The sequence below is a fragment of the Pituophis catenifer genome, unplaced genomic scaffold (genome assembly GCF_029215685.1).
Source record: "Pituophis catenifer annectens isolate HBS135680 unplaced genomic scaffold, rPitCat1.0.hap2 SCAF_2, whole genome shotgun sequence".
Classification (NCBI taxonomy): Eukaryota; Metazoa; Chordata; class Lepidosauria; order Squamata; family Colubridae; genus Pituophis; species Pituophis catenifer.
In genome coordinates this window covers 66761344-66905522 of record NW_027256882.1, presented here as the reverse complement: position 1 = coordinate 66905522, position 144179 = coordinate 66761344, and the positions used below count along the sequence as shown (strand labels likewise).

The 144179-nt window shown below is 38.7% G+C and overlaps 2 protein-coding genes across 2 annotated transcripts; both read left to right on the top strand.

Moving 5' to 3' along the window:
- The first annotated feature begins 51106 nt into the window (after window positions 1–51106).
- On the top strand, window positions 51107–64697 carry CCDC174 (coiled-coil domain containing 174). The gene is made up of 11 exons (XM_070933601.1): window positions 51107–51250; window positions 51681–51785; window positions 52461–52561; window positions 53523–53581; window positions 55151–55331; window positions 55591–55686; window positions 58351–58487; window positions 60789–60883; window positions 62222–62345; window positions 63075–63227; window positions 64233–64697. The coding sequence occupies exons 1-11, from the start codon at window positions 51209–51211 to the stop codon at window positions 64556–64558; spliced, it is 1419 nt and encodes a 472-aa protein (XP_070789702.1). The 5' UTR covers window positions 51107–51208; the 3' UTR covers window positions 64559–64697.
- A 6148-nt stretch (window positions 64698–70845) lies between these two features.
- CUNH3orf20 (chromosome unknown C3orf20 homolog) lies at window positions 70846–136339 on the top strand. The gene is made up of 14 exons (XM_070934359.1): window positions 70846–71452; window positions 74866–74973; window positions 78405–78536; window positions 79700–79820; window positions 82830–83021; window positions 85382–85531; window positions 87097–87217; window positions 88667–88798; window positions 95177–95297; window positions 97493–97697; window positions 102293–102605; window positions 104247–104354; window positions 114613–114755; window positions 136222–136339. Exons 1-14 carry the CDS (start codon window positions 70846–70848, stop codon window positions 136337–136339), a joined length of 2571 nt encoding a protein of 856 aa, XP_070790460.1.
- Window positions 136340–144179: the final 7840 nt, after the last annotated feature.

Genomic DNA, 144179 nt, shown 5'->3' with positions numbered 1-144179 from the left:
AGATGGCCTTCATTTTTTTTTAATGTCCTCAGAAATCTACAAGCTAAAAAGAGTCCTTATAAACAGGATCAGAAGCTGCCAATTTTTCCTCCCCATCACCTGCATGTAGGAGTCCACACTGCAGTGAGTCCAATTGACTTTGTCTATAAAGAATGATGAAAATTACTCACAGCAAGCCTCAATTTTTTTACTTCCCTTCTTCCAATACCTTGATTAAATGATACACAAGGAGAAAAATATTGCCAGCTTCTTTCATGCAGATGTAAAGAGAGTGAAGAAATAAGCATTCTCTTCTGTGCCCAAATTAGACAAGAAGATTTCAAATGGCCTTTAAAATGCACTGCATTCCATGTAACATAGAAATATGATGGCAGAAAAAAACTGATGGCAGTAGTCCATCCCATCTGCCCTTTGAATTTTTTCTGTGTTTCTTGTTGTTGTTTTTCCAATTCATTCATTTATTATTTTTAATTTTTATTATTATTTCTTTTATTTTGTTTACTTAATTTTTAAAATTAATATCCTATCTAATCCAGTCCAACAGTTGTCCCAGTTACGCTCCAGTCCTCTGCTTCATTTCTCTAGGGTCTCTGATAAACCAAGTCACCAATTTTACTTTTACCCAGGAAAAGGCCAGATCTAGAAATCTGGCCTTTTTCCTAAGTAATCAGGGTAACCTTCCCTGATACCTGGGTAATCTGGGTAACCTGGGTAATCAGCCCTTACCTGATACAACTATTTATAAACTATAAACCAATTTTGCTACCATTTATATATATGCTGAAAGCACATAACGTGTTTCCCTGAAAATAAAACCTGGTCTTATTTTTTTTTCCTCCAAAAGATGCATTAGGGCTTATTTTCAGAGAAACACGGTATTAGGGTGACCAGCTCAGCTGGGTGCCCCACCTCCCTGCTGCACACACGCATAAGAGGTGGCAAGTGCGTGGGGGCCAATGATGTCTGGCAGCAGCTGCAGCTCGTCATCCCCTTGGTCAGGTCACTCTAGGGCTGCGTAGCCCATGCAGCGCAGGTGAGTTGATTACCTGTCCAAGCAGCAGACAGAGGCGAACCATCCCACCATCTCTCAGCTTGCCCGCGGCCTCCACAGCACATCGGGATTGCCTGCCTTTTCCCCCGCACCTCTGCCTCCATCTGCTGCCAGTGCCACCATGCGAAAAAGTGCCTCCCACAGTTGCACGCCTGCTCCAGCCCACCAACTCTCAGCTTTCCCGCAGCACGTCTGGATCGCATGCCTCCCTCCCACGCCTCTGCCTCTGCCTGCTGCTTGGGCAGGTAATCAACTCACCTATGCTGCACGGACTGTGGCTACTGCCAGACACTGTCAGCCCCTGTGCCCTCACTGCCTCCAGTGCTGGCCATGCCATCACACACAGACATACAGACACACACACACACACACACACACACACACACACACACACAGCTGATGACAACCTTATCTGGGGCTTATTATTGGGGTAGGGCTTATATTAGGAGCATGCTAAAAATCAGGCTAGGTCTTATTTTTGGGTTGGGTCTTATTTTCGGGGAAATACGGTATGTTTAATCATCTCATCATCTGATAGCTATTATGGTGAAGAAGGGTTAAAATTATAATTTGTAATTAGGTTTTATAAACTATTCCCATATTTTATTATATTTTAAATATTTTAGGTTATACGATGCAGGAGAGACATGTGTATATCTTCATGGACATTTTCATCCATTCTCCTGTTGCTCTTCTGTTAAATGGTGCTTCCTCAGTCACAGTACATTGCAGCTGCAGTACAATATAACTGGAGGATACCAGATTGGGGAAGATCCTGCTAGAGAGGGAGTCATTTGCTGCTCCAGCAAAAATTAACTTGCTATTACTCCAGATTCTGAAATGACATGTGCTTCAGAATGGATAAACCAATGAGCCTTGAGAAATAATTTTCAGGGAAGCCTGTCCAAACAGTGAAAGGGGGTGGGGGAAGGAGACCAGCTTTATATTTTCTTTTATGGATCTTTTAAAAAGCAACATTATGTGTAACAATTAAATCAACTTTAATACAATTAACATTTATCACCTGGGGGGATGCAAGATCATACAGATTAGTTCACAGCAGAAACATAATTTTCCAGAAATTGTTTACAACTGGTTTACATGCTTGATGATAACATTCCTCCAGAAAAGGAAAAAAAAAAGATTGGGCAATTGATGGATACTTTCCATAAAAATTTCCATAAGATAACATTGGAAACCAGCTTTCCAAAAGTAGATTATTTGTTATTTCTCTCACAAATGGACTGAGATATATTCATTCATCTGGCACCAGCTGTTTTCTATATCCTGAAAGACATGCTATGTTTCATGCACCTGCTCCTATTTTCCACTTTTGTTTCCTGTAATCCAGCTATGGCAGTCAAGAATTGGACAAGCTCTTCAAAATAAATTTTACTTTTCATGATCTGCAAACACACACATTTGTTCCATTTCATGTTTCCATTATTATATTGGGCCTTGAGGGCATTCAAACCAAGCCAGCTGACCCTTGATTTGATTATATGTAGCCTATTGCCCCATAGACTGTCTCCATAAATACTAGAGCCTTTTAATATGAGGATTTAATGCCTCTGAGTCACAACATGACAGCATGACGGGTATTCAACTTCATTTTTGGTAGGCTTTAGGGCTCCATCAGAGTCAGGCTAAGATTCCAAGTTTCCTAATCGTGTACCCACACGATTTCAAGCGTTCAATGTAAAACCTTGAACACTTGAAAGACATTGTACAATCGAGTGAGAAGAGTCCTTGCAATGTGTGAAATAACCTACTTCTAGTGGCACGGGAAAGATATGGCTCACCGATGGAAGTGTTAAACCTTAAAAAGGGTTGGGCCTCCTGAGCATAGAAGAGCTAAGGATGGCAACTCTGGAGCAAAGCTTCAGTTGACCTGATGTCTCAGGTCAGCTCTGAGATGATACCAGTTTACCGAGAGGCAAGGGGGAAAGAGCATTTTTAGAGCTTCATCTGGAACACTGGACTGTTAAGGGCAGCCTCTGCTGAAGACGACCATTCTTCAGCCTATTCTCCTGCTGTGTGCCTCTGGCTGTCTGCATCTGCTCTTGGCAATGGTGCTGGCACAGCGAGCATCTGAGGTGGCAAATGGAGTAGCAGAAACAGCAGCAAAGGGAAGCAGAGCAGCTCCCCCCCCCACTCCCAGCTTCCTTCTCTGTTCAAAGCTAGATTTTACCCAGGCCTTAATTATTTAAAAGCCATTATAATACTGCTGTTTGTGGGTGTTTTATCAATGTCTGCGTTGCAAACCATACTGCACGACATGGTTCCTAGTAAATGCCAAAAAAAAAAAAAAAAGGCTGTGTGAAAAACAGCTGGGGCTGCAGCCAACAAGGAATAGAATAGAATAGAATAGAATAGAATAGAATAGAATAGAATAGAATAGAATAGAATAGAATAGAACAGAACAGAACAGAACAGAACAGAACAGAACAGAACAGAACAGAACAGAACAGAATAGAATAGAAGGCCAAGTGTGATTGGACACACAAGGAATTTGTCTTGGTGCATACACTCTCAGTGTACATAAAAAGAAAAGATACATTCATCAAGAGTCATAAGGTACAACACTTAATAATAGTCATAGGGAACAAATAAGCAATCAAATCATATTAGGAAACAGTCTATATAAATCTTAAGGATACCAGCAACAAGGTTACAGTCATACAGTCATAAGTGGGAGGAGATGGGTGATAGGAACGATGAGAAGATTAATAGTAGTGTAGACTTAGTAAATAGTTTGACAGTGTTGAGGGAATTATTTGTTTAGCAGAGTGATGGCGTTCGGGGAAAAACCGTTCTTGTGTCTAGTTGTTCTGGTGTGCAGTGCTCTATAGCGTCGTTTTGAGGGTAGGAGTTGAAATTGTCCAGGATGCAAGGGAAGGGAATGAAGGTGCAAAGCTGACCAGAGAATGGCCATTTGTTTGCTGTCAAGGGCTCCAGTATGTTGGGGATGGAAGAGATTGCAAGGAAATGAGTCTCGGAATGACCCTCCGTGGCAACAGCTTGATTTCTACCCTGCAAATTGGTGGCATTCCCACCAATTGGAGAAGGCTAAGAAATGGCATTTCACATAATCCTGGCAAAAAAAATACTTGTTTAGTGACTGCCTCATTTAGTGATCACTCAATTAGGATGGTGATGAAAAAGTAGCTTTGCAACCAATCCTCACTTTTACAACTTTTGCAGCTCTGTAAAGCAAAGGACAACTGAAGTAAGATCCTAAAATCTTGGTGCTTCACTTAGCAACTGCTTCGCTTAATGATTGAGTTGCCAAGTCCTGTTTGTGGCCTCTAAATGAGGATTACTTATAACTGGAAAAAATATAAACGAAATTGTTTTTCATAGACTATCATTCTAAATATGAATTCTTGCTAAAGGTAAAGAGAGGGAAGAGAATGAAAGGAATTAGAAGCATTGTTGTAATGTCTCTTTTTCTATGGAAATAAAATTGCCTTCTCTGTGAGTTATATGAATATGAACTGTGCATCCTGAAAAGGGCTTCTGGATAAAAGAGATATTTTACTATCTTCAAAAAGCATGCCACCCACCATAACCCATCAAACATTTGTCTAGGTCCTGGTATTTTTAACGTGTACACAGGGGTGAAATGCTCCCGATTCGGACCAGATCATCTGATCCAGTAGCGATGGCGGGTGGTGGTTCGGAGAACCAGTAGCAAAAATCCCTGCCACCCCCCCCCCCCATGCCCAGCTGAGCCGTGCGATCATCAGAGGCTTTTTTTAATTATTTTTAAAAGCATTTTTTCTACAACCTCTATGGCCAAAAAAATGCTTTTAAAAGTAAAAAAAAGCCTCTGATGATCGCGCGGCTCAGCTGGGATCGTCAGACGGTTTTAAAAGCATTTTTTCTACAATCTCTTCGGCTGAAGAAGTTGTAGAAAAAATGCTTTTAAAAGCCTCTGACGATCCTAGCTGAGTTGCCTGATCATCAGAGGCTTTTAAAAGCATTTTTTTTACAACTTCTTCAGCTGAAGAGGTTGTAGAAAAAATGTTTTCAAAAGAAAAAAAGCCTCTGATGATCAGCCAACTCAGCTGGGATCGTCAGAGGCTTTTAAAAGAAAAAAAAGCTCTGACGATCAGGCAAATCAGCTGGGATCATCGGCCGAAGAGGTTATAGAAAAAATGGTTTTAAAAGTAAAAAAAAAAAAAGTTGATCACGCCCACCCAGTCAGATTACCCCCCACACCAAGCCACACCCACAGAACCGGTAATAACAAATTTTACATTTCTGTACAGCATGAGTGTCAAACTCAATTTCACTGAAGGCCGCATCAGGGTTGTGTTTGACCTGGGGGGGGCGTGTGTGGCCAGGGGCATGGCCACGATGGGCATGGCAAGCTTGACATCACTCATCAAGGCTCCATTTTTGGGTGCGATGGCCTCCTGCAGCCCTCTGCCAGTGAAAATGGAGCTCAGGGAGGCCGTGTGTGCCCCACTGGCAAAGGTTTGCAGAAGGCTGTTGTGGCTGAAAACAGAGCCCGGACGGATCGCACGTGGCGTCCCCAAGCTCCATTTTCATTGGCAGAATACTGCAGGAGGCCGTCGCAGCTGAAAACGGAGCCCGGATGGTCCATGCATGGCCCTCCTGAGCTTCGTTTTTGCTGGCTGGCAGAGGCACTGCGGGCTGGTCCTTCACTGTTTCCAGGGTGGGCCTGTGGGCCAGATCTAAGCACCTCGTGGGCCGCATCTGGCCCCTGGGCCTTGAGTTTGACACCCCTGGTGTATAGTATTACACATTAAATGAATACAAATTATGGTAAAGTCCCATTTTGGCATATAAAATAAAAACTTTAAGTGACAATGATAATATATTGTGTCAGTGAAGTTACTTGCAATTTTAATTGTAAGTGGCTTTCCCCCCAGGTGGTAGTAAGTCAGCATGAATTGAAAAAGGCTTGCCTAAGCTAGATTGATTGCTCTCCCCTCATGAGGCCCTGTTGCCCATCACTTCACAGAAGGAGGTTGCAGCATTCAGAAGACCTTCCCACAGCAGTACCTGGGCTAATTCTTAAACCCCCTCTCAAGGAAGATGAAGCTGGTTCCCTCAGTGGTCAGTAAATGCTCTTTTACTTCATCGGACTTTCCTCGGGCATGGTTAGATCATTTTTGTCATTTGTAGCTCTCAGATTTGATTTTATTATGCCCACACTGCTGTATTTATTTTAATGGATGTTTTTCTTTAATGTGTGCTAGGATGTCTGCCAAGCGGAAGGTGAGATTCCTAGACTTATGAAATAAAATAAATATCTGGCTTCGGTGCTTTCCTAGATGTGAGGCATCATAAAATGTTTTGCTTTCTAGTAACTTTTCCTCTTCTTATGGGCAGAAAAAGAAGAGCAGCCTGCTTAGAATGAGAATTCAACTACAGGAAGCAAAGGAAGTAAAAGAAGAGCCTTTTCCAGCATTATTTCACATGATCCTGGCAAGAAAGTTTAATAGTGCATCTGGCCCAGTATTACCTATCCTAAAAGTACCTGGCCAAATCCCTAAAGTTAATGCAAAGCTTTTAGATGAAAACCTCATATCCTTAAATCCAAATTTAAGGATACCCAGGCTTCATTAAGCTATTTTGGGATTCTACCACCTTTCCCCTGTCAAAGCATTTTCCCTAAAAGTTTTTCATTTTTCTACAAAGCTTTAGATTCTCCCAAGACTGGGATTACAATATTGCCTTCCATGAAGGGATGGTACTGATTTGTCTTCATAAGGATCCATACTCTGGGAATCATATTTTCTATTTATCTTTAGAATGTAGTATTATCTGGCCATTGGAATCTCAGCAACCCATAATTCTAAACCTCTAAACCTCCAAAACAATGTGCTGCTTCAGCACTGTAATTAAATTTGATATATTCACACACACACACACACACACACACACACACACACACACACACAACTTCAGCCTCAGGCTCTGAAACATTAGTATTTGAAAGAGCATGATTTTGCTTGTGTATATATGTGTGCATACACACAGAGAGAAAGCACATAGGTATATTCCAATACAGTTTTCTTTTATCATCATTCGCCTTCCATCAACTGCTACTGATACTGCATTACTGGTTGTAAAAGCCACTGTCTTTCATCCTTTTTCAGTGGGAAGATTTTTAGATTTTTCATTCTTTTTGATGAAGCAAATACAAGCTGTAAGTCTAAGTTACGTATGAAAGCTAATATACGTGTCCCAGGATAATGTTGCAGGATCCAATCTGGGTCGGTCACTGGGAACAGAAGTTTTGCTTTCCGAGATTTTGGATTCATTCTGGAGGCCATCTTCAAGGAACTTCTCTCTGGCTAGAGAGAAGTTCCTTGAAGATGGGCTCCAGCACGAGTCCAAAAGCTCAGAAGACTAAACCTCTGGTCCCGGTGACCAATCCAAATTGGATCCTTTAAGTTATAGAGGATAGATGCTTTCATATACACTATTTGAAATTAAACTTTCAACTGACCTTATGAGGCATATATCTCCCCAGAGACCTTATTGTTACATATTAAACTCAACTTTCTTTGACTTTTCCAGAGGGATTTATATTACAAATTCGACATCCAGGCACATATTTTTTGACTTACCAAAACATGTGTTAATGCAACTTTAAATATCACTGAAATACATGTGTTTAGATTCCAAAACTTTATTGAATTTTGTATAAAATACAAAAAAACTGAAGGGAAAAAAAATTAAAATAAAGAGGCAAGAGGATAAGAAAAATAATTAGGAAACAAAAAGGGAAAAAAGTTACAGAAAAAATAATGTCCAACTTTTTTCACTACAGATAAAAAGCTACAAACCAATAACCCTTTGAACTGGAATAAATCATAACTAATAGTACTTCTATCATTACAAACAATATCTAACCATCAAAACCCAATGTTATAATTTCATTTCTTTCAGTTTTAATAAAAAAAATCCAATAGTAGCTTCCAAATCAAAATGAAGCTAGACAAAGTCTTTTCTTTAATCAAAACAGTCAATTTCACCATCTCTGCCAACTCCATTAAGTTCACCATCCATTCTTCCATTGTGGGTATATGTGAGTCCTTCCATCTCAGCAAATAGAGAAGTCTTGTGTTTGTTGTTATATTAAAGGACAAAGTTCCACGGATCTGTTTTCAAATCTGTTTTTCCATCAAACCTAAAAGAAAAGCCTCTGGCTTCAGCTGTATACTCAGTTTAAGAATTCTCTGAGTTAAAATACACATTGTGATTCCAGTAAATCTCAGCTTTCTGACATTTCTACCAGAGGTGATATAAAGTGCTTTCAGATTGTTTACATTAATATGTTAATGAAATGGTTCCCTAAAAGTTTCTGGCACTTTTAGAAGATAAGTCAGCAGAATATGTTTTTTTTTAATGTTTCATTCTTGTGAACTTTCAATAAGTTATATGCATTAAGGAAAGCAATTCAGAAGGTTCTTAATGTATTGAAATTTGGTTAACTGTAAGTGGTTCTGTTGCAGGAAAAATTCCACAGCTGACAAACTCTTAAGTAAACTCTAAACATAATAGACTCCCCAGAACTAATCAATTCTTCTGGGCCCATCCTGGATCCACCTGGAAACTCAAGTGTGTTATCCTTCTTAAAGGAAGATCAATGAACTTTAGTACTCTATGGGAAAATACCACTTTCTTAACTGCTTTTAATGAATAATAATTTGACCTGGATTTTATTTTTCTTCTGAAGAAGGGCAGATATTTAAGTGAAATGATTATAGGGAGATGAAGGGCCCTCATTGTTGTGGCCCGCAGGCAGCCAGTGGAGCTGGCAGCAGAGTCAGACAGTGAGAGATTGGGGAGGAACATGGGCCAGTCCTGGGGGCTGGGGAAAGTTCAGATGAGAGCTCTGCATCAGAGGCTGAGAGGGAGATAGACAGCAGTGAGGCAGAGGAATAGCTGGAGCCTATTCTCAGTGTGCGCATCTGCAGAGCTGCCAGAAGACAAGAACAACTCAGAAAGCAGGGTTGACTTGGGAGTAAAGCCACACCTTGGAGATGATTGGCCCCTCCCATAGGAAACAAAAGAGGAGAGAATGGGGAGGGGGCTTTTGCAGGAAACAATTCGTTCGTTCATTAGTTTCAAGAGTGGAAAGTTCTGTTCATGACTCTAAGAGACTCTGTGCCAAGTTTTGCCTTACTCTGTGTTTGGAAATAAGGTACGTGGCAGCTTGCCAAATGAGATAAGGTGTGTTGATAAATATTCCTTTGAAAAACTGTTTGGACAAACCTTGCTGACTGTGAATGAAAGTAATTCACAGTCGTGTAAATAAAAGAGGTTTTGCCATGGCCAATTCCTGCTTCCTGCTTTTTAAGATAGCCTAGGTCAGAACACTGATCTCTAGATGTCTGCAGTCCCACTGGTTCCCATTTCCCTTAGTTCCCAAGGAAGTCCCAAGGAGACTTTCTTTCTGATTGGGAAGTAGATGCTGCCCAGAAAACTTCAGGGTGACTGAGACAGGCTCTGAAGAAAAAAAGCCAATAGAAACAGAACCCATAAGCCACTTCACCATAATAAAGATTTTTTAAAAAGTAATTTAAAGGCAGTTGCTGGCATAATTTGATCTGAAATATTTCCAAAATGAATTTTAAAAGAACCGTTCAAAATCAAGTCCTCTTTTGATTGAGTTTGAATTCTGGAGATTTCACGGAAATATCCATAGGATACTCTTCATATCTTTTTTTTAATCCCATTTTATCCCTGATATTTCCTGGTGGTCTCCCATCTAAGTCTTAACCGCCTTCCTTAGTTTTTCAAGACCAACTAATATTGGCTAAGCACTTTGCCTAATTAATATTCATTCTTTGGTTGATGTGGAAATTGTCTGATATCACCTGAATTTTTCTTCTATTGGTAAGATGAACTGGGGAAAAAAACCATTCTCATAATTAAAACATTTAATTAGTACCTACCACCATTGTCCAAAGGACAGTATCCATAAGCCAAATAAACATAAGAATTTCCAGTGTCTTCAGTCAAAAGTATATCAAGGTTTGTACAAGTTTCAAACTGAAATAAAAAACCTCAAATACTTTGAAGCCCTGCACAAAATGTATATTATTAAAGGACAATTTCTGCCAATATGAGACAATTTCCTGTAGCTTTTAAGGGGCAGTTAATTTCTTCACCATAACATTGTTTTTTCTTGCCAGCTGCAAGAAAGCTACTGAGTTGTCAGAGATCTCTAATAGTTTCTCATTATTATATGAATATAATCATATTCTGATTCATAAAAAGTATTTGAACTTCAGACATTGTTTCTGGTGTCTATCAGCTTGCCTAGTGAAGAGAGAATGCACAATACCTGGAATGAACTGCATCAAGGAGCTGAAAGAATTCCTGAAGAAAGGCTGCAATTTAAGCCCTGTCATTGGAATTATTGATATTTGCTGAAATCAAACACAGTTCTGGCTATTGATCCAAATTTGATAATTGCAGGCTGCCCAAAACTTATAATGTTAATAAAGGAAAAATAATGGGTGAAATGGGAATCTGTATAAAACCTACAATTTGAAGATGTCTATCCATCCATCCATCCATCTATCCAGGAAATGAAACAAGTTTAATTCTTTTGCAAGCACAAAAATATCATTTTTCTTGAATTATGGAAGTTTTATTCCCTTCCAAAAAATTCCAATTACAGGGCTTTTTCCTTCAATCTTAGGCTCAGTCTAGGGCTTTATGTGGCCCCCAGACCTCCTCTAAAATACATCACTAAATCTTGAACCTTAACTTAATAAAAGATAAAGTTTATTAAACACATGGAAAATAACCTTATTCACACAATTTAATTAACATAAATTAAAAGTGGTCAGAAATGCTCTTCCACTTTTGTTTACACAGTTTGCAACAACTATAGCAAGATCAGGCTTCTTCCTGGAGTAAATATGGAAAGAAGCAATGTTGCAGAATCACATGGACATTTTCCAAAGCACCAGGGAAGAAGCCTCTTGGCAACAAACATGATGTTACTATAATAAATATAAAGTAACATTTATTTATTTAGGAAATTTAAACAGCCACTCAAATCACTCACTGTAATTCCGGGTGACTTACAAAAATAAAAACCCAATATAAAGCTCAATAACCCCCTCCCTACCCCCTACAACAAGGTAGGTAGGTAGGTAGGTAGGTAGGTAGGTAGGTAGGTAGGTAGGTGGGTGGGTGGGTGGGTGGGTGGATGGATAGACAGACAGGCAGACAGGCAGGCAGGCAGACAGATATAGATACAGACAGACAGACAGACAGACAGACAGAGTACGTCTGTGTGTGTGAAGTCCTGACTACCAAGAGATCAGAGATCCAATTAGCCCCACAGTTCCACTTGCACCCCGTTTTCTCTATATTTTAATGAAATGTAGGGAAAACCCTTCAGAATCTGATTTGTTTTTGCTGTCCTATCATTTTAATGAATGAACATTCCAGCTTTGACTTTTAAGCCATTGTTATTCTACACCACAAAGTGAATATGTAACTGAAGGTCAGATTCTCCATTTTAACACTTTGTTCAAACAGCAGTGGCCTGTATAATTAGAATTGACAACGAACAGTAGCCTGAACATTCTTAACCGTTCTGTGAATGATTCTTTCTCAGCCAAACCAATACTGAAATGAGGGACTGGAATTTTAAAAAATCCCTACTCAAGGCTTCAGTCTGAACATGTAAGGGCTCAAAAATGGTATAGCAGGCCTAAGGCATCTGGTGTTCCCCTACATGTAAACTGCACCCCTTCCATACCTGATTCGCTCATGCTTTATTTATGAGTTTTGTATTAAGGTCTACTTTTTAAAAAAATCAGGCCCCACATAAACTTCCTCCAGGGAAAAGGAATTGTCAACCATATTTGCCCTGCCCATCCTATACTCAACATATGTACCCAAACCCATTAGGGAATCACTGATTTCCAAAGTAATTGGGATACAGTTCCATGGGCAAATATATTGGAACTGCATCTTATTACTATGTATGAGCCAATTCTATCCAACATCTTTTGGCTTCTCCTCATCCACAAATTGCATTCAGTAAGCATAAACACAAAAGAGCCCCCAAGATTGGAGAGATCCTGTTATTCAATCAAAAGAAACTTGTCTTTATAAATGTTCTCCATATAACCCTTGTGTTGAGATATGGTACAATTTATTTGATTCAGTTAATTAATGGATTGGCTGGTTAAAAGCAAGCCAGCTAATTATTGGCTGGCATGCTAATAGTAATGTGCTACTTTATAACACCCAGGTGAGCCTTCAGGGTAAGCGATAAAAAGAAGTCATTAAAGTCCCTGAATGAACAAGCAGCTGATCAACCAAACCAGTTAAACCCAAATACTAGAATTTAAATTGTATACAGAATTTAAGATGTATACAGATGTATTTATTACAACTACAATTTTCATGTAATATCTACATAAACAGGGTAGAAACTACCTGTGTCATAAATACGTAAATAATATAGAACTTGCCCTGAATTTGGCAGAATCCTAAATCTAGGCCTTATTCTGACAAATTCTGAAGACAGAAGAAATGAATCAGAATTGTAGAAAACCTGAAGAAGGACTAAAGGGTATTTACTCTTTTACAGTTCGAAAGACACAATGACTCACAGTACCTACAAAATTTGATACATTTGTGCCCAGGACTTCTGCAGAAAGAAAACTCCAGAAAGGGACATGGAGGGAGAAAAGAGGATCAGTACTGTGATTGACTACACTAATTTTTAATTGCATAATTTAATTATTGAATTATTTTATTCAATATTTTGGCAGGATGTGTAAAATTGCAAAACTGTTCCAAAGTTCAGTATGTATATGTATGTATGTGTATATGTGTATGTATGTGTATGTGCATGTGTGTGTGTGTATGGAGAGAAATAGAAATAGAGAGATGCAAGTGCCTCCTCTTCACTGGAATACTGGATTTTATATGGTTTTCCCAAACAATTATATAAATACATTATGTATTTATTTATGTTACTCATTTATATACTTCACATAAAGCCAGCCCTTAGTAACTATTTCAATAAATAACAATCAGAACTCTGAAGAGAAACTCTGAGACAAAAAAGAACAGCATCATAAAACAAGACAAAATCATAAAATATACAATATCACAGCATCAAACAATAAGTAATCAAAGAACCACCCAGAACACATGGCATCAACACTAGAAATCTGGCAGCAGATTAAATCATTGCTTCTATGTTAAAAAGCTATGAAACAAAATGGATTTTTGGACTCTTCTTAAAACACACAATGAAAAAAGGAACTGAACTGTTTCAAGGAGGGAAAAGGCATTAGTAATACAGTAGCTGTTTCCAGGCAAGTTTCCTTCCTGGTACACAAAATTGCTTCCTTCCTTCCCTCGTCCCTCCCTCCATTTGTATGACTGTCCATCTCAATAAGTGACTCTGACCAGTGAATAAAATTAAAATAAATTCTGTAATTCAACTATATAGACAGATGTGGCTTGGGAGTCAGCAGTCAATTCTAGTCAGCCCACAAGGCATTATCCAAAGGTTCAGTGCACCATCAAACAGATTTTGGAATTCTACCAGATTCAGATGATGTAGGAATAGGCCTTCAAAACTGGCCACTGCCACTGTAAGGAAGGGATGAAACCAAACACTGCAAAGGCCAGATGGTGAGATATCCATGACAAAGGAATCACTTCTGTCTCCCCACAACCAAAGATCATCATTATCATTGCCAAAGACCTGGTCTACAGGATAGCCCACTGGATAAGTGAGGGTAAATGTCTGAGACAGGTCCAAGGTGTTGTAGTTGTCATGCATTCCTGACCAGTTCTGAAAGATTGTATTGTCTTTCAGATCAGATCAGGAACTAAGACTGCATGAATAAAATAGATTGTAAACTAAAACTTTCAAGACTCACAATACAACCTCCAATATCATTCCAGACAGAGAAACTGTTTGGTAGTCGCTCATGGTACACCAGCTCACAGAACACCAGCAGAATTCCCAGTTTATCTTGCTTTCTCAGCTCTAGTCAAGCACACACTAAACTCTTGGCCTTTCACATTTTGGACCAGGAAATCACCCATATTTCAGATCTCTATCACCCATATTTCAGATCTCTATTACACAAACCACTCTACCTTACTGCTTGGAATCAAATCACCCAGAAGATGGTTCTTAGTAATTACCCAGAATTCAACAGGAGAAAAGAGAACGCAAGAGTATTTCCATTAAGTTGGAAACAAAGCACCATAGAGGGATAGGCAAACTCTCTGACCCTTAATTTCGGATACTGTTGCCTTTCCCATATAAAGCAGACAGGAAACAGGACTAGATGATCTAATTCTACTTTATTGCAAGGCTACATTAATAGAATCTTGCCAAACCGGAAGTACAAACTTCCTGCCCACCAATTTTAACTTCCTGGTCCATTAAGGGCAGGTCTTTTATCAGTTTCTTTCTGTGACTATTAAGTGATTGCAGAATCCTGTCTCTCTTATCTTATTATTTCCTAGGCAGCATCTTGCCTTCTCTTTCCTCAAGATCATTAATATATTCCATTACATATACTTGTCCCATTATGATACGCCCTCCCTAGCTCAGTACTTCCTAATAGCCTATCCCTCCTTCAGAATGTACCTTCCATGCAATCAAAGAAACTATTGCCCTGAATATACTACCCTCTTTCACCTAGAGCAGGGGTGTCAAACTCGTGGCATCATGTTGATGTCACGTGAAGTATTGCGACTTCCCCCCCCCTTCATTAAACCAAGGGTGGGCATGGCCAGCACATGACGCATCCAGCGAGTTTGACACCCTTGACCTATAGCCTTCATAGCCAGCAGAGCAAATCCCAACAATGTCACATTCTAATTAGTATGTTAAATGCCTCCCAAAATTACAGTGAATAATAATTCCTCTAACATTATTTCATCAAGCTCTTTCCTCTTCTTTTTTTTTTTTCCTTCCTCACTTACTCCTCCATGTCCATCTGGCCACCAACTTCAGGTTTTCTAGGAAAATTTCAAAAAGATATTATGATTCATTACAGCATAGCCTGGCTAAGGCTCCTGGCAAAATCCTAAGCAGTGCTGTCACTCAGATGCCATTTTTATTGTTTTTATTATTTTACTGTTTTTATTTTTTAAAGAAACGTTAAATATTTATAATCTACCCAAAAACTTCGCTTAATGATCAGATTGGATTTATCATAACCATAATCTAATAAAGCTTTCAGTTTACCCTATAATGATTATGTGGCTAGACATTATCCTTGACTACAAGGCAACATAGTATATGATATTCTTTATTTATAAGGCTTTGTCCAAACATTGCATTTATTACTCATATAATTCCTTGGTGTAGACATGATAAAGTGAGAAATGCTTTTCATACTCTGTAGTAAAAATGGTATAGTATGATATTTTAGGAGCTCTGTGTATGTGGACACATGCATGTGCTTGTGTACACACACCTTCAAATCAGGTTGTCCTTGCCTCCTTCCTAGGGCTGAGAGAGAGTAACTGGCCCAAGGCTGCCCAACTGACTTCATGTCTAAGGCAGGATTACAACTCACAATCTCTAACCACTACTTCAAACTGGCACTCAGCCATGGAAACATAGTGTGACAATGGGTCAATTACACTCTTAGACCAACCTACATCACAGAGTTGTCGCTGCTAGTGTAAAGTAAAGGATGATTCCTATTGTCTTGAGCTCTTGGAGATATCTAACACAAAATAAATAGAACCTGTAGCCAGTCAATGAAGCTGAATGTGGAGAATTCATGAAAAACCAAAGGAATTACTCCTTCATGTAGTAGAACTATATATAGGAATAACACTACTGACACTCCAAGATATATTGACGGTTACTACCTTAGATATTTTTTGAATGAGATTGATTCCAGTAGTCAAATGTCTGAGGACACTGCTCTTCTCTTTCATAACCTTCTTGTGAACTTCCCAAGAGGCATTTGTTGCCCACTGAGGAAAAGTGAGGCTGAATTAAAAAAAACTTTGCTTTGATTCAGCATGGCTCTACTTATGTTAACTAACATGGTTACGATCCCTACAAAATGTTAACAAGACTGAATCTTCCTTCAACCCAAGTTTTCTAGTAAATCTGCAGTACTATTTTAATTTGCAGCAACTGCTCACATGTAAAATTCCTTTTACATAAAATTCCTGTTACATAAAAATAAATAAACATAAGATGTAAATAAAGAAATGTATAAATAACAGGAGCGGGCATTGGGAATAACTGGGATCCAATTCATAGAGTATTCTTTAATACTAGAATTAGTTTTTTTTTAAAAAAAACTTTAACTGATAAGCAATTTTCTGTCAGAACCAAGCATGAAACCTGCTTTATAAGCACTTAATTCATCTGAAATTCTCTCATTATAATCTGACCTCTTAATGTATGACATGGTTTGTACTTTTAAAAAAATCAAGTAGGTTCTGCACCTTATTAAAGATTGAGTAGCACTGTTTCGTCTTACAACTCAAAACAATCTCAAGGCTTCACTGGCTCAGACTTCCAATTCGGCCCACAAATCTCACAGTCAGTCTAATGATGCAGCCAATGAAATTCCACTGTATACTCCTACATCTGTTTCCTAGGTAACCATCACAGAGCAATATAAACTGGAGAAGCACAGCAGAAGGAAAGGCACAATGCAGCACCAATCCTAGCCTGTGCCATCTCTACCTTTGAGCACTCTGGCACACTTCTTTTCCAGCTGATTCATGCAGAGAAAGTTATTCACAAACTTAAGAAATTTCTCTCCTCTTTTTTTCCCTCTTTTAAAGGGAGGAATATATACATATATGTATATACATATATATACAAAATATACATTTCCTTTCTTTCTTTTTCTGAAGTGAAATAATCGCAGGGATGTCCTAAATGTTTGGTTGGAAAAGGATGGATAGGCACATTGTTCAATACTCATAAAAATAAGAACGATGTGCATAAGCATGAAAGCATGTGGGTCTGGTGCCCTGCTACTAACCTGCTCAGCAGAAACTGGGGTCAGTTGTCACAAAACGTCTTGCGCTGACCAACCAAAGCCTGAATGTTTTCCTGAATGAAAAACTGCATCTGCATATTTCATGCATGCAACCTCCTGAGAACTATTGTAGCTGAGTAGCTACAAGGCTGAACAATAATCTAAATCTTTCCTCTGCCTTAAACCGGTTCTTAAACCTCAACTTTATGACTGTAACAACGGAGGCAGGATGAGGGTGTTAACAAAATTGACTTGCCTTACAGGACATTTTTAAGGCAGTGACTAAGACACTCCTGATCTATGGAACGTTTTTGCCCTGGATGCGGTGGTCTCTTATGGAATCAGACAGTTCTGATTGCTCCCTTCCTAGCAATGACGACCACTCAAGATCCTTCTTGTTCCTACCCACATATTTACTGGAATGTATTCCCCACGTATTTGCTATTAGATGGAATTTATTTCCTATATTTACTATTGGGGAATAATTATCTATATTATATTTAATCAATTTAACATAATGCTAGTAAGGCTTATGTCTCCAAATCCTAGTTCATTAAACTGGAAAGGCCATGTTTTCTGAATTATACTAAGAGAATAGGCACAGGCAAAAATATACACACATATATGAATTGGGAAGAACTATAACAAGTACAGTTTCTCTCTTAATATTAGAGTTTACAATACTATTGTAAAGTTTTCTTGGAGTCCAGATGCAGTGTGATATTTGATGAGCTGCCTCTTGTTTTCCCAGTGGAAAAACACTGTCATGGTCTGTTGTACAGGAATATTATTGCTTAGTGTTTTTGTTCTTTGTGAAAAAAGAGAGGGAAAATAGCAGTTTAGAAGGTGAGAAGGGAAATCCCTTTTGTAGTTACTATGCCAGAGTGTATATCTGATGTTCCAAATTCATTTTGATTGATTCAGACTAATTTGTTTTCCATGCCTGTGCATAATCCAATCAGTCTGAATCTAATTGGACTCAGAATTAGATCAATATTCCCAATTGATCTGAATGTTCAAATTGAATTGGGTCCAATTCAACACACCACTACAAGATATTCAGCACATCAGTATATCACCTAAATACTGACCAGATTGCTTTTTAATTCTCAGGGAATCTTAATGAGCCTCTAAACTCAGGAACTTATTGTGCATGAAATGTCTCATTGGTTTCATACGGTTATATATTAGAAATGATAAGAAATTTGGTTAAATGCTAACATGTTCTTTTATCAGGTCAATGTTCTCAAGTGAAACAGAGATAATCATGTAGAAATTGCCATGTTTTATCAGCTCTGTGATTTCTTTAACCCAGGTTTTATTTAGTCTCTCTGACAGTAGCCAGTATAGAGCCACATCATCAAAGTTTCAGTAAAAACAAAAAAACAGCCAGGCGATAGTTCTAAAGCGTTTAGCAGTGCAATGTTTCTATCATATTCTCTACCTATCTATCATATCTACAATATCACAATATGATGTTTCTTCATATTCTCAGAGGCTGGGAATAAAAATAAGCAATATCTGCTGTTCTTCTAGTTCTTCAATTCAATATTTCTAACAATTAGAGAAGAGTTCTATAGTGCATCTTCAGTCCAACACAAATGAGTTCTTGTCTGTTTTCCTATCAAGCCCCATCTTGTATAAATTTGGGTGCATATATGCAACATGTATAAACCTCCCCAAAGGGAAAAAAATCTATAAAGTAATAGAAAAAAGTTCAACAAAGAAGAAGGGAGTGAAGGAATGTAACAAATTGAGTTCAGTCAATGGTTCAGAATTACTAATGTGTATCTCTTGCAATGTGCCATCAGAGATGGTAGGTTTTGCTGTAATATGACCCTGGAAACAATGTACAATAATTTTAAAACCAGTAAGCAAAGGGATCATTTTTGAACAACATTAACAATCCCACTCCATAAAATATCTGAATTGCAAGTTGAAAACACAATGATCAAACGATGCTAAAAAAAACCCAAGCCATTTATTAACAAAAGGACGGTGGCAGAAACCTAAATACTTAAAATCATTTATTTACAGATATGATATCTATCTCATAGAATATAGAAAGTTGAAAACACAATCTGGAATTTGTGACTAGCCAGAGCAAGAGCAATTTATTTGCTTAATATAGTTCTGTAGCTTCATTGACATTTTAGAACACTGTTGGTGGCAAGAATAAGATGCATTAGCAAAAGGATCTTCAGACACACCAAGGCAAAAGAATAACACACTTTGCCCACAGGTATAAAAACACAGAGATCAACATTGGAGGCATTGTCAATTAATCCCCAAAGCCAAGTACATTCCTGACTCCAGTCTACCTTCATATCACTCTTAAACACAGGGAGAAAAATCAACTCCGGTGGAAGGTTTTCAATCTCCTTCACGTTCTGCCACCTGGTGGGACATTTCCTCAAACTTTTATGAGCCGCTGGTGCAGCGTTAATTTGACATCCCTCTCTGCAGATCACACCAACCCTGTCTCTCTCTCTCTCTCCCCTAACTCCAAGAACTATTCATCAGCAAGTAGGAAATCTTATAAGGACCATTACAGTGACATTTCACAAGAAATTTAAGCCACTGCAGAAACCCATCCCTGGCAACCCAGCCTGGCCAGACTGACAAAAAAAAAAACCAAAAAAAACAAAAACAAAAAACCAACGCTTTGAGCTTTTCTCTTTCATTTGTCCCCAATTCACTTGCCAAATCGGAACAGTTCCATTCCCATTCTCTTGACAAGAGGGCAAACCTCTGTTAAATCCCAAAGGGCCCCTCCGTTCACTCAAAGAACCAAAGGAAGGCACATTTCGGTAGTCCTTGTTGTTGTGTTTTGTTTTTTTGTTTTTTTTTTTTAAGGTGACTTCTCTTGCTCACTTAACCTCAAGCCCTGCTGTCTTACGTCCCCTGGAAATAAATCCATCAATATCCAGCAACCTCAACACCAGCCTCCAAAGGCTGCCTGCATTTAAAAAAAAAAAAAAAAAGCGTGCCCCAGGCCCAAGCCCAACAGACCAATGCAGGCGTCCTCTTTCCTCCCACCCACTCGCCGCCCTTCTTCTCGGCATCCTCACCCCCCCCCCCCACCTTCCAAACACACACATACACACCTCCCCGCCCCGCTCAGCTTCAAAGCACTTTCACGCATGCCCTCCAGCGATAGGATTTGCCCCGGAGGGGCTTCGCCGAGCCCCCCCCCTTACCTTCTTCCTGCATCCTCTGCAGACACAGGGTTAGATTCTTCCTCCAGCCCGGCATCCCGGCAGAGGGTCAAACCCGCCAAACGGCGTGGAGAAGGGTCGGAGGGCTCTTCCTCCCGGGGAAAAGGCTTGAGCACCACCACCCCTCCCTCCCCGTTCCCCCCACCCTCCCCCTCGCCAGGCCAGAAGTGCAGGGGGCAGACGGAGCAGCTAAGGAAGCGAGGGGTCTCCGGAGCGAGTCGGCTTAAGCATTGGCGGCCGCCGCGTGCTCCATCTGTGTTTTGGACCGGTAGGAAAGCCAGGAGTGGAGGTGCGGGGGGGGGAGGAGGAGGGCAAGCGGAGGGGGCTGGCCGAGGTGGCGAGGAGGAAGGCGCGAAGCCGGCAGACCGAGCTCGCTGCCGCGCCAGACGGCAGGATCTCCCCGGTTTTGTTGCGCGAAGTCTCTCTTTCGCCTGCCCTGGAGGGGCAGGGAGGATAGGCTAGAATAGATAAGACGGCCACGGGAGCTGCGGTTGGCCGCGGGGCGGGATCGTACTAAGTAGCCGCAGGAGCCAGGGGAGCTGCGAGAGGGGACGGGGAGCCTTGGCTTGGTTCTCCTTCCAAAGACCAGCCTTCCTCCAACTGAGTGGGCTTCCGACGCGCGGCCAACCCGGGTTGGGGGTGAGTGGCGGGAGGCTCTCGGAGCTCGGTCCCGCGCCCACATTGGCATTCCACGCTTTGCGTGAACCGCGCGAGGTAACACAATCCTACAATCTCGGACCGGGTAGTAACATAGCAGCCCCGGTCGTCTGAATGAGTTGTGGAGGGGTGGGGGGAAGGGTAATTTGAGTTGCGAACTCCACACGTGCGAGGCTCTTTTGCCTGGGGTGGGGAGCAAGTAGGAGTGCGCTTGCCCTCCCCCCCCCGTCTTTCTCTCTCTCTCTCTCCTGTAAAAAGGCGGGTAATCTTCAACTTATCCCAATTCGTTTAGTGACTGTTCAAAGTTACAATGACACCACAAAAAAGTGACTTGTGACCATTTTTCACACTTAACGACCGATGCAGCATTCCTGTGGTCACGTGATGAAAATTCAGATGCTTGGCAACTGGCATGCTTGGTATTACGGTGGTCCCAGGATCACCTTTTGCAACCTTCTGACAAGCAAAGTCAACGGGGAAGCCAGATTCACTAAACAATTTCATTACTACGTAATAACTGTGGCAAGAAAGGTCGTAAAATGAGGCAAAACTCACCAAATGTCTCACCTAACAACAGAAATTTTGGCCTCCATTGTGGTCGTGAGTCGAGGACTACCTGTAATGTTTAAAAGCTGCTGCCTGGCCAGCTGCCACTGAAGCTGAAATCCTGGTCCTTTGGGTTCCTCTGTAAAGAAACTGAAGTGTAGTTGTGGCCTTCGCTTCGCAAGGCTAAGAAAAATCCCAGGTTGTTCCCCCGCGATGGCTCCCCTCACCTTCTCCCCTCCCATTATTCCCAGCCGATAGGGATGATGGTTTGAGGATTAGCACTTCACTCCATCAGCTGGGAGAAGTCATTAGGGCATGCTTCTGCATTGGCGTGAGGTTGATGGTAAAAGGGAGCAGCATGTGCAACTCCTTGTTTAGGAGAGTTTTAAAAAATGACACAGCCCACACAGTCTAACAGCAAAATTCTTGATGCCTCTGACACAGGGAGAGATAATCTCTGTCTCGATCCACATTGCTGGTGAAGTTTTTTTTTTTTTTTCCTCAGCCAAATCAAGGGAACACCATTAATCAGTCTTCCCCATCTGGTGTCCTGTAGAGGTGTTGAAGGCTCCCCTCTCTCCCCCATCCAGCATAGAAGGAAACAAAGAAACCGAAATAGTAATCATATATTCTTGGTGCGTGTGAAGGTTCTGTTCAGCACAGGAACTAAACAGTAATTGTGGAGTTTCAAGTTAAACTATTGCAAGTGCTGAAAGGTGTTTGATCTAATCTGGAAGCAGGCAAAACCTCTAAAGCAACCAGCAACATCTGACTAGTTTGCACCATCCAGATTTAAAGAGGACATGCCCTGCAGAAATGACCCCGTGTTGTTTAGCTAATTTATCTGTTGATTTCTATAGCATCCTCCATCAGGAACGATTTCACAAAAATTCAATATTATAACAACCCAGCAGAATACGAACATGAAAACTGATATTTTTGTAAAAACAAACAAAGATTCTAAGTTGATGTTTCTTTGCTAAGATAGAACTGTCACAATATCATCTTATTTAAAGGATGTGCAAGCTGTTTTCAGCTGAAGGATATACCTGGGGATGGACTCCAGAAGGTAGATAGAAAAAGCAAGCAAGGGCAGAAGAGGAAAGAAATGTGATTCAGTTCAATTGAAAATGAAATAAATGAGATGCAGTTCATATGGTTCTGGTATAATTTGATGCAGAGACTTAGAAAAGTAAATCGGAGATTTTGGAGAGCTGGCTCAAGAGTTTCTCCTCATTATAACTATTGTCCATAGAACCTCATGAAACTACTTTATAGAGACTGAGACTAATAGTTAATCCAGCTCTTTATTGCTGGCATTGATTAGTAGCTACTCTTTAAAGTTTTATATCATCTTAGCAATAGTAATAGCACTTAGACTTATATACCGCTTCATAGTGCTTTACAGCCCTCTCTAAGCGGTTTACAGAGTCAGCATATTGCCCCCAACAATTTGGGTCCTCATTTTACCCACCTCGGAAGAATGGTAGACTGAGTCAACCTTGAGCCTGGTGAGATTCAATCTGCCAAAAACGGCTAGCAGCTGGTGATTAGCAGAAGTAGCCTGCAGTACTGCACTCTAACCACTGCGCCACCACGGCTCAAGTAAATCTTTCCAAGTTTTACCAGGGACTGATCCTGGAATCTTCTGTATGCATTTCATGCCCTGTCTTTGAACTGTAACACTTTTTCAGAGTTTTTTATGGCTTCCAAGGGACAGACAAATTTGACTTGTGTATGTATTCTTAGTAAAATGCTGTAATTGTTTTGCTTTTAAGGGAGATTTTGAGAATGCCTTTCCAACAGTAAAAAAAAATTAATATGAGCTGTCAGAGTATTAATTGTCCAAATTTCAGCTGTCCCAGGTTTTTAAAAATATAATTTTGCAACAGGAAAATGGTTGCTTTCTTGTCTCTAGTGCATATCCTGATTCAATACATCACATGAACACTAAGCATCATAAAAATGCAGAACCTGCCCTTTCACAGAAGGCTTTTAATCATATTGCTGCTGCTGAATATCCACAATCTGAATCTATACAAAATATTGTATACATAAATACACAACTGTACCGGAAGATGAACGATACCCATACTTCCAAATGTTTACCTCCATTATTGTACTATCCAATCTGGATGTTTCTCCATGTTTTTTTTTTTAATTTAATGTCATCTATTTTAACATTACTATAACTTTAAATATGCTTAAGTTAACTTACTTTGTCAACCCATTACAATTAAATGGCAGTCTGTTTCTTACTTTTGATGCCCTTTGCCTTTTTCGCATGCAATCTTATATTTATTGCTAAGAATATATATTGAGTAAGGATTTCATCCCAACTGGGATTGCATTTTTGAATATTACCCAACAGTCGTTTTTACAATACATTGAGTAATATAAAACCTATTATATCTTGCTCATTTTTCATCTAGTAAGCTTTAATATTTGAACATCTCTTTTCCTTTTGTACCTTTCCATTATTATTCTTGCCTAATGCCAACTATACTTTTAAAACTGTCCAAGAAGTAAACCATCATCAAGCCACATGGATTCCCAAATGAACGTATCCAAATATTGAGAACAACTCTGAATTTTCATCCTCCTTTGTCAGAGATGCTATGATTAGCAAGCAAGGAAAAAGCCTTCCTAGCACTTGTTTGGGATATTTGTCCTTAATAGTAAATCTTATGTATAATATTTTATGACTTTCTTACATCAGTTCTTTCCATTGGTTTAAGCTTTGGGCACAGCAATCTATCTTTTTGGACAGCTCCGTTGTTAGATCCTTCATCATGACAACAGGGCAGAAATCAGGGAAAAGTAAAATTCTCACTCCCCTTTGCAAATGTACAAAATCTCCCACCATACTACGTTCATGTCTGAGATTAGAAAAATATTGAATCTTGAAGGCTGATCCACTCAGCCCAGACCTCCAATCTAATTGTTCTCCTGAGTTCCCAACTCTGGGGTGGTGGTTGTAGTAAATAATGCAGAACTTCCTGCTGGACACAGGAGGAGAATTTGAAGTTAGATCTTCTACAAGAAGACTGCCTGCTGCTGCCTCATTCTTTTTCTCTCAATTCACTTTCAGAATGAATTGTTCTCCTATATTCTGCGCCTTTAGGGTGTCTCTCAAGGGCCACAGGAATACAATTACGTAGATTCCCTGAAAGCTCTTACTGTTTTAGGGTTCTGTTGATTTAATATTGGTCTTGTCAACTTTCCATTGCTTCGATTACAAACTATATGTTTTGGAGATTTGGATACCAAAGGATAGAATGGGGTACATTTTAAATGAACAAATGGGGTATATTTTAAATGAGCAAACAAGCAATCACTTTGTTTGTAGATCAGGTAACCAAAAGCAGATTAATAAGGTTGCTTTGAGACAGGTGATTCCTAAAGCTAATAAATTGTTTAATAAGCTACTGTATTTGCAGAATTGCAATTAATTTTCATACCACTGAAAACAATATTTCCTTCTCTCTCTATCAGGCTATAACTCCCACATGTCTGTCAACAACACTGTTAAAGGGAATGTGGAGGGCATCAGCTTGGCAAAAACTGGGTAACCTGTGAGAGAAATTCTGAAGAATAAAAGTTCCTCAGCTCATGAGTTCAGGCTCATCTTGATCACATGGACAAAGACAGCTAAAGCAGGCATGCCCAAAAATATAACAATAAAAACGCTACTGTTTCCTCACATACCCTTTTATCATTGAAATCTGTGCAATTTTAAGATTAAGATATCCCCTATAAGACTCTGGACTGTCGTTTGGTTCAAATGGTTGATTAAGCAGATGAACATCATTCATCCTAACTGGGAGCCTGAAGTAAATAGTCTTGTTTATATACAGAAGTAAAACATGCATCATTTGTTTTCAAGATCCAAGCTGCAAAGAAAAAAGCATGCAGTAAACAAAAAGATCACAGATCCTGTCACTAAATGTATTAAGGAATGAGAGTCTTCTAGCACAGGGATCCCCAACTCCTGGTCCGTAGACTGGCACTGGGCCACAGCATGCCAGTAACCGGGGCCATGCAAACAAGCGAAGCTTCATCCACAGGATGAAGGCACAGGATTCATCCACAGGATGCATGGACCACACCCCTCCAGTCCATGGAAAAACCTCCTCCATGGAACTGGTCCTAGTGCCCAAAAGGTTGGGGGCCACTGTTCTAGCAGATTGCCCTAAACTGACACTTTTCAAAATTCCCATCTAGCATAGCTGAGGATAGCAGACTGTAGAAGGTTATGATCAAATAAGTCTCACAGACTTCGATGAGACCTTCCTCGAGGGTATATTAGTGTAGGTCTGTGACTAAACTAGCCTTCACACCTTCATTTTGTATTCTTCATTCCAATTAAACACAAATATACTCCTAGAGAAAGTTATGGAAATAAGTTTGCAAAATAGGACTTTACTGTTTTCATTGTCTGGAAACTTATTACAAAGTTTTAAGAATAAAAAATTACTGAATAATTTCATATTATTCTATCACAGCCTTAATACTGTAATAACAACAACAAAGGTATTTGCAATGAATGCCACACAATGTTTAATTTCCTGAGGAGAAAATTTCTCAGCAGCAGGGGGGAAGCTATTTCTGTGCTTTCCTAGAGCCTTTATTAGTAGACTGCTGTATCTCAATACATTTGTATTATAGCAGTGATGTTATATTTGTGACAGATAATTTTGCACAATTATGGTCAAACGCTCAGTGAAACACACTACACAGATATGCCAAGTTTCATTACAACTATTCCTCTCTGCCCTTAGACAATATGAACTCAAACTTGATTTGAGTTCAGAAAATATGCAGGGTTGAACCCTTAGTACTAGAATGGTACATCATCATGAAATCTCAGAATTCTGGATATATCTGCAAGAAAATAGAAGTATAATCTATTGCCAATAAAATGACATGTAGTCTCTGGTAGCCACCAGGATCAAGTTTGACTTGACTTTTAATATTTTTCCATTCTTGGTTTTCACTGCTGCGATTATGCAGACATTATTAATGAAGGCATCGCTCATCTAAATCAGAGAACCTGTGGTAGATCTCATCTTTCCCTTTTGTCTCTGAGTTAGCAACTAGGGGGAGTAAGTTATCTTCTCTCATGAGTACACTTCTAATTTAAATCCTGTTCTAAACTTACAACAATGATGTCTCTTCATCTGACTAGGATTATAGATGATTGCCAGAGACAGATTGCTTAACGAGAGAGAGAAAACTTGTGAGTTAGGTATGATCCTCTTCTACCCTGCATTCAAATTCTTGGACAAATTGTTCATTGGTCAACTTTTCTGTGCAAATGTATCCTGTGTCTTGCTTTATCTATTATACCAGCTACATTGTCAATAAGCCTCCATTCAGTTTCCTTCTTGTCATTAATGACAAACATTGTGGTAATATATAAATGTTAAATAATACTAAATGATAAAGTGAAGACTTTATAACATTTAATATACTACTGTTTTGTGGATTTGTGTGGTGCATTTGCATGGGTATGCAGTGTTTTGTCCAAAATTCTTCATGCATTTATAGCTGAAATGAATAATTAATAATTCTTACTTTATGTGTTCAATTTCCCATTTCTCTTTATATTAAAACAACAAGGCTAATAAAGCAAGAGAATTCTTAAGCTAAAACCAAGAGAAAGAATAAAAACAAGTAGCAAAGAAAATATGCTCTCCCATTAAAAATAGCAAGCAGGAAAAAGATAACCTGAATGATTTGACAAGCATTGAAATGTACTAATTGATCAAGTCAAATGTACTTCAAGACAAAGGGCCTGACTCTTGTAACTGCTGAAAAACAAATATAGTGAATATGTGGTGGAAGACATACACCAAATCATAGGTGTTTGCTTGTTTGTTTGTTTGTTTGTTTTTATGCTACCCATTTCCCTTGTGAGATGACTCTGGGCAGCTTATAAGTTATAAAACAAATAGAAAAATAATTAAAATATTAAAACTATACAGATTAAGATTTTAAAAACTATACTGAAACCAGAACTAAGAAATGGGGGGAGGGGATGAGGAAGAGGTGTTCTTTCAGTGGTGAGTGTCCCCCTCAGGGTCCCAGGCAAAGCCAAGCTTTAATACTTTTCTGAAGGCCAAAAGAGTGGGAGCACTTCCAATGGTAGTGTTCCACAGGGATGGCCACAGCAGAAAAGGCTCTTCTCCTGGAATCTACCTGCTGAAATTACTTAGCAGGCCTATTTTGCTGGTGTGAGCTGGGTGGGCTAGTCCCACTGAAGAGAGATGGCTCCTCAAATAGCCTGGATCCAGACCATGTAGGGATTTAAAGGTAACAACCAACACCTTGAATTGGATCCGGAAACAAACTGGTAACCAAGGCAGCTTGCACAGTAACAGTGATATATGTGCAGCCTTGGGGGCTCCCAGGACTGTGTACCCCACTGCATTATGCACCAGCTATGGCTTCCAAATATCATTCAAGGGTTAGCCTCATGTAGAGAGCATTGCAATAATTCAGCCGAAAGATTACTGAAATGTTGAATGTTAAGATGTTGAAGAAAACATAATATGGCAGGCAGGGTATGATACAGATATATGGGAAAGGTCTTTAGTGCACCAATCCTGGTTTCAAAGTAATAGGCAACTTTAACTGATGCCAGAAACAAAATTAAAAACTGGTGCAGATTGAACCACCCTAGCATCTCATAGTTCTGACTGGCCTATCTCAGATACCAGCATTTTTCACCAGTTAACTTTTTCTGATGTTTCTTAAGGGCAGACAGTTATATTGTACATTAGAAATGAGAAGGATGGAGCTACTCAAGCGCAAGTCACTAAAATGACCTGGCTTGCATTTCCTTGGGAAAGGTGCTACCCTGTTTCTCCGAAAATAAGACCTTGTCTTCTATTTTTTTGAACCCTGAAATAAGTGCTTGGCCTTATTGCCATGCGCTCAAAAGCCCAATTGGGCTTATTATCAGGGGATATCTTATTTTGGGAGAAACAGGGTAATAACCTGTTTCTTCAACAAACCAAGAATTTAGTAAAGTTAATTGCTGAGACCTTGCCTTACCACTCTAAAATACCATTGATTCTAGAGATAAACTAGATTTCCATCTTCCTAAACAGTGAAGTTTCATCAAAAGTAAGTTATACATTGAACAATGCATGAACAGATCTTCCAGGGAATAAGATTTTCATTTTACCTACACAAAGTTCCAGTTGTTCCATGTAATCATTTACCATGATCAGCTACTAATCCAGATTTTCAATGCTTTCTTAAAATCTCATAAAAATGAATAATCTGTTGGGCATCATCAATGAACTAACAGCCTTTCTTGATTTTCAAATATATGCTACAAACAAGGGAGAAAATGTAACTGTAGCATTCCATAAACAAGCAACTATTGAAGAAGAAAAGTAATCCATCAGAATCGGTTTTGATCTCCATTGCCTTCAAAACAATCAAAAGTACACTCCTCAAATATTGAGTGTGTTATCTACTTTTGGGATTCCCATTTGCATCTGTTTGAAGATATAAAAACTGATAGGAGGACTCCACTGACTTTAGGTCACATCTAGCAGAGATCTTATATTCTTTATAAATTGTGACACAGTCCAAGATACCAAATTCAATACCCAAAATAATACTGACCTGCAAAGAAAACAAAGGGATAAAGCATTTTGTGCACCTATTACTTCTTAGGCAGAGAATGGAAACAATTTCACTCTCTAAACTGAGCAGAAGCTAGAAACAACAGTTGCTTTTTGCACTTCTCCCTCCTTCTTGACATTTTTGAACAAACCGAACATGCCCTAAAATGGCATATAGCAAACCAAAACAGGAAAGATATTCATTTCATCTTGCTTCTACTTTTCCTAAGCATTCTAGCATTTCTAACGAGTGTTTTCAACTTTCATTGTAACTGATACAAACCTCTTTCTGACTAACACTTGGGTTCATAGTTAAATCTATTGACACATAATGATAGTGCCAAAGTATCATCCTGTAAGATCCCTGTTCCAAGCCATCAGCAAAGAAATCAGCACTCAAGGGGTTTAAACAAATGCTTCATGCTATTAACGTTCATTCTGTTGTCACTGTATAACATAGGAGATAACAGCTGTTCTTCTATTCATTTTGATTGGATCAGATCTTAGCTGTTGGCATTTCAATCATGGAATGCCACCATAATATTTTCCATAAGTAATTTAGCTCAGATGTATTGAACCATATACAGTAAATTCCATTATAAAAGCACAGCAAAATTTTACTGCCTTTGGGACCGTTTGAGATAGGTTATGTTAAATGTGTAAATCTGCAATTCTGTGATTTTTTTCTTAATCCATTGAAAATTGATCCTAGTGGGGAAATCTTTTGAGAGCTAAAGAAAATCTGACCAAGTTGTTTATCTGCTCCCAACAGCTTCAGCCTATCCAATAGGATAGAGAAAGTGATCGTTTTGCAACGTCTGAAGGGAGATAGATTTCCCTGCTATAATGCATCTCTGTTTCTGTAAAAGTATAGATATTTTTAGTGCTTCGTCAAATCACACTGACATATTTTTTTCGTAGTGATATTTGAGAATGATCGGCATCCTCAGTATGGAAAAGCATGTGTGAAGAATGGGATGAGCAACTCCTTCCATATCTAACAAAGTAGTTACTGAATGGAAAGCAATTGTATTCTGTGATTATTCTTAGTTTGTGCTTATAACACATGCTTCCTAATGGCAAAACTAGTATTGTTAATCAAATATCTGCTTTTTTCCAAAAATGCAAGATTCACCTTTTTTTTTTTTTTAATCAACTGAGTACAACTATTGGTTGCAACAGGAATTGACCAACCAGCTTCTCGCCCGAGCCTGATGTTATGGGCTGACATTGACTGGCTCAAATCGCTCTCCACGAATTTAGGACTTTTCCTTTCTGTTGGTATTTATAATCCATTGGTATGTTTTGGAAAGACTTTGGGAACAACAGTCCAAGGTTGGTGTGGACTTGGAGGAGCTATAAATTGTGCACCCTAGTTGGATTGAGATCATTTTTCCCCTAGTGTCTTCTGGAGTTATCCAACCATTGTAACACCAAAGTAATGTTTTATCTTAATTCAGTGATGGCTGGGTGACAGTATAAAAATGCTATAAGTGAGCATTTATTTATTTATTTATTTATTTATTTATTTATTTATTTATCTTGTATGCTGCCTTTCTCCAAAGACTCAAGGTGGCTTACAATGAATTTGAAAAATGCTCTTACTCTTTCATGAAGGAAGAGTATTAACAATGTGATTGTTGTCCCTGCAGACAGTTTCATGGCATCATCATTCTCCACCTCAACTTCCTGCACATGTAGGATCTTTATGAAGCAGTTTGTTAAGATGAATGGTGACTGTCTGAACACCCTGCTCAGGCCACAATCTATCCACTATCCTACTTAAAACTGTAGGTTTCTTTTCCACAGGCTTAACTATTCAAATGTGAGTCTGTCGCAGTGAGTCAAAAGTGGGAAAATTCTATGCCAATGTGACTATACCATTAATTAGCATAAATCAATCCTTTCCTTTGTTTTCCATGGACTTTTATTTAATTGATTTTTCTAAACTACTCTTTCGTTGTTCAGATTACATCTCAACACAGCCCAAGTGTACTTCTTTCTTACCCTGGGAAATATAACAATATTTATACTGGATTACTCAGTATAGTCATCTAATTACACTAAGTCATCCTTCCTTAAAATGATGCATTTCTCCATGAATCTTGGATTGTTCCACATTTCCAGACATCAGTCCAGGAAGGGTTGCTCATGAAAGTTTTCCTAAATAGAGAGTTGGTGGCTCTATAGAGGTTAGAATGCAGTATTGCAGGTTAACTCTGCCCACAATTTGGAGTTCAATACTGACATGCTCAAGGTTGACTCAACCTTCCATCCTTCCGAGGTCAATAAAATGAGGATCCAGATTGTTGGGGACAATATGCTGACTCTGTAAACTGCTTAGAGAGGGTTGTAAAGGACTATGGAATAGTATATAAGTCTAAGTGTTATTGCTATTGCTAATTGTTCTCATTTCTATTCCAAGTAACTGAGTCATTAGTCATACATATTCATAAAGGAAGAAAGTTGGTTTCTAGTTGGTAAAGGTGATATGACCTATTGACTATCCCTTGAAGATAATGTCTATTTACTAAAAATGCTAAAAGTTATGTGATTATAAATGATTTTATGCTTACAAAAGTGAGTAGAAATAATTTTTGAAGTGTACCATGAAAAGACATGCATCATATAGTTGCACAGAGTCAATGTTGATTATGTCACTCTGTTGAACATATAATCTCTCTGCAAAATGTGTAAACTATCCTGAGTTAATCTTTTTGTATTTTTATTTCCTGGCACGTGTTGGTACTGACAAATGAATAATGCCTGATGCTCACTTCATTCATTCATTCATTCATTCTCATTCTTTCATTCATTCATTTTATAGGTTGCCCATCTTACTATGGAAATGGTACTTACCTATTTAAAGATCATAGGAGCCCTTTCTCCTATGAAGAAACCTGGAATAGCTGAATCAGTCAAAGGATACCAAAAGTAAGCAATGGCTGAAGAGCATAAGAATATTACCATCAGTGTCTTTTTGAAATTTGTTCCTATGGATGAAAAAAGAATCTTAGGGTTTTTTATACAAATAGTCCTCAATTTATAATCATAGTTGAGCCTGGCAATTACAATCGTACGTTGTGACAATTGTAAAGCAAATCACCATGTGACAGGATGTGACACCATGTGTTCATTAAGCGAACACCATGCTAATTAAGCAACTACTGTGGTCCTTAAGCAAACCTATTGTTCACTATGGACATTTTTGCTGGAAAGCGGAAGTATGTAGAGAAACACATCCATCCATGTTTATTGCAGAAGGATAAAACTTGATTTGCTACTTCCTCCTTGCAAGATGTATTTCAACTTCCCAAATGTAACGTAAAGACCGGAGATTTTCTGATAAATCATCTAGCCTAACCAGGCCTGCCCTTCATAGCTTTTGAGCCAAAGTCAACCAGGTGCCACCATCTGTGTGAGTCTCACTGCTAAGAAAGGTACTAGCTTGTACATAATTTGTTGTCTTTTCATGACATTCAAACTATTCACTTGAGGCTAATAATGCACCCCCCCCCCCCACATTACATTTACATTTGCTACATACTCGGTAGCAAATACAAACAAGTTGAATACAAATGCAATACATAATGAATACAAATTCAATTCCTATGAAGTAGCCATTCTTGATCCTCAGCTGTTTGGTTCCTTTCACTTTGCAGAGGGTGCAATCTTATAATATAGAGTTAAATCATGCTTGCAGCACACTGGAAAGACAATGGCAAAATCAATTTATTTCTCACAATACAGTGTAGCTATTTGAGAGAGGAGATTGGCTAGAGGAATGAGAGATGTTCTTGTTAATAAGCCGAATGTTCTAAATTATCACTATCCTGCTGAGCTGTGAGTCATGATGCCTAACAATAATCTTTTACTGCCACCTATTGAGAGGAATGTAATTCTAAATACGTTATTACAGCGATAGAAACATACATGCAAACCAAGATGCCAATCATCTCATTATTTTGGGGACAAACAGAAAAGAAATAAAAAAAGTAACTGAAAAATTAGTGGAATGAAATAAGAAAAAGAAAGGGAAATATTAAACAACGTAGCTCATACAAACACCACTTGCTTTACTTCTCTTTATCTCACAAACCATCCTCGCATCATATCCATCAACTGCTTCATATGTTGCCTTTTTTCTTCTTTAAACTTTTCACCAGCTCCATCAACTGTATTCAATCAAACGTTCTTTTTCCTCTTCAGCCATTCACACTTCCTTCAGGAATTGGTTTTGCAATTCATTTGTCATTTATTGTCTCTATATGGCCAAACTTCATTTTTGCATTCAGTCTGCATTGATTATGGACTAAATCTCTTCGAATTTTATAATGAACTCTTAATTATGCCAATCCTACAGCACTCCATTTTTATGTTTCTCCACATACCCACTTCTCATTTCCATATCGAATGGGACAGAAGGGTGGTTTTACATACACTGTAATTTTCATGTCCTCCAAAAAAGTTCATTTTATTGATTAAATGATTAAAATGCTGGCTTAGAAACCAGGGAACTGTGAGTTCCCTAGACCTCCCCTAGGCATGAAAGCCATCTGGCTGGATCTGATCCAGATACATTCCCTCAGCGCAATCTACCTCACCAGGTTGATGTTGTGGGGAAAATAGGCAGGAGTGTTAGGTATGCTCACTGCCTTGCATTGACCAAATATAGAGGGATAAAAAAAAAAAACAAATCTAACAATATAAATAACTTCAACCAAAGCCTAGTTTCGCCCCAAGCAAACTCTCTTAAATTCATGACTGAAGTTCTAATATAGCAGCTATTTTGCAAGCGAAAATGTATCTGCTTTAGGACTGATACGCAGTGCATCATACACTATTAGAATACCTAAAAAGAAACTGAAAAAATAAATTGCTACATCTCTTTATTTGATTCTTCTTCCTGTATTCTAAACCTACTGGGTATCTCAGCCCTTATAAAATGAGACCAGTTAGTATGCAAGGCATTGACCCTAGAAAAACTAGTTTGTGGATCAAAAACTATTATTGCACAGAAATTGTATTAATTATAGAATCCATAATCCTAGAATGTAATCCATGCAATTTTTAAAATGTGACTTAAGAAAGAGTGAACGTGATCGTTGAATATTGGGGAGAGGGAACTAACCTTTGACTCTTTCGTTTCTAATTTTTAAAATCATCTCAGAACGTACAGAACAGTTTCTATCAATTCATAGAGAAATACAGATACTGTACATATCTGTTAATCTCTAAGATAATTCTTACTTTGGAAAGTATTCAGCTGGAGCTGCCAGGCTTTTTAATAGCTCTGTTTTTACTTATGCCAGCATAATATTTCCTGCCCCTACTATCCATCTTTATCCAGTCTCCATGTCTATCCAGTTTGAATGAAGGCGATTTCCCTCTTTGCAGCATATGAAAAGTAAAGTTGATTGCTTTGGCTTTTTATTCTTCCTTTCTTGCATGTCACCAACTAATGGGGAGAAAAACATCCACCAATCAAGATCCTGGAACAAGAATAAGGCTGGAACTGCCTGTAGGACTCATCATCTTTAGCTCCTTTCTGTGTTCCTCCTAATCCCAGTATGTTATATTCCAAGTTGAATAAATCTTGGGATTCTTTTGTTTTTAAAAGATTTGAAGTCACAGAGAGAGAGTCCAAATTTCACTTTATTTTCCATTTGTGTCTCATTCTTCTCTTTTATTATATAAGAAAAAAATGGATACTTTCAGATCCAATTGTTGGAAGAAATCTCCATCTGGATTCAGTTCCAAGTGGGGAGAAAGACACTGGAAATATGGAGACTGCTTGGAAGGATGGTTTAATGGTGAAGTAGAACCACCAAGCACGTGTGATTCTGGGTAGCTGACCATATGCAGTGGAGAGAGAGAGATATTTATACTCTCTCTTGGACCCTGCCCTAGAGCTTCTTGTTCCTGTGCAAGAGAAAGTATCCCATTGGTTGCTGTAGGGGTCATGTGCAAATCCTAGGAGTTTGTCTGAGATAAGTCTGGTTGAACTGTGGACTGATATAATGTCCCCAGGTGATTTCGCAATGAAGTGAGCCCTGCTGTTCGATGGGTAGAGGGCTAATCCTATCATGTCCTGAGGGCCATGTCTTAATCCCATCACCTGGAACTGAAGGGAGGGGTAGGGAGCTGCTTTGTCTTTAAAAACATGTTTCTCCTTTTCTCATCCAGGGAAATATAATATTCTGCCTTTTTAATATTTCCTAAAATATTTCATTCTTCTAGGACGGGGGTGGGTGCTAACTTTCTTCACTTTCATGCTGTATTTGAAAGGTTATGTTGTTTTGACATCATTTCAGTGTTGCAGTGTTAATCTGTTGTACCACTTCAGTATTCTTCATTGTTGCACCATTTGAAACATTTACAAATAATTTTCTTTTTGTTTCCCTACTTAATATGTTCATCCCTTTATAGAGGCCACAGAATGGTAGTAAATGAAGTTGAATATAGACCAGAAGACAGAAGACATTCTGCACAGTCTGAAACAGCTAATAAACGTCTCTCTGAGCCCACCCACCCACCTGCTAGTAGTAATCTAAAGATTCTATTTCTAAAGCTTTACAGTAAAAGTAGTACTGGCCTACATGGCATTGCTTGCCTTATTTGGTATAGCTTGAATGGCTGACATCAATCAAATACACTTCTCTCCTCCCTTCCCTTTATCTTTGTGTGAACTAAAGAGTGGCTTATCTGAGCATTTACTCAAATTACATCTTTTATCTGACTGTTGCCTTGGTAGCAGTTCTTCCTCCTGTTCTTCAAGGTCATTCCCTCTACCCTCCACAAAAACCTATAGCAATATTATATTGATCCATTTCCTTAAATTTGATATTTCCAATACCACAATACTGTATGTTTATATGAATAGTTCTTTCATAAAGTCACTTCCATTTTTCAACATTTCTGTTTTAACGTGTCAGTAAATTTCCACCTTTAAGACAGCAGAATACTAGTCAAATATTTCTGCCATTTTGAAAGGCTGCTTAGAGTTTCTAGGCTAGGTTCCATCATCTTGAACATTTAAAAATAATTCAGCTGAAACACAGAGGAATATAAACAGTATAATTTTGCAAACAGTGTCTGAGACATGTACAGTTCTGTGACATCAAATTGACACTGCAGGAATTTGAAGGTTTGAGCTGAAATGTTTTGAGACAAGAAAATAATCCCTCTGCCAAAATCAAAATTAAAGCTTTTAAGTACTACTTTAGAGAAATGTCAATTGAGCTGAGAGTTAAAAAAAAAAGTGAAATATGAGGCATTTAAAATCTGAATAAACAGAGATTTCATTTATAAGTGTTTAGGGTATTCTACTTATATTTTAAATTTATTTATTTAATCATTGTATAATTGTAATTAACCCCAGATTGGTTCCTAATTATACGACAAGGTGCTGGAGTGAGATACCACAGCACATTTTCATCACGCGTATGGGATATCTGAACTTATACACCCAAGAACTCACTTAGCTTGTGATCTTTTCCAGATATGTAGCTCATGTAGAGATTTCTACATTTCTCTTCAACCAGGGGAAAAAGATATTCCTCTAGCAAATGTTCCCGTCCCCCAAAAGATATTATAAACAAACATATAAATTCAGATATTATGATGAAGAGGAGGAAGTGTGACTATGCTATTCACTTCTTGGTATGTGAGCTGCTGTGTTATTCCAAACAGCCTTTACATATGGAAAGACAAATACAGAGACTAGGGAAGTTATCCATCTGAATCTGTTCTGTGCTTCTCCTTGTTTCCTAATTCAGCATTTTTTAATCTTCTGCTCCATATCATTTATACCTGTATCCTTCTTGATAATATTCAGTTTTGTTTTTCTCCATCTTATTATCTCCACTAACACTCCTCTATTATTTACACCTTGCAGACCCCAAGCAAAGATTATGTTAATATCAACAGACTTAATGCAGGATAGTAAACAAAATGCACCTGTAATTTATTTGGGGAAAAAAAGGGTCTAGATTCTCTGCATCACCATTAGCAATTAGTGTAAAACAGAGGTGGGTTTCAGCAGGTTCTGACCAGTTCTGGAGAACCGGTAGTAAAAATTCTGACTGGCCCCACCCCCATCTATTCTCTGCCTCCCAAGTCCCAACTGACCTGGAGGAAATGGGGATTTTGCAGTAACCTTCCCCTGGAGTGGGGAGGGAATAGAGATTTTACAGTATCCTTCCCCTGCCACACCCACCAAGCCACGCCCATGGAACCAGTAGTAAAAAATTTTGAAACCCACCACTGGTGTAAAACTAAAATTATTAAAAAATGGAAATAAGGGGTTCCCAGGTTATGCCACAGATAGAATTAAGTTTGAGGCTCCAAGGAGTACTTTAATAGAAGAAAAAAGCTCATTTTGGGGCAAATAAGGCAAACATATTTTTGACAACAGAGATAGTTATTTCAAGGAAAGAGAACTATGATTGGGATATGTGAATTCTAGAGCCAGAGTAAGTTGGAAATAATGCTAAGAAAGGAAATGAAAAACCTTCAGGGAGCCCAGATGAATACCAGATTGATGTTAGGATCAAGCTAAAACTTTCTCTTAGAAACACACAGCAGCAGGAAAAGAATAAGGCAGATATTGATTTCATATAACAATGCGAACATAAACTAGGCAGGGTTTTTAAAAGTGGAGAAATGAATTCTCAATTTTCTGTTGGATAACCTTTATTTTTTTTAATAAAATCTACTCAAAACAATTATTGTTTTGTGCTGTGAAATAGCTTTATTTTGTAACAAAGCTCACTTATTTATTTAGCGTATGTTACACTAGCCAGGAGACTACAATGCTAATGCAGAGTGGTAATTAGGCTGCCTCTTTTGCTAGCCCTGTTTGGTTTACACCTGCATGCTTCCCAAGTTGTGCCACAGTAGCGCAAGTTAGCGCTGTACCAAAAGAAAAAATACAAGAGGTTTTCCGGCCACGTCATCCAGGGCCCTCTCCCTCCACTGAGGCCATGTCACAAATGACATCACAACTGAGAAATTTCAGCATTGGCTGGGTTCTGGCCATCTCATGAAGCGCTGGCTCATCTCTCCACCAAATGATACCTATTTATCTACTTGCACAGAACATGCTTTTTAACTGCTAGGTGGTCAGAAGCTGATGCAGGTGACAGGAACTCACCCTGCCACACAGTGCTAGTATTCAAACCGGGGAAGCAAAAACCATCTCCAGTGTCATTAAGCCACTGAGCCATCACCCTTCCACAAAGTTCAATAAATGACAGCTTGATGAGCCACAGTGGTGCAGTGCTTAGAGTGCAGTACTGCAGACTACTTCTGCTAACTGCCTGCAAATTGGCTGTTCAAATCTCACCAGGCTCAAGATTGATTCAGCCTTCCATCCTTCCGAGGTGGGTAAAATGAGGACCCAGATTGTTGGGGGCAATATGCTGACTCTGTAAACTGCTGCTTAGAGAGGGCTGTAAAGCACTGTAAAGCGGTATATAAGTCTAAGTGGTATTGCTATTGGTATTCGTAGCACACACAACATATACATGGTTTGCAAACTACTCCAAATGCTCCCAAATGAAATTCTGGGGAACTTCACTAGGGAATGAAAAATACAGTGTTTATATTTTCACAATGTCTCATGATACTTGTTTTAAGTAAGTACACTATACTGTTCTACAAAATTGGTACTCTCTATAGAATGAAATCACTGGGGTTTAAATAATTCTATCTTTGATTCTGCATTACATGGTAGCAAAAAGTGATTTTTGCTTTTACATTAAAGGTCAGGTACAAGAAGTCTACAAAAAAGAATGCAAGACTTCAATGCTACTAATTCAGACAAAGTTGGTCAGCAATGTCTGTTGTGGAGATGATGATATTGAAAAAAGGTGATTTAGGAAAATGGTGCTAAGACAAATTGTCTTCTCTCTCCAAAAGGTATGGTTGCCAGAAGGCTCTTTCTTTTCAATCTTCCTTTATTTTAGGTGGGGGAAGTGAGGGAATGTAGGAGCAGGAGAAAGAAGGGATGTTGGGTCTCGAGAAAATGAGATTTGTCTCAATTACTTCCCCAACCCAAGATTAAAGAATGAGTAACCCTCACTCATGTGCAATTTACCAAAAAAAAAAGGGGGGGGTGGCTTTCTTCCCAGAATCAGAGAGTAAATGGACAGTAAAACTTGAAACCTTCTTTTCTCCTCATTCATGTACTTTTTTTTAAAAAAAATTTGATTTATATGCCGCCCTTCTCCGGAGACTCAGGGCGGCTTACAATGTGCTCAGCAATAGCCTTCATCCTTTTGTATATTTATACAAAGTCAGCTTATTGCCCCCACAACTGGGTCCTCAATTTACCTACCTTAGAAAGGATGGAAGGCTGAGTCAACCTTGAGCCTTGGCGAGATTCGAACCTGCAGTAATTGCAGGCAGCTGGTCTTAATAACCAGCTTAATAACAGGGTGCCTTAGACCACTGTACTACCAAGGCTCTTTGTACTTGATGGCTTTGTTAAGCTAGGATTTCTTTATCCCTTCCTTGCATCCTGCCCCTTCCCTCCAGCGGACACCAATAATCTTATTTGTTACGAAGTAAGTCAACCATTTATTCATCTATAAGCTTCATCTGAAAGAGAATATTTTATGATTTAGTCAAAATGGGGTTTTGCCAAACTCTCCTCATCAAGCTAAATGGAAAGTAATAAATTTGGCTTCTCTATAATCAAGGAAAGATAATAAAAAATATATTTATGGGCCATCAACTGTATAAACTGCTTACTAATTCAATTTTTCTTTCTCGCTGTTTTTTTTCCCCTTTGTACTACTTTATAATTGCATCTTCATGACACGAACGAAATGTTTCTTGATTGTAACAGAAGTGCTGGTTTTGGTTTTTAAAGCCCAAAACGTGGGTTTCTACTAATGTTCACAGGCATCTATATGCCAAGATGACTTTCCCCTGTGGTCTACAAAATTCTATGCTATCCAGATGTTTAATTTAGTGGGAGAGAGGGATCTTTTAATTAAAAGTATTAAAAAGCAAAGTTCCAGCCTCTGGGATAATTTTTTTTCTCTACCAAAACACCTCTGAAATTCATATGGATCCTAAAATGAAACCAAATGATTGCAGGAAACCCTGAAAGGCTTAGCTTCACACCAAAACTATAAAACAGGGGAAGGATGTTCAAAACTCCAAATGAGGTTCTTCATCCAAAAAGCATGACCACTCCAGAGTCACATCCCCTTATGGGAAACTAATCAAGGTCTACAATTGTTTTTGGAGATTCTGTTCACAATCTAGCCAGAGGTTATAATTGGCAGAGAAATAAGACAGGCCATTTTTTTTCCATGATAGCTTTTTATTTATGGTGCACCTTCTCTATTTTATCAGTTTATTTCTTGTTTTCAGAATAGAGATTGGATGTAATCTACTATGTAGTTTGAAATGAATTTTGGACATGAAGAATAGCATGTACAGATATTTAAAATAAAATAATAACATAATATAAAATAAGTATCAAATGTAAAGTACAATGCAGTAAAATATATCTTTGTTTTTCCTTTGCAGTATTATAAAACAATATCTAACTAACTATACTTGTCTTTAACACATTCATTTTCGAAACTATTGCTCTCTACATTATAGTATACAAACTCTCTAAATTTGTTGCAACCAACCATTAACTTTGTATTCATGCAAAACACTTCAAAATTCAAGCCTATTCACTTTATTATATGTTTCTCTAAATCAATACATTTTCTTTTGGTCAATAACATTAAATCAACTATCTTACATTTGCACATTTCTCGGGGATTTGTTGAAGGGCAAAAACCTGGTCTGTTTAAGCCCTGCCTGGCATTTGGGAACCTGTACGTCACCCATTTTGCTCACTGTCACGTTTCATAGCCATTTTATCAGAGGTCTGCCAACAAAAAACACTAATCTGTAGTTTTTGATGAGCCTTCTCTCCACATAGAATATTGTAACATCATTCTTCAAAAGGCCAGATAAAGTCTTCACACTTTAAACAAATCACATAGTCAGCCTCTAAACCAGGGGTGTCAAACTCGATTTCATTGAGGGCCACATCAGGGTTGTTTGATCTCGGGGGGCTGTGGGGGGGGCTAGCCAGGGGGGGCATGACCAGCACAATGTCACTCATCGGGGCTCTGTTTTTGGCCACAACGGCCTCCTGAAGCCCTCTGCCAGTAAAAAGGGAGCTCGGGAAGGCCGCATGTGGCCTCCCCAAGCTCTGTTTTCACTTGCAGAGTGTTGCAGGAGGCTGTTGTGACCCAAAACGGAGCCCAGAAGGGCTGCACTTGGCCCTCCCAAACTCCCTTTTCTCTGGCAGAAGCACCTTCGCTGTTTCCAGGGCAGCCCCACAGGCCAGATCTAAGCACCCCACAGGCTGGATCTGGCCGCTGGGCCTTGAGTTTGACACCCCTGGTCTAAACAAATCTAAACAAGTTTAACACTTCTCCAGTTGCACCAGCTACATTCGCAGCATTGCCATTTTTTCTATTTTCTCACTGCATTTATGAATTCATTTTCATTAATGTTTTCTTGGACACCAACACTTATAGCACCCATTGCAACTGCACTTTTCAATACATCACTAAAATATTCATTGCAGCATAACCTAAATCATCATTTTAATTTGTTTTTAATTTGTTCACTCTGTATGGGGCTCTTGTTTGGCCCTCTTCAATTCCTTCCAAAATTGTTGTAATGTCCATCAAAATCATTCCGCAAATGAGCAAAATGGCTTTTTGAAACAAATAAGGCCTGGAGGAAAAAGAGATATTCAGGAAAATAAAAATCCCATTTTTAAAAATCTACCAGATGTTGAACTGGCAACCTTTTCTATGCTATGCAAAGATCATAGTAACAACTGTGCTTCTTTCAGCTCTGCTGAGAAAATTGGAGGTATAAACCTTAGAACGGAACAGGGTGGACAAAGAGAATTTTTCCTTTGAAGTATGTGTTGTATATACATATATGTGAACCAGGGGTGGGTTCTACTTACCTTTACTACTGGTTCGCAACGGGATCACACGCATGTGCAGATCGCCGATGACAACATCCGGGGCAGTGGGTAGGGACTCCCGCCGGTTTTATTACCGATTCTTGCGAACTGGTCTGAACCGGGGGCAACCCACCACTGATGTGAACTGTATATATTTAACTTTGAATATATGAGTACACATGTACATATATATGTGCATATGTTAAGGAAAGAAAGAGATTAGAAATTGCTTTTCCAGAAGCAAAACGCAGTTCACACTGGCAGGGGATTACTTAATGGGAAAATATAGAATCTGCAGTTCAGTGTTTGCCGAAGTGTCTCATCTGGACTAGATTTGTTTCAGCTACTTTAGAATCAAGGTTGGCCCAATATAATTGGCAGAAGGAATAACCTCAAGGAAGAATGACAATGGTCAGATAAAAGAAATCCAGGAGAGAAAAGAAATTTGAAAATGTGAGTTCTCACAAAGATAAAGGAAGGGAGAGGGGAAGCGCATTCCAGCTTGTACATTTCTGTTATTATGATTATTATTTGAATAATGATTATTATTTATAATAAAAGTATTAGATTGTGTTTCTTTGGTTTCAAAATGTGGAGGGCTGACACCCAAGCCCAGGGCAAGAGCCATTTAATTAATAAGATAAATGTAATAAATGTTTTTGTGAAGCATACCCCCTTCCTGAGGTACTTGTTGACTGGATTATTCATTAGGTTTAAATATTTACATACATAAACATTTATTCTGTTTGGACTTTAGAGATGGCCTATTTTTAGGATTTTTTTCTCTCTTAGACATGTTGTGACATATATTGTTCTCAGAATAGTAGGCATTTGTTCCAGTAAATTATAGTTTGCTAAAAATATTTCTTTAAATTGCTTGTTCTAAATTAGTGATGCTTTCGTCATCACCAAGAAGCAGAAAGGAAAATTAATTTCTTGAGAAATTAAGATACCAATTTATTTGTCACATTCCAGATCCAAATGACTCTGATATTTCAAACCCCTACTGACAAATCTTTTATAATCCCAGAAAACAGTAAACAACTTTCAATTTGCTCTTAAATAGAACTGCCATATAGGGGTATGAATGCATTTTGGTGTTTTTTCACTAACAACAAAAATGGCACATTAAAACATTAAATTGAAAATATTACATTCAGGTAGGCAGCTACTTTATTTTGAAAAATTGCTAACATCACCATTTTTTTTACTTGTTTATAAGATCAATATTTTATTAGTGTATATGAGGTGTCCAGGGAGGGATAGGACTTCTGGTGGAGGGACTTGCCATGTTCTTTTTAGTGATGTTTTTTCACTTTTGGTCCATACCTTGTGTTCAGTTCTCGGCTATAGCTCTAAGTCAGAGGTGTCAAACTCAAGGCCCGGGGGCTGGATCTGGCCCACAGGGTGCTTAGATCTGACCCACAGGGCCACCCTGAAAACAGCGAAGGACTGGCCTGCGGAGATACGCTTTTGCTGGCGGAGGATTGCAGGAGGCTGTCGCAGCCAAAAACGGAGCTCACGAGGGCCGTGTGTGGCACTCACAAGCTCTGTTTTCTCTGGCAGAAGATTGCAGGAGGCTGTCACAGCTGAAAACGGAGCTCAGGAGCCCATTTTCACTGGCAGAGGATTGCAGGAGGCTGTCGCAGTCAAAAATGGAGCTTGTGAGGGCTGCATGCAGCTCTCCCGAGGCTCCATTTTCGCTGCCAGAGGGTTGCAGGAGGCCATCACAGCCAAAAACAGAGCTCAAGAGCCTGTTTTCGCTGGCAGAGTGCTCAGGCCACGACAGGCGCGCCCGACACATGATGTTGAACTGGCCACGCCCACCCTGGCCATGCCCATCCCAGCCCCCCAAGGTCAAACAAAACCGTGATGCAACCCTCAATGAAATCCAGTTTGACACCCCTACTCTAAATAGCTATGCCACGTGCAGCGACCATACCTTGCTAAACCATCCTGGCATTCAAACCAAGTCAGGTGAGGTAGCTGACAGGTCTTCAACCCTCTGTGAAGTAGGGGAAGCGTCTATTCCAGCATGTGAAGTCTGGCCCTGGCAGATTGAATGAAGACTGATCAATGGTCCAACAGTCAAGAAGGCAGGGCCAGCAGTTACTGTGAAACAGCATAAACAGCATAAGCACAAGATACTAAGACATCCTGATCATCTACTGTAGCAGGTGAGATCTCTAGCCTTAGCAATTATCCATGCCAGTGGATTTAGGTCCCTTCTACTAAGCAAGCAGGATTGCCCCTGTGCAGTAGCTGTTTTACTCCAAATTCCAACACTGTTGGGACGATTCATCTCAGCCCAAATTTAATTCATCAAATCCTCTGGTAATAGAAATGAAGCAACTGATGAAACAGACCTGAGGCACCTGGGTTTTCAGTTCAAGTAAAGTTGTTGCAGTCTGCATGATAACTTCTTTAAACTCCTTTTTCAGAACAGGTTCCCACAAGCAGTATATTGATGGAGAATTTTTCATTCATCTTGAAAACACTGGACTTGACCTAGATTTTGCAGTCTGCCAATGCTGAACGACATTCTGACAGTCCTTGTTGCTCATAATATAAAGGAGCTACTGGCAGTTGCAGTCACAAATCTACACACATGTGGCCTTTGGCTTGGTGGTTGTTTGTATTGGTAGGTCTCTGGGCTAGCAGAGATATCCAGAACCATCCAGGGTGACAGGGCAGCTTTTTTTTAAGGGTAGTATTCCCCCCTCTCAGATGAGGGAGGGGATTAGAAAATATTGCCTGTCCCAAAGCATCTAGTTAGCTAGCCATGATTGGTGGATCATCTCCTTAGCAGTCAACATGTATCAGGAAAAACAAATCAAAGAAAACTCATCTTCAGAGCCTGGAATGTCATCATCTTTCTGGATAGAGACAAGGTGTCAAGGACCGAATTCATAGCAGCACTCGTAACAGCCAGACTTCACCATTATCACATCGTCATCACTTCATTTAGTGAGACCAGGCTTGCCGGTGAGGTTTCATTACAGGAAGCAGTGAGTGGATATAGGTTCTTGTGGGAAAAGAAACCAGAGATTGATAACAGAATTCACAGAGTAAGTTTTGCAATCAAAACTGCTCCGCTGAATAACATCTCTACACACTAGAATAAATGAATGTATTATTAAGTTTCACTTTCCTCTCACCAAATACAGGTATATCACTATTGTCAGCGTCTATGCACTAAATCTTGTAAGTCCAGATGGAAACAAGGAAAGTTTCTATTTCTGCAAGGATCTGGGGCAGACAATTTGGACGATCTCTGCCAGCAACCAACTTGTCCTTTTGGAAGAATTCAGTGCTAGGATGGGAAGAGACAGAAATATCCTGCAATGGAGTCCTTGGGAGACACGGAGTAGGAAAACTAAACAGTAAAGACCTGCTGCTTCTGAGCAAGTATGCCAAGCACAACCTGTGCATCACTAACACAACGCTCAGATTTGCAAACAAGTATAAAAGAAACAATGGACTTCCAGCACCCTCATTGTGCTGGACTCTGCTCTTCCAATCTTTGCTGATGACTATGGGCTCCTGTCGCACAACGAAAGTGATCTACAATTGATGCTGAACAAATTCTCAGATGCTGCCAAGGTGTATCCTTGGCCTCATTATAAGCCTCTGTAGGAATGAAGTACTTTACTATCTGTGCCAAATACAGACCCCATAGAACCAAAAATCACTGTTGACCATACTCAGCTGACAAATATAAACAGCTTCAAATACTTCGGAAGCATCATCTCAAGAGATGGATCTTTGGACAAAGAAATTGACTCCCAAGATCTGAAAAGCCAGCCAGGCTCTGGGTAGCTGCATGCTAGAGCACTTAGTCAACATGTTTTTATCTCCACCGAGCTGTGGTTAACCTTTCCTCCTATGTGGATGTGAGCTAGATTCAAATGTAAAAAAATAATAATAATAAGCCTGGGAGATGTTATTTTATTTATTTATTTATTTATTTATTTATTTATTTATTTATTTATTTATTTATTTTGTTTTGTTTTGTTTTGTTTTGTTTTGTCGAGTACATATTAGATAATATATATAAGTATAAGCATGAATTGAATACATAAAATGAATACAATTAAAGGGAACATTAGGACAGGGACGGTAGGCACACTGGTGCTCTTATGCACGCCTCCTACAGACCTCTTAGGAATGGGGTGAGGTCAACAGTAATGTTTTGTTCCCTACTCCTGCTAAACTTCATGCAGGGATGTCAGACTGGTGGCCTGCAGGACAGATGCATCGCGCACAGGCCATGCCCACCCCAGCTCCACGAAGAAAAACATTGTGAAACGTTGTGATGGCAACATGACACGGCGAGTTTGACACCCGTGTCCTAAAGAAACTGCATGGAGATGTCCATGAAATCATCAGGATTTTTCTTTGTCATCGGAAGTGACTTCCTTGTGGGTTTTTGAAGGGTATATCTGATTGGTTGCTGCTGTGTTTCTGCAAACCTTTCAAGTGACCCAGCATTTCAATCTTATATTATTACTAAGAAGGACGTCAGATTATCCTGAAACATCTGAAAATTGTCTACCAGAGGGTTGTTTTTTTTAATCCAGGCTAGTCTTCTGAAGCCTTTTTCAAAGCCTAAGTGCTATGAAGCTCTGCTGCAGGAAAACACCAGCATTGCAGTGCTTTTGAGAGCTACTCCTTAAGGATTCAGGCTGCATCTCAACACAGCCATTAAGGATACAGTGAACTTTTAATTACAATCCAGTGTGAGTTATCAGCTAGTACAGCAGTTCACAGAATCAATCTGAAAAAATAAAATTGAACCTTCTCTTTGTAGCAGAACTGAAAAAGAGGAAATATAAAAGAGTATCCTGAAGGGATCCTATGTGAATGAGTACAATATTCCCTGTTTATATTATGCTTGCTATTTATTCTTAATCCCTATAATACAGTGCCAAAAGGATGACATGATGTTTAAGTGATATAGCTTTCTGAAAGGTGAACAGAATCCTGTGATAAGACTCTCTACATCCCCATACGATTTGATGAAATACATTCATCAAATTTACAGTAGGCTTCCAATGCGGCACACTTTTGTTCTGTTGGATTACACATTACATATTTTCCAGGGCTGGGAATTATTTTTTTTAAAAAATTTTGATTTATATGCCACCCTTCTCCGGAGACTCAGGGCGGCTTACAATGCGTTAAGCAATAGCCTTCATACTTTTGTATATTTTATACAAAGTCAGCTTATTGCCCACACAAACCGGGTCCTCATTTTACCTACCTTAGAAAAGATGGAAGGCTGAGTCAACCTTGAGCCTGGTGAGAATTGAACTTGCAGTAATTGCAGGCAGCTGGAAGCTAAATACTACCTTTAACAGTAGCATTAGTCTGCTGCGCCACTCAGGCTCCCTGGGATATGGTATGGTATAGTACACCAGAAAATCTTAAAAAATATTAAAAGATGGAGATCACTACAACTGTATATATTAATCAAAAAGGAGTTTGTTAAGCATCAAGCCATATATAGGCAAAATAAAGCCACAATGAGTCAAGAAGAATAAAGTCACGATGAGTGGGAAGTTTTTAAAAAATATCCCCAAAATAAAAAAAAAAGAAAAACAGCTTGCTTAGTAGCCACTCACTAGGCTCTTCCACATAGCACCACAAGGTGTTGCCATCCAGTGCCACAGCTGGCCGAATATTATGCTGACCACACATCTAACACATTCTGATTTGATAAGGAAGCAGAAGAGAGATCTCCTCCATACAGAAGTGGAGGGAGGGCAGAGGTGGTGAAATGGGTAGAATCTGTGACAGTGGCAGTTTCTGGCAGTTGGGGACCCACAGACAACATATCTGTAGGATTGGAGAACTGGCAGCCAAGGAGCCATTCCTCCCTCTTCCTCCAACTTCTCTCCCTCATATTTTGCCACCCATGGATGGCAGAAGGGTGTGGGGTGCAGAAGCAGGAGAGAATGATTCTTTTGGAGCCAGTTCTGCCCTGCACATTTAGAAGGCACCAGGTTTGGAAAAAGTCTGAATGGGATTTATACGTTGATCTTTATTGAGCATACTGTTTCTGAGCCACAAAATTCAGGGGGATTACAAGAAGGCAAGAGAAATACAGATCTATTTCTGTAACTCAAATATATAGTAGCCCTAGCTAGCCCAATCTTTTTTTGGATCATTATACACAGGACAAAGTTTATAGAACTCAGCAGTAAACAAAAAAACAACAAAATGTTTCAGGCATAAAGACAACAATTCTGAGCTTGTTATAGCAGGGCCATTGATTTCAATGGGAATTATTTCCAAGAGGAAATATTGTCAGCAGTGGACCATAATTAACAGCCTTGGCTCATATTGAAAAAAAAACCTAAGCAGCTGAAAGTACCTGGATGGGAGACCACCAAGTAATCGCAGAGCTAGGGGATATGCTAGAAAATCAGAAAACATCCTGGATCAAAGCAGTGGCAAAATACTTTCCAATTACAGCAAAAAAAAAAAATGATGAATGTTTCCATAAAATCATCAAGGATTAATCTCAACCTGATGCAAACTATTATTTTTCTAAATAATTTTTGAATGAACAATAGCTATGTGCGACTGGAAGATTTTTTTTTTTTAAATCCCCCTAGAGCTGACATGATAGCAATATTCCAGTATTTGAGGGGCTGCCAGAAAGAAGAGGGGGGCAACTTATTCTCTAAAGCACCAGAAGCCAAGACAAGAAATTTCCTAACAGTGATGACAATTCATCAGTGGAACAGCTTGCCTTCAGAAGTTGTGGGTGCTTCATCACTGAAGGCTTTTAAGAAAGGACCGGACACCTGTCTGAAATGGTATAGGGTCTCCAGCTTGAGCACGGGGTTTGACTAGTTGATCTCCAAGGTCCCTTCCAGCTCTATTGCATTCTGTCCTATTTTCCTCACAACAACAATTCTGTGAGGTGAGTTGGGCTGAGTGAGTGTCTGGCCCAAAATCACCAGCTGGCTTTCATGCCTAAAACAGGACTAGAACTCACCAGTTTCCCGATTTCCGGCTTGGTGCCCTCTACTACACTAAACTGACTCTTCTGATTGATACATTAATAATACATTGGTATTATTTCACATGTTCATATCCATCGTTTAGTTGTTTCATTGAGAAGCATAACCGCCTCAAACCTGCCCCACCGTTTAGAAAACAACCATTCAATGTTTCATTTGGACAATTCACCAGGGGAACAGCTTGACATGAGAAGTTGTAGGTGCTTCATCACTGGAGGTTTTTAAGAAAAGACTGGACAGTCACCTGTAGGGTCTCCTGCCTGAGCAGGAGTTGGAATAGAATAGAATAGAAAATAGAATAGAAAATTAAAATAGAATAGAATATGATTAGAAATAATGGATAGGGATAGAATAGAATTAGAAATAATGAATAGGGATAGGAATGGGATGGGGTGGAGTAGAATAGAATAGAGTAGAGTAGTAGAGTAGAGTAGAGTAGAGTAGAGTAGAATATAGAATAGAATAGAATAGAATAGAATAGAATAGAATAGAATAGAACAGAACAGAACAGAACAGAACAGAACAGAACAGAACAGAACAGAACAGAACAGAACAGAACTAGAAATAATGAATGGGGATGGGGATGGGGATGGGGTAGAATAGAATAGAATAGAATAGAATAGAATAGAATAGAATAGAATAGAATAGAATAGAATAGAATAGAATAGAATTAGAAATAATGGGGATGAGTAGAGTAGAGTAGAGTAGAGTAGAGTAGAATAGAAATAGAAATAGAAATAATGAATGGGGATGGGGCAGAGTAGAGTAGAGTAGAATAAGAATAGAATAGAATAGAATAGAATAGAATAGAATAGAATAGAATAGAATAGAATAATAGAATAGAATAGAATAGAATAGAATAGAATAGAATAGAATAGAATAGAATAGAATTAGAAATAATGAATAGGGATGGGGATAGGGATGGGGTACAATACAGTAGAGTAGAATACAGTAAAAGAAGAATAGAATAGAATAGAATAGAATAGAATAGAATAGAATAGAATAGAATAGAATAGAATAGAATAGAATAGAACAGAACTGAATTGAATTGAATTAGAAATAATGAATGGGGATGGGGATGAGTAGAGTAGAGTAGAGTAGAGTAGAGTAGAGTAGAGTACAGTAGAATAGAATAGAATAAGAATAGAATAGAATAGAATAGAATAGAATAGAATAGAATAGAATAGAATAGAATAGAATAGAATAGAATAGAATAGAATAGAATAGAATAGAATAGAATAGAATAGAATAGAATAGAATAGAATAGAATAGAAATAGAAATAGAAATAGAAATAGAAATAATGAATAGGGATGGGGATAGAGATGGGGTAGAGTACAGTAGAGTAGAATACAGTAAAAGAATAGGATAGGATAGGATAGGATAGGATAGGATAGGATAGGATAGGATAGAATAGAATAGAATAGAATAGAATAAAATGGGATCTTGGAGATCTTCTAGTCCAGCACCCTGCTCAAGCAAGATAACCTATACTATTTCAGATAACTATTTCAGACTCTTCTTAAAAACCTCCAGTGATAGAGCCCCCACGATTTCTGAAAGCAAAGCTGTTCCACTGGTTAATGGTCCTCACTGTTAGGAAGTTTCTCCTTAATTCCAGGTTGCTTCTCTCTTTCATTGGTTTCCAACCATTGTTTCTTGTCCTGCCCTCCGGTGCTTTGGAGAATAATTTGTGGCAGCCCCTCAAATACTGGAATACTGCTATCATGTCACCCCTAGTTGACCTCCAAGGTCCCTTCCAGCTCTATCCTGATTGATGATGGGATTTCCCGCTAAAGAATTCACGGGAAAAGCAGAGGGGAGGGGGGGCGATGTCAATCCCAGGCCGTAATACGGCTCCTCCTGTCTTTACAAGCCAGGAATTGTCGTGATATGCAGTAACGTCACCGGAGGTTGAGAGCTTAGTTTTGCTTTACGTCTTAAAGCCGGAAGAGTCTTGTTTTTCGAGCGATCGGAATCTTTGTTTGGCTGTGACTCTTCCGGCTTTGCGGTGGGGCTGCTGGCGAGCGGCTCCCCTCGTTCGGAGAATTATGGACCGGAAAAAAAAGCCTCTGGATATAACAGTCGGTTCGGTGAGCAGCAATGGGGGAACTGGCGGGATTTCAGAGCGATTGTCGTTTTAAGGGCAGAGGTGGGGAACGATGGCTCCCTTTATGACTTGTGGACTTCAACTCCCAGAATTCCTGAGCCAGCATGGCTGGCTCAGGAATTCTGGGAGTTGAAGTCCACAAGTCATAAAGGGGGCCATCGTTCCCCATCCCTGTTAGGTAATAGTTTTTCTCGCGTCTTTGAAGGTCTTTTCCCCCCCTCCAAAGTGAAAAGGGAACTACGTAGTGTAATAAAGCGCTCACTGTTTGTAATCTTGTCCACACCGCAAATCTTGCATTAATTAAATCTTGGATTTTCTACCCTCCTTCCTCACCTCGTCTCTTCTTAAAAATGTCAGACTCTGTTGTCTAAAGGTTGGGTTTGTTTTTTCTCCTTTCGTTATTCCTATTCTAGTTGGTAGATTTGAAAGCTGAACTGTTCCGAAAACAGGAAGAATTCAAGAAAGAGAAACTTCTGAAAGATGCCGGAGTTCATGTTAAGCCCAAAACAGTAAATAAGGTAGGCTTTGTTTGCAGAGTGTAGGTTATTAATCTCTCTTTAAGGATTCAAGCATAATATTCTTAGTCTTCCCGTTCTTCTAAATGCATTCACTCCTCCTTCATATGTTTGCTTTATCATTTGAGCTTCAGTCATTCGTTCTACATGATGAAACCACTTCAATATATTTTTCATGCTGGTTTTGTATCAGTGGTGAATTTTTTTTACTACTGGTTCTGTGGGCATGGCTTGGTGGGCGTGGTGTGGCTTGGTGGGCGTAGCTTGGTGGGCGTGACGGGAAGGATACTGCAAAATCCCCATTCTCTCCCCACTCCTGGGGGAAGGATATTGCAAAATCTCCATTCCCACCCCACTCTGGGGCCAGCCAGAGGTAGTATTTGCCAGTTCTCAGAACTGCTCAAAATTTCCGCTACCGGTTCATCAGTACCTGCTGGATTTCACCCCTGTTTTGTATTCTATCCACATTCATTACCTATTTATTCTTGGCCCTGTCTTTTGTTTTATTGCACGTCTACCGTAAATAATATATTCAGCTTTGTTTTTTGCACTAACATACAGCATTTATTTCAATTCTATTTTTTGACGTATTGATGCAAATTGTAAAAGCTCTGTAGGTCATCTGTGCGTTAGTGTCAAAAACAGCCAAATAACTTGTTTGAAAATTTATAATTACAGAAGCCAACCATTTGGACTAAGCCGAACAAAGGGGTTTCAGATCGAGCTGAAAAAGATGTCGAGCAGAAGATAGAGGAGCAGCAAACTCTAGATAAATCAAGGTGTTTCATTTCTAAGAAACGCAGACTTTACTAAATATTGTAAATAAGATTATAAAGAAAATAGGGTGTAGTTTATCTATAAATCCCATATGATGTAGGATTGTGCTACATTATGAACCTATCCAGAATGGTCTGTCTTCCTGATAAGAGCATCAAAGTAGACTCTGTCTCCTCCCAAAAGGAGAAAGAAATGGGACCCAAAGGCCGTCTTTGACATTCTGGACTACACCCCAGAAATCAAAATGCCCCTTTTCCTCTTAGCATTTGGAAAACCTTGAAGACTTTCTTTTTAAACCAGATATTAGATAAGACTTCAGAATGACTAGATAGCTATGCTATTATGAGGACATTGAGCTGTAATTTATGGACTGTTTTCATTAAAACAATTTTGTTACAAGTCATGGTATCATAGAGAGAAAGGACAAGATAGTGGCTGTGACCAAATGAAAATACATATGTAGGGGAGAGGCCAGTCCCCCCCCACCCCCCATCATTGAATATGGTTTTAAACAATGTCAGCAATGCTGCTTTTCATAGTGGATTTTGGTAAATTGTAGAACCTTTCAGGAAACATTCATTGCTGGATTTATTTTCAAAATTACTTCCAGACAATCATTCTGAACCATTCTCAAAGGGGTACATCGCCACATGCTCTCTTTTGAGCATGTGGAGGATGTACAGGCACACATAATGCTTCAGTCACATTCCCAAGAATGAAAACATGGCTCTGAATTGGTAGAAAAGCACTTACAGGTTGTCTCTGTGTGGTTGCAGGCATGTTAACCATTGATAGCATTTCAAAACTACTTTGAGAGAAGGCAATCTTGACAGCATATAGTGGTCTCAAGTTATATTGTCTCATGTTCTGTATGGCAAAAAGACTCACTGCTATGAAATAATGAAGAGGGAGATGGGCAGTTAAGAAATTTAATTAATAAAAATGGTGTGTTACTGTTTTTAGGCAAAAACTGGAAGAGAAAGCACGTCTGTATGAAAAAATGACCAAGGGAGATTTTCCAGGTGAATACCTTTAGTTTTCCTAGGATTTTATGTGAAACATTTTTTGATAAAGACTTAACTGTAAAATGCTGTTATTAGTAATAAGCACTCAGTCATTCTTAGTTCAAAATAGGCATGTCTAAGGAGGCAGTAAAAGTGTATGATCTGTTTGCAGCTATCATAACCTTTCTTATGAAAAGAATAGGCCTTTCTCATTGAAATAACTGATTTTGTCTTTGATAACGCTATAGAGCAATGGAAAACTTGTTCTAAGTTACTTTGACATTAAGTTCTGGAAAACTTCAGTGCCTAAAGAGAAAGCTTATACTTCTTCTTCTGAAGACCAGTGCCTAGGGAATTCTGGGAACTGAAGCTGCTGAGGTTGAAAAGTACTGCTGTAGACAATGCCATTTGTCAAGGTAGATGCTTTTGTCCTCTTCCTGCAAAGAGCTTGGCCAGCACTGGTGGCTTTTTCTTTGTGGGGGTTCCATTCCAGCCAAGCAACTATGGATAATAGTATAACAGATGATAACTTTGGGAGAAAAGCATTTTTCCATAAGCATCATATATACTCACTTTTCTCAACAGTCCAGGCTCAATATAGTCAATGTTCTTGATAGTTTGAAATATTCCATTTTCCTCTACTTCATTTAATTGTGCAGAAGTGCCAATTCAATTGCACTTAGCAAAGTGGGGTCGTCCCCCCCCCGTATATCCTCCATGTTGTCATGGAATACAATATGTTTCTGTTTCAGCATTACTTGAATGTCTCTTAGGTCCAGAACAAGTTTGACGTTCTTTTCCATTTGCTGAGGGCACTCTATAAACTTGCCAAATTTTTACTGAACAGTTCATTTTAAAACAAGGAGGACAAGGAGGTTGGGGATTACCTTGTTTTAGCCCATATGCCCCCTTTGATCTACATTTAGAAGTCCTATCAGGAAATAGTGCAAATCAACATCAACATAATTTTTTTTTCCATTCCCACTAGCAAAAGTTGAAGAAGCTAGCATCTTTCTGTCCTGATAGGGATATGCATGGCTTTAATGTGTGTTTATAGTTGTTGTAATCTCAAAATGTGCTCCAGAAGATTGGAAGGGGCCTCAGAAAAAAAAAAAAGGATTAGGAGAAGGAATAAATCTGTGAAAAATCTTTTTGTGCAGCATTGGATTTCTCACAAGAATTCAAGTTGTATTGCCTTCCTGTAAAGCAACAGCAACAACTGGAAAAGGATAATTTAGAAACTACTTTTTATTCAGTGTTAAATCTTGACATTGCTGTATCTAAAATAAAAACATTTCATGAATCAGGTACTTGTATGCTTGACTAGATATGTCCCATTAATGACACTTGTTACATAAGTAAAAGGTCTATGTAACCTTTAACTGGACAAAATAGTGCATCCATCATAGGGCAACAATTTTTTAATCAAGGTAGATCAAATCAGCTAACTTACAGAATGTGTCCAAAATCCAAGATCCATGATTCTCTTTGGATTCTCAATGGACAAGTTTGTAGTTGCTTCATTGCTGCTGTGCCATTACCTGGAGGTTCAGTAGACTGTCATTAAAATTGGTTTTTCTGTCATAGATGAAGAAACTGAAGAGTTATATCTTGTGGATTTCACTCAGAAGATAATTGACAAACAGAGAGAAGTACGAGAAATGTGTACCAGTGAAACTGCCAGGAAAGCAATGGAAGACAAAAATGGGGAAGAAGAGAGATTCTCTGAAGCAGAGGTCCCACCTACACAGAACCCAGATGAAGAATGGTTGGTCATTGTATCATAATAGCACTATTGTGTATTTCATAGCTTCACTGAAATCAAATGAAATACTGCTAATCTGACTTTAGTTTATATTGTAGCGTTATAATATATTTGCACTGCTAAACCCTGGAAGTTAATGTATCAAGCTTAACTAGACTGCTTGTTATTCTTTTTTGACGGTCATAATCATGCTAAATTGTTCTACATTTCAAAGATTTGAAAGTAACCTACTCATCAAAGTTAATTTTGTGTTTCATTTCAGGGTTGAATATGTGGATTATTTAGGCCGTTCAAGAGGATGTAGGAAGAAAGATTTGCCCCATCTGCTAGAAATGGATAAACTGAACCAGGATGAGAGGTAAACTTTATTGTAGAAAAACACATTTAAAAAACCCCCACCCAATTTTATAGGGATAAAAGACAAGAATGGATGCTGAAATGACATGGTTTTCTTCTCGTGCCAGAGGTAATACTTTTATAGTCTTTGTAGTAGCTCCTCAAACTAGTCTAGATCTGAAATCCTATGTGTTAACTTACAAATGACAAAACAAGTTTGTAGGAACTACAAAAATAATGTGGAAAGCCATGGAAAATGGTTATCTATGTTGTGACTGAAAATTGCCAACATTTCTTGAAACACGCTGCTAAAAGTTCTAAAAAATAGAAAACGTTAAACATAGCACTATTGTACTATATTATTTGCAGACATAATTTAGCAGTAGTGTTGTCCTTCAGTATTTAGTGATTACACAGGCCGCAAGCAATTGCAGGGACTGAGTGGGTTCCTGTCTTTATAAGCTATAAAGGCCTTGCCTCTGAAGATGCCAGCAGCAGTTGCTGTTGAAATGTCAGGAAGTCTGTTGCCTAGACCATGGTCATTAACCGTTCAAGCCCAATACCACCCAAGAGATACTGGCTGTGAAAGCCAAACCAGTATATAATTTAGCAATACCTTAATAGTATTTAAGCAGTGGGATTTTTCCAGTAGAACTGAATTTTAATCCATTCTGATGGAACCTATTGTCAAGCATTTTTATTCTTAGTTAAAAGAATTGCAAATGTATAAACTCAGGCATGTAAAGTTACATGAAAGAGTACTTACCTTGGTTATTTAACAAGTGTCTCTTCATATCTTGGTCAAACTGAACATTTTAGAAAAGAAATACTCTAGTTAATACTGTAGTGTTGAAAAAATGCTCATGTTCAAATATCTTTATAGTTAAATAGCAGTAATAAAAGATTCTGAAACAGGACTACATATTGACCATGCTTTGCTTATGAATGCACCTTCCATGCAATCTTCCTTTCAAGACACTGTCTTCTTAGAGAAGTGTAGATTTGGAAGAAAATATATTTCCCATGTTTTAATTTGAATAAGCTTCATATGAACTTAGAATCATTTTTGAATCATTTCAAAATAGAGTATGAAGGCACTATTTAGCTATGATATCCTCAGGGTAAGTTCTAGCAATTCATAATAACTGTTTAAGATAAACAGTATCTAGTATTGAGGAAGGCAATGGCAAACCACTCGAATCTTGAAAACAGCAAGGACTCAGACAGCCACAAGGAGTCAAGACTGACTCAAAGGCAGGAACCAAAACCTTCACTATTAAGTAATTGTTTATAATGTTGAATAAAAGCTAAAGGCAAAGGACTCCCTCTGGATTTTACTCTCCTAGTCATCGATGACTATAGGGAGGCGGTGTTCATTTCCATTTCAAGGCCATTGGGCCAGCACCGTCCGAAGATATTTCTGTGGTTATGTGTCCAGTATGATATCACGGAGCTCTGTTACCTGCCCATCAAAGTTATACCTATTTATCTACTCACATTAGCATGCTTTCAAACTGCTAGGTTGGCAGAAGCTGGGGCAAGGACTGGAGCTCACTCTGTTGCGTGGCGCTCGGGTCTCGAACCTGGGCTAATCATTTATAATGTTGAATATATAAATTAAATACAAATTCAGTCTGCAGACAACTAATTCTTTTTGCTGAGTGAGAAATTTTTGGAAGGATTTGCTGGCTACAAAATGAACCACCATCTCATGAATAAGTATATTTTTGGTACTATATCATTTGTGACTTTGCAATGTTGACTTAAATGAGGGGACTTGGCTAAATACAAAAGTAAGTCTCTCTTTTGACCGTAATCACATGTTTTTGTTTTTGTTTTTTTTAATTTGATTTATATGCCGCCCTTCTCCGGAGACTCAGGGCGGCTTACAATGCGTTAAGCAATAGCCTTCATACTTTTGTATATTTATACAAAGTCAGCTTATTGCCCCCACAAACTGGGTCCTCATTTAACCTACCTTAGAAAGGATGGAAGGCTAAGTCAACCTTGAGCCTGGTAAGATTCGAACCTGCAGAAATTGCAGGCAGCTGTGTTAATAACAGGGTGCATTAAACCACTGTACTACCAAGGCTCTTGGTACTTCTGTTAACTTCTGATCACACACTGACAGACATGTAAATCTCTGGAAATACACTTGAGGTGGGATTTCACTTCGTTCCTCCTCCTGTAGTCATCTGTATATCCCAAAAACTTGCTTAAGCAACTTCTAATCCTCCAAAACAGATTTTTTGAGTATATGTAAATATGGACAGTAGTAAGGCAGAATATAGTCCGCTGATGTTATTCTATCAACAGATGATTATTTACTGAATGTTATCCAAAGTCATGTAAATTCTAATAAAATTGTAATACTGTAAACACATTAAAGAATACAGTTTTACAAGCCTATGCTTGTTGAGGACTGGAAAGAACAGATCTCCATAGTTTCATATTTTCAGTAATGGCACTTTTATTTCTAAAACTTATTTTGCCTAAGTAAGATTAGTTGAATGTCCTTTTAATTGTTTCACACCTACGCAGTATTATACAAACCAACACCATTGGAATCTATTATGTTCTGTAAGATTGAATATTGGGGTGTTGTTGGAATAGCTACAGAGTTTGGGATGTTCTCTCATATACCGCTTTCCAATTCTTAATGATTTTTTTTTAATTATTCATGTAGGCCAGAGAATGAAAAAAAGACTCTACTGTCAGAAGACATGAGAAGGGAGCTTCAGCGACAGGAATGGGAAAGAGAGGAAGAAGAAGCACTGAAGAAACCCATGGGGCCAATTCATTATGAAGACATTCGAGAAAATGGTATGCTGACATTCTGTGATTCTAATCTGGTTTGAAAATATCACACAGTTTTAACATCAAGCTAAATTCTCTTCTCCTTGATTAAAATATATATATATATATATATATATATATATATATATTTAGAATGATAGTTCCGATGCAGACTTGTTGGGCTGTTATATTAATCACTCTTTGTAATTAGGGTTTTATATACAAAACTACCCCATTCCACTCTTTAGTGGAAAAATGAAAATTAGTTTGGTGTCATGGTTTGAAGGCACTGGGCAAGAAACTGGGAGATTTGTGAGTTCTAGTCCCATCTTATGCACAAAGCCAGCTGGGTGATTTGGAGCCAGCCGCTCTTTCTCGGTTCTTGGAAGAAGGCCATAGCAACCATTTCTGAAAATTTTGCCCCCCAGAACTGCAGGGACTGTAAATAACAAAAATACATGTAGTCCTCAAGTTAAAGACCATTTGTTCAATGACTGAAGTTATGACAGCACTGAATAAAGGGACTTGTGACCGGTTCTCGAAGTTCCCATCTTGCAGTATCCCCACAGTCACATGAACAAAATTCAGGCACTTGGCAACCAGTTCATACTTACATTGCAGCATCCCACAATCACGCAGTCGCCATTTGTGACCTTTCCCACAAGCAAAGCCAATAGGGAAGCTGGCAGGGGAGATCACAGGTCACTTGGATAAGTCCTCCCTGGCCTATCTTTGCTCTCACTCACCAGCATCCTCCTCCTCTGTCCTATGCCTTCACACAGGCCCTGCGCCCTCCTTCCTTAGCTTTCCTGAGCTTGTGCTTCAATCCAGCACCCTCTCTTGCAACTCACGCATGGCCTGCACAAGGCCACCCCCACCCACTCCTGCACTTTTCATCTGGGTCTCCCTTTTCTTCCCACTTAACAACCCACATCTTTTAAGTTATGGTGACAACTGGGATTTCCTGGATTGTCACTACTAAGCATTGTGGTCTCGTGATATCATGCTTTATCACCACAGCACTTAGCAACGGCAATTCCAGACCCAGTGGCAGTTGTAACTCAAGGATTACTTGAGTTACAACTGCCACTGGGTCTGGAATTGCCGTTGCTAAGTGCTGTGGTGATAAAGCATGATATCATGCTTTAGGGGAAGCATGCCTAGGAAGATTAGGGGGCTACTCAAATTTGTATTATCGATAACTATATTGCCCTCTACTCTGTGCTTAATCAAAGAGTAGAAGTCCTAAGTCTCACTCTAAGCAGCAACTAAAAAGAGAAGATACAAATACAAAAATAAAAGGTTAAAGTTTCAGTGTTGTAAATTACTGTGATTGTTTGTTTATAATTTTTACAAAGTGGCGAACATACCCAGGATACCCTCATCCTCCCATTTTTCTCACAACAACCACTCTCTGAGCTGTGTTGGACTGAGAGAGAGTGGCTGGCCCAAATTCTCTGAGCTGGCTTTCATAGTTATAGCAGGATTTGAGGAATGATAAATGTGGACCAATACAAGTCTGTCTAAAATGTAAAGGTTCCCTATTCAGTCATGTCTGACTCTAGGGTGCGGTGCTTATCTAGGTCAAGGGAACCAGTGTTGTCTGAAGACATTTTCCGTGATCATGTGGCCAGCATGGCTATATGCCAAAGGCGCACAGAAAACTGTTACCTTCCCACTGAAGTGGTACCTATTAGTCTACTCGCATTTGCATGCTTTCGAACTTCTAGGTGGGCAGGAGCTGGGGCAGAAATGGGAGCTCACCCATTGCACGGTGCTCAAGTCTCCAACTATCTAAGCATTTGAGGAGGAAATCGCTAGTAATAGTACTAGTATTAGTACTAGTATTAGTATAAGTATTAGACTTGTATACTGCATTCTCTGGGTGATTTACAATGTCAACATATTGCCCCCAACAATGTGGGTTCTCATTTTATCGATCTTGGAAGGATGGAAGGCTAAGTCAGTCTTGAGCCCTGTCAGGATCGAACTCCAGGCCGTGGGCATAGTTTGCCTGCAATACCACTACTCCACAATGTCAAGGTATATAATTCAACAGATTTGGACAGCATATGATTGGCGAAGGCTATTGTAATATAAAATATATTCAGAAATGTCTATCTTTGCACTGATATAATTTTGGAGAAAAATTATAGGTCCATATTAGAATCCACGTTGACTTTCGAGAGTACCCCAAAATGCTAGTTTCTGGCATATTCTGGTGTTATTGGACGAATTCTGGCAGGAAACCCTTTATTATGCCATCACTTATAGTAAAGGAAATTCAGGAATTACAATGAACTCTAATGTGGTACAAATTTCTTTCAGAGGCCCGACAGCTTGGTGTTGGTTACTTTGCCTTTGCCCGTGATCAGACTTTGAGAAAAAAACAAATGGACACTTTAGAAATGCTAAGAGAACAGGTACGATGTTTTAACAGTCTACCAAGTATGGGAAATTTCCTGATGTTCTGAAATGTGCATCCCAGCATCCCTTGGCATTGGCCATGTTGACTGGGCTGTTGATAATTGTAATTCAACATCATTTGTAGAGCGATAAGTTCTCCATCCCTGAACTTACACTGTGAAATATCTGGGCTTTTCTCAGATGCTTGTCTCCTCTATTCTTGGTGAACTGGGTCTGGTGAAGTGGTGTTTTTTTCCCCCCAATCCAAGAGCCACATTTGGTAGCTGATGGACCAGGGAAGGCACTTATAGACTTGCACTCTGAACTGCAGAAGGGAGGTACTATGATTCTCCCGCTTTTAAAATGGCTGTTCAATAAAATGGGTGGAATAGAAGGGACCCAAATAGGATTGTTTGGAAGGAAATGTAAGTTTCCCTCACTCCAGTTTTTCATGCTTCTATTCCCTCCATTGCTGGAAAATCATCTGGGTTATTGAGAAAAAAAGAAAAAAAAATTTCTCAAATGTTTCAACCTAATTACAGGTAGTCCTCAATTTATGACCACAATTGAGCCCAACATTTTTGCTAAGCGAAACGTTTGTTAAGTGAGTTTTGCCCCATTTTATGACTTTTCTTGCCACAATTGTTAAGTCACTGCAAGTTAGTAAGTTAGTAACACGGTTGTTAAGTGAATCTGATTTCCCCATTGACTTTTCTTGTCAGAAAGTCTCGAAAGGTTATCACATGACCCCGGGACACTGGAACCGCTGTAAATATGAGTCACTTGCCAAGCATCTGAATTTTGATCACTTGACTATGGAGACGCTGCAGTGGTTGTGTGAAAAAAGCTCGTAAGTCACTTTTCAGTGACATTGTAACTTTGAACGGTCACTGTTGTAAGTCAAGGACTACCTGTAAACAGAAGTAGTTGTTGTGGTTGAATCAACTAGTAGCACGACAGACTTCACCTTAACTCACATAGAACATGTATAGTACATCTAATACACATAATAAGTTCAGTACTAAAGAATTCAGTTTAAAAAGTGTAAATTGGATAACAGTCAGATGCTTAAACCTAAGTCTGGGAATAAATTATAGTATTAGAATATCACAGTTTTGTTACTGAAATACTATATTAATTTCTTTTTTAAGAAATGCTTATCAGTTATGTTGATGCAGTGAAAAATGCATCCAATACAATTGTTTTGTTTACCTAAGAAATGCAGTTTAGTTACATCATAGTAATGGTAAAATTAAAGCTTGACTCTCAAAAGTATGGCAGGAAATGGATAAAAGAAATAATATCTGTGAACATCTGAAGAGAAAATGAATTACTATTGTATTGCATTTCTCCAGACTATCGGTCAGAGAGCAAAGCGGGAACATTTAAAGGAAAAACGTAAAGCTATTTTGGAATCCAGGTTGTCTAAAATTCGAGCGAAAAAGCGCTTAAAAGATGGCGATACGAAAGAAAATGGAGGTAATTTTGAATTATTTTCTTTAAATTTAAAAGTAGTTTTGGAAGATTTACGTATTTGATTAGATGACAATGTTTCTCTTATTCACCAACAACCATAAATTTGACTACACTGTATTGCAGTTTATTCCGAATCAATCAGAAAAAAGTTGCAGTTTTAGAGAAAGACGTATTGTGATAACTTGTGCACGTGCATTGAAGAAGCAGGATGGTGGATTAGGACCAGACTTGATTTTTCTAGTTCAGGCATAGCAATAATCCACAGCGGCCTCTGTTCATAAACTCCAAACTAATTTTTCAGACATTCAGAAAATGATGCTTTAATTACATCAATTTGGACGCTCTCTGTTGCCCGCTAATATTTTTTATTGCTGATAAACTTTTGAAAAGATGGTGAAATTGATGAAAGCAGCACTATGAAATATATTCCTTATTGCTGGTTTCTTCAACTGTATTACAATATAGGCCTTCTAGGGTATGTTGCCAAGTCATGATTTTTGTTCTGCTTTCTGCTATCCAGAGGGATTTGTATTTTTTTTTTTTTTACTGCTTGCAGCTTACTTTATAACTTCCTTTCGAGGAGACAACGGGTAATAGCTCAGTGACATGTTTACTGTGTGAGGAAATCATTTCATAAATACACGTACTGTACAACATCATACAGTACTGCACTATCATCTATCCGTTTATTGTATGTGTTGCCTAAAATCTATATGTTGTTCTTCATAACAGAGGAGGAAGCGCCAGAGCCAGTCCTACCTTCAAGCAAGCCCGCTGAACTGCCCAGAGTTTCTACAGAAACTAGAAAAGTAGAAGTTATCATTCAGGAGAGGAGAGATACAAAGCCGGGTGTGCCCTATGTTCGTGAATGGGATAAAGGCAAAGGTAGGAAGCTGGAGTGTATACACAATGTTTTGGACTGTCAGCGTGTCAAGAATCCTTTGGTTTAAGTCATGAATCCCCAGCGCTACCTTTTAAATGCCCCCAAAACCCTTATAGTACTTCGTCAATCTCCGACAGCAAACTTAATGATTTTAGCAATGTCTTTTTTTCCTTGACTTTGAGAGGAAGTGATGGTGGTGTTGAGACAGTTTTAAGTTTTAAATTTTGCCAAGGAAGGATTTTCTGTAATCCATTAACAAGAGGGAAGTTCTGTAATCCTCTTAACATGTTACAGCCCATGACTAAGCAACTTAAACTCTGGTTGGGTCACAAGCATTTCAGGTGAGAGACTCCTGCATCCCAACATAATACATAAAAACAAGTCTGTTCATCCAGACATAATGGAAAGGTTATAAGATGCATGTAAACTGCTTCTCTTTCACAGCTTTCCCCAGATTACTAAATGATACATTCGAAGTTACAGCGGCACTGAAAAATATGACAGGACCATTTTTCACAGGTACAACCATTGCAGCATCCCTATAGTCACATGATTTACATTTGGATGCTGGACAATTGGTTCACGGTTGTGTGTCCCAGGGGCTTGTGACCATCTTTTGTGACCTGACGAGCAAAGTCAATGGGGAAGCCAGATTCATTCAACAGCTGTGTCAAGAAAGATCATAAAATGGGGGCAAAAACCACTTAACACATTTCTCACTTAGCAACATACATTTTGGGCCCAATTGTGATTGCAAGTCGAGGACCACCTGTATTGTAGATGGCACCCAATGTGAATAACTTGGGTGACTTCAGTCTTTTTTTTTTTTTTTTGATTCCATTAAGGTAAGCAAAATGGGATTTCTTAAACAAAAGTAAAACAGATTATTGTTGTAAGGTTTTTTTTAAGAAGTAATCCTTACTTTTATAAAGCCTGATAAAGCTTGAGTGCAATTAAATATGAAAAAGCAAGCTAAACTTGATATTTCTTCCTCTTCCCACTAATAGAATTCACTTTTGGACTTTGGTCAAAGAAGCAGGATGAACTCAGGAATGAAAGAGAGCCAGAGTTTGCACCGCCTTCTGCTTACTTTACCAATCAAAAGAAATTTTACGATTTGAATAATCAAAATTGGAACAAATCTGAATCCTCCTATGTAAGTACGGAAGACAGCCTTACGGGCAACTTGCCATCTACATCAGCTGAGAGTCATAATAACTCATGGAACAATGACTTCATACCCACTCAGGCACCTGAGATGAGGACGTCAAACCAAGAACCAGTTTACCAAAGTTTGGATGATATGCTCTCCTACTACAAGCAAGTCACATGAATGTCAGATGCCGTTAGGAAAACAATTTGTTCCTCGATTATTAAAACAAATTAAGGGTAGTTTCTGTGAGCAGGTGAACTTTCCTACAGTTCCCTTCTCCCCTAACACTTCTAATATTAAAGAATTCACTTCAAAGATACTGTCTTTGTCTGGAATTTCATTTCTTTAGGCACACAAAAGCTTGGATATGATCAGGTTTTATATTTATTTATAATAACAAATATATAATACACGGCACTAGGGATTCGAACTGCTGAACTGCCAATCTTTCTATTGACAAGCTCAGCGTCTTAGCCGCTGAGCCACTGCGTCCCTTATTATTTATAATTATTATAAATTATTATTATAATAATAGTCCTTATTTAATTAATGAAAAAGGCTATGCTAGAGCAAGAGTTACTCAAGAAGATTTACGCTACACATCCTTCACCATTTGCCCAATTATTTGGAGTCAAGCAGAGGTGAGCAACTTTTGCAATTTTTTTTTAACCCTTAAAGCTCACAGAAGGAACACTGGAAGGTACTGAGTTGAAAAGTATCATCATTTTGAAAGAGGTTTATTAATGTATTTAATTTGCTAAATTCATATTCTGGATTCAAGATGGTAAAGCTAACATTCTATCCTTCAGTTTTTCCCAATGACATCTTTGTCAGATAGATTGGGCTGAGAGTGACTGGTAAGCTCTTGATACTAAGAGTGAACATGATTCTCCCCAGTCTTGATCTAGCAACATACCATGACACTCCATGGGCTCCCATACCACCATCAGTCTCTTCGTTTAACCTGTCAGTGCTAAAAAACTGCAGGAGCTGCAAAATTTCAGATGGAAGCCATTTCTGATATGGATTATCTTTCCTCAGATTTCCTCTTTAAGAAAGTAAATTTAGATCCTACTACATGTGATTATAATATTTTTGTTACAGGCATTCCTTATGTGTACATTCTTTATAATCAAACATTCACATATGACAGAATAATATGTGATAATAATATAATATATAATAATAATAATATATTAATAATAATATAATAATAATATGACACATAAACAGAATTCCTTTAAGTGGCAATTTTTTATTTCTCTTTATTTTCCATCAGTCTTCTGAAATTCTTCCAGTGTTAAGCAAGCTTAATGTTCACAGATTAGTATTGTTGACCTTCCAGATTATTATTACAGAACAGCCCATTAGTCTAAACTAATTTTGTGTTACTTAAGTGCCTATTTAAATGTCCTTTGGATTGGTGATGTGTAGCTGCAAAATAAAACTATATTTTCCAGCTTTGAAGGTTCCATTTTTCCTACAAAACGTAAAAGTTGTATTATTTAATGAGATGCCTTGAAATAATGAAGTAAAATGCAAGTTCTTCAGTAATGTGCTCCTTAGAAAAATATATATGAGTTCATAAACTTGTACTGGCTTTAACAAATAGACTATCAACAGAGCTAATGCCTTGCCTGATTTTTTATTTACAACAGTTACTGTAATTAAACATGTCTGTCTTCAAAAGTGAGAGTAAACTACATTGTTATAGTCAAGTATAGAATGCAAGATTTTAATGGGAAACGTGTCTCACATTTTTCTTCAGGAACAAAGCCAGTTAAAAGTACAATTCCCCTTCTCATCCCTTAAACCTGAAATTCTTCAAACTTGTCCAGTAGATGGCACAAGCTGCTTATAAAAATAGTCACTGAGTATCCACAAAGTAGATATTTTTTTTTAAAAAAATCATCTTATGTGGAATTTTAATAATTTAGAGTAGCTATTGTCCATGGGGGTGGGGAAATTATTTTTAAGAACAGTAAAATAAAAGATTAAAAGTGGGGAAACCTGCATTCTATTTCTACCTGGAAGGCAGACAGTTGATTTTGAGCTATTCATTCTTTCTCTACCCTAGGAAAGAGGCAAGAGAAAAACCACTCCTGAAAAATGGTGTAAAGAAAATTGCAGGCTCTTGTTTGTGTAGTTGCCAGGAACCAAGACTGACTTGAAAGGCACATACTTATTACTTATTTCTGCTGAGGAACGTGTTTCCTGTGAGTTTTCCAGGAGAGGTTTCTTTCTTTGACCTTCTATCTCTCCCTTTTGCTCAATGTACTTTCCAAAGAAAGGACACTTCTTGACAGAGGTCTGAATTATTTGCAGAGAGATCTGGTAGGCGAAATTAATTAACAGAACTTCTTTGCAGTCTTAACCTAGAAATGTTTTAGATGGTCAGCATGCAACATGAACACTTCTGTCTCTTTACAGCCTTTTCCCAAACTATTTTGATACAGATGGAACTATCCTATACTGTGCTGGGCCATCAGTCTTAACCTGAAATGTATCTAACCTGACTGCTGCTAGCTTTCCAAGATTTCATGAGTCTTGGTGGCCCAGTGGTTAGAATGCAGTATTGCAGGCAAACTCTGCCCACAGCCAGGAGCTCAATCCTGACGAGCTAAAGGTTGACGCGGCCTTCCATCTTTCCAAGGTCGATAAAATGAGGACCCAGATTGTTGGGGGCAATATGCTGACTTTGTAAACCACTCAGAGTGTGCTGTAAAGCACCATGGAGCGGTATATAAGTCTAAATGCTACTATTGCTATTTTAAGCAATCGTTTTATTACCTGCCTTATCACCCAAAGATACTGGTAAACAGTCTGGAAAGTTATCATTCAAAGTACGTGTCTACTGGGCACAAATGGTCCCTGGAAATTCTCCACCAAATTTATGAGGAACAATAACTTTCAAGAATTCCTCAAGGACATAATTCCTCTTTAGCAGTAACAGCAGGGCTGCTGCCAAAAATTAATAAAAAAAAAAAACCCACCTCAACGGGAGGACACTTTACATGATATCTTCCATTAGGATTACATTAGAGCATGGGAAGCCAAAAAGGTCGGCTGCTTCAGAGGGGATTGTAGAATGAAAAGAAAGCTATTTGCACATTCACTGTGCCCTCTTCACTAAAGTACAGGATCAACAAATGCTACCTCTGGAATTTTTTTTTTCCAGATGGTTGGTTGAGTAGTCACTCCATTAGGTGGAAAGAGTTTGCAAATACATTCACATTAATGAAAGCCTTATGGCTATCCGAATTGCATATACCCAGCCATAATGATGCTGCACGCCCTTTGCATTTCTCTCTGTTTTTAATTTGAAGCAGCAGGGAGACTGCCCCATGTGTTAGAAATGGCTGATAGAAGTTCCAAAACCAGTTCTTCATTTTCACCATAAAAACATATGGACCCTAACTAGCCTTTAGGTGACGAGAACTCTGTACCAAAAACAACAACAACAACAACAACAACAACAACAACAACAACAACAACAACAACAACAACAACAACAACCGTAGAATGATAAGGTTCTCTGCTACTATGACATAAGAATGAATACTGGCATATGGAATGCAGGATGCTGCCATATCACCCACCTAATGCTGTGACTATTAGGACATCATTTTCATAACAGGTAATAAATTCAAAGTCTCCTTCACTGAAATTTCAGATTTAATGTGAAATCCTGGAGATTTTCCTTAGGTTTGTTTTTATTGACTATTCCTTTCCAACTTGTGACCCCTATGTGTGTGAATGCCCTCCTCTTGCTTAATCTTCTAAAACCATACAGCTGAAAATGCAACTCTCCCTGGTCTTGTTATAGAAGCTGGAAAGAAACAGATGATCCCAAGGGATTCATTGTGTCTGCTGGTTATTCTGTTATGTTCCTTATTGGTATCAGTTCTGTGATTAATTATTTAGTGTATGGCAATGTTACAATTAGCCAGAAGACTACAGTGTTAATACAAAGTACCGTAGTTATTTGGCTGCCGAAGAGTCCTCGTCTGTTTAGTTTGCGCTTGCACGCTATCCCAGAGTGCACCACAGGGGGCAAACTAGTTCCGCACCAGAAAGACAAGCAGTATCCTGAGGCATCATCTGGGGCCTTCTCCCACCACCAATGTCGCCTCGCACTGGGGCATCGTATCTGGGCAGGTCCAGCACCAGTAGAGTCCCACCGTCCGCATAAAACACCACCGCATTTCCACTGAAGTGGTATCTATTTATCTACTTGCATGTATGATGCTTTCGAACTGCTAGGTGGGCAGAAACTGAGGCAAGTGATGGGAACTCACTCCGCCACTCAAACTGCTAGAGCAAAAGCCATCTCCGACATCTTTAAGTTACTGAGTCACTGTGATTCTTAGTTCTATGTTAGTGCATACTGATGACTGAAACATTTAAAGTTCCCTCACCGTGGCCTTTTCAGCAGATTTGATCTTAAAACAAATTCATCTAAAGTTTCTTTCTAGCATTGTTTATCCTCTCCACAGCATTGTAAAGGGATATCCAAGCAACTGCTTTTGGAATGTGATGCAAGACATTTAAAGTGAGTTGTGCTCAGTTTATAGATAGTTATCCTAAAGTGTCTTTGGGCACCATGAATGATCTGTTTCTACTTCTATTTCCTGCACATGCACACGCTTGCCACTATTTGCTGTATGAGTTTGGTCCAGTGAGCTGCGCATACAGATGATCATATACTCTCTTTATTTTCACATCAAGTCAGTGAAAATGTTTCCTCCAGGAGAATTAAAAGAAAAAGAAAAGCATTCAAATAGGGAAAAAGTCCCATGACATGGGAAAAAAATGATTGGCCTAGGTTCTCAGAGCTTAGGTCTTCTAGTGCAGCAGTGCCCAACCTTTTGGGCACCAGGGACCAGTTCTGTAAGGGAGAGGTTTTTCCACAGTCTGGAAGGGGAATGATTTTGTGTGCTGCCTGTATCCTGCAGATGGGGCTTCGCTTGTTTGTGGAGTCGATTGCTGGCATGCTGTGGACTGGTGCCAATCCATGGACCAGAGATTGGGGACCCCTGGTTTATAGAGAACATATGGTCACATGTGGGTTCTTTACAAATGCTAGACAAAATGAGCAGAAATTTCTGGGTGGGGGACTGGATTTATTTAGCATTTCACTCCTGAGGTGATCAACTCTAGTCTGCCGTAGAAACCCAACTGACATAAAGCTTAGACTGACAGGTTATTAGTTCCAGTTGAAAATATACTTTCTAATTAAGAAAATTATTTTTAGTTTCTATTTTTTAATTAAATCAATGGTAATTTATCTGTCATACTTAAACGTGGACTTTCTTGGTACTTCTTACTGATGAGCACAAAGGCAATTAAAAGAAAAAGGTCTGCTTTTGGTAAGCAGAGTTAAGGCCTTTCTAATGCCACATTTTATTTATTGGAGATACTTCCTTTTTTAACCATTGCATATCTTTTTCTTCAAGCTCCTTGCTCAAGCATCAGACTCCAAGCTTTACCACAATCAATTTTGTCTAAGATGTTTCTACAAGCCTGGGTAATGCCCATTAGATCAGAGGTCTTCAAACTTGGCAGCTTTAAGACTGGCTGGAGAATTCTGGGAGTTGAAGTCCACAAGTCTTAAAGCTGCCAAGTTTGAAGACCTCTGCATTAGATAGTAGCAAAGACATGCTGAACAATCGTAACTCTCTGCTGCCACCTCATGGTCACTTGGATTTTTGCCATCCAGATCTGGTAACCAAGAGTGCAAGAGTGTAAAAGTCAGCACTTGTTAGAAAACAAACAGCATTGCTGATTGTTTTGAATGAATTAACATTATTATATTGTGCTGGGGACAGAACAACGAACTGTATATGAAAAGGCCTTGGCTTTACTCTATACGATAAATTACAATAAATCTTGGTCTGAACTTTATGTTAGTTTAGATGAAGTATGGATGCTTTTGCCTAAGCTGTGAGATCTTTGCATCTGTCCAGAACACATACCCTTCAGTTATGGCATTATTCTTTTCCTAAGTCCTTCTTATACTCAATTTTTAGTAAATCTTTACTGACTCACTCCTTCTTTCTACCACTTAAAAAATATTTTCTACTCTGTTTTTTTATCTTTTTAAAAACCTCATTATTGTAGTTTGGCTAATGCTAAGTCTCTGAACAGGAGCTGAATTCCATGCAGCTCCCAAAATGGTATGTTTTGAAGACATAGGATGGAGCAATCTGGTTGATGCAAAGTAATCTGGACATGCCCAGTATGGAAGGAAGACCATTTGGGAAATTTTCTTTATGCTCTGTTGAATTCTTTATATTGAAGATAGGATATTAAAGAGTGAATACATTTTGAAAGAGACAGATTAGCACATCATTCACTTATCAAATGATATGTTAGTCCTAAAGGTAACAGCACAGAAATATTTCTTATATATTGTTCTCCTTATTTAGATGTTGTTACATCAATGATGACATGAATGAACTGGTGACATGAACGACCAAAAGTCTGACACAAAAAGTAGCCCCAAAATTGATCAAAAGGATGAACATAAATCTGACCATAAGAATGATCTTAAGAGTGAACCGAAATCTGAACCAAAAACTGAACCAAAAACTGAACCGAAGGCTGAACAGAAAGGTGAACAGAAAGCTGAACAAAAAGATGAGCCAAAAGATGAGCAAAAGACAGAGGAACATAAAAATCTTGATTTCGAGCAAATGAAAGCCAAGGCCCCAAAGCTTTTGGCTGATATGGTACACATGCTTATCGCATGGCAGAAAATGGGCTTCCATGTGCCACGAGGTGTCAGGAACATATTTGAGTTTACCTGGGATGAGCTCATAGAGATAGCACCAAGAAAATCTTTTACTGGTTTATATTGTCCAGTTGTCAAATTCCTCCCCTATGACGAGGCTGAGCTGGCCTCAACTATATCAAGAATTCAAAAGGTGGGTGCTACACCCTCAGCGAGAAGAGCTAATTATGTGGTTTCACTTGAAAGCCAGCCGATGCTCATGAAATTCCAAAAGCGGTCCATACATCTCCTGACAGAACTTCTGAAGTTAAAGATGAAGATAATGATTGATGCCGTTGCTGGTGAGACCCCTTAGTTAAGAGTTTGTTTGTCTGCCATAACCTATGGAATTCTATCTGGAGGACTTGAACCTATTCAGCCAAAAGGCTTTGGTATATGTGGGAAGACTAAATGCAATGCATCAAGTGTGTTTAGTTCCATGCAGTTAGAAGGGAAATAAGAGCTGTTAATGACAAGGAATTCTGCTAAAACACCCCAAAACATGAATTATACATATATATTTGGCTGCTTGTGATATGTTCATTGCATATAGGGAGGAGGAAACTCCCAATAGGATTCATGTTGAAGGAGCTAGTTCAGATCAGTGGTGAAATCCTGCCGGTTTTGTCTGGCTCGCGCTGGCGGTATGTGGTTTGGTGAACTGGTAGCGGCAGAAGCCCAGACGTTGTTACTTCCTGGTTTTAACCCTCTGCACATGTGCAAAGCCTTCTGCACATGTGCAGAGGATCAAAAATAGGATGTGACAATGGTGTGCGCACTTCCGAACTGGTAGGGAAGGTAAGTAGATTTCACCCCTGGTTCAGATCATACTGGAATGTGGACTGGAAATATTTTTCTGGAGCCCTGTGCAACATTTTGGGATTAGGATAAAAAATAATTCTAGGAGTGGAGAGATGAGTTAATAACGACAACAGCATAGCAAATATGTAGTGACAACACTGTTTCATGAAGGTAAATGCAAGGTTAATTTGACAGCTATGTCTTTTACTCTGGCACCAACTCAGAGTGATGAAAGAAACATTGGCTTCACTCTGAATAAGTTTTGCAAGTTCAGTAATCTTATTTTGAAATCAAATCTGATTATATCATATCTTGTAATTATCATGTCCACTATGGGATTCCTTGCAAAAATTGATAGTTTCATCAGAATGACAAAATAAGTCTCACAATGGAAGCTCTACCCCTTGCCTGTTGTGCAGGTGATACCACAGGATGGATGGATGGATGGATGGATGGATGGATGGATGGACGGACACACACACACACACACACACACACACACACACACACCAGGGTAAAAACTTAATGAAAACAAGAGCTGGTTTCAGAATAATTTTTGGTTGCCTCAGGAAAGATCCTCTGTAGCATATTCACCAGTAGTCCTCAATAATGAGGGTTAGGAACTTGGTTTATTAAGGAAAGTAAAAGCAACAATATTTGTTATTAAAGCAAGACATTATATTGTGATACATATACATATGCATGTACACACAATATATACACGTGTGTGTGTGTGTGTGTGTGTGTGTGTATTTCTCTTTAGCCAGGTCCTTCCTACGTAAACCAAGATTTTTATGCAGCCCTAGTTCAGTGAAATCCCAATCCACTAGTTTCTAGGGTAGCAGGGAGCTTGCTGGCTGCTGGAAAAAAAGCCTAGAAACTAGTGGATTGGGATTTCACTGAACTAGGGCTGCATAAAAATCTTGGTTTACGTAGGAAGAACCTGGCTAAAGAAAAATACACATAAAGGCCTACGAAAAGAAAAGAAAACATATATGTATGTATGTATGTATGTATGTATGTATGTATGTATGTATGTGTATATATCGTGTTTCCCCGAAAATAAGACAGGGTGTTATTTTCTTTTGACCCCCCCCCCAATAAGGGCTTGGCCTTATTATCGGGGTGGGGAGTCTTATTATTTTGGGGGTGCAGGAGGCAGTAAGCGTGGGACTGGATGTCCCATTGCTGCCATTGCCTCCCCTCCCCATTCTTCACGTTGGCCGCTGCCCTGATGTCTCCTGCCGCCACTGCTTCCTCGTGGAGCAGGACTCTGCAAGGCTTGTGCCGTTGGATGCATGAACTGCAGCACCGCCATGAGCTTCATCATAATGGCACAGCTGGCATCCTGCCGTTTGTGGCTGTGCCAGTATGTCGAACCTCGCGGCTGTGCTGCAGTTCCTGCATGCAACGGCACAAGCCTTGCAGAGTCCTGCTCTACAAGGTGGTGGCAGCGGCGCAACAAGTTTCACAAAGACTCATTTCTGGCAGGTGGGGCGGGGGAGAAGTGAGATGCGTGGAGCGAGACGTAGCTCCCCTTGCTGTTTCTTGCCCCCCCCACCGTCGGGCATGACAGGGCTCCTGCCCCTCACTTAGCCACCCACCCCCACCCACCCCCTTTAGGGTGCAATTTGGGGGTAGCAGGTGGGGCGGGCGAGAAGCCACCTGCCACCCCTCTCAATAAAGAAATGGTGGGGAAAGGAAGCAGCCAGGCTGCTATTGCCATTGGGGTGGGACATGTTGGGCCCTGAGACATGTGTCTTACCTTTCCAGCACCATCAAGTTCCTCGCCTTTCTGTCCAGGGAGACACATTGTAGAAAAACCTTTCTCGCAAGTTCAGCCAAACTCCTTAATCTTTCCCCTGGCTCAAGCTGATGAAGGGAGGAGAACTTGTGGTTCAGGAGGTTAATTCAACTGCCTAACATGCAGGAAGCCCAAGTTCAAATCCGAGTAAGGGTATGGCTAGCTGATGAAAGCTAAAAAGCTTGAAATAGATCTATACTAGTCTCCCTTTATTTCTTTATCTGCAAAATATAAATTTGGTATAAAATGGTTTGTCATGAATGTGACTGCTTGAGGGCTCTTGGATTGGAGCTGAAAGGCGAAAGGGAACAGAATACCCCCTCCCACATGTTGGGGTAGACCAGGTGTCTCGATAGAAAAACACTTATATATATATATATACTGAGGTTTTTGCTGGTGTTTGTATGTAGGTCTTTGGTTATTCGGGTTTTCTCCTGCGTAAAATTGGAGGTGTCTTGGCAACGTTTCAACGAAGTCTCATTCATCATCTTCAGGATGGCTTTGTGCTTCTAGGAGCAATTGCTCCTAGAAGCACGAAGCCGAAAACACCAGCCTGAAGATGACGAATGAGACTTCGTTGAAACGTTGCCAAGACACCTCCAATTTTACGTGGGAGAAAACCCAAATAACCAAAGACCTACACACACACACACACACACACACACACACACACACACACACACACACATATATATATATATATATATATATATATATATATATATATATATATAGGTCTTTGGTCACTTCCAATTTTACGTGGGAGAAGACCCGAATAACCAAAGACCTACATACAAACACCCGCGAAAACCTGAGAAAACATATATATATATATATATACACACACACACACACACACACACACACACACACACACACACACATACCACCCCAGGAAAATTGTCATTTTGGGCTGAGAGAGAATGACTGCCCCAAAGTCAGTCAGCCAGCTTTCATGCTTAAGGGAGGCCTAGAATTCAGTCAGCTCCTGGTTTTTTGGCCAGCACCAAACCAAACTAGCTTTCATTATGCTGATTATGCTTTTCTGTGTAAGTTCTGTTTGTAGATCTGAATTATCACTGGAATATATGGTCATTGTTTCATTCTTAGGTCCCAACGCTGATGAGATTGCAAAACGATTCCTGGAAAGTGGTCAACAACTAAGTCCCAAATCCCGGGAGGAAGCAGTGGAGCTTATGAAAGAACCCAGAAGGAAAGGTCAGAGAAGAAATGGACTCACCATGCATTTGGATCCCTGGAAATTATCATCTGCTATTCCTGTTGTAGTTTGTGTACTTTCCTTTCTAGAAACTTGAGACGTGGGTCAAGTTGGAAATGAATAGTACAAATGGTACCAAGATATCTCTCAAAATTTCCAGAAGACTTCTGATTCTTTAACTGAGTAGAAGGTGCAGTTAGCTTGTTATTGTCATCATGTTTAAAACTTCTTGCCCTCCCAGCTTTGCTATGCTCTTCCGAACGCTAAACTCTAGTGATGCAGGAACCCAGATTGATAATAAAGACTCACAATGATGCACATTGTGCAAAATGAGGTTACAAAATACTCCACAGAGGAAATGGGCTATATTGTCTCACTGCTGAGGAGGGGTGACATTTTAATGATCCTTCACATAAACACTAGTAATGTGTAATGGATTTGCCAGGGCCTAGATAATGAGAAAAGACAAGATAATTTGGAGCATTTCCTTGGAGCGCTTTCAAATGCAGTAAATGCAGTTCGGAATGCTCTGGAAGGGGAAGGTTAATCCTCACCTCCCTCGGTGTCACTACAGTTCTAAGCAGAATAATTCTTTTCCCACTTTTAAAATAAATTCAGAGACAGGCAATTCACTTTGGCTGCCCTGTAGCAGATAGCTTTAAAGAGGTAGTTAAAGGCAAGCCACGGAGGACTGGTTTATGTGTGACTATCAGACAGTCATAATACCTAAAAAAGGAAGACACTTGGAGGATTAACATGAGGGAATTATGTGTGGATTCCCCCCCCTCCCGCCACCACAGGCCCCTGCTCTCCCCATCCTTCATGCATGCTCTCTGGTTCAACTATTTTTGTTAGGTATGTCATATAAGGCTAAATCTCTTCATGTCTAATGGATTTATCCAATTGTAGCCTGAATTATTTATTTATTTATTTATTTATTTATTTATTTATTTATTTATTTATTTATTTGTTCGATTTATATGCCGCCCTTCTCTGGAGACTCACGGCGGCTTACAATGAGTTAAGCAATAGCCTTCATACTTTTGTATATACCTGCTTAGTAGGGCTTTCGGTCCCCCCTAAGTGGTGTTCTTTTTTATACAAAGTCAGTTTATTGACCCCACAATCCGGGTCCTCGTTTTACCTACCTCGGAAGGATGGAAGGCTGAGTCAACCTTCAGCCTGGTGAGATTTGAACTTGCAATAATTGCAGGCAGCTGGCAGCTAAGTGCTACTTAGTCTGCTGCGCCACCAAGGCTCTTTTATCATGCACGAACACACATGGACCCACATACAGCACAACAATACACATTTATTCAAGTCCATCCGTAGCTTCAGTCTCTTCTCCTTACGTTTTCGTTCTTCTGCCTTGTCATTAAAACTGGAGCTTATCATGAATGCCAAAGATGCAATGAGGTGAAAAATTATTCATAAATGGAACAATTACATAAAATTAAAAATAAGCCATGTCACAGGCTGATTTTGCAGGATTGCCCTGGTAATGTGGTGTGCCACGTTACTCTGACCATTTGAAAAAGTTACTCTGTTTTAAATTCCATACCTAATGAGTGTATGTCTACCTAACTTCTTCTTATCACTTACTCCCATATGTTTTCTTTCCCCTACTGTATTTTCCTTACATTGGTTCTGTTTCTCATTCTGCTAACCTTGGATCTGGATTTTTGCTCTAGAATAATAGTATCACTTTTCAGTGGAATACCTTCAAGCAGAAGTTAGGAAGCTTTCTCCTTAAATACTAAAGATTTCAGTTCTTTTACACCAAATATGAGTTGGGCAAGATGGTATCCAACTCCCCTCTAATTTAGTTGAAAATTCAGATTTCAGTTCAAAGATTATTTCTACACCAGAGTCAAATAGCTCATAGAGCATCGAACACCGAAAGCATACTTCTCAGGTTCTGAAAATACCCATGATTCTTTTGTATGAGAGAGGATAATTTTGAAAATATATGAACTAAACTTTCACATACAAAAATGTGCTATCCTGAAGGGCAGTCCCGTGGCTGTATATTCAGAAAAATCACTGCAATGTCAGTGGCACACTTCCATTTAATTATGCCTAGAATTGTAACCTGACTAGGCCACTCTATATGTATCTACTGAGAAATAAATCTCATTGAATTCAGTGGAAAATACACCCAAGTGTGGGACTGTAAGTATAACCTTAAGATTGCAAGCTTTCTTTTATTCCCTTACTTAAAGGTAAGCTCCAATGGGAGCTATTTCGGAGTAAATATTGTACCAAAAGTCATTTTGCTATTATAGCAAAGTTAGCACCACAGTAATGCCTAAAATCTTAAAAGACTGTTAAGGGAACTCATACATTATCTGGCTCTGGGGAATAGAATCCATTAGCAGATTTTTAGGAGGAACACATTTAATTATGGCAACACATATAATTTGGCTTTTGAAAAGGCTGTTCTGTTTTGTTTTGTTTTTTCTATTCAAGGGTGTCCAATTCTCAGAGACGGTCTGGACAAGTCCCTGCAGTTTTCTTAGCAAGGTTTTGCAGAAGTGATTTACCATTGCCTTTTTCCTAGAGCTGAGAGGAACTGACTGGCCCAAGGCCACCTAGCTGGCTTCATGCCTAAAATAAGACTAGAGCAGGACTAGAACACATAATCTCCCAATTTTTAGCCTGCTTCCTTAACCAAACTAGCTCTCATAGAGTAGAATAGAATAGAATAGAATAGAATAGAATAGAATAGAATAGAATAGAATAGAATAGAATAGAATTCTTTATTGGCCAAGTGTGATTGGACACACAAGGAATTTGTTTTGGTGCATACACTCTCAGTGTGCATAAAAGAAAAGATACATTCATCTAGAATCATAAGGTACAACACTTAATGATAGTCATACGGTACAAATAAGCAATCAAATCATATTAGGAAGCAGTCAATATTCTGTATTGCGGGCCCAATTGGCAGAAGAAAGCTTGGGACTATATGGGTTGGAAACATTTGGAAGAGGCCTTCATCCTGCAGGGCATAGATAATGGCTAAAATGATGGTGATGATGAAATTATTTAGGGAGCTGAAAGGTATATGTGTAATTAATTCTAAAATTACACGTAAACACAGAACTTTGGCTTTTGACATTAATTCCTGCACTGAATTATCTCATAATCTTTGTTTAATATAAAGAAATGTTTGATGGCATACCCCCAGAAAATAAATAACCAGGATTAATGCCATTCTGACTAATCTGGTTTCCTACTTTAACCACATATCTACATAAAATTTAGATTTCTTGAAGTGTTCCTATGAATTTAGGAATCAAACACTTCGTTTTCCGGATTTTCTTTCTTTTTTCATTAATAGCAATGGTACCAGAGCACACTTTTTATTTCAAAAACAATGTATTTTGCAATAATGACATGAACTCCACAGTATCTTTTCTGCCTACAGGAGGGCGAGGTGCAGCCCCAATGGGGCCAGCAATTCCTATAACTTCCACTACCCAGCTCATACAACAAATGTCATTATCCTGCCTTTGCTTTTCATTGTCATTCAAAGAGGTCAAACCACAGAAGAGCTCAGGTAAGGACCATTGCAAAGAGTGCTGAATGGAAATACAGCATGGTATTCCAATGGGAAGAGGCAAAATAAGAGAGATGCAGGAGAGATATCCAAATGCCATTTTTATATGTATTCAAGATCAATGGGCAGAGAGAAAGCATTTGACTGCTGTTGTGATGGAACGTGGTCTGGATTCCCAGGAGGGAGGAGCAAGAGAGAGTGAAATTTAGATAGTTTGGTTGGGAGGAAGAAGATCAAGATAGTTCCTCCCCAGATGTTTTCAGAGTATATTTTTAATGTTGAAAGTAGTTTGCTTTAATTTGACAAGATTTCTGTCTGTAGGTGAAGAACAATAAAGGAAACTGCTTAGAAGAAACTCAGCATGTCTGTCTTGGTTTTTTTGGAGCCTGGCAGCTATCATGTCGTCATTAATACCAGCTATTCTTTGAAACAGCATACTTAGTGAGTTTGTACCAGCAGGGTTGTAAATAGAATAGGGCCCCAAAAAGGGAAGTATTAACATTATCCAGAAAGTTAGAAAAGCACAAATAATTTTTAGGGTCAAAGGCTTTGGGGAAGACTTCACCAGTTCCCAAATAACACTGCTAAGGACAAAGTACTCAGTGGGATCCATTAGGAAAGGGGTCAACAGCACCAAACTAGCAGGCGCAAGTAACAAGCATTGCAAGAACATTAAAAAGAGTGCATTGATTGCCTGAAGTTACCTGACACGTTGATATTGCTGAATCCTCTGCATATGGCCTCATGAACATCTTCAGCAGACACAGGTTAACCTGAAAAATTACTAAATATTATTTTTACAGATGGATTAAAATCTTAATAAACTATATAGAATAATAAACAATGAGCACAACAAACCCTGTTAATTCTGTTATCTGTTCCCCCCCCAACTCTTTTTAGAATATGTTTAGTTACTAAATTAAATCTGATAAAGGTTTGAAAGAAAAAAATATTTGGTCACAATATATTTTTATGATATGTTTAAAGCAACATTTCTCAGCTTTGGTAACTATAGGACCAGTGGACTTCAGTTCCCAGATTTCCCCAACCATCAAGAAATCCACACTTCTTAAAGTTGCCAAGGTTGGGAAAACTTAGTTTAGAGAATAACTTTGAGGAGGGTTTAAAAAAAAAATACTGTATTTCTCAATATGTTTTTATAGGTCTGCTTAAAATCAAAGGGGGTGGCAGCACCACTGGTCAAGACAAGGACTCCATTTTATCTGACAGATTTGATCCATGTCCTGAAGCAAGGGAGAAGCTCCGTGAACTATGCCGTCAAATGTGAGCTTTTTCAAACAATCAGGGAAGAAAATGCATTATTTCTACAACAAATAAGCACCAGCAGCTTTCACATATTGCAGTCTTGTAGAAATGCTTCAGTTCTATAATAATTTGGTATCTAAACTGACACAGTATGCTCTGTCCATAAGCAATATGGAAATGCCAATTGGGATACGTAACATATCTGAAGGCAAAGAGATGCTTAGAGGGAAACAGTGAAAGAACATGTGGGCAAATCACATAGCCCATCAACAGGTTGCAGCATTTGTATCTTATATATTATATGATAAAGCAATGTATTCCATGGAGCATGAGTGGCCTGGAGCAGAGAGGATCCCTATTAGTATGAGACAAAGAAACAAGTAAGGCTGCTTTCTTGCAGATATGCTTACAAATATTTGTGCATTTATATTGACTTGTTCAATCTGCAGCAAACCAAATGTTTGAAGTTTCAGTAAGATGGTTTCTTCCCACTTCCTTAGAAATGACATTCTAATGAGAATGTTGTGATGGCGCAATGGTTAGAATGCAGTACTGCAGGCTTCTTCTGCTATCTGCAATTTGGCAGTTCGAATTTCACGAGGCTCAAGGTTGGCTCAGCTTTCCATCCTTCCAAAATTGGTAAAATGAGGACTAAGATTGTTGGGGGAAATATACTGACTCTGTAAACCACTTAGAAAGGGCTGGAAAGCACTGTGAAGTTGTATGTAAGTCTAAATTTTATTGCTAATCATTTGCCCCTGATTCTTAATTTTAACTACTTCAGGTAAAATTCAATGTACGAATGCACTTTTTCCACATAAAAAAGTTGTACTTACATTTATTTAAATTACACAGTGGACCACAAAAGTAAATGGTGCATGATGTTTATTATATTATATCCCCTTTATCTATCATTGTTGTTAAGATGTAGGTCAAATATCTATGTGTTGAAATATGTTTTTAAAAGTCAAAAACATCAATAAGTACTGACATTTTCAAATATATGTAGGTGATAGTGATTTCGTTTCTCATTCTTTTAGGTACAGGGGTAATGAGGATTATTACTGACACTGTACTGTATCCGGAAAAATGTCTACATCTTGTTTGATAGTTCTTTTTCTGCAAGATTAGGGCTTAGAACAGGACTGAGGCATCTGTGACCTGCATGCATTCTCCCAGCCCTGAAAAATGGGCAATTAATTTGGTCAACATAAGAGATAAATTCCAAAATGAGGGTGGGATGGGAGCAGGTGGCTATCTCTAAAGAACATTTTTTTTAAAAAAATCCTTTTTCATCTTAACTTTGGCTGTTGTTTTGACATTTTGCAGAAATGATTGATGTGTGAACAGAGTGCAAAGCCTCTGAGAGGTGAACTGTCAAATTCTCATACTTATCTCCCCTAAACACAGAAGAAAATATACTTGATTGTAGTAGTAAATGCATACCTGCAATCCCAAATCAATCTAAAATGGAACTTTGGGGCCTTTTTGGGCAGATGAAAAGTTTTAGGGGGAGAAGCGGGAGCAATTTTTCTCTCAGAAATACCTCATACCTTATTCCAACTGTTAAAACATCTTGAAGTTCTATATAAGGGCCTGCAAAAAAATGGGAGTTCGAGTCGTTTAAAAACTTCCAGTTGTTCAAAGAACGCATTAGTTTGCCCCTCAGAGGCTTCTTGCTATCATTTCTACCCTGAACCTGTCGCAATAATTACTATGAAATTTCCAAGGGCCTCTGCAATCTGCTGAGTTGTGGTCCCAATCCCTCAAATATTGATCTAGAGCACAGGTGAAATGTTACTGGTTCTCTCTGGTTCGGGCAAACTGGTAGTAATAAAAACTAGTGGTTCGGGCGAACCGGTAGTAAAAGTTCAAGTTCTACCAACTCAAGATTCCTTTTGGCACACTGTGTGCATGCGCGGCCAGCAAACTGGTAGTAAACCGGTTCAGATTTCAACCACTGATCTAGAGTGATTTCTCCCTTTCTAACCATCACCTACCATGCAACCATTAGGAAAAGATACTAAGAAAAGCATTGGGTTGCAACATTGACAGCATGCTATTCTGTTATTGTCCCAGTTTACAGGGGCTTTTAAATACAAATAATAAGGAATTACAAGTCATAGTAGGGGGGTAGTATCGATTGGCTCACCTTTCAATTTTGAGATGTGCAGAAATGAATTGATCCCAGATGCTTCTGACTTGTTTCCAAAGGATTGGGGAATAGAAATGATGCGATATGGAAATGCCTTCTATCTCTTTCCAATTACTATCACAATTTGCTAATTACAGTTTATTGCTCTGGGAACTGTGTGTGTGTTGGGAGAGAATTTCTACTTAATCTCCATTTTCTATGACTGTCAAAATAAAAAAGTAATAATATTGGAGTTATTATTTTATATTTTCAGTTTCTGATCAAGTAACAAATACTCTTTCTTTTCCTTGCCTTTTTGTACTGACACATAGCGTCAGTTTAACTTACGTATGTAATTTTGCAAGCAGCTTTCATATCTGTCTTTAAAGTCTATTAATTGTCATAGGATTATAGCTTGGGCCTTAGACATGTAAATAATAGCATTGTGTAGTGATCCAAATTGAAAGGGCAAAAGAAGATTTGGATCATGTGGAGCGTGCATACAGCATCCTTCAGGAACACCTTAAACCAATCCATCTTTCCCCAAAATTGTGCATCAGCTATAAAGTACAGTGATGCAAATGGAGAAAAATGCACTGCTGTTTTAAAGTGTTTCCAAGAGATACTACATGCATGTCCCTGTATCACAATTTGTCTTTTGCATCTGGCTCTGTGCACAGGAAGGTATATGATTTAATTTCCTAAAAAGCTCGGATTCTAGCTCTCTGCCAGAGCTAATCTCTAGAGTCGGAGTGCTTTTGTGATTGTTGTTGTTAAACAAAATACCCTCAAAACTCTTAGCTTGCTCAGTATGGTGTTACTTGAAGTTCTGATTCTTACTCCTCCGTACTATATCTAACATGAAGTGGTGCCATTGTTTCTTTTCCTTTTAGAGAACATGAGAAGTCTGTAGCCATAGCAAAGTGCCATGTGAGACCCCTAATACTGAAGAATTATCCAACTGTGCACAAGTCACCATCTCAGGCCTTGAGAAGAGCTTCCCTATCTCAATTAACCTCTGAGATCAGACGTTCAAAACTGAAAAAGTTATTCTTTTCCATTCCTGATGGAACATCTCTGATTTAGTATCCTTATTTTGCCAGGGAGCAAATTGGTGGGTTATTGTTACACTTACTAAAACCTGTTAGAAGTATGTAGTATTGAGGGCATGTGAACAGCTGCTCACTCATCCATTTGTTCTCTTGGTCCAGCTGCCACCTTTATGTGACTTCCAGGCATTTGAGTGCTGCTATTTCAAAGCCTTCATTAAATAAGAACTTCTCACCTTGTTCTGAGGTTGTGGCCTAGTCATAACTGCTCTACTACAATGAGATGCTTCAAATATCTATCATTGAAAAGTACATGACATTGGAGCAATCCTAAATCAGTTTCATTTGACTCTCACTCCTCATATATGGGTTAGCCATGACCAAACTTTCTTGAAAGATATTGGTATGCATCTTATCTAAATTGTACCAGATCACCTGGATTTATTTCTCCAATAGAATTAGTACACTTAGAACTGTTCTCTTTTTCAAAACTTTAATACTCCTGAAAGAGCATCAAAGCCAAACATCTGCCCAGAGGTGTGCATGCTATGCAATTAAGAGGATTCTTACTCTTAATTACACTCTAATAGTCCCTGTCTGCCTCTTCCTCAGGTATTGGTTGAAGGAACTGATTGAATGATTCAACCCCCTGAGGTCAGAGACCTCCTGATGAAAAAGTTGGCTCCACACTTCTTTTATGAATATGTTATTAAATCAGTGGTGAAATTCAATTTTTTTTACTACCAGTTCTGTGGGTGTGGCTTGGTGGGCATGGCTTGGTGGGCGTGGCTTGGTGAAGGATACTGCAAAATCTCCATTCCCACCCCACTCCAGGAGAAGGATACTGCAAAATCCCCATTCCCTCCCCACTCCTGGGGGAAGGATATTGCAAAATCTCCATTTCCACCCCATTCTGGGGCCAGCCAGAGGTAGTATTTCCGGTTCTCCGAACTACTCAAAATTTCTGCTACCGGTTCTCCAGAACCTGTCAGAACCTGCTGAATTTCACCCCTGTACCAAATGTGGTGAAGCAATGGAAGAAGTGAGGAGAGACAGCTGCTCAGTTCAGAGTAAAGTCAAAATCAAAAGGACCCAATTTTCCTGCTGCAAAAGCAGAATGGACCTGGAAGATAGTGTCCCACGACCGGAGGGGAAGAGTTGGTGGTCATCTCAACTTTTACCATCCAAATCTAGTAACCCAATCTTACTACCACCCTTGTAACTACTTGGAATTTAATTTTCCAAACTCAAGAAAGTGATAGTTATTAGTGCCACTAAAGCCATGTGTAGTTCAATCTTAAAGGGGATGTTGGAACAAGCTGTGAGTCTGTGCTGGCACTCCTATGACTAAATATTATCCATTCCATTTCACACAACATGAGTCTAGAATTAAATTCTACAAATCTTTTGCCTTCTCTCTCTCCCTCCTTCCCCCTTTTTAATTTCCTTGACATCCACTTGGCTATGGCTTATTTGGAACTATTTCACAGAAGAATATGCTGCATTTGATCTTGCCACTAAACTAGGAATTTTTAAAGGCAGCACATTATTTTTCATATCACTATGATGGCTCAAATGATTCTTTCTCTTTTAACAATGTGATTTAAACAAAGGCCTTGATGGAAAGCCTTTATAACCCCTTTGTTAACAGTTCATTATTTTAGCTAATAGATTCATTTGCTGTGATGGCATGGTTATGAAAATGTGAGAGGGAAATAGTCTCTCAGGCAGGCTGTAGGACAGGATAAGCCGTTCAGAGCTCCATTAGAAAGTATTATGCTGTAAACTGGAAAAGATTTCACTACTTGTAGGTTGACCAAGTTCAGCATGTAGGTAGGTACAATAGTCTTAGGGCATGGGGTGATAACTGGAAGTTACCCGCGAACATGATTGCATCAGGGTTGCATGAAAAGGTTTTTGCTGATGCAGAGAAGTTCCCAATTCTTAACTTTCTCCTTGCAAACTAAGTCTCTTCCGTGCTTCCTTCAGATGATTTCTGAGCACCATAAACACAGGGGCAACTGCAGGAAAAGTTCAATATATGGGTCTCTCCTCCAAGCATTATGAAATAATTCCAAGCTATGAAGGAACTGTGTCACCACATTTGATCTGAAATATTAAGGGGTGTCAGTTACATTCATTGTCCCCTGTGACTGAGCATGCCCAATGTGGGAAGTTCAGCAGGATGTCATCCAAGGTTTGCCCTTGAGGAAGATCTATAGCACAGTGTTATTTAAACTTTTTTTTTTTAATCCTCTCACATTAGTTTATTAGACTCATACTGAGGATAGTATCACCTTGCAACTTCAAAGGGCCCAAGAATTTTCCATACTCTCTGAATGAATAGCTAAGTAAACATCATTTTCATGTGTCCTATTACTTGACCTAATTCAAAGTTATCCATCCGGAAATATTGCAGTTTTCCAGTTTCCCATATGCTGCATAGGAAAGGCAATCACCTTTCTGTTTCAGGATGTTCCAACTCAAGGATTTTTAGGCATGTTTTCCCCAGGCCACTCATGTCTATCTTATTCCTTTAAATCAAGGTGAGTGTCATTAATTGATCCTAATTGTTTGAAGTGGGTAGAAATGCAACAGGGAAAGCATCCATTAATTGATAGGTGATCATTGAATTATTAAATCAAAAGAAATATTAGTGTATTACTAGATCAATTCCATCAAACCAATGGTTGAAACAAATATTTTCATATTTACATTCAAATTATGTTAGTTCTCTTGAGACTAGCCAAATTTCCTGTAAGAGAAGTGTATGGTCATTCAGAACATCATAATTCTATGTGATTTCTTCACAGGATCTTTTTTCTGTTTAGTACATTCAACACCGTGGCTGCAAAATTTCATTTTGTAATAGTAACCACAAAAAACATAAAGTTATTAATGAATTCCCGTAGAAATGCATTCATTAGTGGAAAATTATCATGTAAAAGGGAAATTATTTCAGTTGTACAGATGAATAATCAGAAAAGAGACTAGTACAAGGTGACATAACTAATCAGTGTTATGGGACTTTTAAAATCAGGTCAACTAGATTGATTTAATCTGGCTATTTTATTGTTATGATTCCCATCCATCACTCTTTTTCTAAGTGAAGTAATTAGATATCCTGAATCTCTGGCTTTAAGGAGCATGTGATATGGCAAGCTATTAATGGCCTATGTTAAAAGCTTAACCCACCGGGTGTAATTAATGATGATGCCACATGGTGTAACTAGGAGAGAAAAAGGTCAACAAAGTGATGAGCAATTGGAATACATTTCAGAAGTGGTATGCGTGAGACTAACATAAAATTTGGCCTGAAATGATGGCATGAGACATTTCCTGAGAAATAAAGAGCACTGAGTACACAACAATTGAGGGAATTTGGGAAACCCCACAGAGAAGAAGTGGGAGCTAGGTAGTATAAGTGGAAATCCTGCTTCTTCAAGGAGATATAACATTAGGTGGGTTAGATAAGTTAAAAGTCTGAGGAACTCAATTTTGAGTTTAGCATATATATTCATGACACTTGTTCTTCGAACAGATAGAAATGGGGCTTTGAAACATCTATTAAGACCTCATTTCAGATAGAAATGTGTTATTTTAACTGCAATTTTATCTAACAACAACATTCACTATTGTGCAATGATATTAAAATATGTGTACTGCGTAGTCTTCATATTTGCAAGAACTCAGCTACCATGGTATAATTCTATCACGACCATACTGTAGATAGGAGAGCAATATACATCATGATGCAAATTACATCCTGTATGAACTTGTGTGTAATCACATCACAAATACAAAAGGGCAGAGCCTGTGTCATGATATCACCTCTTTTGTTTTGCCATTTTGGCATCACCATGTATAGGAGCCAACACCCTTGATCATAGCTATGTTGTATTGTAAGGACACTAAATGGATAAAAAATACAGTATAATAGAGCAATCCACTGAGGCAGAAATCTGGGCTTAGGACCACTGAATTCCTCAATATTTATTATGCTTATAATATTTTTGCAATGAGAAAAGCCAAAAATATTACTGGTTAACATCTTCAGCAGCAACTTTATAGTATTATTTGCTGTGACTTGACTGTTTTTCCCCTTATTTAGCTTTTCTGTGGCGTTACTGATGAATCAGTCAGGTGGGATAGTTAGAGACAAATATGGCAATTTAACCCATCGCTGGAACTGGTATTCCAGAAAAGAAGTTCTACAGTCATTAGATTTTCAGGTATGAATTTGGACTCTTGCTAATGAGATACCCCCATTGCTTTGGCACTTTTAAACAATTACTGTACAGTTTTTAGGTCAGTCATGACTTCAATTGAGTTCAGATTCTACAAATACCAGAGAGCATGTATTCCAGGGGCGTCAAACACACATCGTCACAGCAGTGTCATGTGATGTATTGCAACTTTTTCCCCCTTTGCTAAACCGGGCCTGGGCATGGCCAGTGCGTGACACATCTGGCCCACGGGCCATGAGTTTGACATCCCTGATGTATTCGGATTGATTCTTTGTAGTTACTACTTCCACATTTTAGACCCTTGTGCATTGCCACCAGCAGTGGTGGGATTCAGTCAGTTCACACCACTTCAGGAGAACCGGTTGTTAACTTTCTGAGCAGTTTGGCAAACTGGTTGTTGGAAGAAATCATTAGGGCAGAGAACCGGTTGTTAAATTACTGGAATCCCACTACTGGCCACTAGACACTGAAACATGTTTTTAAAATATGTGTCCTTACTACCATATGGTAATACTTGTTCTCAAGAATTGGACCCTTACAAAAAAAAATGCATTGACAAAACAGAATTTGAGGCAGGCAGGCAGGCAGGCAGACAGACAGACAGACAGTAGATTACAGTGAAATAAAATGGTTTTCCCAGGTGGCCACAGTTACAGAGCCTTCTCACTTTTGCTGCTAATTAGTTCTCATTTGGATTTTTGCAGGTCTTTTTGCATGGGAGCTTGAGATTTATTCTTCCTTTCCCAATGCTACCCATGGTACAAGAAGTGATTAAAAAAGCAAAGTGTTCCATAGGGTTATGTGATGTTTATTTTTGCTTCCTGACATTTCTAATATGAATATGAAATCTGGGGGCTTCATGACCTTTAGAGCAAAATGATTGTTTTTATTTCAAAGCCTCTATTGACACCAATGAGAGCGTTTTGTACATTGTGAAGAATGTCTTCACAGACGTTGTCACTCATTAATTAAAAAGTTTAAGATTTTCTCAAGCCAAGGTCAATTCCTGGTTAACCACGTGAACACAGCAGTGCAATTTCTTGACAGAAGTTTAGAAGGAGTTTGCCACTTTTTCCTTTCCAGGATGTAGATCATCATCACCAACAACATCATCTCAGTCTAAAATATATTTCCTAGATTTTCCACACTGAAATACTAACCAGGTACGGTGGTGCTTAGGTTTCCAGTCTAGACAAAGTTGGCCAGGTAATACCACCATCAGTATAATTAATGTAATATCTAGTGTAGACTTGAAGTTTCCATTTGTCTCAGATTGTGTTTGCTTGGATGTAAATGCATGTGTCAGTTTCAGCCTATGTGCATCTTTGCTAGTCCAGTTAAGAAAACTGTCAGACATGAAATCAGTGGGAAAGTATCAGTTCTGTATGAATCTGCCCCATGACTTTGATTTATGTTTTGTTTTGTATTTCTTAGATAAATGAACAGTTAAAATTAAAGGTTCTTAGCCAAAGTTCCATGACCATTACTTTTGCTGCCTTGAATGAAACCATCACCTTATCTTTGATAAGACCTGGATGTCTGCATGGATGCAAAGCTGATAAGCAGGTACCAATCACCTAATGAAAGCACCCCCAGTGTTTATTGTTGTTTTTTAAACAGAAGGCTGATTTCCAATAAAGAGCTGGCACAATAACAAGATCTCTCTGCATTCTGTAACCTTAATAAAATGTCAGGAGAATTTCTGCTTGCCCATTTTGTGTCTCCAATGACCTACTAGGAGAGACCCAGTCGAGAAAGCATTGAAGTAGCATTGGAAAGATCCTGTTGTGGCCTGTTAGCTGCCAGCAGAGCTAGCTGCAGAATCAGACAAGGAGGAAGTGGTGGGGGAGCCTGGGCCAGCTTCGGAGGTTTGGGAAGGCTCTGATAAGGAAACAGAGACAGAGGCACAGCTGGGGCCTTCTGTCCTCCCCCAGGTGGAGAGGCAGCTGTCCTTGGGGCCTGAGCTGAATGAGGGGGAAAACCAGATGGGGCACATCCCAGATGCACATATGCGCAGAGAGGAAAGGAGAGCAAAGGAAAGCAATAAGCTGGCTCTCAGGGAAAAGCAGATGTGGACGCTAGCCAGCCCTTCCCTGGCTGGGAAATAAATAGTAGGGCTTTGGGAGTGGCTGGTTGTCACAGACAACCGTTCATTTTCTCGTATACAGCAAGCAATTCGCATTCCTTGGCCAGAACCAGGTTTGCTGGGACTAATTATGTTTGTTTTTGTTTATCCACGTGAATAAAAGACTGTTCCTACCCTGTTTGAAAAGGAGTTTGTTTTTACTCATGAGTAAGTGGCTTATCATTACCGTATTTTCCGGAGTATAAGATGTACTTTTTTCCCTCCTAAAAGAGGCTGAAAATTTGGGTGTGTCTTATACTCCAAATGTGAACCCGCCCACCCGCCGGCCCCCACCCTTCGGCCTCCATGTGTCCTCTTCCTGGCTGCAGAGATTGCCACCGACAATGGCTTGTGTTTTTGGGCTCTGTGTATCGCATTTTCAGTCTCCAAACACTCCATTTGAGAGCCCTTCAAGGCTGCGGGGATCGCCAAAGCACGTTGCCGCCAATCACCTTCTGAAATTGTGACGCATTTGGAGGCTGAAAATGCGACGGGTGATGCCCAAAATGGCTATCCAGAACAGCTGCTGCCTTCTTTTATCTCTTCCGCGCTTTGCCCACTTTAGTCACTGGAGCTCCCTCCGATGATCAGCTGTGCTTTTGAAGCTGTTTTTTAGCCCCAACAAGCTCCAGCCTCAAAACCAGCGAGCAAACTAATGTGCTGAAGCTGACCAGACTAAGGACTAGCCAGATGAATACCTGGTAGGCAGAATTCCCTCCCCCTATTTTCCTCCCCAAAAACTAAGGTGCATCTTATACTCCGGTGCACCTTATACTCCGAAGAATACGGTACTTGCTAAGGCTGGGTCAGAACAGATTCTAGTTCAAATTTACTGTCAGTTATGAATGGTCCCTGGGTGACTTTAGGCCAGGTAGTATTTCTCAGCCAGCCTATCTCACAGGATGGATTTGTAGGGAAAGTGGGAGAAGGAAGAGTGCAGGCAGTCCTCGACTTACAATAATTCACTTAGTGACTGTTACAATGGCACTGAAAAAAGTGAGTTATGACCATTTTTCACACTTATGACTATTGCAACAGTCCCATTGTCATGTGATCAAAATTCATACGGTTGGCAACTGACTCATATTTATAACCGTCCTGGGATCATGTGATCACCTTTTGCGACCTTCTGAAAAGGAAAGTCAATGGGGAAGCCAGATTCACTTAACAACCGTGTTACTAATTTAAGAACGGCAGTGATTCCCTTAACAACTGTGTCAAGAAAGATCATAAAATGGGGAAAAATTCACTTAACAAATGTCTCACTTAGCAACATAAATTTTGGGCTCAATTATGATCATAAGTCAAGGACTGCCTGTACTGCCTGTACCATATTAAGTTGAAACAAAGAAGGCACCAACACTAATAGATAACAGAAAGCATGATTGAGTATCATGCTAAGGCAAGTGTCTGCAACCTGCGGCTCCAAAGCCGCATGCGACTCTTTTGTCCTCCTGCTGTGGCTGAGACAGAGAGCGAGAGAGAGAGAGAGAGCGAGAGAGAGAGAGAGAGCGAGAGCGAGAGAGAGAGAGAGAGAGAGAGAGAGAGAGAGAGAGAGAGAGAGAGAGAGAGAGAGAGAGAGAGATACCTGTATACCACAGAAAAGAAAACACCAGGAGCCACAAAACCTGGGTAAGCATGGCTGGGGGATGTGTGTGTCATGTGACTGGGTGGGAGTGAGTGACGTTGAGTTGGCCATGCCCACCCAGGTTTTGTGGCTCCCGGTGATTTCTTTTCTGTGGGAAACGGTCCAAATGGCTCTTTGAGTATTTAAGGTTGCAGACCCCTGTGCTAAGGTGATTCCTGTCTTCTAATGCTTGAATAAAACTTATTATTATATTTCATTACAGTATCATACCGTTATAACCTTATACCCAGTTTTTCTGCTTACCAGCAAAACTGAATTCTATAAAAGCGATAGGCAAATTATACCTTTCCATCTTGTTCCCTTCTCCCCCTACACCCCCTCTGTATACAATGCACACTGCACTTGACTCTTTTCAAATTGCTTCCCTGGAGTTCCATTGACCTTTGAAAGAACACCCCCAGGAACTTTGCCGAAACCGGCAGTAAGGACAACTTTCTTTCCAGAAGGAAATTGCTAGGTCCCTTCCCCCAAAATATTTATACAGTGTGGATGCACTTTTGTGGAAAGACAGCCTTTGCATTAAAATGTTTTATGACTCCACTGGATGCCTTCACAGGGTGGCTGAATGACATATTTATCAGCCACGTGGTGCTAATTGGCCCATTCTTTAGATTAAGAAGTCATCGTCGCTTGTCGTTTCCTTCTCCATCTCCTACTGCTTTTATATTTATCCCCCACCCAGACATGCAAACAGACACACTGCAAAAACATACATTTTAAATGGCTTTTGTTAAGCAGAAACAAAGAAAACCTATGGGTCCAAGCATTAAGGAAATGAAAAATGGTTTGAAGATGAAATCCTCACGTATGCAATGTATGTATGTATGTATGTAAGTGGCCCCATGTTGTATCTGGCAATTTCGAGCACTTCAACTGCCCTTTCAAGACAGTTCAGGAATGCTCTGAAAGTGGGAAATCCAGCAGGACTGGCGCTTTCAAAAGATTTATACGCTCAGGGGTGGAGAGAAGAGCATTTTGAACACATGGATCTGGCCATATCTGTGTTTTAAAAAGGTGCTTTTATATGCGAAATGTGTAAATATGAGATACAATCACTCATTCCATTTTTTTTCTTCATTCTTGCTATCTTCCAATCCTCTCTCTTGTTCCTTGCTAAAAATTAGAGTGAAAGAAAAGGTGTGGGATGTTTATTTTCAAGGAGAAAAGATGAGAGACTTTTCTCCTTGAAAATTGGTCCCGACCAGTGGTGAAATCTGAACCGGTTTGTTACTGGGTGCGCTTACGCAGTTCGCACTACATGTGTGCTGGGTAGTACATGCCAAAAGGAGGCTTGGGAACGTAAGTAGAATAGCAAGGAGGGGAATCAGCTGTGGCGCGTGATCTTGGGAACCTTTTTTTACTTTTTAAAAGCATTTTTTACTACCGGTTTGGCCGAATAGGTAGTAAAAAATTCTTTTAAAAAGTTTTTTAAAAAAGGTTCCCAAGATCGCGCGGCGCAGTTGTGATCTTCAGAACCTTTTTTTTTATTTTTTAAAAGCATTTTTTACTGCCGGTTCGGGCGAATAGGTAGTAAAAAAATGCTTTGAAAAAGTAAAAAAAAAAAGGCTCAGATGATCACAGTGTGCCATGTGATCGTCCAAGGCTTTTAAAAACTTTTTTAAAGCATTTTTTTACTTCCTATTTTCCCGAACTGGTAGTAAAAAAATGCTTAAAAAATTTTTTTAAAAAAAGTTCCAACGATCACATGTCACTCAGCTGATTGTCAGAACTTTTTTTTTTAGATTTTTTTTTACTACTGGTTCGGCAAACTAATAGCACTTTTTACTACCGGTTTGGAAGAACTGGCCTGAACTGGTAGCATGTCACCCCTGGTCTCGACCCTCCAAACATGTACACCTTTTCAGCAGAAGGAAAACGCTGCTATCAAGCAAGCTGCTATTAAAAAAAGAGAATGTTCCCCATTCCTATACTAGACAGCTTGTAGCTGAAGCACACAATTTTATAAGGTTTTGTTTTTTGAAGAATCTAAATAAAGGTGATTTTTTTTAAAACCCAATAAGAAGGATTTCAGAACAGATGTCTTTTTGTTCAGTGTGACAGCTGAATAACAGCTCTTTTGCTATTGTTGGTCACAGATCTATTGCACAAAATAGGCAAGACTCTTTTATGCTCCTTCTAGCACAGAATTATTTATTTTACTCCAGCACCAGGAATTACAGAGATAACTTCGGATCTATATGGAAAGTAAACTGAGTCTTTTAATGATCAATTAATAGTATTACTAAAGAGCCGTGGTGGCGCATTGGTTAGAATGCAGTACTGTAGGCTACTTCTGCTGGCTGCCTGCAATTTGGCAGTTCAAATCTCACCAGGCTCAAGGTTGACTCAGCCTTCCATCTTTCCGAGGTGGGTAAAATGAAAACCCAGATTGTTGGGGGCAATATGCTGATTCTGTAAACCACTTAGAGAGGGCTGTAAAGCTCTGTGAAGTGGTATATAAGTCTAAGTGCTACTGCTATTACTGGCAATTCTCTATCATGCCATGTCTCAGAATGAGCAGAATGACTATGAGATTTCAGTTCTGGTAACATTCATTGCTAAATCTGATAAGCAGTGGTTTATCTGAGGTCTTATTTCTTACATGGTGCTCAATACTCAATACCATCACTCTGCTAAACAAATAATTCCCTCAACACTGTCAAACTATTTACTAAGTCTGCACTACTATTAATCTTCTCATCTACCCATCTCCTTCCACTTATGACTATGTGACTGTAATTTTGTTGCTTGTATCCTTATGATTTATATTGATATTGATTGTTTCCTGATTGCTTATTTGTACCCTATGACTATCATTAAGTGTTGTACTTTATGATTCTTGATGAACGTATCTTTTCTTTTATGTACATTGAGAGCGTATGCTCTCCTTGTCATAAGTTTATTTGTCAGGCATATATAAGATAACAGGTAAAAGTATAAACATAATTTGAATACATGAAAAGAGTAAGTAAAAAGGAATATTAGGACAGGGATGGTAGGCACGCTGGTGCACTTATGCACACCCCTTACAGACCTCTTTGGAATGCGGGGAGGTCAACAGTAGACAGTTTAAGGTTAAGATTTTGGGGGTTTGGGGAAGAAACTGCAGAGTCAGGTAGTGCATTCCAGGCATTGACCACTCTGTTACTGAAGTCATATTTTCTGCAATCAAGTTTGGAACGGTTTACCTTGAATTTGTATCTTTTATTTGCTGGTGTATTGTTGTGGTTGAAGCTGAAGTAGTCATTGACAGGAAGTACATTGTGGCAGATAATTTTATGTATTATGCTTAGGTCAGACTGTAGTCGGCGTAGTTCTAAGTTGTCTAAGCCCAAAATTTGAAGTCTGGTGGCATAAAGTATTTTATTGCGGTTAGAGGAATGGAGGACTCTTCTCGTAAAATATCTCGATTGTATTTATGTCCGATATGCAGTGCGGGTTCCGGACAGATGAGCTGTATTCAAGAATTGGTCTAGCAAATGTTTTGTATGCTCTAGTTAGTAGTACAACATTACCAGAGAAGAAGCTACGCAAGATTAGGTTATGTGTCCAATCACACTTGGCCAATAAAAAATTCTATTCTATTCTATTCTATTCTATTCTATTCTATTCTATTCTATTCTATTCTATTCTATTCTATTCTATTCTATTCTATTCTATTCTATTCTATTCCATTCCATTCCATTCCATTCCATTCCATTCTATTCTATTTTATATTTTTAACTGGTCATTCCGGAGGTTGAACCTGGAGAACCCCCACATAATGGTTTTGTCCACTAACCTATCTTAATAATATTTCACTTATTTCCGCTCTCTTAAAGTGTAGGTTTTATTAAGAATATAATAAAAATCTAAGGCTTAATTGTTTTTGGAGGGAGATACTCTTGCAATATTTTCTTAGTAATATGTTCTTATTAACGTAATTGACTTTTCTCTTCTCTTCTCTTCTCTGCGCTGCGCTGCGCTGCGCTGCGCTGCACTGCTCTTTTCTTTTCTTGGCTGGGTCTTACCACATATGATGTCATAGCTAAGAAAAAATAAATGAAATCTAATCCTTGGTCTGAAAAGTCACTGGATTCTGCTATTGTACATGATGGCTACTTAGATTTCCAGATGCCATAATGCAGTATTTTTATAAAATAATTCTCATGTCCCTTTTTCCTTTCCAAAGTTGACTTTAAAAAGCATTGAAGCTGATGAGAAAGAACATTGGAGAAGAAGCCTTATTGACATTAAGAAGAGGTTTGAGAAAACTATAAAACAATTTATAAACAGTGTTTTGATGATTTCAGGTATTGTCATTATGCTGAGTTTATGAAATTCACACTGCTTTATTAATTAATGTGTATAGTCATGTGCTGTCTCATACAAATATATACCCTCTCCTTCATAATAACAGAGTGGTGATAAAATTTAAATTTGAAATGAAATGAATAATGGTACGAATATGACATTGTCTTAATTTTCAGAATTTCAAAAATTTCAGAAATGATAAAATGACACAGAGAAATATGACCAGTGGTCAAATCCTGCATTCCAAACTGTTTATCTGAAGTAACATTGAGAATTACTAAACCGATTCCTTCTGGGTTTTGTGCTTGAATTGTTCGTATAACGTTCGTAGTTGTTGCTGCAGGAAGGAGGACTACAAAAGTAGATATTTTTGTAGTCCTCCTCCTTCAGCTGGAAAAGGCTTCTAAACATTAATTGTAGGACAGCCCTAGTTTTCACATAGAATATAAATAGGCATTGTAAGGAAGGAAAGGGGAAAAAAAGAATACTAGATGAGATGTTAATGTTCTTTCTCATATGGATGATAGATAACATACATCTGTAGCTTCTTTATCCAATGGACAAGATAGATTCCATCTTGCTAAGATATTTGTCTTGAGAGATAGGAGGCATTGCCTCTCAGAACTTTCTGGCAAGAACAGTAGAAGTCTTGCTTATGTAATTGTTATAACTTTGATAACAAGACAGTTGTAGCAGAGGTGGGTTTCAGCAGGTTCTGACCAGTTCTGGAGAACCGGTAGCAGAAATTTTGAGTAGTTTGGAGAACCGGTAAATACCACCTCTGACTGGCCCTGCCCCCATCTATTCTCTGCCTCCTGAGTCCCAGCTGATCGGGAGGAAATGGAGATTTTACAGTATCCTTCCCCTGGAGTGGGGTGGGAACGGAGATTTTACAGTATCCTTCCCCTGTCATGCCCACCAAGCCAAACCAAGCTATGCCACGCCCACCAAGTCACGCCCACAGAACCAGTAGTAAAAAATTTTGAATCCAACCACTGAGTTGTAGGCATATTTAGAAATACCTAGAAATAATATTTGTGAAAAATTAGAAATGCATCTTATATAAGGTACATCTTGAGTGTACACATGATGGTGAACCTTCCTGCAACTCCTTAAACCACCTCCCAGATTATCCCAGAAAAACATCATTGTTTTAAGGAGTTTTTGCAAATATCTGATATACGAACATCCTTTGTACTCGAAAGTATTCTTTGCTATTTGGGAGGGACCACAGTTCAATGTTAGAGAGTAGATTGACATACAAATCTAAAGTCTAAAATCATTCCTTAGCATTTCTTGGTATGACTCAAAAAGTCCTAAAGCTATTACTTCTCAATATAGACCAGTATTTCTTTATTAGTTGTCCCTTATACTGTATCAATGATCCCCAAACTTTCTGGCTCCACAGACCAGCAGTGGTGGTGATGGAGGGAAGAGGATGGTTTTGCACAAGCAATCTAATCCCGTGCATGAGCAAATGAAGCTTCACACGCTCACCTGCCTCTTGCACGACCCAGTTCCATTGGGCCACAGATTAGTACTGGTGGTCCATGGACCAAGGTTTGGAGACCCCTGCCTTATATGATTGAAATCCAAGATGCATAATCTCTATCCTATATGGTCATATGGAAGGCATCAATTTAGTAAGAATTGTTGTATATAGCATTAGACTAGAGACAGATTGACATTCACTTAGTATATGCAGTGACTGGCATCCTTGTGTCACAAGCATGGCAGTCTGCAACTCGATCAGTAGACTCATATATATATATATGTGTGTGTGTGTGTGTGTGTTACATATGTGTGTGTTAGATATGTAACATATACGTGTAGCATTTTATGTATAGGTATATATTGTTATGTACAGGTATATATCCCAGAAGACATTTATATAAAATTAGCTTCTCTGTATTCAGATAGCTAGGAAAATATGGTATTTAACTATTTGCCCAGATGAGTTTGGATCAGAGAAAGCACAACCAAATTCTTTGAAAGCCCAAGAAGGACTTTTAAAAGAACAATCTTTTGGGCTAATAAAATCCAAAGGATTATTTACTTTTACTAACTTCTATACTACCCTGTATATCTGTAAAAAGTAATGGATCATTATTGCTACCATTGTTATTACCTTTACAATAATTTTAAAAATATGTTATAATCTTGATAATCTGCTTGATAATCTGTTGATTGACAGGAATATGCTGCATAGACTATCCACCTGAGTTTCGTACAAAACCCGTGAAGTGTAAAAAAGCGGAATCGCCACTACAGACCTGGGATCGAAAGCTAAGAGAAGAAGCTATGGCTTCAGTTTCAAAACCAAAAGAGAAACGAGCTGTCAGGCCAACAAGCTTACCCAGTTATCACCCACTTAAGAGAAAATTTAGGCCTCCCTCACGGTAAGTGGGACAATCTTTTGGAGGAGGGAATTCTCTGAAAAACAAGATTAAATAGGTGGGATAACAATATGCTCCTTGTAAAATAGAAACATTGGAGTCAGTCAAAAAAGGCTAATTGAGAGGGTGAGGAGGGCCAAATTTATTTATTTATTATTTATTTATTTATTAGTTCGATTTATATGCCACCCTTCTCCGGAGACTCAGGGTGGCTTACAATGCATTAAGCAATAGCCTTCATACTTTTGTATATACCTGCTTAGTAGGGCTTTTTGGCCCCCCCAAGTGGTGTTTTATTTTATACAAAGTCAGCTTATTGCCCCCACAAACCGGGTCCTCATTTTACCTACCTCAGAAGGATGGAAGGCTGAGTCAATCTTGAGCCTGGTGAGAATTGAACTCGCAGTAATTGCAGGCAGCTGGCAACTAAGTGCAACTTTAACAGCATTTAGTCCGCTGCACCACCAAGGCTCTTAATGATACAAGTACAGTACCATATGATACAAGAAGCATCATGAAGCAAAAATCCCTTTTGTACCTGTGTCTTGATGTGGCAGGCATGTACAAAGGGGGTCAAGTTTGTACTGCAATGGTGAGAGGCTGCTTTTGTCACATTGACAAAAGTGCTGGATCCTGCAGATGTTACTAAAGATGTCTCAGAGGTGCCTTTTGGACTTCTGGTGCTTTTCATGCTCCTCAGAAGACATACCAATGGTGACTGTGCTTGCTTACTTTGGGCCTGTGGCTTGCTGTTTTATTTATTTCTGCACCTAACTTGTATTGATTATGTACCATCAAGTTGGTGTTGAATTATAGAAGCCACATAGATACTGTAGATTTTCTGCAAGGAGATCTGTCATCAACCTGATCTTTCAGACCTTCCAATAGTGTACGCATTCTCACTGTAATTGGGTCCATCCTTCCTGCTGATCCTCCTTTTCATTTCTTTCCATGTTTCCTAAGTGACACTACTTGGAAAACATTCTGAGCAAGCTGGCATATAGACAGATAGATCGAGCCATATATATTTTGCTTTACTCATATTGATGTTAATGCCATTGAATTGCAAAATGATGGTGAGATGCTGAAGGACAGATGTGTCATTTCTATATCACCTCCTCTAAGCCAGCGTGCTGCCACATAGTGTAGTGGGAAATGTTATCTATTCACTGGACATTGAAGAAATCTTCCAATTCTGATCTGATTATATATGTTATGGGAAAAGGATATCTTTTTATCCTTTGAAGCAACAATTGAGAACAGCAACATATCTTAGACTGGTCTTAAGCTTGTGATGTATAAGCAGACAAATTCAAAATAGGATAAGAACTCCAAATTAGATAGATCAGATCAGTGAAAATCAAAAGAAACTACAAACACTAGTGTAGAATTTTACAAACTATTTCAGGAATATACAGTTTATAGACATAGGACCACATACAACCCTTGAGCTTTACTACAAGGCATTAATTGCAATAGCACTTAGACTTATATACCGCTTCACAGTGCTTTACAGCCCTCTCTAAGCGGTTTACAGTGTCAGCATATCGCCCCCAACAATCTGGGTCCTCATTTTACTGACCTCAGAAGGACGGAAGGCTGAGTCAACCTTGAGCCTGGTGAGATTGGAATTGGCAAATTGCAAGCAGCCGGCAATCAGCTGAAATAGGCTGCAGTACTGCATTCTAACCACTGAGCCATCACTGCTCTTAATTAATTTAGAGTCATCTGCCTTTTCTCTGGCAGCTTCTCACATTGAGTTAAAAATGGAAAGACAGAAAAGAGAGTGTCCAGAAAAATAAAAAGTGGGCCCATTCAGTTTGGCTTTGGCCTCATTGTTCATTGGCAAGCAGTCCCAAATAAATTACTCCTAAGAGTAACTCTCAGGTGGGGGGGGGGAGAAGCTTTTTGAAAAAAAAATGTATTAAATGACTGGAATAAGTAATAGGCAGAGATATGGCTTAAAATAAGATTGGATAAGAGTGAATCTGTTGTGGGTGTTGTTGTCTTCTGGGTTTCAGCAAGCTTTCAGGCAGCTTTTCACTAATGGCACCCTAGTTATAGGGCATTTTCTCCCTAAAAATGCCTTATATAACTTTTATTGCCCGTTTGTTAGCCCAAAAGCTGCCTGACAGTTCAAAAATATTGCTTTAATGTAGTAGCTTTTAGTTTACATGCATATGTGTCTCTCAGTAAGTGCATCAGATTTGTTTTTTAGCTATGACCATTTTTGTAATTACTGGGCTGGTATGATTGAAGGACAATATGTTTTATGCTACACTTTATAATAAATATCCCCTGGATGGTTAAAATAATTTAATACTATAAAAATAAACCCATAGTGAAAACTTAAACATAATATGATCTATCCATTACCTATCGCTGATAATTATCACTATAAAATTTGATTTGGATTAGTGAGTGGTGGAACTATTTTTATATCCAATCATTTTATAACTGCTTGGGGTCTATATTAGATTCCGAAAAGTAATAAGGCTAGTATATAAAATATGAGCAACACAAGCACTGATAAAAGTAAAGCAATTTTTAAAAACCTCTAAAATAGCTTAATATTAAAAAATATCAGGAAAAGGGAAAGCTTTGTCTGATGTTGATTCTCTGGGCAGAATATTTCAAAGACAGAGAAGGCCTTGTCTGTCAGACATGGCTGCACTCATTCAATATGGCCATCAAAGAAAATTTCCAAAGTTATTGTAGAAGGAAGAATTACTTCAAAGGAAACAAGTCCAACCATTTAGGGCTTGAAACATTAATACCAGCATTTTGAATTTAGAATGGAAACAGTTTGGCAGCAAGTTCATATGGAAAATATGGATTGCATATGCTCATATCGTATTCAGTAGTCCTAGCTATTTAATAACCTGAAATTTGATTCCAATAGAAAAGAAATTTGATTGACTGAGTCTGGACTCACTGATATTTTTCGGTCTATTTTCAAAGACAACCCTCCATTATAATACAGGTAGTTCTCAATTTACTACCATAATTGAGCCTGGAATTATGGTCAAGATTCATGCCGGTCATTAAGGAAGTTACCACATGGCCATGGCCAATTTTATGCCTTATTTTGTAGCAGTCATGAAGTGAATTTATTATTAAGGAATCCATTGTTTCCAATGGGTGGTTTTTTTTTGCCAGAAACTGAAAGTAAACTCTGGTTTCTGACCAAAAAACCCATTGTAAATTGTGGTTGTGTGACTGGAAGGTGCGGCAAATGACTGTAAATGGAGACAGGTTGCCAAGCACTCAAAATGCGATCATGTGACCATGGAACAGGGGGGGTTGGCCATCAGAACCTCAAATCTAGGTCATAGAGTAAGTATCCCTGGGGAAGTCTGTTATAATTTTGATTAGTCATAAGTCAAGACTACTGTAACGGTCTCTACATGGGGCTCCCCTTGAAGAGCACTCGGAGGCTCCAACTGGTCCAGAATGCGGCCGCGCGGGTGATTATGGAGGCAACATGGTGCACCCATGTAACGCCTCTCCTGCGCGAGCTGCACTGGCTCTCGGTGGCCTTCCGGGGGCAATTCAAGGTGTTGGTTACCACCTTTAAAGCGCTCCATGGCTTAGGACCGGGGTATATACAAGATCGCCTGCTGCCGCCGATAGCCTTCCACCGGTCAATACGCTCCCACAGAGAGGGGCTCCTCAGGGTGCCGTTGGCCAAACAATGTCGACTGGCGACACCCAGGGGGAGACCCTTCTCTGTGGGGGCACCAGAGAAGTTGCCCTAGAGGTTCGTATGATCCCCGACCTGCGTACCTTTCGCAGTACCCTGAAGACTCTTTTATTCCAACAAGCCGGGCTGGCCTAATAGGAATTTTTAAATTGGGTGTTTGTTAGTTTTTAATTTTGTGGGTCAAATTTTATATATTTGTTTTTAAATTGTTCTTAAATGTTGTGGTTTATAAGTGTTTTAATATGGCTGTACATCGCCCTGAGTCCTTTGGGAGAAGGGCGGTATAGAAGTTCAATAAAATCTAAATCTAAATCTAAAACTTGTACACCGAAACAATCATTGTAGCAAAGCTAGTTTTATACAGCTATTTTGTGAAATGGCAGGATTCTTTCTCCTGATTCTTTCCCTAATCTTTTTCCTAATTATTAAGGTAGAACAAATGCACCCGTTCTACAGTATCTTCTCTATATAAGCTTCAATGTCCATTTGTTGTGTTATAATTCCCACTTGACTGTATAGCATTGCACAATCCTGCTTAACTAGATAATCATTGTAAAGAAAATACCAGAAGAGGTAATGAGAATGGTAGATGTCTTAATGCCAGTATGGGGTGGGGTGTGTGTGGGGGGGTCTGATTTGAAGTTAAAATAATCAGGGTCCAGGTAAGATTTGAGTAGAGTCCAGATACCATCTGCTTTTCATTTATTGTGTTCCAAATGTACCTCTAATACAGATTAATACTTTGAATAGAGAATTCAAAGTGTATTGAAAAATGTACACAGCACTAACATGAATGCTTTCCAGGTCTTGTGTTTCAAATATTACCTACCTGTTTAATTTTCCATTTCTTTTTTCTCATTCTTTTCTTTCTAAACTCTTCACCTGCTTCACACAGAGCCAAAGAAGAGATCCCAGATGTAAGCCCTACCCCTGAACCCTGGGCAATTTTTCCTATGGACTGTCCAATTGTGCTCCGCAAAGTTTTGACCAAAACTAATGATGGTTTAGGTTGCAAATGTGTAGTAAAAATCCCATTAATTACGGACTTGGAATTTGAAAAGTTCATCACTGCCCCAAGAGACCCTCAACAAGTCATTGTGATATGTGTGTTGTCACCGCAAAAGCATTCCTACTCTCCTTTCTTTGAGTGGTCTGTTGAACAGCTGTACATAAAGATGCAGCATGGCCGTCCCTCACCTTGTATTCAGGTAAACTAAATGTTGATGCTTTATACATGGATTTTCCCAAAGCAGGTTCATTCTTCTTAGCTAGATAATCACTGTTTCTATTTTATGGAGTTGAAGTAGTAATGTAACAGTCAACATGCCAATAAGGGAGTTCACTGGCCACAGAATTTGGCTCAGGCTATTATTTTGTGATTCAGAAAAGAATTAAAAGCAGCCTATTTATTTATTTATTTATTTATTTAATCAACTTCACATGATTTGTGCTATTGATACCTGGGACACGAACCTGAAGCAAGAGTCATTCGTTAGTAGAGAATTTCCCCCCCCTTTTAACTCCTATAAAATGGACAGTGGGAGGAGGAAAAAGATTCAGAAATAAAATAAATGTGACAAAGAAGTCTCTCCAATCTGAATTATAATGGTTTCAACCCAAATTGAGGCCATGTGTGTGGACAATAAAGTAAAAAATAAATAAATGAAAGGATTAGCTGTTTACTACATACACAGTATAAACCAGATTTTAACAATAAGCCCGAATAGCCATGACAGAAATTATCTTGAAATAAATGTTCATAATATTGCATTGTAAATTATGAAAGATAACTATATCACAGAATTTTATTTTATTTCCATAATTTATTCACAAAAACCTGATTAGCTGTCAGATTATGAAAAAGGTAATATACACCTCTCAGCTGAATCCATTTTCTCATCTGTTTTTTTCCCCCCACAAAACGAATTGGTGGGATTTGTCGTAAATTATATATTATAAATATCTGTTATCACTGTTAATTAAAGTAAAATTGCCTTAGCAGATCAAGGCAAGAATAATCTTCTCTACCATTTTTTTTCCCAACAGTGGCCATTTTACTGACTCTTGTTTGAACTCAGGAACTTGGGGTTTATATTTGTTCTGAATATCAAAGTTAATTTAGCTGTGATAATCATTAAACAGTTATAGATGTCTCTTCAGAGAATTTCACCATCCTCTTAACATATATTAACATAACAAAAAGATTATATTTTAAGGGCAAATGAGATAGTTATCTCCAGTTACCCTTTATGTTTATTTCAGACGTCTGATCTCAGCTTCTGTTTTTTTTAAGAAGAAAAATGATGGGCTATCTGGGATTTTAATTGTATTCATGTTTTGGTTTTTAGTTTTTGGGTTCTTTTTTCCATAGCTTTACCTTTCGATCTGGCAACCAGTTTTAGCTACCATCTTAATTTCTCACATAGGAATACAGAGAAAAAAGGATTCGGTATCCATAACAGAAAAATAGAGGGGCTGTGAAGTGAGTTTCTATACTGCTTTTGTCTTCTTGTGAGATTTTTCTGTCTGGTTGGAATATGCAACCTGCAGATAAAAGCTACATGCAGACATTGGTCTATCATATGGACTTGGGGTTTAACAAACTATCCACTTCCACCAGTTTTGTGACCATGCACACAGCCAGAATGTAAATCTGACAAGTTTTGACTGAGGTGTTGCAGACAGAAAAATAAGTCTCCCACCTGTGATTAGAAAGAGCTTCAGCAATATCCAATTCACCCTGTCTGCATGGTGAAGCATTGTTTCTCCATTTGAGAAAAAAAAATGTTTATGAGACAAGCGCACAGGACATTTCCATAAAATGATATAATAATTTACTGCCTTTCCAGAGCAAGCATGATTCCTACCGTTTCCTGAAATATGATCTAGAGAATCCACTGAATAAAACGCCTCCTCTTCTGGTGCAGAAACATGGTGTTGTTCCTGGAATGGTGGTGGCAAGTATCTGATAGGTTTCTTGCAATGCCTATTGACCTTTTCATTTCATTGACCCTGCAGAAATTATTTCCTCATAATGCATTGAGGCAATTTTCCGTAACCCAGTACTTTCCAGATAACTTTATAATCCACAACCGCATGTGCTGATCAGGAGATATGAGTGTTGAGAGTCCAAAACACTGAGAAAGTACCATGCATTCTGCTAACGGACAGTGATAGAAACAGTCGAAGATATTTGTTTAACTTTAAACTCTTATGTTCTAAACTTAGATCTTTGTCCCCTTCCTGGTGGCTTGTATCAACCAGGTGAGCAATGTTTACAGGTGGCAGAGATAGCTTCAAACCTGTCCACTCTTGAGAGCCATAGGCTCGATTTAAGAAGCAAAGATTGAGATTGCAGCTCAGAGCAAGTAATATTACTATGCTTAATTGACTGACCTTCTGGCCAAGCTTTTGCTAATAGAGTCTGGGCTTATATAAATTGTGCTTCTGACTGTTATGTCACAGATGCAACAAGGGCGTAGAAATAATTCTGCTGTACTGTCATTATTACCGTATAGGCTCATAGCAACAAGCAGCACCTTGACTGCTTTCTTAAATGGTAAGAAAGGATTCTTCTGGGATTTTTTTTTTTTAGACTTCCTGGTCTAGTTTTCTGGTATCCTATCGGGCAAGTACTAATCAGGCTCAATCCTGGTTCACCTCTTGCAAGTTCTTATCTAGACAAAATCAGTCAGGTGCTGTACCCTGTTGCTGAGGTAGACTCTAATTGCATTTCTGACAATATTCTGCAATACTTCTTTTGTTATAAAGAAAACACATGGCGAATCATAGATAATTTTGGGAGCAAGGGGTTGGTGGGTATGAAGAAATTTCCCTTTATTATTTTACTCCAAAATCTCAACAAAATGTCTCTGATGTTGCAATTAACATTTAGAGAGCTCATGTTTTTTTGTGATTAAATAAATAAAAAAAATCCATATGGTGATACATTTGCCTCACTGATTCAACAGGATTGTTAATTAACCAGTTTTATCCCAAAGGTGCTTTTTCAGGAGGCAACTGGACTTCCTTGTTTTTTCTTTTGAAGACGTTTTGCCTCTCATCCAGTGGTGGGATTCAGCCAGTTTGCACCACTTCAGGAGAACCGGTTAACTTTCTGAGAAGCTTGGTGAACTGGTTGTTGGAAGAAATCATTAGGGCAGAGAACCGGTTGTTAAATTATTTGAATCCCACTACTGCTCTCATCCAAGAAGCTTCTTCAGCTTTTAGAGCTCTAACCATCTTAGAGCTCAAAAAGCTTCTTGGATGAGAAGCAAAACGTCTTCAAAACGTCTTTCAAAAGAAAAAACAAGGAGGTCCAGTTGCCTCTTAAAAAAGCACCTTTGGGACAACCATGACCTGGATGACTGAGAATTTCTACAGACTTTTAACCAGGTTTATAATAATATTCACAGATAAATTGTGAAATATTTGACTGTTATTTAATTTCCTTTTTAAGAAAAGACTTAATTCTCAGTCTCTTTCTGATTTAATCTATTTACCTGATCTGTGAAATTAACATCCTGATCTCAGTTTAAACCACAGGAAAATGGAAGCATCAAGAAAAGGTCTTCTTCACATATGTATATATATAAACATGCAGTAAGTGAATGTCCGAGATTGGAATCCTATTCACTGCCCCAAATTTCATGCCATATGCCAAAATCACACAATTGTGTTAAATAATAGAGGGTTCTAGTTATGCCTGGAGTACATTAAACTTATTTTAGGGTCTTTGACACATAAAGGGAGTTATTCATTATTCGAGTTCATTTACAGAGGCGCCTACTCAGATAAAACAGAGACTTCTAGTAAACACAGAGTCTTTTTCTGTTTCAGTACTGCTTTTTTTTTTATTATTGCTTGTGAATCCCTCAGTCTGAAGGGTAATGCCTTGGGTGGACATATTCAGCATTTCTAAGGATTCTGCTGCTGTAGAAGCAGCATTTTCCTTTCAGCATATCAGAAGCTATTGGGTTCCACTTGGTCTTGAAATGCTATGAGGAAAATACAGCTGATATTTGTGAAAATGAGGAAAGGGTTTGTGTTCCTTGAAAGAACTGTTACATAGGGTCAAGCTATTTTCCAAGACACCCGAAGGCCAGACAAGAAATAATGGATGGAAACTCATCCATGAGAGATTCAACCTAGAAATAAGGAGAAATTTTCCGACAGCAAGAACAATCAACCAATGGAACAGCTTGCCTTCACAAATTGTGGGAACTTCATCACTGGAGGCTTTCAAGAAGAGATTGGACTGCCATCTGTCAGAAATGGCATAGGGTCTCCTGCTTGGGCGGTGGGGGGTGTTGGACTAGATGACCTACAAGGCCTCTTCCAACTCTGTTAATCTGTTTCTGTTTATTTTAGCAAAAAACAAAAACAAAAAACTTCACACCTATTTAGAAAGAAACTTATTTGGAAAGAAACATAATTATCAAATTATGAAATGTGCAGATGGATTTCACTTTCAGATTTAAGTATTGTAAGGATTAACTTAAAAATAACATCTAGACCTATGAAGGTCATTATTTATCAGCTCCTTTTTAAATCCACATTTATCCAGTTTACTCTATGGAAGTTTAGTGGGTAACTTTCCCTAACACTTAGGATTTTCAATATAAGTTTTAGCAGCTTAACTTTTTAATGCATAATTTAACACATTTTTTAGTTTTATTTTTAAAAATCTTACAATTTTTTTTCACTCCCGAGATACGTTTTCTGAAAGCAGCTTTCAGAAATTTATGCTTTCTATGCTTTTTTTTTTAACACATTTTTTTTTTCTAGCAAGAACTTTTTACTAGAAAAGAAAAATAAATGCTAGTGGATCCATTCAGTACAGTTGCTGTCCAATACACATTACAGTTCATTTTGCCAGTCCTTAAAAATCTGCTTCTATAGAATTTCATGGCGGGTTACTTTTATATATCTACTGACAGTATTATTTTTCAACTTTTTCATAGATGCCCGTAATCCCATTTCCCAATTTAATTTAGTTAGCTTTTAATTACCTTGAATTTTCAGCTGCAACAGCTTAAGAGTTCACCTTATTTCTCTACAAGACCAGCCCCACCCACACAGACAAGCAAGAAATCACCAGAATATAAACCGTCAGCAAACAGCACTCCTTACTAGCACTGTTGATGTTACCTAGTTAGGATAATGAAACATCTGCAAAACAAGCAAGCTCAGAGAGCACCAAGGACCCCTTCTTTGCATATCTTCTTTGAAATAAGTGACTGTTGTGGTCTGCCAGCAGCCTGCGGAGCTGGCAGAGGAGTCGGGCAGCGAGGAGGCTGTGGAGGAACATGGGCCAGTCCTGGAGTCTGGGGAAGGCCCAGACGAGGGCTCTATGTCAGAGGCAAAGATGGGGCCAGGGCCATCTGGGAGTGATGTGCGGACTCCGGAGCCCCCAGAGTCAGACAGCAGAGAGGCAGAGGAACAGGAGGAGCCTGTTTGTAGTGCACGCATGTGCAGAGCTGCCAGAAGGCAAGAGCAGCTAAAGCAAAAGGAGTAAGGCCAGGAGATGATTGGCCCCTCCCATAAGGCTTAAAAAAGAAACAAAGGCACTTGAGCCTTTTTGCAGGAAAGCAATGTTGCTAACTCTGTTTCCAGTCGCGTCTCTTGTCTCTTGTCTGTTCTGAACTTCATGGAGCTTTGCCAAGTAAGGCCTTTGACAGGGTGTCAAAAAAAAAATAAATGTTGATAATTATCCTGAAGGACTTCTTCCAAAGGACTTGTTTTTCAAATAATTGGGACTCAGCTGGGAATGAATGTAATTCTCAGCTGTTACAATAAAATAGGTTTATTTGGGACTAATTGTGTCTTATAATGACTCAGTAAGCCTAGGTCACAACAGTGTCTTGATTTTTAAGTAAATATAGTTAACATTTGGAATTTCAGCCATAATAGTGTATATGACAGGGACAATTAATAACCTGGATATTAACTGGATGTCAGGCTAGCAACACAAGGTTCTATATTATCTTTCACGTTTTTTTGTGAAAATATCTATCTTTCTAAAGAATGTGAGAGTGAAGGACTATTCTTGTCTTGTGAGTGTGGTCTTGATATGAAAATAGCATGTATGAAATGTTTAGATGGCCATTTAGGTGTGTGGAGAAAAATCCAGGCTAGGATATGACATAGATTAGCAAGGACATCTAACACCCAGTTGTTCAACAATAGTGGACGTGCTGCTGAAATTAAAATACCATGGGAGTACCTGGAGTAGTTTTGTCTGTGAAAGGATGCAAAGCTTTGGGAATCTTAATTTATTTCTTTTTTATGTTCTCTTGACAAGTTAACCTAATGTAAAACAAAACAGAACTAACAAATCTGAATTCTGCCCAATCCTATTCAAAGTATTACATATAGCCATTGCTTACGGTTATAATTAGCATTAACTGGGGGAAAAAAATCACTTCAAAAACTTCAAGAGTGTATGACAAACTTAAATTTGTCCATCCTGAATTTAAAAATAGCAAAAGCAGTTACTGATAATGTCTTGATCCATAGATTAGGTACACAGAGTCAATTGCCAACCATAGTACAAGCAACAAATTAATGATGGCAGATTAATTAATTTCTGTCTGTTCACTATATATCAATAGGCATACCAGCAAGCTAGCCAGTTTATGAAAGGTTGCCTTGCTGGCTCTAGCAGGACTTTAATGTTCAGAGAATAATAAATCATTCTGCTGAAAACTACACAAGCATCCTACAAGGTGATCAAAATAATGATGCAGTGTCTGGTTTGAGAGCAAAACTGCTGCACAAAGGGATTTTCAAATGATCCTGAACTGAGCAAAGTTAGCTGCAAACACAAGGTTCATCAGTGCTGATTTTGCAAAAGTCAAGACATCTGTCCCTTGATGTTAACCAATGATTGCTTGTTCAGCCATGGAAACCCAGGGTCTTCTGTTCAGGCTGCTGGAATAGCCACTAGCAAGCAATAGCAATCATTCAAACTTAGAAGAACAATTCAGCTTTCTACAGTGGGCAAAATTAACTAACAGCCTGCATGCTTACATTACTCCTAGTAATGTGTTGAGGAGATGCTTCTAGTTAAAATTGCTTTGGACTGAAAGTTTAAAGTGCTTTTCCATGAATTAAAATTTAGTTATTTATTATTTAAACACATAGGGACACATGCATATTATAAATTCTAGAATTTTCCTTCTGCTAATGTCATAAAAATCCTTAATACCAAACAATGCTAAATCCAAATCATAGTTAAATTCTTTTAACATATGAGTTACAAAGTTACAACCTCCTTACATAAAAGTAGAATTTCCAAGAATGTAAACAATGTGGAGATATATTTTCAGTAATAAAGAGTTTGGTAAATATGCCAATTCCCCAACCACAGTTAAGTTTCTTCCTTGTATCATTCCACCCTACACCTCTGATAATCATAAAGCGAGCCCAGCAATGTTATTGGCACAAATAAATCAATAAGATAAAAATATAATTTCCCTATGGGGTAATCAGGCATTTCAGTTTTCCTTTTCTTCCTCTAAATGTCACCTCAAACGCTTTCAAGAGTGAAATCCAAACACATAAAGGTTGACTACAGTAACTTTGATTATGTGTCATCATGTCAGTGTCAACTGTTAGGGATCACATAGATATATTTTCTCTAGAATGATCTTTCTCCAAGTTGGTCCTTTCAGGTCTTCTAACAGTGTAGGCATTGCCATTGTAATTGACTTCATCTACCTTGTTGCTGGTTGTCCTCTTCTTTTTTGTCCTTCCATCTTTCTCAGATTTATAGACTTTTCCAAAAAGCTATTATAGATCTTCACTTACTGTCTCCAAAATATGATACCTTGATCCTGGTCGTACATCCCTTGAGTAAGAATTCTGGAGTGATTTCTTCTATTATATATTTGTTTCCTTACCTGTCCAGGTATTATCCAACACCAAAGTTCAAAAGCATTAATAATTTTCTCTCCTGCTTCTTCAAGGCCAGCTTTCACTTCTATATAGTGTCATGGGGAATACCATGATCTGCATGATTCTGATTTTCATAGGTATGGCCACATCCTGGTGTTTGAATATGTTTTCCAAAGCCTTCACTGCTATCTTATCAAGTGTCATATATCTTGACTGCTGGTTCCTTTACTGTTTATAGTCAACTGTAAATGGTAAAAGCTATTCAACACTTTAATATTCTCATTATCAACTCTAAGGCTGATTGCTGTATCTGTTTAGATTAGTTGGGCTTCTATATATTTAAATTCAGTCCCATTTTTTCACTATGCTCTTTAACTTTCATTACAGAGTTAGCAGCACATTTTCATTTCACAGTAGTGTTATCAGCATAGCACAGGTTATTGATTTTTCATCCTCGAGTGTTAAAACTACACTCATCTTCCAATCAAGCTTCTCTTAAGCTGAGCATAAGGGTTGAATAAATAAGGGGTACACCGTTGTCTCATTACTTTACCCATCTGAGCCAGTCTGTTTTTCCATGTACCATGCAGACTGTGATATCCTGGCCTGTTTATATCACCAGCCTGCCACTTGCACAAGGACTATCTGTGCACACTGACCCACCACTCACATGGCCCAGTTCCCCTCTTCCTTCCCCAGTCAGACCACAAAAGTTGGGGACTGCTGATATAATATAGATTATCACTATAGCAAGAAAAAAAACCCTGCATTTATTTATTTATTTATTTATTTATTTATTTATTTATTTATTTATTTATTTATTTATTTATTTATTTATCATAACTCCTGTAAGTTCACAGTTTTACAATTAAATCTCAAGTCAAGGAAAATTTTAAAAAAAGAAACCAATAAGAAAGAGACAGACAGGATAAGGTCCACAGATGAAATATCTTCAGTATATTTTATTGTTCAAAGATATTAGTTTCACTATTGTACCCAGCCCTAATTTAATAGAAGAATCGAAGACTGATGAAGCCCTGTTGCATTCCAAATGATATTGGTGTTTCACATTAATGGCATTACTCAGTTAGGTAATGAAACATCTGCAAGCAAAAACCAAGTTCAGAAAAGATAAAGAATTTCACAGTTCAACTCTGAGTTACAGATATTCTCTTCTATCCATTGAATTGCCATGCCACCGAATTCACATTTAAGTAGTGTATTAATCAGAATGTCACTATTTTGAAAAATGCTATTATTCCCACAATCTACTAAGAAAGTTCCTCAGTTAGAAATTGACACAACATTAATTTAGTGCAAGATTTATTCTTGATAAATCTAATCTAACATCTAGTAATCTTCACATTGTTTTCAAGACATTTGTATAATGATTGCTTTTTTTATCTGCTTTACAATTTTCTCAATTCACACTGGCTTGGATTATCTTAAAAAATAGAGTAACCGCCTTCCTCCCATCCTCTAGAATTTCATCCCTTCTCCGTGATTTTTCAAGAACGATACCATTCGTTCTTGAACCACAATTTCATTCATTCAGGATGTTAGACTTCAATTTGTTTTATCTTGAAGTTCTCAATACATTTCCGGAAATAGCTATTCCTTGACTTCTATGGCTAACAGCAGTGAGAGTTGTAATCTGACAGATGCTGAAGGCATCAGATTGGGGAAGGCTGGTTTTGACTAACCATTTACCCAAGATTGAAGCATTGAAGAATGTCAAATACAGGTCAGCCAGCATGCTGGCTAGGAGAATTATAGGAGCTGAAGTCCACACATCTTAATGTTGCGGAATTTTAGAAATGGTGCTTTAGAATGTTGAAGTTTAACTCTGACAGAATCAGTTGTGAAAAGGAAAATGTAACTTCCTTCACTTGATCTTAATCATCTTACTTCTTTATCCCAGCAGATGAAAACTTTCCAGGGAGCTATTGATTATTAATAAATTGTAAAATCTTACTAGCAATAGGGATGAAATCATTTTTTCAGAAATCTGGAGAAATTATAGAAATTACCTTTGACACTTTCAATGCTGCCTGAACAAACATAGTTTTAATAACATTTTTTTTTTGAGGGGGACAACCCTTGCAGCTATTTGTCTTTAATATTTGTATATCTGCAGCCCACTAGAGGGAACTGCTGGCTCTCTGAAGAGGGAGAGTTGTGAGCAGAGAAAAACCAAGTTCTTTGGCTGCAAAATGCACTCTTTGTTCCTTGTGTGAAATCAACAAGGTGAGCAAGTGGTTGTCAGTTATCCATTTCCAATGAGTGTCCTTATACTCGCCCCCCCCACACGTTCCCCTATAACCTCACTCATATAACCCTTTCTCTCTGCTCTCCACCTTGTTTTCCCAAATGTTTCCTACTTTTCTCTCCTTCCTTCTGCACCTCCATCCTTTTCCCCACTTTATGCCTCCTACTCTCCACCTCATTATGATGATTCAAATAGGTGTACCACCCTGTTTTATGCCTTCCTGGCCAATCGGCTTTTCTACCTTCTCCTTTGTTCTGATTTTATGCCCACCCATTCTTTGAACTCCCCATTTACCTCACTATCTACTCTTTTCAATTGTTTTTATCTATTTTGTAGCATTGCACTTATTATACACATATTATGCAGATATTCAAGTGACAAAGTAAACAGACATGGATGTGATAGTGACAGGCATACATTATTCTGATTCTGCACAGGAAAAGAAATCCTGAAAGGTCTTTTTGTGCTGCAATGTAACTCTTTCTTTTACCCAATCAGAATCATCTATAAGGCTTGTCCAATGCCCCATAACTCATCAATATTGTCCTTTTTGCTGCCTTTTCAATTAAAGGAGCCTATTGCCATTCTTTAGGATATATGATTATTTCTCTGATAAATTACTGTAAAATATTGCTCTACAGGGCAGGAAATTTCCTTTGACAAAGTGTCCCTCTGTACAACTTGAATTCTGCTCTCCCTGGTGCCACCATTGTAATTTCCCACAACACCTCAGAATTTTGTTACAGATGCTGCATTGTAGAAAATTACTATGTCAGCTAGACTCAGGTTCCCAATACTGCTTAGAGTGTTGGGGCTAACCCTATTTTTTTTAAAAGACCAGAGGACAGGACGACTATCAGCAATGGATTCTACTGAATCCCAAATCTCAGCAACACGTCCAAGATATGAAGTGTACTATTACATGTGATAACAAGGATGGATCAAAACAGTAGAACAAAAAACATAGTGGGGTGTTTTGTTTTTTTCTTATCCTACCAACAGTGGTCAGGTGACAAGACAGACTGAACTCTCTATGGTAATAAGAACTTCTAATGGGATCCCAATTATCTCTCCCTCTCTCTCTCTCTCTTTCTTGCTATTTGTGTATTTCAACTGCATGTAACACCCCTGGTTTAGGACTAGGGTCCTGGTACAGCCCGCATACGTCTATTAATTGAAAGAGCAATCTTCTACAATAGGATAACTCTTTTCAAAGAATAGTTTCAAGTAGTCACCATTTGGTCCAGTTCAGGGGTGGGTTCCACGTACCTTTACTACCAGTTCACAATGGGAGCGCTCGTGCACGCACTTCTGTGCATGCACAGAAGCTTCTGCATATGTGCAGATCGTCCATGATGACATCCGGGCAGGTGGCCGGAGTCTCCCGCTGCCATTACTACTGGTTCGCAAGAACCAGACCGAACCAGGAGCAACCCACCACTGGTCCAGTTGCTTGCAAACTAAGAATAGAGGACATGTGGAAAAGCTGTTCTCTATCAGCAACTGATCCTTGGTCTGGTATTGAAATATAAGCTTACAGTCAGGCTCTCTATTTGTTTTACTAGCCACACTTCACATCTTACATAAAACAGACATTGTATAGTTTCACTGAATCCCATAACCTTGCCTGAAAGTAAGTGTTACTGAACTAAATGGAGCTGGTTTCTGAATAATCACAATTAGGATTGAATTGATAAAATAAAACCAATGCCCCCTTTTAACTAGCGAAGTGAACAGATCATTTTAAAATATAAAAGTCAAATTTATTTCTTGAGAATGTTGATGTAGCTTGTATGAGATTTAAAGTAGTCTTAAAATACTCAGCATTAGTAGCATTAAATGACGTAAAGGAATACTGTGTGTGTGTGCGCACGCGTGCACATATAGCTGTCAGAGGCCTTTATGTCTGAGTGAAAACATTTAAAGCTCCAATACAAAACAGGAAAAGGAAACCATTTGGTCCAAGTCTTCAAACTCAACCTTATTTCTTTCGTTGTTGTTGTTGCAAAGCATTTTTGTTCCTCTCTTTCCTGTCTGTTTGTCAACAGATGTATGCCGGAGGGAAGCTGCTCTTTGGAAGCTGTGTTTTCAACGGATACAGCTACAGTAAGAAGGACCTGATGAAACAGATCAACCAAGTTTGCTTTGACTGCAAAAGAGGTCACTTCCTGCCTCAGAGCTTCAAATTTAGGTAAAACAGAAAATTAAAGCGGAAAGTAAGAATGGGGAGAGGGAAGGCAATAGCATGCTGAGATGTATGTTTACAACAATTACTTGACAAGAATGTGTTGCAGTGAAAGGAATGAAATTCCATAAACTCATTGTCGGGTGAGTGACCAGGAGTAGAGGAGGAGGAGGGGGATAACAGTAGTAATAATTTGATAGCATATTCTTTCTTGTTATGGTTACTGGTTTTAAAAATTGGTCTCTGAACAAATTCAGAACTTAATTTATAAAAATATTCTTGTTGTTACTTCTTGCATCAACTAATTTACAATTTTGTCAAATCTTCTTTCCAAGAAGACTTCTTGAGGTGATTCTCCCTATACTTTTTATATCTACTCTGGCTACCTTTCCCCTTGGCATAGGAAATAATAATTGCATTCTTATAGTCACATGGTACAGAAACAATGTTCATATACATTGTTTAAGGCACCCGCCTAGAAAGTAAACGACCGTGAGTCCTGCTTTTGCCATGAAAACCAGCTGGGTGATCTTGAAACAGTCACTCTCTCTTAGCCCAGCTCACTTTGTAGGGTTCTGGTTGTGGGGGAAATAGGAGGAGGAAGATGTTCGCCACCTTGAGTTATTTGTAAGAAATAATAAGGGCGAGATGCAAATAAATAAATAAATAAAAAGTAAAAAGCAAGTTGCACAGTCCATGAGACAACCTGTATCCTTATTTTCCAACTACACCAATTATACCAGCTACACCAGCAGCCGTACAACTTTTCAGCACTCGTGGAATGTAAGAGATTATTTGCATCACATTTTTTCTTGGGTACTAATGATTATAACCTTCCTGTCCAAAGTAGTATTCAATTCGATTCTTTAAAAGGCTGGCTGCCTCTGTGAAAGGAATTTTTTTGGGCAGTGTTATCTTTTACCCTCGGGATGCCTGAATGCCAGTAGGCAATTGGGGAAGGCTCCTTTCCTGTCCCTGTGTGGTTTGTTCACTCACGGGAATCGAGCCACCAAGCTGCCGACCTCAGCAGAACGCAGGCTCAGCATCTTACCACGTGAGCTGCCGCAGCCCCGGATTCTTTAATATCTCACTACTATGTATGACTAAGAGAGAGAAAAGCAAAGGATATGGGGTAGAGTTGCAGTTGCAGCTACCATTTTGACTTTTATTTTACCTCCATGGATGCCCCTGAGTCTAGGGAAGAAGCAGAAAAGGACAGGTAATCTGCTCCTATTTAACCTGGCAAATCTGCTGCAGGCTGGCTTCCCTCCCTCCAATCCCCGGATATAGTGACTTGCCATTTTCCCTTGGTTGGGAGAGAAATTGCCTATCCAGCTTCCACAATCTCTTCTCCCACCCATCCCCCAATTAGAATTTAACCTAGTGGGGTCAACATAGCCATGGAAACAGTGCATTCCTGAGGAAGGCATCCTTCAAAAACAGAGATTAAAAATGTCTTGTGCTTGCCTCACTACCATAATATCACTCTAATAGCGCAGCTATCTTATTATTTTCATGGAGCAGGATAGTTTCACACAACCATCCCCATGTAGATACAGTCAGGATGATGAGACAGCATTTTAGGTGTCCCTCACCCACATTCAGACTCTCTTTCATACCAATGAAACTTCCTTTGCTCCCTTGATCCAACTTGATGAGCACCTGCAATGTAATTAACATCCAAGTTAACTTTTTCATCTATCAAAATCACATTGAAATGGCAGCAGCTTTAGCTTAGAAATATAAAAAGTATCCGAGAAAGAAAGAAAAACCAGAGAGTTTTCCTCACTGTGGTCAAGTAACAAAGATTTTATAGGTAAGGAAATAAAAGAGGAACTAAAAAAGGGCAACAAGGCAAAGGGGGAAAAACCCCGCAAACTTGTCTCTTACCTGCTCCAAGCAAATTTTTTGTTGTCGTGTTTATTGATCTTCATGGGATTCTCTCTATGCCATAAACAAACCTTAGTACGGTATTAATCAGATAACAAGAAGTGCTGTCTGAAACTGACTTCACATAGGAATTTGAAGAGTGAGAACTTCATAATTAAGAGAGGAGCCATTTTGTTCCATTCATTCTGAATATAGTGTTGATCTAATATTCTAGAAAGTAGGTATTTGTAGGCAGGACACACAGAACTCGGGAAAAGAAGTTACAGTTTGTGGGCATGATGCTGTGAGTCTGTTCTGTTCTGTTTTTATTTTTTAATAGAATTTTGTTATTACTAACTCTTTTATGATTGTTATTACTGACTGAGTCAAAAATTCCAGGAATCAGTAAATTCTCTACTGATAACAAGATTCCTCAGTGTGAACTGGAGAAAAGAGGAAGCATTTTATGTGTCACCGGAATTTGCTTGTGATTTTGTTAACATTTACTGATGGAGAACATCAAAATAACTAGGAAACCAGGAAGCATTTCTGTACCCTTGTTTGCAACTATTCATTCTCTCTGTGCAATAGTCTCAGCGCAAAAAAAAAAAAAAAAAAGAGCAGGGAATTGATGGCTTTTCTTGCTGGCATTTTCCAAGGTCATAAGTTCTCAGAGCTTTTTATGTCTGGTTTACATTTAAAAAAAGATGCTACCAGTGTGATCTTGTTTCTAAAAGTAATTTAAGTAGTCAAATATACGGCATAGATGCTAGAATCATCATCCTCTTTTAACCACCCCATAATCCCTTGTGAGGTGAAGTCTGGGCAACTGAGTGGAGCTGAGTGTTTACTGGCTGGATGCCCTTCCTGTCACCAATGCGGAGTTATATTCAGCCAGATATATTCTCAGTGTGCCCAGAGAGAGAAATAACTGCCTTTACTTAGGATCAAACTCACAGCCTCCTGATTATGAGGTGAGAGCTCCACCTCTAGGGCACTGCACTGCTCACAGAGATGTTAGAATGGTCTGGGCTATTTAGCATGAAGTAGAGTTTGTAAATTTCCTTCTAGGCACTGCATCTGATGACCATTATCAAATGTTTTGACATTTTGGTTTGTAATGCTAATTTAATAAGTGCCAGTTGAAGTATGGCAGGGGCCTCAGTTTAATATAGCACACATCAGGGATGGGTTCTACTTGCCTTTACTACTGGTTCGCAATGGGACCACACACGCATGCGCAGAAACTTTCTGATGATGTCTGGGACGGTGGGTGGAGTCTCCTGCCAATTTTACTACCGGTTCTTGTGAATCGGTTCAAACTGGTGGCAACCCACCACTGGCATAGACACTTCCAACCATGATTTAGCTGCAATTTGCCAAGCCTCCGCTCAGGAAGAAATGCTGCAAACTATCTTTGCTGAGTTTCTTCTGTAAAACAATTCAGTTTACAGGGATGTAGGAAGAGGGAATGATTTTGAACTTAAACTGGAACAGCCTTTGTGTATGGAAGGGATCCTGGAGTTAAGCACTTGACCTAAATTAGACAGTACCATAAGTATCTATATCTGGGTAGGGCAAAGAATGAATAAAGAGTTGTCAACTGCTTTGGAAAATTTGCAAAAATATAGATGACTACGATCATTTATGCTTCCTTCTTTGTAGAGATACTAATAAAGAAAAACTGGCAATGGCAGAGCAACAGTGAATGACTTACAGGATTTAAGTTAATGTTTTTGGAAGCTAATGCTTTCATTGAGCTGAGAATCGGAAATAACTTCAATTATATGATCCATCAAAGAGAAGTGTGTTAAGGTTTTTTTTAACAAAACAAAACCCAAGAGGAGTAGGAAAAAATCAGAGTAATCAATTAGCATCTTGTGAATCCCTCTGCATTAACATGGCCCAACTTAAGTTGAGAGTAATGGTCTCAGTTTGACCAGTGACTGTGAAGCACATGTAAATGGAGGAGCTACATTTGCTGCTTTCCAATGTGAGCTGCCTGAGATTCAGGGCAGGATTCAGGCCTGATAGATAGGGTGCATTGACATAGCAAAGGAATTCTAGAAAGCAGCAGAAAGTAAAGTATGTGCATTCAAAGGTCAGCCAGACAAATCTCTCACATCACCTTTCAGAAAAAGTTGAAGGTAGTTGACTCTATTACAGGGAGGGCAGCTTTAAGAATCCTTTTGTTTGCTTAGATTATTAAATGTTTCTGGTGCATAATTAATATCCTTCTTGCTAAAACAAGGCAGATCACAGGAGTTAGGAAGAGATGTACCCACAAGCATTTCATTGGAAATAAAATAGGAAAAATCAAAGGTGGTGACTAAATGATAAACATGTTCAGATTAGTCATGTCATCCTTTAAGTTATTTCATTTCTTTCCTCTCTTTCCAGGTTTTCAATTTCCCTCAAATTAGCTGATATGTTTTATCCCCTGATTTTTTTCCCACTTCTTACTTAACTGTGGGGTGTTTCGGTATATTTTCTCTTATTAGAGGTTTCCATCCCAATGCTATGTTCTGTGTAAACCTCCTTATGGCGATGTCAAGATCCATACATACTATTAGAATATCAGATATGGATATTTATATACTCCTTCCTTGCTGGAGGCATTAATCTGGACCATCTTAATTTTTAAAGACATATTTCAGATCCATAGCTCTAGGATAATATAGGTTTCCCAATTGCAAGAGCACTGTAATTATTGTAGCCAAATGAATTAACCGAAACAGCAATGAAGCTAGTTGTTTCTAATTTGCAGCTAATATGAAACTTTAAAAGAGAATCCAGTTACATACTCTAATTTATAATTCTATAATCATTAGATTTATATTTACAAGAGAGAGAGAGGGAGGGAGGGAGGGAGGGAGGGAGGGAGGGAGGGAGGGAAGAAGGAAGAGAGAGAGAGAGAACGAACTGGAGGATTTCAGGGTAGTATTAATATGGCAAAGCATTTTCTTTAGGAATGGATTGTTTATTTAGCAGTATTCAGAACTGCTAGCAGTATTCGGAATATATATATGGTCTATGACTTTTTGCTCTGATTTTATGTAGGTGGATGCTAGCAAATCTACTAGAAATCTTTTTAAAATTAATTGTGGCCTTCAAGAAAATGTCAACCTCAAATTGTCATAGAGTGAATATACCTTTTTGGTGTGCTGGAATTTAGGTTTTTTTCTGTCTATGTAGAAAGATGTATGTTTGTGATCTTAATTATTCTGGAACAGCTGAATTAAAGAGAAACAAAATCACCTTGGTAATAGAAATTTAAATCCCCAAAACCCTAAGGATCTGGGCATATGCAGTATATCTTTTGTTTGTGATGGATTATTGGCTGTGAATTTATTGTAAGTAATCTCCCAACTTTCTCTTCGGTCTGCATAATCATCCAGAATAAATAATTGGGGAGCTGACATTGCACATCCCTAAATTACATTCATGCTCTGCAGTTGGTCAACATCTCTATCCATTGCTATGAATAACTGAGTGTGGTGACACTTGCTAGAATTTTGTTAATAAAAGCAAATAATGGAAGAAACAGCAATATTGTTTGTAAATCATAGCCAGACCCAAGATATTCGGGTCTTTGTTGTGGACAGTTTGGAGGTTGTTAAAATAAACTTCGATACAAATTCCTTTTGGAGACTTCCCCTGCATAAGCCTAGTGTCTCATAAAAATGGGACAGCATTTAAACTGCTGTAATTACAGTATGAATATCATTGCATTTGACATAAAAGCAATACTACAAAGGCACTGTGTATCATCTTTTTGCACCAGCTATGTTGCAAGCACCCAGGGCTGTAGGATTTTCTTATTTTGAAGTTGTTTCCTTGCACCATGTCAGATCATGTAGAGAACTGAGATGACAGACATCTGTTTTCTAATGATGTGAATTAATGTTTGGTGGCATTTTGCTATAGGGAATAATTGATTTTAAAAGGCAGCGCACTTGTTTTAAAATAGTAATAGTAATATGGGGTGGATGGAGATTGAAGCCTAAAAGCCATCAAAGCAATATTTAGTTGCTAGTACTCTGACTCAACTGTTTTGAAGGGATAGGTAAAGGTAAAGGTTCCCCCGCACATGTGTGCTAATCGTTTCTGGCTCTAGGGGCAGTGCTCGTCTCCGTTTCTAAGACAAAGAGCCAGCAGTGTCCAAAGATGTCTCTTTGGTAATGTGGCCAGCATGACTAAATGCCGAAGGCATTTTTTGAAATAAAATGACTACAAAGACAAACAAGAATGTCCAGTTGCCTCTTGAAAAAGCACCTTTGGGACAATCAATGCGTTACTTTCAAGGTACTCATGGATTGCAAACCACTTCTGAAACTGCAGGGACTTATCCAGACAGTTGCCAGGAGTTGACACTTACTCAAACCCTACCATACCCAAAAGAGGTGTCAGAAATGACAGCCAGAATTCTCCAACCTCTAGGAATAGCAATAAGCTCACAAACTCACAGCCACACTCCTCCAGGAATTACCCAGAATGAAAGACAAGGTACAGAAGGCTGAAAAAACAATATAATTTACAAAATCATCTGTAACAATGGCGACCGGTTCTACGTGGGACAAACATCAAATCAATTGAAAACCAAGATTAATGAACACCAGCTGGCAGTCAAATGCCATAGTCCCAAATCCCTACTCTCTATCCACACTGATACAGAACAGCACCAATTCAATTGGAGCAATACAAGAATCATCAGCCAACTACCATTTGCCATACTCATGAGTTTATCCAAGCCGGGCATTCCACAAGCAATTCCATCAACAGACACATCGACCTACCACCAGCCTACGAACCCCTCAGAATTCAAATCAATCACACAGCCAACCAGAGATAGCACCATCCCTCAACTAACCCACACAACTCCGCCCCATCCGGCACATCACCTCCTGATGACTCTTACCTGACATGACCTCCCCATCACAAGACCCTCACTTGTCACAATCCACACCTGACCCTGACCTGATTTGTCATGATCTCACTATCACAAGACCTACTGACCAATAGTGGGTTTCAAATCCTGGCGCTACCGGTTCGCTATCGGTAGCGTGCAAGCGCATGGCACTTCTGCACATGTGCAGAGCATTTTTGATGATATCCGGGTGTGTGGGCGGAGCCTCCTGCCACCGCTACTACTGGTTTGTCCAAACTGGGGTGAACCGGGAGCAACCCACCACTACTACTGACCACACAAAGCCCTTATAAGCAGAAAAACCCCCATACTGATATCCCCTAAGTTCTGCAGAAGATGTTATCTAACCTGATAACAAAACATTCTGAAACTAACCCACAAGCTCAAAAAACCAATCTCCATCCTCAACTTACTAAAATACACCATGCCCAGATCAGCAACTTTCTTTAATATTGTAGGATAAAATCCACCTGGTTTTACAGAATTGAACTAATTCAAGGTCAGCAGATATTTTCAGCCTGTTTTTTCTGTCATGCTTAAGTTTGTGCTCCACTCCTTCAACCAGCACTTCACAAATTGCCCAATGGAATGCATATCCTCTTTTCAGGGAAGGCTGACCGGATTTCCCAGAGATTTTGCATCAGTTCAAAATCAGCTTTGGGTTTGCTTGATCTTAGCCGTAGCTGGCAGCTGAGCTAATTTATTGCTAGCTCAGCTACTATATAACTGAAATTGCAGCACAGCTGGTCTGCTTCCCTCCTCCTTTATTTTGAATGTTTCAGAAGAAGATTGTTTTTGTTATTTTCGGTATTCGTAGTCTAAATTCATTGGGCTTTCTGCATTCTTGCCAACATGCCTGCTGGCCTGTACTCTTCCTTACCAATTTGTTCTTCTTTCCAACACCTCCATTGCCACTAAAATGTTTGTACAACCATAACAGGGTTATGGGGTGGAGAATTGTGGTGGGTGGGAGTGTGTTTGGGGATTGTTGTGTGTTGGACCTGGTCTTTGGGTGTTAAGTGAATTTCGTTGTATGGGTATACTGTGTATACACGTACAATGACAATAAAGTTATTTATTTTTATTTATTTTATTTAACAGCTTCTCCTACAGTTTTACATTTGGGAAATTGCTTATGATTCTGCTTTTAGCACCTTCTTTTTAAAGAACTCCCGCATAATTCCTATTAGGCTTTTTTCTTACAGTTATGGTTACTGAGTTTATTAAAAACCAGTTTCTTGAATTACAAGGTGTGCATTTGTTGACCCTCATAATGTATATCTGCTCATGGCATTTAATTTCTAGCCAACTGTTGTACTGTCTGGGAGGAGAGGCAGAAAGGGGGAGTTGCCTGAGAAACCATATTTATACATGATGGGGATTCCTGCCTGATTTGCTCCAAGAGTTTGAAAAGGGAAGTGCTGTTCAGTAAAGGAGGAGAATCCTTAGGTACAATTGCCACCTTATGAGAATCTATGTGTAACCAAAGTCCTGTGGCCAGTGGTGGGATTCAACTGGTGTAACAACCGGTTTGCTGAGCACGCACTCCGCGCATGCGCAGTGCATTTGAAAACAGCTCTAAAATGTACCTTCTACTGCAGCCCCAGTAAGTAAAACAGCCAAGGCGCGGTAATCCACTCTGCCGCGCCTATCAGCTGGGCTTCAAACAAAGGAAATATAGGTCGGTATAGTGCAGGGGCAGGTGGGAGGGCGCAGCTGATTGTCAGAGCAAACCAGTTCACTCTCAGCTGATCGTCGTAGCTACCGGTTCATCCGAACTGGTTTGAACCAGCTGAATCCCACCTCTGTCTGTGGCTATTATTTAAAAGGCAGTTCCAGGAAAAGGAATTTGAGCAGAAGAGTGGGGCATACATTTTTATCTACACATAAGAGAAAGAATCTTCATTTTTCAAATTCCATTCCTCCAGTTGCATACAGGTAGATTTTGACTGATGACCACGATTGAGCCCAACATTTATGTTGAGACAATTAAGTGAGTTTTGTTGCATTTCACAACCTTTCTTGCTAGGTGCTAAGTGAATCACTGCAATTGTTAAACTAGTAACCCAGTTGTTAAGTGAACCTGGCTTCCCCATTGACTTTGCTGATCAGAAAGTCGCAAAAGATGATCAATGACCCCGGGACACTGCAACAATCATAAATATGAGTCAGTTGCCAAGCATCTGAATTTTGATCATGTGACCAGGGGGTTGCTACAACAATCATAAGCGTGAAAAATAGTCATAAGTCACTTTTATTCACTGTTGCAACTTTGAATAGTCACTAAGCAAATAGTTGTAAGCTGAGGACTACCTGTACTTGAGCCTGTTTTGTTGATGTGACACAATAAACTAAATGTGATGCACTTTGGATAAATATGACGCATATTTAGCACTTCCAGTAAATACTTTACAACTGCAACCTGCAGTTAGGTAAGTGTTGATGATTTAATTTACCTTTCCACTCCCAAATGACTAAGAATGAAAAAGAATGAAGCTAAAATAAGAGGAAATGGCAAGATGGCATTGGGCCTTAACAAGAGAACGGTGTTCAGATGGTCTTCATAATAGGCTCTGCTGATCACTTCATTAGACAAAGCCATAATCCTAGTCTACTATAATGAAGTTTTCCTGTTCACTTTATCCCTTTGAAATTAGTTTTCTTGCAAAGCTGTGTTACTTATCTTGAGGCGAGAAAAAAGTGTCAAGACCATGAACCATACAGTAAAAGAAAGTATTTAGGGAAAACTGATGGTTCATGAGCCTTAGATCTGTCTTTCTTGTTCTAGTTGTTCCATTTTGGCAAGTTGTATTGTATTTTTGGATGCACCTTTCCCTTAATACTTTTCTGTGAAGAATATACCTTTCTAATACAAAGAACAGTAACAATACTCTTTAAGATATTATGAACAATACAAGAAAGTTCCCAATGTAATATTCAGTAAATCCAGCACCAAGGATTAACAGAGTTAGGTTTTTAGGTTACTAGTGTACTTACTCATTATTCTTTCGCATCCAGCCTTCACAAAAATGGGTTTTCTAGATGGAAATGTTTCTGTTATTATGCAAATATTATGCCAAACATTGGCTATATAAGAGGCACAGCCATATAATGATGTTAAAATGCTATCTTTCAGTCCCTGATCCAATATATGAGTTGCTGCCCTGGTTGCCAAGTCCACCTTGCCATAATAATGAGGCTAGCAAGTCGTGCTGTAATTACTGATTCACTACAGAGCAGGACTGCAATTGCTATGTTCCACCAGCTATATTTCCCCTCCCATCTAACATGCCTGCCAGCAGGAAAACAAAATGAATTGGGGGAAGGTTAGGTGAGTATTTGGGCACTTGGAACAGTAGGTATAGCCATCTGTTGCCTGACTAATATGGTTATGGAACTTCTGTGCACCTGTGATGTGTCATTTGGGCTGTTTTCTGACCGTGGGTCTAGCATTATTCTGAAAAAGCATTAAACCCAGGTTCCAAAAATTCCATCTGACAGGTCATGGGCATAGAAAAAGGGTGAAGTGGCAGGAAACTCCATCCTTCATGTCATCTATCCAGGGGTAACAGAACTAGTTCACATGGCTGGCAGAACCTCGCTCTCTTTCTTGGTTGGAACAGATCTGTGCAGCACAGTATAGTCTCCCTTTGAAAAGTGACAAGGAGAAACAGGGATAAAAAATCTCTCTGGGAACTTGCTGGGAGACAGGATCAGAAGTGGGTTTCAGCAGGTTCTGACCAGTTCTGGAGAACCGGTAGCGGAAATTTTGAGTAGTTCGGAGAACCGGTAGTAAAAATTCTGACTGGCCCCACCCCCATCTATTCTCTGCCTCCCAAGTCCCAGCTGATCGGGAGGGATTTTGCAGTAACCTTCCCCTGGATTGGGGAGGGAATGGAGATTTTACAATATCCTTCCCCTGCCACGCCCACCAAGCCACCACAGAACCGGTAGTAAAAAAATTTGAAACCCACTACTGGACAGGATGGTTCCATCTCTTGCAATTGATATCTTCTGGCTGGGATAGCATTTCTAGTCAAACACTAGTAGTGATTTTATTTCAAATGGGATGAAAATATGGATTCAACCTTGAACTTGGAGGCTAATTAGCAAAAAAGTGGCCTAAACTCAAAAGCTCCTGGCAAATAGATGGGGAAGAAATGGAGGTAGTGACAGATTTTATTTTCCTGGGCTCCAAGATCACAGCAGATGAGGACTACAGCCAAGAAATTAAAAGACTTTGATCCTGGGGAGGAAAGCTATGGCAAATCTAGAAAGCATTCTAAAAAGCAAAGACATCACCTTGCCAACAAGAGTGCATATAGCCAAGGCTATGGTGTTCCCAGTTGCAATGTATGGCTGTGAAAGTTGGACTATAAGAAAGGCTGAGCGCCAAAGAATTGAGGCCTTTGAACTATGGTGCTGGAGAAGTCTCCTGAGAGTCCCTTGGACTGCAAGGCAATCAAACTGGTCAGTCCTAGAGGAGATCAACCCTGACTGCTCTTTAGAAGGCCAGATCCTGAAGATGAAACTCAAATACTTTGGCCACCTAATGAGAAGGAAGGGCTCACTGGAGAAGAGCCTAATGCTGGGAACAATTGAGGGCAAAAGAAGAAGGGGATGACAGAGAATGAGGTGGCTGGATGGAGTCACTGAAGCAGTAGGCGTGAGCTTAAATGAACTCCAGAGAATGGTAGAGGACAGGAAGGCCTGGAGGAAAGTTGTCCATGGGGTCGCGATGGGTCAGACATGACTTCACAACTAACAACAACAACAACAAAATCAAAAGCAAATGGAGAACTTTAAATTCAGTTTTAATGAATGTAAAGAAAGTGAGGAAATAGGCTGGCTACATATTTTAGTAGTGAGTGAATAATTTTCTATAGAGTAAAATAACTCCCCCCCCCCAAAAAAAAACAAGTGAAAACCAGGGAAGAAGATTAGTGTAGTCAAGAAGGAAAGAAGCAATATTTTTAATCATAGGGTCTGTATGGAATGGTGGGTTCTTTCAATTTTTAATAGATTATATTTTAAAGACTACAACTCTTAGGTTTCAGTTGACCTTGACTTGATGTTTCATTTTTAGATGTCATTTTTATAAATAAGCAAGGGTTCTTGGCATTTTAGTTTTCAGTATTTTTAATGCACAATAGCCATAGATATCATGGCATTTGCTCTTTGTCCTACAAACAAAGCCATTCCTTTCTCTTGCATGTTTGATTTTGTATATTTGAACAGATGTAGCTTGCTTCTGTATTCCTGATTAGACTGAATACCATGTGGTACCTTTTGGCTTGTTCATAATAATAGATGTATTTGTTAAGGAATGTCTGGTGATATTGATGATGATGATAGTGTGTGTGTGATGTAGGTACACACACACACACACACACACAAATACAAATCCACCTTAAAGTGAAGGAACCTAAGAAACGTTTGAAAAAACATACTTTTTCTCTTACAAATTCATCTCACTATAGTACAAATACACAGACAAATCTGGGGTCTTTTATTCTTTTTACTGTTAATGACCTCCTCAGTGAGAGCCAAGTTCATGCTGGTAAAATTCAAAACTGAATGTTTGTGTCAACCTCTGTCTCAAAACCACATGAATAAAGAGCAAAATACCATGCTTTTATTGCCAGGATGTATTTGCTGCTATAGCCATAACTTCACTTAACAAAGCATCCAATAAGCTGGTCTTTGCAAAAGACATTTTCCTTTCTATAGCAAGGCCCCTGAGCTTTAGAGAAAGATGGGTCATAGGAGTGAATTACTTTGCTGACCCCCTGGGATTTGTTCTGGTCCATATCTGGCACAACTGTAAACTAAATCTTCCTTAGATTTTGTGCAGGGATAAGAAAAAGAAATTGATGGTGTCTCTTTAGATCAAGATGCAATCCCTCTACTTTCATTCATTCACTGCAGCCACAGAGGCACAAATCTGAAGGGAAAAAAAGGAGTCTTGACTGTGCTCTGTCTCCATTTTAATTGGGAAATAGCAAATACAAGGATAAACAAAGGTTCTGCTATGTACGTGTGTTTTTACCTGAATGTCCAACGGCTTCTTACGATGGTAGATAATAGTTTCTATTTTAACTTTTCCTTGATCAGAGCTAGTTGAGTGAATTCAAAGAAACAGTAGCTGCCCTAGGCTAGATGCCCTTAGAGCAGGGGTGTCAAACTCAAGGCCCGTAGATCCGGCCTGCACAGCCCTCGGGCTTCATTTTCAGCCACGACGACACCCTCCTGCAGCTCTCTGCCAGCAAAAATGGAGCTCGGGGGTGGTGGTGAGCAGGCTCTGTTTTTGCTGGCAGAGGACTAGCAGAACAAGCTAAAAACAAAACAAAAGGAGAAATGTTTCCCCTTTGGCATTTGGGCATGCAAGAAGGGACAGGAAAGGAAAAAGGGAAAAATGAAAGACAAAGAAAAATAAGGAAAAATAAGGAAAGAGGGGAAGGAAGAAGAGAGAAGGAAGAGAGAAGGAAAAAGAAGAGAAGGGAGGGAGGGGGAAGGAAGGAAGGAAGGAAGGAAGGAAGGAAGGAAGGAAGGAAGGAAGGAAGGAAGGAAGGAAGGAAGGAAGGAAGGAGATTATAATGACATCTGCCTGCTGTTGGAAGTGCGGTTACAGCAATGGAACTTATTTTCACCAATGGTGGACCTGCCCGCAGGCGGTTAAATATTGGAAAAAAATACGGCAATGGATTTTGGAAATTACACAGATTAATTTGGAATTAAGACCTGAGATTTTCCTGTTGGGGGCAAAACCTTTGAATGTTAAATCAGATATATGGTTCTTGTTGATTCACATTATCACTGCAGCAAGATTAGCGTATGCGCAGGAGTGGAAAAATCAATACTTACCGATAGATTTGAAAATAATATATAAAATTAATGAGTGTGCGGAATCAGATAGATTAACTAGATTGATCAATGGTGAAAAAGACTCAGAATTTTATAACAGTTGGAAAGTATGGTACGATTGGGTCCAGAAAAGGTGGGATAGAATAGATATATGATGATGTATATATATATGGTGGCAAATATGTATGTATAAAGGAATGATTTTATACTTATGGACAATGTAATCATATTATACCATGGTGGCAGGATTGTATATTTTATTTGTGTATTAGTGTATAGAATATATTAATAAAAATTATATATATATAAAAAAAAAATGAAAGTGAAGGAGGGTCTGAAGGAAGTCCTGCCTTAGCACTTGGCCACTGCAGGAATGATGTCAAGCTGGCCACACTCACCCTGGCCATGCCCAACCCGGCCCCCTGTGGTCAAACACACTCCTGATGCGGCCCTCAATGAAATCGAGTTTGACACACCTGCCCTAGACAAACCATGCAATTAATATCCACATCACCACAAAAGTTGTAACTTTTTTTATTTGGATTTTTCCCCCCAAAAAAATTGGTGCTCAACTTAACTCATTGCCCTATGCAGCTCACCTAGTTTGCTGATATAGATAGACCACTCTAACAGAAAAAAAAACTTATTTATGCTGCTTGGAACAGAGAATCCACATCTGCTTGGAAACGAGAATTTCAATGCCTTTCTGCAGTTATTGTTGCACATGCTGAACAAAAATCTGACCTGCTCTGCAACCTTCACATCTGCAGGAAATATATCTTTTGTTGGATACAACCATCCCATTTTATAACTATATACAACTAAACTTTGTAAAACCCCCCAAAAAGCTTTTCTGGTTTGGGCCAAAGGGCCAAATTAAATGATCGACTAAATGATCATCAAGGTTCATTTTAACTCTTGCATTCTCTGACTCTAAATTGGGGATTGGTAGCCTTTTCAAGCATCAGCATATAAATCCATGTTATGATGAATATGTGCAGATACTGTACCATACACATATTCGTACATGATAAAAAACTGCATCCACTTTTATGTGAAGCCATCGGAATTTCACATAAAAATGTCAGCAGTTTGTAAGATTTTTAGAATTCCCAAACTAAAGAAAACTTGAAATCTTATATATGGGAAGTTATAAGCGTTTGACTCTTAGCAATCCAAGTTCTGTGTTTATGTGGCTGGGGTAGAAGGGAACCAAGCAACAACCTATTGTCATTCATTCAACACTAGCTAATTAGAATAGTGTTTACTCTAGACAATCTATTTCCTATTCGTGGTGATTAAATTTTCAAATTAAAAAATAATTAAGTGATCAAGCCATGAGTTTCACATGATAAAGTTGTTTTACTTCTCTGAAATCTTTAGCAGGCGAGGTAGGACTTTCAGAAAAGTTATCTGCTAAAATTATTTAACTCTTTGTAGACTTGGTTTCTGCATCTCTTGGCACTTAAAAGCAATACAGGCTTTTTAAAAAATATATTGTAAGAACATTTAGCCTGTGATCTAAGTGGAAACAATGTGACATGTAATTACAGTAGGGATAGGGATATTTTTCGAGCACGAGTACTGAGTTATAATTCATTGTATATACAGTATGTTGCTTTTGGAGTAGATCTTCTTTCTCATGGACTGTGATTTTGCAATAATTTGAATAATGGCTACCTGTTACTTAATCCTGAAATTATCATGGGAGAATGCAGAGCAAGATAGTGATTCAGTTGTTGGGTTTGAGTTCAAATCTTTATAATAATAATAATTTTATTGTCATTGTACGTGTATACACAGTATACCCATACAACGAAATTCACTGAACACCCAAAAACCAGGTCCAACACACATAACAATCCCCAAACACACTCCCACCCACCACAATTCCCCACCCCTAAACCACCCAAACATCCACACAACAGACCAAGTAATGCTGTCCAATAGCTCACCGATGGTGGCCCTTTAATTCATTGTTGAGTGCAATTATAGTTTTGGGATAAAAACTATTCAGAAAATGTGTGGTCCGAATTTTAATTGTTCTGTATTTTCTGCCAGAAGGCAACAGTCCAAAAAGATTGTAAGCAGGATGGGAAGAGTCTCTGAGTCTTCATCTATGGAGTTGAGTGAGCATTCATGTGATTCAACCTAATCTAATTTGCAGCATTGTTGTGTGGTTAAAATGGAGATAGGAAAGGAATAAAATAAAATACAATATTAATGCCCCACATGCTAATTTTCTTCTAAGGAGCTTAATTTGTGTTCATACTCTATGAGATAGGATGGGTTGAGAAAAATGACTCATCTGTCACTCACTGTGCTCTGTGGTCAAGTAAGCGAGCTGCACTGGCTCCCTATTGGTCTCCAGTCACAAATTCAAGGTGTTGGTTATTACCTTTAAAGCCCTACATGGCTCAGGGCCAGGTTATCTTTGAGACCGCCTTCTACCACATAGCTCCCAGTGACCAATAAGATCCCACAGAGTTGGTCTCCTCCGGGTCCCATCAGCTAAACAGTGCTGGCTGGCGGGCCCATGGGGAAGGGCCTTCTCTGTGGCTGCCCAAGCTCTCTGGAACCAGTTACCTCCTGAGATCTGGACCATCCCCACCCTATTGGCCTTCCAAAAAACGGTGAAGACCTGGCTTTTCCGGCAGGCCTGGGGCCGTTGATCTCACTGTTGCGATCTGGCGAGATCCGGCCATGAATGGTGTGAATGGGTTTTAATTGTTTTTAATGTTTTAATTTTTAATGTTTTTATATATGGTTTTTAAATGCATTGTAAGCCGCCTTGAGTCTTCGGAGAAAGGCGGCATACAAGTTGAACAAATAAATAAATAAAGTCCTTGGTTTTGGGATTCCAGTCCAGCATTCTCATTGCTACAACATGACTCTAAGTTTCATAGAAATAATACTACAACTGATAAAATGTTGGTGGGCTATGTGTGAGAGAAAGAGTGTGATAACAAAAGAGGGCAATTAATTCATTTTCTACAAACCCCCTTCCCAGTTCATTAATGTTCAAACTTTCATTCTGTTCCTCTTGATGTATATGTACTTATGGTATCCATGACAATGGGGGCGGGGGTGTTGAGCACATTTTCCCTTTTCTACCCCTTTCCCTTTCTTTGAGGCTGCTTAGGCTATCAGACCCAGAGTTGGCAGTGGACTTGAATCTAGATCTCCCTAGTCCTAAATAAAACACTTGAACCTATAGTATCCCCAGGGATGCCAGAGCATCGGGTGCTGCAATGCAAGTCCCAATCCTTTTCCAATGATAAGAACCAGAAGGTGCTGCCGCCGCCTTAACCACTATGCCACACTGCAATCCAAGCTGATTTGTTTATGTATTCTTAGTTTGTGCTATTTGCAACTTTGTTTTAAGGGGAGATACATAATAAGCATTTGAGCAGTTCACTGCAGATATGTATAATGGGTGGAACAAAACGACTCTGCACGTTCCTCAAAAGAGATTTGTTCTTTTTCCCCAGTCCTATTGCGGAACCTCCGAAGAAACCCTCTTACCAAAGTATAGAAAGGTCAGTGTGATTAAATAGCATGGGAAATTAACATTATGGCATTGGCTGTGGCTGCGGGTTTTGTATACTGCTGAGACTAGCCTGGATTGAAGTGGCATATAAATTTATCAATACATAATATTGATAGATAAATATATAATATAAACATAGTGACAAACATGTATAACTAAGAGATTAAGAGATTTTTTAATCAATATAGGTTTCCTGATGCCAAGAAGCCTACTGTCCTTCTAGCTCAATTTACAATACTTTGACAAACTGCAGTGGTTTCCAGAAGCATTTTTTTTTTTTTGCTCCAGCTCCTCCTTGAGACCATCTGGCACTAGAAAAAAATAGGATAGGATAGGATAGCATAGGATAGGATAGGATAGGATAGGATAGGATAGGACAGGACAGGACAGGACAAGACAAGACAGGACAGAATATTTTTATTTATTGTTTATTGGTTCGATTTATATGCCGCTCTTCTCTGAAGACTCAGGGCGGCTTACAATGCTTTAAGCAATGGTCTTCATACATTTGTATATATCTGCTTAGTAGGGCTTTCAGCCCCCCCCCCCAAGCGGTGTTCTTTTTTATACAAAGTCAGCTTATTGCCCCCACAATCCAGGTCCTCATTTTACCTACCTCGAAAGGATGGAAGGCTGAGTCAACCTTGAGCCTGGTGAGATTTGAACTTGCAGTGATTGCAGGCAGCTGGTGCTACTTAACAGGACTTTAGTCTGCTAAGACTAGACTAGACTAGACTAGACTAGACTAGACTAGACTAGACTAGACTAGAATAGAATAGAATAGAATAGAATAGAATAGAATAGAATAGAATAGAATAGAATAGAATAGAATAGAATAGAATAGAATAGAATAGAATTTTTTATTGGCCAAGTGTGATTGGACACACAAGGAATTTGTCTTAGTGCATATGCTCTCAGTGTACATAAAAGAAAAGATACATTCATCAAGAATCATAAGGTACAACACTTCGTGTTAGTCATAGGGTACAAATAAGCAATCAGGAAACAATATCAATATAAAAACACACACATTTCATCTGTTTTTCATCTGGCTTAAAAAGAAAAAAAAAAGTAGAACAAGCATCACAATAGACAGGGCAGGCAATCAGACAACCTCCAAATGATTTTAGGCCTTGACTCTTATTGGCTCTTGCAGCAAGTGCAGGAAAAGGATTTTGAAGCTATAGCCCAAAATATCTAGATGCACCAGGTTGCCTCTTACTATGCTACATAGAAGAGAAGAGAAAAGGACCTAAATTACAATCTATAGTCTAAAACAGGGCTGTCAAACTCGCAGCCCATGGGCCAGATGCGTCAAGCGCTGACCACGCCCATTAACCATTTGGCAAAGGGGGGGAGTCACAATATGTCACATGACACCGTTGTGATGATGCAGGTTTGACACCCCTTGTCTAAAAGGACCTAAAAGGTCCTTTAATTCTACAGTGTAGAGGTGGATGGATAAAGGGTGAAGTATTTTTATACCCCTTTTTTCTTTGTTGGTATTTACTACCTTTTAATTAATGACAACTGAAAAGATATCACGGCATTCCTTTTTCTAAAAAATCCACTTTACTTGGCTTGCAAATGACTTTCTGCCTTCAAACCATGGTTTTATCATATTGATTTAGAGATATTTCCATGCTTTTTGGAGGAAAAGAATTTAGGCCAAGATAGTCCTAAATGTTTTATCTTTGTTGAAATAGTAAATCAAGGGTCAAATTTTCTTAGGGTTTTTTTTAAAGCATCTTTCCATAATTTTTTTTTCTTATCTATCTTTTGCTTCTTTGTCCTTCCTGACTTTTCTGACAAGTCAATTCAATTCAGAATGAAGCTGACAATTAGGTGCAGAGAATCTGAAGATCACAATACAGATGAAAAATCCAATCTATGTATTTAATACTGAATGCATAAATGGCGTTTCAGTAAATAGGACTGCCATAATTGGCATATTGTTGTTGAGGTTGTTTAGGGGAGAGGATAAAGGATGAATCTTTTCAATGTATTAACTAGAGGAATCGAAGAGCAATCATTCAAGTGGCTAAAAAGAAGATAAGATGCAACACATTCCCAGAGGTGTGTTTCTTTGAATCCATAACCAGTGACCAAATTGTAGCAAGCTGAATCAAATACTGCCTTTCCAGAGAAAATCTCTTGTACAGAGTCAATATAGCATGCATTGTAGAGCAGATGCTAAGTAGGAACAGTCATTCAAATTCACACCCTGTTTGAGAATTTCTCCCCCCAAAATTGGCCCATCTTCTTTGAAACCAGTAGGCTGGATTTGCTTTCAAAGGAAATAAAAGGTTTTATTTTATTTATTTATTTTTATTTTATTTTAATGTGCATGTATATGTTTTTAAATATATATGCTGCCCAATTCTTTATACAGTCATTAAGAATCATAAAAAGGTTCAATTCAAGGTGTTGATCATCATTTTTAAAACCCTCTAACAGATTAACAGAGTTGGAAGGGACTTTACAGGTCATTTAGTCCAACCCACTGCCCAAGCAGGAGACCTATGTCTGCCTCTACCTAGGATTGAACTCACAACCTCCTGATTGTGAGGCAAGAGCTCCACTTCTAGGCTACAGCAGCTGTAACCTCTATGGTAGAGGTGGGGAACAATGGCCTCTTTATGGCTTGTGGAGTCATGCTGGCTCAGGAATTCTGGGAGTTGAAGTCCACAAGTCGTAAAGGGGCCATTATTCTGCACCCCTGTTCTATGGCATGAGTCCAGGATATCTGAAAAACCGCCTTTCCCCAAGGGGAGCGGTCCTTCCCACTCATTCTGACAGAAGGGGTCCACTCAGACCCCATCAAGAGAAGAGCCTTTTCTGCCACTTCTTATACTGTAAGCCACCTGGTCACTTTAAACAGTAAGATGGATGGCATACAAATTTAATAAATAAACAATAAAAATATCCATAAAACTAAAACTAGACTGAACAGGCGAATGGTGAATAATGTTAATAGCAATGACAGGATCCTGAACCAAAACATTCCAATTTGAAACACCAAATATTTATGTTACATATGAAACTCTACTTGAAAAGTTTACAGGATTGTGGCCACAAGAAGCTAGGGAAGTCAGAACGAGTCCATTTGCTTCCCTCAGAAATTATCACAGAAATAAACAGTGCAGTAATCTTCAAAATTATTTAGGTGCTTAAGTATTTCAGCTTCAGTGGTACCTGAACATTTGATCATTCCTGACCTAAGAATTGCTTTAGGAAGTGTAATAATCTGGAATATACTGTATCCATAATTAGATTCTCAGAAATCAATTCTATTAAATCAATGGATTTTTTTTCCCAAGCTAAATGTATAGAACTTGCCACTTAAAGCTGCTGAATGCCCTTTGAATATAGTGTCGCTTGCACTTTCTAGCAAAACTCAGGTTATGCATTCATGGTAAATTATGCAAATTAAATTTGTATCTACCTGCTTTCATAATGCATTTTGCTGCTGAGACTTGTCTTCAGGTTTTTGCTACAAGGTGGCAGCCTGAGAACAAAAAAAAAGGACAGGCATTTATTGAAAGAGGCTATCAAATAGGGCAACTTTGGCTTTTCATAAGCTTTAAAGGGCATTATTATCACTTGTTAATTGAAATTTAATCCATCCAGGTTCCATTTCAAAAAAATTTAATCAATCATTGCTTATCTATTTTTTTATAATTTTCTTTCTGTTTTTAAAACAGAGTTTCTATTTATTTTTTTCTGGTTTTAAAAAAATATTCTGAAATTGTAGCTTGTATTTATTTCTTACCCTGTTTCCCCCAAAAGAAGACATCTCCTGGTAATAAGCCCAATCAGGCTTTTGAGTGCATGGCAATAAGGCTAAGCACTTATTTCAGGGTTCAAAAAAATATAAGACAGGGTCTTATTTTTAGGGAAACATGGGTAGTTGTCATTTTAAAATATCCATAGATTTAGGGAATTTCAGAGTTTCTTTCACTTCCTTCCTTTCTCCCGTCCCTTCCTCTTTAATACATACATTTTAATGTGGGGTTTTTTTTTCCCCTGATGTTGTAAAATCTTTGCACATCAGTGGATTGACTCCTGGAATGATTAGGAGAAGAAACTCTGGTATCTAATAAAAAGTTCTGCTAAGCTCCGTACAGAGTATGGTCTTTAAATGGATGCTAGTGTCCATATAAGAAACATGAAAATGGAACACTTATTAAAGTTGTGATTATCTATGACTTAGCTAACCAATCTACAGTGCAAACTTCTCTTTGATTTTTCTCCATATCCAGTATTTATACTACCAATGTTAAGGAATATGAAGAGCAAGAGCCTGTTGTTGAAGAGAAGATAGAAGTAGAAGAGAAGATAAAACGTGCTAGCCGTGGAAAGAAGAAAACAAAGAAATAGTTTGGAAATAGATTGGAAGGTGTTACTGTTATTTATTTGTTTGTTTATTTAGAACATACATTCATGCTGGTCTGAATTTAATGCAGTTACAGATGTTCAATACAGATATAGCCAAGTGGATTGCATACATTATATAGCAAACCACATCCCAAAAGTATCTGCCTTATTATCATCAACCTTCCCATAAAGGAGCTTCTTTCTTTCCATAAAACATCTTATCTTTCTAAAACATCTGGAGATCAATTCCCAGCAAATATTGCAGATCCTAGCAAGAATCTCCTTACCTTGTTCTGCAGAAATAAAACACCTTTGGAAAGAAAACAAAAGTTGTGGTCAGACTGATGTGCAGGAAGCATAGCAAGTTTGGTGAGTTGATAGGGCAGAGAGGCATGGACAGCTAAGACGGGATACAGCAAACAAACAAATGAAATGAAGGGCCATTAGAGGTCATTGAAAATGGAATTAGTTAAATTATCATCATCACTACCCTCATGGTATGGTATACCCTCATGGACCTCATATGAGATCTTATGGGATTTCTAACAGCAATATAGAAAGAATGCCAATATTTTGATATATTAAGGGGTTGTTTTGCTTGAGGGGTTATTTAAGCATTTGACAGATGATATGAAATAGTAAGGATGAAATTAAGACATGGATTTGTTTTGTTTCGTTTTAGTTTTTGACACCCACAACCTCCTTCAAAACCATACAATGATGTCCAGCACTTGGAAAAAATTACCATCCTTCCTTATACATTGATCTTCCAGCAAGAAGCCTTAATCTTTTCAAAAGCAATGTGTTTTCAAAATTGTGACACACTGAAGTTTTTCAAGAGATCAGATTAACATGGGGAAACATCTAATAAAGAACAATCACATCCATATAGATGCTTTGAACAGAACTGAAGAGAAAAGAAAAAGAAAATGGAATTCTGACTGAATTCTATTCTATACATGAGTATATACAATACTAAAATACAATTTTCACTTGGAATCTTAAAATCCCCTGTTAAATTGTGGACACCTATAGCCTTCTGTACATCATGTTGCAGCAGCTGTCCTCATCCTAACCATAAGTAGAACTGACTAAGGCTGATGAAAGTTGAACAATATTTGGAAGGCCACAATGCTGCATCCCTGTCTCAGATATGAAGGCTAGATTTGACAGGACACCTGGACTCAGCTGTGACACCCAATGGAGACCTTGCACTTCTATCTGATAATAAAGTGAGATTATGACTCACCTTTCACCTTAAACAAATATATAATGTAAGAAATCTATGGTAAAGTACATATGTGATAAATAAATATGTAATCTGATATTGGCCACTGTGTATGTTCAATTTCTCCTCCATACCCTATTTCTTGTTAATAATACCATACATGGAACAAATAATACCATGCAATATATCATAGATTGAATTTACTCTTTATGTAGCAATGTCTGTAGAATTTCAAAGGGTATGAATGTGTTTATCCAAATCCTTTGATCAGTGCTGGTATCTTAACCATCAGAAACAATGGATATACATGAAGTTATCCAATAGGTAATGTCAGCTATCAAGCTACATTTAGTCAAACTAATTTGTTACTAGGGAAGATGTTCATTGAAGTAGAAGAGATCATAACCTCATATTAACAATAGACTGAATTTTTAAGAGATCAACTGAAGTCAGATCTAGCAAATAACTTATTTAATAAGAAGCTGGTATATCACGTTATCCAGAAAGGGTTAGGACAGTTTTAGTATCTTCTTGACCTGAATGTGCCAAAGAGTTTTTCTGATTAAAAATCTCCAATTTAAAATTAAAGGGAAAGGTATAGATTATGTTACAATTGATTCGCTATACTTCCAAAACTGTCCAGAGTTACTTGGTTGAGTTGGATGGCTATAGAAATTGAATAAACAAATTAACAACAGAACTTAGTTTTTGGAAAGAAACATTTCATCTTCATTACATTCTACAATAAAGATGATTATTTGCACAATGACATTACTTGCAAAAATGGCAGACCGAAAAATAATTTCTATTAATATTTTCATTTAATTACATTCACATTTTCTGTTATGTTCATGGTAAATTAGTATGGTTTTGATCCCCCCCCCATCCAAACACTAGGATTCATGTGCATGTATATGGGAGGTTGTCGGTTTTTTCTATTTTGTTTTTCAGTTCATCACTTTTCAATAAAGCAAGCAAGTGTTGGATGTAATAGCTTTGAAACCAAATGTCCCCTAGAGGCTGTAATAAATTAATATGGGTCTGAAAATTGCCAGAGTTAAAGTGACATTTTACTAGACTTGTTTTCTGACTTCCCCCAGATACGCACATTCTCATTATCTAGAAAACACTGCATGAATTTGACATGTGAATTCTGTAAAGAAATAAAATTAGCAAGAAGACTATGTGGCTGAATTATATCATAGGAGAATATGTATGGTTGCTTTATTTTGCTTTCTCTTAGAAGCCCGTCATCAAATCCTACAGACTAAGACATGCTTGATGGCAATACTAGAATGACCTTGCTAAAGCAGACTATTATTAGAAGGCCATTGTAGTGTGTGGGTTAGGGGGCTGATCAAGGAAGACCCAAATGCAAATCCTCACTCAGCCATAAAGTTTTGTAAGATTTTGAACCAGTCATTATCTTCCACCATGATTAAACGTAAAGGGTTGTTGTGAGTGAAAAATAGAAGAATAATGCTATGCATACAAAATAAAATACACCAAATTTCATATCAGTCATGAGTTTTGGTCATCCAATTATTTCTGAGACATCAGTTAGGCTATCATCACTCAATTTTCAAAAATATTACACAGAGATTATTAAAAAATTGCTGAGACGAGTTCACATATTAAGCCATAAACATAGTATACAAACCACAATTGATAGATCGAGAAAAATATACAAAGTCAGAACTGAACTACATATTGTTTAGGATAATGTCTGAACTTAAAATGTTTATAAATAAGTCTGTGTCCTCTGGACTAGTTTTCCATCATTAACCAACTGGGAGGAAGTTGCCACCACATAAACTGAGATTGGGTCAAGTTTCTCCTGTTCATAAAATAGCAAATTTACCCACATACCGGTATATGCTCAGGTTGAGTGGGGAGCTGTCCATGGTAGAACATGCTTGAAGTTTTAGCCTCAACTGAGCCACAAACCAGAAGGCTGCTGCTTGGTGCATTCTGGAGCTTTCATCAGTTGTTGCCTACCTGCCTGCCTGCCCCAGTCCTTAGTGGAGGACTGTATATATTTACAGATAAGACTATCTGCAGATGAACAAACCTTCATTTTTAAAATCAAAATAGCATAAAAATGCAATACTTGCAGACAAGCTAACCCTCAAAATTTTGTATGTTTTAATTTTTACAGTTGGCTTACCTGCAGGTGAAAAATTTGGATTTATCCACAGATAGACTTATCCACAAGTATATGTGGGGTATACGGGTACTTTTAAAAAACTGAGGGAAAACTCAACTATATATACTCGCTGGTAAATCTATTTGTGGATAAAATTACCCACTTGGGTGTGGGTGGGTATATTTTGGAACCTAAAATTCAGAGTTTATGCATGAGTATATACAGTAACAAAAAATTCGGCTGTCAAAGATAAATAGCTCCTATTTAAAAAGGCTTACAGTGAACAGAAAATGCTTCATGAACCCAAGGGATGAATGTGGAAGAAATGGCATTACTTTTTTTTTCCCCATATGCTGCTATTAGGGAAGGGGGGACAGAATATATTAACCATGGCAGTGACATGCCACATCCCTTTTCCCAAACAGGGACTTCTGCAACCTGTTCTACCTGGTAACTTATTCTTTGTAATTGGGACCTCATTCTGGCAGAGAGATTGTAACTTACTACCTCAGCAGTCCAAATCCATCTGGATCTTGGCCTGGCCATATGTTTTCTGCAAAGACAGCATGAATTAATTCATTAAAAAGTCTATGGTGTATAACTAATTTTAGTCCTCATTTCTGACAACAGAAAAAGCATCTAAAAGATGTTTGCTGAATTGATACAAGTGGAACTTGGAAACAAAAAGTGGAGTTAGTTTATTTGTTTGTTTTAGCTGTTGGATAAACAACTATGTCTTCTTTAAAATTCTTTTTCCAAGTATTTTCCTTCTGAAGATCTTGATTTTCCCCCGCCAACTAGTATTTTTCTTCTCAGTGCATTAAAAATCATTTTGGCTACCTTGTGTTGCTGTTGCTGTTGTTGTTGTTGTTGTTGTTGTTGTTGTTGTTGTTGTTGTTGTTGTTGTCGTTGTTCTTCTTCTTCTTCTTCTTCTTCTTCTTCTTCTTCTCCTCCTCCTCCTCCTCCTCCTCCTCCTCCTCCTCCTCCTCCTCCTCCTCCTCCTCCTCCTCCTCCTCCTCCTCCTCCTCTTCTTCTTCTTCTTCTTCTTCTTCTTCTTCTTCTTCTTCTTCTTCTTCTTCTTCTTCCTCCTCCTCCTCCTCCTCCTCCTCCTCCTCCTCCTCCTCCATATTTGTCATCAGACATTGACGATTTTGCATTCTTAACCATTCTCAAATCAACATTATGGAAGAAGTTCAGTGGGATGGATTCACATACCATACTGAACTACCATTATTTTAGGTTTTGGAATGAGCCACTATATGCAGTTTGCTCCTGCTAGAATCAGACAATCAAAACAAATATAAAATCAAATGAAACACAGCTGCATGTGACAATCCTGCTAAAAAAACTTATTCATTTAAACCCAAACTCAAACACTGTGCCTGGTATATGAATTAATTGTAGAGGTTTCATACCTCTAAGTATGTCTTTTTAATTATGTCCTTCACTCTGTGTGTTAAATTTGAAATAGTTATGGACATGACAAATTCCAAATAGTTCATATTAAATGCACTCCATACATATTTTCTCAGCAGTCACTTTCCCTCATCCAATTATTGAAGGCTATTCTTCCTCTTTGACTTTCTTTCAAAATTATGGGGGCAGCAAAAATCTCCCATTTTTTTTCCTAGCAGTTTTCATTCAGCATGATGAAAAAGAAGAGTTCAACTTTCTTTCAAAGGAGAACATTTCAGTAGCATTCCCATTGGTACAGTGGTGTGTTCTTATTTATTTATTTATTTATTTATTTGTTTGTTTGTTTGTTTATTTATTTATTAAATTTATTGGTTGCCTATCTTACCATAGGGTAACTCCAAGTGATCTACAATATTAAAAAGATAAAACTATACAAATAGCATACTATAAAAATATACATATACAAAATACATTTTTTTTCACCCAATTAAATTAAATATTTAATTCTTGGATTTAGTTTCAAGGCAGTCAAGAAGAATGAGTATGTATGTTAGTTAATACCTTCTCTTTTACTGTACAAGCATTTCTCTACTATATCCATCCTTCTTGCTTCCCATACTTTATTTAAATCACACATAAAGACATCAGGAGAGAATTCATCCATTTGAGTTTTTTCAAAATAGATGTTGTGGGCAGTCAGGGTGGCTACAGAGTGAGGAAAAGATGCATGGTAAGAACTTAAAAAGATCCTAAAAAGAAAAAAAAAACAATCTGAAGTTATTCTAAATGAGCTTGATAATACTTTTTAAGGAAAAATTCTGTCACATAGAAATTTAATTGTAGGAAAAATTTTCCCATATTCTATTCTATGGAGAACTTCATTATGAAGTTGGTCTGAGCCACAGCTGATCAATTTTTCTGTGTTTTGTGTGTGTGTGTGTGTGTGTCACAAAAAATAAAATGCTGAGGTAACTTGTGTAAAATGTGAATCAGTGTCACCTGTGGAATTACAAAATTCCATCATTAAAATTAACTTTTATCTATTTTCTCATTACCTTCAATTCATTCGTTTATTCATTCATTCATTCACTCATTTAATTTCTATAGTCGCCCAATCAACTAAGTGACTCTGGGTGGCTTAAAATTCTAAAATTTTAAAACAAGTAAAACAATTTGAAAAGACATTAAAAGAATAAAAACATTCACAAAATAAATAAGCAAATTAAGTAAAAGTCTAAATCTGAACTTTGAATACACATTTTTAAATACACTATTTTCCAATGTGTATCGATATTAGAAAACGACAATGAGTCTTTTAAGCACTTTTCCCTCTCTTTTTTTTTTTGCCAACTCTGTAAATCACATCTGGAATACATCTGTAGCGTTAGAGAAAGTGACTTACATACTACGGCAACAGAGCTCTGGGCTTCTTGGCATCTGTCGCAAAGCTGACAGACCAAGGCTATTTATTCATGCATGTTAAAAGAAAGAGGCAAAGCAACTACTATGGTTCAAGGGCAATAATGCCTAAGTGATGGATGATCCCAGTAAGGCTGGAGACATTAACCCAATAGAAAAAGGTATGGTGAACAATGACTCCTCATCTGTATATGTAGAATCATGTGACTCAAAGGTACAAAAAGGAATAAAGAGATTTACTGGATGCAATAAGATCAGATGAGATAGGGGAGGAGAGAGACACACAAAACGCTACATAGATTTACTAGCAATAATAAGGCTCGGAAAAAAAATTAAAAGTGGACGGTTAAAAAAAAGATGCATTCATTGCATGCAGCTTTTTTTGGTAGCAGCTGTAAAAGAAGCTATCCGTTTAGATTTATAGATTGCAATGTCATTTTAAAAGGCGGTAGAATAACACCTGCCTTTGACAGTATATTTCTGTTCCTTCATGTCACATGCCTGGAGCCCAATAGAAACTTCAGGGCATTTCAGGACTCTTACCAACAATTCAAGTACTAAAACTAAAGCCTATTAGGGCCAATATCCATGGCTAACTAGGAAAATGTATCTTGGGGGCAAACCACAAACTATTTCACTCTCCTGGTTCTTGATCCTGAAAATGCCAGAGGGCAACTTTCTTCCTTCTTTTGCCTCACTTCTATTAGCTTAAATCTTCCCTGAGCTTGGTACCCTTTAGTAGAGTCAGACTACAACTCCCATTATCCTCAATCAGCATGGTCTTTGTTAACACAGGATGAAGAGGATAGCTGCCCAGTTTATCTGCCTGGAACTAGGAAGGCTGATTTAGGCTTCGGCCTGGACTGGTTTATTTTGTTCACGGTATTTGTTAAAGTGCTACATTCTGTGTTCCCCCCCCCCCCAAAAGCAATAGTAGAAAGTTACAAATAACCCTGCATAATAGGGTAGCATTTGAAGGGCTCGTGCAAATTCTTGTGTGAGATTTAATACAGTTTTGTAATGGTTTGGTCCTGCAGCTCAGCGTAATGCTTCTGCTTGCATAGGTAATTATGCAAATTGAAGAACATAATTAGATTTAGCTCCTGCAGCACTCTGACTGCAGCCTCCCGACTCCATCTGTGGTTTCCAAAGCACCCTGAGATCACGAAGATTGCATCTTGTGTCATAATGGCTGGGTTTCATTTGCTTCATTATTTATTTATTTTCTCTCCCCTGCCCCCCCAAAAAGAAAAACCAATAAGGAAAGGAGACCATTTGGTCTAGACAGATCCCGGGAGCATTTCACCAGGATAAATGAGAACAAAGAAGGAAATACTGTATAACTGCCCAGGGTCCTGAGTGGTTTAGTTAAGGGATTCTGTTTGTGGTGCTTGAGCCTGAATTAGAAGTAGTTAGGACAAGTTTAGCTGTTCTACCCTAAAAACACCTTGCTTTTGCTTCTATGCTTTTCACCCCTGGTAAATTCAGAATGTCACTTGGAGCTCTATTGTAGAACAGCACCTATTGACAAGATTACTATTTACAATCTCTCTACTAAAATTACTTTCTAAAATTAAGTTTACTATTATCAAATGCTAACCCCTCCAGATGTTGGAGTTACTTTAAAGAGAAGG

What these genes read in the sequence shown, in the direction of transcription:
- CCDC174 (XM_070933601.1), top strand. Translation starts at nt 51,209, where the DNA reads ATGGACCGGAAAAAAAAGCCTCTGGATATAACAGTCGGTTCG. An exon ending in AGCCCAAAACAGTAAATAAG is followed by an intron (nt 51,786 to 52,460) that starts GTAGGCTTTGTT and finishes TTATAATTACAG; the next exon opens with AAGCCAACCATTTGGACTAA. An exon ending in TGAAGACATTCGAGAAAATG is followed by an intron (nt 58,488 to 60,788) that starts GTATGCTGACAT and finishes AATTTCTTTCAG; the next exon opens with AGGCCCGACAGCTTGGTGTT.
- CUNH3orf20 (XM_070934359.1), top strand. Translation starts at nt 70,846, where the DNA reads ATGAACGACCAAAAGTCTGACACAAAAAGTAGCCCCAAAATTGATCAA. An exon ending in CAGTGTTTTGATGATTTCAG is followed by an intron (nt 95,298 to 97,492) that starts GTATTGTCATTA and finishes GTTGATTGACAG; the next exon opens with GAATATGCTGCATAGACTAT. An exon ending in TTGTTCCTGGAATGGTGGTG is followed by an intron (nt 104,355 to 114,612) that starts GCAAGTATCTGA and finishes GTTTGTCAACAG; the next exon opens with ATGTATGCCGGAGGGAAGCT.